General features: G+C 42.3%; 1 protein-coding gene, 1 long non-coding RNA gene and 6 pseudogenes across 3 annotated transcripts, besides 1 other annotated feature; 4 read left to right on the forward strand and 4 right to left on the reverse strand.

Moving 5' to 3' along the window:
- Nucleotides 6,800–7,366: an enhancer, noted in NCBI's record as "NANOG-H3K27ac hESC enhancer chr2:130719837-130720403 (GRCh37/hg19 assembly coordinates)". NCBI's record gives its function as "activates a minimal SCP1, AML or CMV promoter by ChIP-STARR-seq in naive H9 embryonic stem cells {active_cell/tissue: H9 hESC(naive)}" and the evidence as "EXISTENCE:reporter gene assay evidence [ECO:0000049][PMID:30033119]".
- RAB6C-AS1 (RAB6C antisense RNA 1) lies at nucleotides 11,128–25,008 on the reverse strand. The gene is made up of 6 exons (NR_036537.1): nucleotides 24,820–25,008; nucleotides 24,573–24,705; nucleotides 23,484–23,627; nucleotides 21,590–21,744; nucleotides 13,287–13,338; nucleotides 11,128–12,914 (listed from the first exon to the last, which is right to left on the reverse strand). It is a non-coding gene; the product is annotated as an RAB6C antisense RNA 1 (long non-coding RNA).
- RAB6C (RAB6C, member RAS oncogene family) lies at nucleotides 24,202–27,274 on the forward strand. Its single transcript, NM_032144.3, has one exon. It carries the CDS (start codon nucleotides 24,652–24,654, stop codon nucleotides 25,414–25,416), a length of 765 nt encoding a protein of 254 aa, NP_115520.2. The 5' UTR covers nucleotides 24,202–24,651; the 3' UTR covers nucleotides 25,417–27,274.
- Nucleotides 37,141–37,641, reverse strand: LOC100422513 (pleckstrin homology domain containing B2 pseudogene; annotated as a pseudogene).
- SSBP3P6 (SSBP3 pseudogene 6) lies at nucleotides 37,425–38,573 on the forward strand (annotated as a pseudogene).
- Nucleotides 50,736–53,825, forward strand: ARHGAP42P2 (ARHGAP42 pseudogene 2; annotated as a pseudogene).
- A 16,708-nt stretch (nucleotides 53,826–70,533) lies between these two features.
- Nucleotides 70,534–95,667, reverse strand: FAR2P1 (fatty acyl-CoA reductase 2 pseudogene 1; annotated as a pseudogene). The gene is made up of 12 exons (NR_026758.2): nucleotides 94,352–95,667; nucleotides 93,604–93,948; nucleotides 92,962–93,155; nucleotides 91,718–91,915; nucleotides 89,893–90,116; nucleotides 84,926–85,096; nucleotides 83,670–83,714; nucleotides 79,670–79,798; nucleotides 79,247–79,367; nucleotides 78,846–78,913; nucleotides 72,845–73,019; nucleotides 70,534–72,073 (listed from the first exon to the last, which is right to left on the reverse strand). The product of NR_026758.2 is annotated as a fatty acyl-CoA reductase 2 pseudogene 1 (transcript).
- On the forward strand, nucleotides 82,554–83,158 carry KLF2P1 (Kruppel like factor 2 pseudogene 1; annotated as a pseudogene).
- On the reverse strand, nucleotides 92,962–93,976 carry CYP4F27P (cytochrome P450 family 4 subfamily F member 27, pseudogene; annotated as a pseudogene).
- Nucleotides 95,668–109,735: the final 14,068 nt, after the last annotated feature.

The following is a 109,735-nucleotide window of genomic DNA, read 5'->3' on the forward strand; positions in this document are numbered from 1 at the left end:
AGCTTGCAGTGAGCCGAGATTGCGCCACTGCAGTCCAGCCTGGGCGACAGAGCGAGACTCCGTCTCAAAAAAAAAAACAAAAACAAAAACAAAAAAAACAGAACATCAAGCACTGGCCCGGAAGTGAGGACTCCAGGCAGATGTTTCCCAACTGTGCCACTTGTTCGTTCTGTGACTTTGGGTAAGTAGCTTGCCATTTCTGGGTGTTAGTTTTCGCCTTCTGTAAAATAAGGCTGCCGGTGAAGGGCTCAGAGCATTTGCAGCCCAAGCAGCGGAAAGCAGCCCCTTTCTGCTGCAGGCCGTGGGAAAGAGGCCTTGTTGGCAAGCCTGCCGTCTGCATTCCATGCTCAATTTCCTGCCTAGGAGGGAGATGGGTAGGAGGCAGGCACGTCACCTTGCACCCAGATCCCAGGCCAGCGGAAAGACATGCCCATCCCAGAACCCCGAGGCTACTGACAGAATTGGGTGGTGATTAGGACTTGCTGGGGGCCACAGCAATCTGATTTCCAATCTCTGTCTCTCTCTAGCTGTGAGCTCTCTGGTTAGTGCTGCCCCTGATCTGAGTATCCTCTGTACAATGGGGATAGTACCCACTCCCCTTGCAGTTACCGAAAAGATCAAATGAGACGTGTGTAAATGCTTAGAGCAGTGCTGGGTACATATTACATACTCAGTGCTATTTTTTATTATTGGCTTAATTATTGAAATCAAATATTAACCTCCTTACCTAATGTAGGAATTCTCTCTACAGCATATCAGACAACTGGCTATTCTCACTCTGCTTGGATGCTTCCAGTGACAGGGGACTCACTACTTCTCCCAGCAAATTGTTTCACTAGTAGATAGTGCTTCTGGAATTTTATGGAATTTTAAAGCTGAGAGGAACGTTATAAATCAAGTGTAACTGCCTCACGAGAAAACCCAAGTTCAAGAGGTGAAATGAGGCCGGGCACGGTGGCTCATGTCTGTAATCTCAGCACTTTGGGAGGCTGAAGCGGGTGTTCGAGACCAGCCTGGGCAACATGGTTAAACCCTGTCTCTACTAAAAATACAAAAGTTAACCAGGCATGGTGGTGCATGCCTGTAATCCCAGCCACTTGGAAGCTGAGGCATGAGAATCACTTGAACCCAGGAGGTGGAGGTTGCTGTGAGCCAAGATTGCATCACTGCACTCCAGCCTGGACAACAGATCGAGACTCCGTCTCAAAAAATAAATAAACAAACAAATAAATAAATAAATAATAAAATTCTACCTTCAAAATTACTGTCTCCTAATACTTTATAACTACTATGTAGTTTGAAGATGATCTGTTCTCTCTCTGGAAGCTTTTAGAGCTTTCTCTTTGTCATATTATTATTATTATTATCATTTTGAGAGAGGGTCTTACTCTATGGCCCAGGCTGGAGTGCAGTGGTGCATGATCACAGCTCACTGAAGCCTTGACCTCCTGGGCTAAAGTGATCCTCCTGCCTCAGCCTACCCAGTAGCTAGGACTACAGGCAAGTGCCACCATGACTAGCTATTTTTTTTTTTTTAATTTTTTCGTAGAGATAGATAGGGTCTCAAAATGTTGTTCAGGCTTGTCTCAAACTCCTGGCCTCAAGTGATCCTCCTGCTTTGGCCTCCCAAAGTGTAGGATTACAGGCATAAGCCACTTTGCCCAGTCTCCTCATTATTTTTATTTATTATTATTTTTTGCTTATTATTTTTAAATTTTATACTTGTACCTAGGAATTGATTTTTCCTTATCTCTTGTTAGCTCTTTATAAGTCCTTTCAAATAAGGTCATTTTTTTGGAAATGTATCTCCATTATTTCTTCAAGTATTTCCTCCACTCTATTTTTACTTCTTATGCCATCTGAATTTATTGCTCAGGTGTTCGCACTTTTATGTTTATCATCCACATTTCCAAGCTTTTCTTCTCTATTTCTTATGTTTTAGTCTTATTGTGAGACCACCACAATCATGTGTTCATATATTCTTTCTTCAACTATATCCATTCTATTTCATTTGTCAAATTTGATTAATTTCCATTTATCAAATTCTTTGTTTTAGCTATTTTATTTTTCCTACCTAATATTTTCACTTAGTTTGTTTTAATGATATCTTGTTCTTGCTGCATATTGCTAACATTTTCTCTTGTCTCCTATTTAAGGAGCATTATTAGATTTTGGGACCTTCTGCTTCAACATGTGTGATCAGATGATACGTGCTGCTTGTGTAGACTTTTCCTCCTCAACTGTCCAGTTATTTGGCTGTGGGCTCATTTTCCTTTGGGAAAATGTTTGGTCATACGTACTGGGAGGGGCCAAGGCCAGCCTCATCTATGTTGGTTCCGGCCATGTGAGGACTGAGAATCCAGGGATCACAGACCCCTTAGTGAATCCCTGTCTGAGGCCAATCCACTAATCACTCCTTTGGCTGGAGTTTTCACTTTTAAACCCTTAGGAGGAAATAAGATAATCTATAGTCCTAGCAATTTGGTTGGAAGCACGGTGAAGGAACTACCTGAGGGCTGTCTGTGACTATTTTTGTGAATTCTCTCCCATGCCCCCCGCAGAGTTTGTGTTGCTGATATCAGTGGACAATGCTCCGGGCACTGTTAACTGTCATGCTGAAGGAGTCAGGCTGATGACTATCTCTCTCAAGGCAACTTGAAGGAACAGAGCAGAATGTAAAGGCTGCCCAACCAGTTCTTCATGATGCCCAGGCTACACCCCCACACTAATTTCAGTAGTCTTCAGTCTCGGAGAGGGTAGTGAGAAATTCCCTAATTTCCCCACTTAGTGTTAGTGTATCTCTCTCCTGTCCTTCCACTATCTGTTTAGGGTTGATTTTGAAGATCTTTGCAGGGATTCTCTACCATGTAGTATCTTATTTATGTATTTATATAGAATGAATGAATGAGGTGGTGTGTTATTGTCTTTTTCTTTTCCTTTTTTTTGAGACAGGGTGTCCCTCTGTGGCCCATGCTGGAGAGCAGTGGCATAATCATGGCTCACTGCAGCCTGGACATCTCTGCGCTCAGGTGATCCTCCCACTTCAGCCTCCCCAGTAGCGGGGATCACAGGCATGTGCCACCACGCCTGGCTAATTTTTTGTAGAGACTGGGTCTGGCCATGTTGCCCCAGGCTGTTCTTGAACTTCTGGGCTCAAGCCATCCTCCTGCCTCAGCTTCCCGAAGTGCTGGGATTACAGGTGTGAGCCACTGTGCCCGGCCAGTGTCTTCATCTTTATAATATTTTATAGTATCTTCAACTATAAAATGGGGATAATGGTCACCTCAAAGAGCAGTTGTGGATTTTGGATATTTTATATCAGTTTCCAGAACAAAATAAATATTTGAAAAGTATTGAGTTTTTTTTACTTTCAAAAGACCTAATGCCTAATTTTTCTTCTCCGGGAGGGAGAAGTATGTGGATAGGTCAGTTGGCTGATTCCATCAGCATTTTCAGCCCTGGAGCAACGTTCTTTGCTGGATTGTGTTATGGCTCCAAATACTATTGACATTAACTACTAACCTCCCAGGAACAGTGCCTAGAAGTTTTTCTTATTGACGGTGTTGGTACATATAGAAACCAACGCTAAGCCTCAGAAATCAAGGCTGAACCATGTGATTTCTAGTTCTAAATTTTCTCTATTTTGCTACTCAAAGTGGTCTATCCATCCATGTGGTCAAGTTTGAGGAGCACAGGCTGCAATGTGGGCAATCACAAACCTTCCAGGAAAACTGTACTCGTGCTTTACGTGTTATAGTTTACAAAGTTTCTTTCTTTCTTTGCTTTATTTTCCCTCCCTCCCTTCCTTCCTTCTTTCCTTCTTCCTTCCTTTCCCTTTCTCTTTCTCTGTCTCTCTCTTTCTCTCTTTCTTTTTTTCTTTCTCCTTCTTTCCTTCCCTCCCTCCACCCTCCCGCCTTCCCTCCTCTCTTCTCTTCTCTTCTTTTTCTTTTCTTTCTCTCCCTCCACCTCCAGGGTTCAAGCGATTCTCCTGCCTCAGCCTCCCAAGGAACTGGGATTACAAGCAGGCACCATCATGCCTGGCTAATTTTTGTATTTTTAGTAGAGACAGGGTTTCACCATGTTGGCCAGGTTGGTCTCAAACTCCTGACCTCAAGTGATCCACCTGCTCCGGCCTCCCAAAGTGCCATACAAATTTTGGGATTTTTTTTTTATTTCTGAGAAAAAATATCGTTGGAATTATTATTATTATTATTATTATTATTATTATTATTATTATTATTTTGAGAGGGAGTTTTGCTCTTGTTGCCCAGGCTGGAGTGCAATGGCACCATCTCGGCTCACCACAACCTCTGCCTCCTGGGTTCAAGCGATTCTCCTGCCTCAGCCTCCTGAGTAGCTGGGATTACAAGCATGGGCCACCACGCTTGGCTAATTTTGTATGTTTAGTAGAGACGGGGTTTCTCCATGTCGGTCAGGCTGGTCCCGAAATCCCGACCTCAGGTGACCCACCTGCCTTGGCCTCCCAAAATGCTGGGATTACAGGCGTGAGCCACTGCGCCCTGCTCTATCATTGGAATTATGATGGGGATGGCATTGAATCTGTAGATTGCTTTGGGTAGTATGGATATTTAAACAATGTTAAATCTTTCAATACATGAACATGGCATGACTTTCCATTTATTTGCGTCTTCAGTTCCTTTCATCAGTGTTTTAGAGTTTTCAGTGTAGAGATCTTTCACTTCCTTGGTTAAATGTACTCCTAGGTATTTAACTTCTTTTTAACTACTGTAAATGGGATTGCTTGCTTGCTTGCTTTTTTTTTTTTTTTGATAGCTTGTTGTTAGTGTATGAAAATGCTACTGATTTTTGCATTTTGACTGCATCTTGCAACTTTACTGAATTTGTCTATTAGTTCTAACAGGTTTGGGGTGGTACTTCAATTCTTTCAATGATGAAACCAAGGTCCGGAAAGGTGCATGTGGCTAGAGCTAGGTTAAATCCCATCTTCAATCTCAACTAGTAGGGTAATACTTTCTGATTTTTAAGTGTGTCAAATGTATCAACAGTATGCATGGTGATTTTAGGTAATAATTATCCTTTCTTTCCATATATATTAGAAAAAATGTAATGAACAAACCAAGTCTGGAATTTCATAGTTATTCTTGTTTAGGAAATTTTTTTAAAAAGTGAATTTCTGGCCAGGTGCAGTGGCTCATGCCTGTAATCCCAGCACTTTGGGAGGCTGAGGCCGGCAGATCATTTGAGGTCAGGAGTTTGAGACCAGCCTGGCCAACATGGTGAAAACCCATCTCTACTAAAAATACAAAAATTAGCCAGGCATGGTGGTTGGCACCTGTAATCTCAGCTACTTGGGAGGCTGAAGCAGGAGAATCGCTTGAACCTGGGAGGTGGAGACTGCAGTGAGCCAAGATTGCACCACTGCACTCTAGCCTGGGAAATAGAGTGAGACTCAGTCTCAAAAAAAAAAAAAAAAAGAAAAAAGAAAAAAAAGTGAATTGCTTGAAATCATAAATAATAAATTCAGCTGTATTGTAGACATGATTAAAGTTGTGGAGGTGACCCCATGTGCTTGAGATTTAGGTAACTCTTCCCTACCTTACATTATAGATGCCATTCCTCTCATTTATAACAATGTTAAGATTTCTTCAATTTCATCCTGTGCAATGTATTAAAACAAGGAAAAAGTAAGCAAAAGTTCATTCATGAATATTTCCCTGAACAGCATTTTTATTGCTTCCTTACTTTTAAAAATTACTTTTCCATTTCCCACACAAATGTAACTGAACAGTATTCATTGTATACCAGGAGTATTTCCCTTAATCCAACATAATGACTTACTACAAATAGAAATGAGGCAATTGATGTACTTAATCCTTTATAAAAGCTTAGAAGCCATCTTAAAATACTTCGCAGAATTTGCAAATACAGTATTTTGAGTAGGATTTTCAAACGTTTACTGTGGAATCAGAGCACAAATCTCCTCTCCAAGAAGAGAAACGTGAATACTAAAGACTCCTATTGTGCAGTGTGGATGAAAATGGAAACATAATTCACAATTTGTTGTGGACAAGGAGCCTCACAGAGAGAATGTTTCCATGGTCTTCAAGTGTATTACTCAGCTACCCTACTAGCATTTTTTTCACTGTGCTGACAAGAAAGGGAAGAAAAAATATTCACAACCCAGGTTGCTAAACTAAGAGCTTTAATTAATGAGACTCCAGAAAGGGCCCTAGCAAGATAAAAATGTGATTGCACTGTGCTCTCTGACCTCAGTTGCAGGTTCTTTGACTTCTCTTTCATGTTCTCAGACCCTCAGTGTGAAGATATAAGGGCTGTCTGAGATTGCAAGTTGTTTTGCTAAAAAGCCTCTTTACACATCTGAAATATAACCTCTTAAACCTAACTCAGGCTTATGTTAACACCGTGGCTTTAAACCATGCTTAGACTGCATGGAATCATAAAGATGTTGAATATAGGAAACGCTGTTAGTTTATCAATTGGGCCTACTATTAAGTTCTTGAAGGGGTGGATTGCCCCTCCACACCTGTGGGTGTTTCTCGTAAGGTGTAACGAGAGACTTAGGAAAGAAAAAGACACAGAGACAAAGTATAGAGAAAGAAATAAGGGGACCCAGGGGACCAGCGTTCAGCATATGGAGGATCCTGCCAGCCTCTGAGTTCCCTTAGTATTTATTGATCATTCGTGGGTGTTTCTCGAAGAGGGGGATGTGTCAGGGTCACAAGACAATTGTGGGGAGAGGGTCAGCAGACAAACACGTGAACAAAGGTCTTTGCATCATAGACAAGGTAAAGGATTAAGTGCTGTGCTTTTAGATATGCATACACATAAACATCTCAATGCTTTACAAAGCAGTATTGCTGCCCGCATGTCCCACCTCCAGCCCTAAGGTGGTTTTTCCCTATCTCGGTAGATGGAACATACAATTGGGTTTTATACCGAGACATTCCATTGCCCAGGGATGGGCAGGAGACAGATGCCTTCCTCTTGTCTCAACTGCAAGAGTCATGCCTTCCTCTTATACTAATCCTCCTCAGCACAGACCCTTTATGGGTGTCAGGCTGGGGGACAGTCAGGTCTTTCCCTTCCCACGAGGCCATATTTCAGACTATCACATGGGGAGAAACCTTGGACAATACCTGGCTTTCCTAGGCAGAGGTTCCTGCGGCCTTCCGCAGTTTCTGTGTCCCTGGGTACTTGAGATTAGGGAGTGGTGATGACTCTTAAGGAGCGTGCTGCCTTCAAGCATCTGTTTAACAAAGCACATCTCGCACCGCCCTTAATCCATTTAACCCTGAGTTTGACACAGCACATGTTTCAGAGAGCACGGGGTTGGGGGTAAGGTCACAGAATCTCAAGGCAGAAGAATTTTTCTTAGTACATAACAAAATGGAGTCTCCCATGTCTACTTCTTTCTACACAGACACAGTAACAATCTGATCTCTCTTGCTTTTCCCCACATTTCCCCCTTTTCTTTTCGACAAAACCGCCATCGTCATCATGGCCCGTTCTCGATGGTCACTGTCTCTTCGGAGCTGTTGGGTACACCTGCAGACTAACAACAGACAAAACAGGCACACAAGGATTAATATGAGATTTATAATTGTAGTACTTCCGATGGTCTTAACCCAAGTGACAGGGTTAAGATTTGCGAGACCATCAGCAACTCCTGCAATTGCCTCAGTTCCTGGCACCAAATTTAAATGGGCTTTTGATGCTTCGAAAATTTGTTCTTTTAATTTGGAAATGTCTAAAGTGAGATTATCTTCTCTTCCCTGTAGATAGCGTCTAACCATGTCCCAGTGATGCTCAGACTCATTATAAATTTGGGGTGTAATACAAAAGTCTGACGTATTCCAGTCACACTGTAACTGGAAACGATGTTCTAAGCTCATGAGTCTGTCTCCCATCCAAATGACAGTTTGTCTAAGATCATTAATTTGATTTGCCAATTTTTGATCAATACTAGATTGTGAATTCCACAATCTTGTAGAATTTTTTTGCCAATCATTAACAAAGTTTACCGACTGAACAGAAGAGTGCAATGCAACTCCTGCTACAGCATCCGTAGCTGTGACTGCAGTTAATCCCATAATCACTGCAATTAAAGTAAAAGTGAATCTTTTGGATCTATTTAAAACGCCTTTTAATACTTCAGTCAAAATATGGACGGATGGCGAGGCCTCCCACGGTCGGTCCATGGACACAGGGATCCACACGCCCTCTCTTGCTCTCACCAGCAGAATACGGTGTTGCCAATTAAAAGTTGAATCAATGCAAGTAAATGATCTACAATTTGCACAGGTTATAGTCTGGGAGTCTGGTTTAATAACTATATTTCCTAAAACTAGCATATAAGGGGGCTTTACGCAACTTTGTAAAGGAACCGTTAGACTGGAATTTAGGTCGATAGTATAAAATGGCTTACGATATCTTGTTTCTAAAGTTTGACTTCCAGACCAAATTCTAATGTGGTGTGAGGCCACAGTAAGCCTCCATAATTCTGGATGTTCAGGACCAGAAACAGGACTTATTATTTTTGGTCTTGGGGTAGAGATTCCTTTTTCTCCCCATTCCCAATGGTAGAAAGACTGCAATTTTTTATGCTTACGTTTGTCTAGACTTTCTGTTAAGTCGCTATCAACAGCTGGACTCACTTGTGCACTTGGACATGACTGAGTTTGTCCTGAGCAATTGTGGTAGAATTGACCTCGAGGTGCCCAATCTGTAATAGTTCCGAATTCATTGTTTTGTAATATCACCGCACTATTGGCCACACATTCTTCCCAAACTAAAACGTCTGTATTTTTTGATTCTTTGGGAATTTCCTTGGGGCAAGGTTTCCCTTTAGGTCTGAATTTTAATGATCTTTGATAAGAAAAGTCTTGTAAATAATTTACCCGTGGCCTGAGTGACATCCCGCTTACCATGTGATAAGTGAATCTACTGATGGGACTGACAGTAGGTACTTCTACCAACCAGTTTTGGACTGCAGACATTAAACATCCTGGTGCTCTCCCTAGGCAAATAGGAGGATAACGATACCCAATGGAAATGTTTATCATCATCCCTTCTTCCTCAGGTTTGGCAGGGCAGCGATCATCTGTGGGGCCAGGTACCCATACACTATCATTAACATATACTTCTATAGGATTATCCATCCATGTGACTGGTGTTACCATCTCCGTGGAGGCGCTTTTCTTTGCATCTCCGATGGGTTCATTGTAGAACTTCAAATGTCTGGTGGGTATCCAAACAGGAAGCTGATTTTCTCCTGGTGAAACACAAGCAAAACCTCTCCCCCACGTTATCACCTTCCCTATTTCCCATGTCTTATTTTTATTATCTTTCCACCAAATTAGTTTTCCTTCATGTGGGCTGTTCTTTTTACCAGTAAGACGTTGTTCTGCAGAAGTAGTAGTCTGATTTCTATAAATGTTTAAAAAATTTAAACTATAGAGTGCTAGATTAAGTTGCATCTGAGGAGTGGTACACTCCTTACTGTCTCCCCCTTCTTTTTGTTTAACTAATTGAGTTTTGAGTGTTCTATTAGTTCTTTCAACTATGGCCTGTCCCTGGGGGGCACCAGATGTAGGGGTGGGTTGCCCCTCCAAGTTCTGAGGTCATTAGTTTGTTTTGTTTTGTCTTTGTTTTTTTTTTTTGTCGGTTTTTTGTCCTTTTTTATTTTTCCAAACTATATGTGCTTTGGAAATCTAAGGAGTGGGTATGAAAACAGTTTAGCCTGGTTTTTTTCCATGGTTGCTTCCACCAAGATGCCTCTGGCCTTTTCTCATCCAAAATCAACATAAAGCTGTTTCTCCCATATCACCACCATGACTACCACACAAAGCCAAGATGTCTCCATTTTTAAATTTGTTGCTTCACAGACTTACTACTAAACTCCTGGATGATGGGGGAGGTGGGCAACACGAGGCCCAGAATCATGCCTCTCTGTGTGATACTGGGCAAGTTACTTCACCTCACTGAGATGTTTATGGGTCTATGAAAGGAACGATCTGCACCATTTGCTCACTAGATCCCCCTTTGCATCTAAGCCATGATAATACCCCAAATAAGATGAAAGGATTTTATACAGGCGTGCCTGCATATTGACGTTTTGATCAATGACACACAGCACATATGACACTGGTTCCATAGGATTAGAACACCACATTTTTACTGTACCTTTTCTATGTTTGGCTATTTTTTTGTTTGTTTTGTTTTTTGAGATGGAGTCTCGCTCTGTTGCCCAGGCTGGAGTGAAGTGGCACAATCTCGGCTCACTGCAAGCTCCGCCTTCCGGGTTCAAGCCATTCTCCTGCCTCAGTCTCCTAAGTAGCTGGGATTACAGGTGCCCACCACCATGCCTGGCTGTTTTGTATTTTTAGTAGAGACAGGGCTTCACCATGTTGGCCAGGCTGGTCTTGAGCTCCTGACCTCAGGTGATCTGCCCACCTCAGCCTCCCAAAGGGCTGGGATTACAGGCGTGACCCACTGTGCCTGGCCTGTTTGTCTATTTTTTTTAAAATCCCATCCTAAAGAAAAGCTAGGTGCACAAATATTTACCATTGTGTTACAGTTACCTTCAGTATTCAGTACTACTCTATATGCTGTACAGGTTTGTAGCCTACGGGCAACAGACTGTACCATATAGCCTAGGTGCGTAGTCAGCTCCGCCATCTAGGTTTGTGAGTACACCCTGTGATATCTGCACAATGATGCACTCACCTAATAATGCATTTCTCAGAATGCATCCCCGTTGTTAAGTGATGCATCCTGGACTTCGTGCATTAAAAAAATGCCAGAACACTCCTTACTTAGTGCATAGACTTTATCAAATGTTGAATAAAAACAGAAACAAAAAGGAGACAATCCTACAATGAAAAGGAGACACTTATGTCTACCGTAGTGATTCACTGTACGTGGAGGAGGTAAGTGGGGCATGGACAGGTCTACAAATATAATACATATATACCCGACAACCACAGTGCTTTGCATTTCTTTATCAGTGAAAAACAAACTGGGATCTGAAGTGTATAAACAGTTCCCTAGTAAAGTCTATTTGAGATAAAGAATCAAATGTGCATCAATATATCAAAACTGACAAATACAAGAAAAGCATTCAGCTAGAGATAATTCACAGCATTTTATTCAAGTTAATCCATTTCATTCAATAATCTTCCATATTGTTCCCAGCACCACTATTACTATCATTATTTCTCTTCGGAGAAGACCAGGTATTAAGAAATCGGGTTTGAATTTCCATGATGCATAACTCTATGGTCAAAAATCCTTTTCCTTACCAAAAACCAACTTTTTAATCACCAGAGAAAAGAGAGAAAGACTGAGATATATTTGCAGAAATTTATATCCACTAGAGACAATTCATAGTTCATCATCTTTCAGGCTTGTGCTTTACTTGGTGGCTCTATTTTGGGGAGGGGGTTGTTTCTTATAAATATTTGTCTAATACAAATCACTTGCCCCACTGGACCACAGAAGGGAAATAAGGGCTAGTCCCCAGAAAGCAAGCAGGCAGTCCTCCTGGGAAGAAGCCCTAATGGCTCCTAGTGGTGACACAGTCATTCTGCCAGGGTGAGGGGACACAGTCATTCTGCCTCCCCAACCTCTGAGCAATAATAAAGTATAACCAAGTGAACAGGAGAGGTACTAACTAGCCGGATAATCCATGGGCTAGAATCTCTAAACAGGAATGTTTGTGTGTTTTGAATAAATCAGAGCTGGAAAGAGACACTTTTGGAGAAGTGATGGAGAATAGAAAAGTATGAAAAAGATAAAGGTTTCTCACCAAGGAACCCACAAAAAAGGTGGTACCAGTCAGAGGTAGTCTTGGGCTTTTCTTTTGAGATGAGTGTACCCCAAATGGGTTGTGCCATTTTCACATAAAAATTGGAATGATAATGAACAAGTGAAAGTGAAATCAGTTTCCCTCCTTTGTTCAATAAACACGGATAGAGTACCTGTGTGCAAGGTAGTGGGACAGGTGCTGAGGGGAAAGGTAAAGCTGTTTAAGCTGTGGCCCTGAGCTGAAAAAGAAATCTAGCAGTGCCATCAGACTGCACACTACAGAGTAGAGTGTCTCAGGGGCCAGGTGGAGGGAAGGATGACTTCCAGCTGCAGCATCAGGGAAGGCACTCTGCAGTCTCCCCTGTAGGTTCTCAGTGTGCCTCTGTGCCTGTGTGACCACTCAGCCTGCCCCATTCCAGGCACTTGCTCATCTTCCTTATCTTTCTCTCTAGTGTGAGAAGTGGAAGTTTAAGAGGATAAGATCCTGCTTCACAGGTACCTAATAAATGTGTGTGGAATTGACGTGTGGTGGAGGTGTCACTATCTTAGTGCAGCAAGGCGGAAAGAGTTTTGGGAAAGGAGAGCAAAGATGGTGGTGGTGAGGGTAAGGTGTTTTCATCAGAAGGCGAGAGCAAGGGTATACAAACCAAAAAGTCAATTTAGTATGTGGCTTAGCCCAGAGCACATGAGGGCACCAACACAGCCAAAGACCATAAGAAGGTAGCTGAAGTCCTCTGCCAAATAGGACTGAAAAGCTAAAATCTTTTCAGTTTCTTTCTTAAGCAACAACTGGTCTATTCAAGCTCAACCAGAGCATATAAGAGAAAAAATGACTAATGAGAGGCTCTTAAATAGTTTTGAAGGACAGACACTTTCTAGAAAGTAGAAAGATCACTGAGTAAACACTGCACCTCCCCTACCCCACAAACACACACAAAAAAGATGAGGATGAATGTAGAAGTGTAGAGCAAGCTTGTGGACATCCTCAAGTTTGGTTTTGGCGCTTCTGTTGGTAAGCAGTCAAGATGGTGAGAGACGCTATCCCAAAGGGGAAAGTCTGTAGGAACCAGAGTAGCTGAGCCTGACCACTTGTGTTGCCTTTATGCCTAAAAAAGAAAAAACAAAATTTAAACACCAGAATGTTAATCTTACAGTTTCATGGGAGTTATTGTCTTCTATATTGTTTTTTAAAATGTATACCTTCCATTACTTTCATTGGATTTATTTTGCTGCTTTTCTCTGGCTTCTTATCTTGGATGGTTTGTTTATTTTTCTTCTTTCTTGTTTTCTAATAAATGTATTTTGGATGGTACACTAGTCCCTGAGAACCAGTCTGGCTGGCTACTCTCTGGGGCACAGTATTATAAGACTGTTTCTCATGTGATTCGGATGGCTGCATGGAGTAAAACGCACTGGTATGGCTTCAGATCAAATGTTTTCAAGATAGACCAGATTTAAATCCTAGCGTGGCTACCTACCAGCTGTGACCTGGGCAAATCACTCAGTATCTCTCCAAATCAGTTTTCTCATCTGAAAAACAGGAATGGCAGTAGCTAGCTCACTGAGTGTTGAGATGATTTATGGGATAATACACACAAAGTGCTCAGGAAGGAGCCTGGCACACACTCATGATAAACACCTGCTTATATTGTCATTGAAATTCAATTGCTTAAAACGAAGTGCAAAAAAAAAAAATGACCCAATGGAAGTGAATGGCTTGCTACAGTCTCATCTGTATGGAAATAAGTCTCATTTGGATGACTTTTATTTATAATTTTAAAAACAATATATGTAAAAACAGTATAATTTTCTACAGTAACAGATAAAAGGAGAAAGATCATATGAATATCTTAATAAATGCAGAAGTGGCATTTGATAAATTCCACTATCCATTCTTTTTCCACCCCCTCAGGGATGGGGGTCTCACTCTGTCACCTACAGTGGAGTACACTGGTACAATTATAGCTCACTGCAGACTCAAACTCCTGGGCTAAAGTTATCCTCCCACCTCAGCCTCCCAAGTAGCTGGGATCATCACAGGCATGCACCACCACGCCTGGCTAGGTTTTTTGTTTTTTATTTATTTATTTTTTTTGTAGGGACAGTGTCTTACTTTGTTGCCCAGGCTGGTCTTGAACTCCTGGCTTCAACTGATTCTCCTGCCTCAGCCTCCCAAAGTGCCAGGATTACAGGTGTGAGCCACCTGCGTCCACACCTAACATCCATTTTTAATAAAAGTTCTCAGCAAATTTAGAAATACAATGGAACTTCCTAATTTTGACAGAGGAGATCTACAAAACTCTAGAATAAACACGATGCAAAATGTTGAAAGTTCTCCTTTGAGGTCAAGAACGGGGCGCACTTCTAGTCAGCACTGCTGGAAGTTCTAGGCAATAGAATAAGGGAAGAAACATAAATAAAAGGTATACACAATTGAAAGAAATAAAACTGTATTTCTGGACAGTTTTATACCTGAAAAACTGAAAATAATCTACAAACTATTAGAATTAATAAATTTATTTAGCAAGGTTGCTGGGTATAAGGTCAATATAAAAAATTGACTACATTCATAAAAACTACCATCAAACAATTAGAAAATGAAAAAAAGTGAGCTGAGATCATGCCACTGAACTCCAGCCAGGGCGACAGAGCTAGACTCCATCTCAAAAAAAAAAAAAAACAGTTGGTGCGGTGGCTCAGGCGTGTAATGCCAGCACTTTGGGAGACTAACACAGGCGAATCACTTGAGCCCAGGAGTTTGACACCAGCCTAGGCAACAATAGTGAGACCCCATCTTTTTAAAAAAGTCATTTATAATAGCATCTCAAAGTACAAGTAGCTGGAAATTAATCTAACAACGTGTAAAACCTCTTAAAAATTATAGATATATTAAAGGAGATCTAAATAAATGGAGACAGATAATTTCATCGTTTAGAAGACTCAGTAATAGAAATATGTGATGCTTTCCTGACCTTAAGGAAAAAAAAGAAAAAAAAAGTAATGGAAATATGTCAATGTTCTCCAGATTAGTTCACATGGTCAATCCAATAAAAATCTCAACAGCTTTATTTTTTGTTTTTGAACACAGGACAATGCATAGAATTTGCAAAGGTGTAGGAAAGGGCAATCCTATTGCACAAGATGAGAGGACATACTTTATCAGCTAACAATGATTATAAAGCTGCTGCTATTAAGACAGTGTTGTGTTAGCCCAAGGATAAACAGGCCAATGGAGCAGAATAGAGTGTTGAGAAACAGATCCATACATATAAGTAAAGACAGGGCACATCAATGAAGACTGAATGTCTCAATAAATAGCTCTGGGATAATTGGGCATCCAGATGGAAAAGGTAAAGTTGGAAACCTCTCTCTTACAAAAAAAAGCTCTAGGTAGAATGAAAACTTAAATGTCAAAAAAAAAATTCTAAAACTGTTAGAAGATACTGTAAAAGAATATAACTTTAGGCCGGGTGCGGTGGCTCACGCCTGTAATCCCAGCACTTTGGGAGGCCGAGGCGGGTGGATCACGAGGTCAGGAAATTGAGACCATTCTGGCTAGCATGGTGAAACCCCGTCTCTACTAAAAATACAAAAAATTAGCCGGGCGTCGTGGCGGGCGCCTGTAGTCCCAGCTACTCAGGAGGTTGAGGCAGGAGAATGGCGTGAACCTAGGAGGCGGAGTTTGCAGTGAGCCGAGATCGCGCCACTGCACTCCAGCCTGGGCGACAGAGCGAGACTCCGTCTCAAAAAAAAAAAAAAAAAAAAGAATATAACTTTAATACAAATAAATGAATAAAATTGACTAAATTCATAAACTTCTGTTTATCAAAAGGCCCAACAGAATAAAAAGACCGTGAGAAAGGATATTTGCAAAACATCTAAATGACAAGGTACTGAAGATCAGAAAAAACAAGGAGCGCCTATGAAAAGGTAAGCAAAGGACAGACAGCCCATTAGAACATTGGTGAGATTGTGGGGAAATGGGCACTATCATATACTTCGGTTAGAAGCATAAATTAGTCCCACAGTTTTGAAGGCAGTATGGAAGAAATACATATCATAATTAAAAGGTCATTCTTTTTTTTTTTTTTTTTTAGATGGAGTCTTGCTCTGTCGCCCAGGCTAAAGTGCAGTGGTGCGATCTCGGCTCACTGCAACCTCTGCCTCCCAGATTCAAGCGATTCTCTTGCCTCAGCCTCCTTAGTAGCTGGAATTACAGGTGCCTGCTACCATGCCCAGCTAATTTGTGTGTGTGTGTGTGTGTGTGTGTGTGTGTGTGTGTGTGTGTGTATTTTTAGTGGAGACAGGGTTTCACCATGTTGGCCAGGCTGGTCTCAAATTCCTGACCTCAGGTGAACCACTAGCCTCGGCCTCCCAAAGTGCTGGAATTACAGGCGTGAGCCACAATGCCCAGACAAAAGTATTCATTCTTTAATCTTCAAATTCCAGATCTTGGAATTTTTTGTAAGAGAACAAATACCAAAGTGGGACAAATACACGAAATTCATGTTCATTGCTGTATTGCTTGTAATAGTAAAAAAGTAGAGACTTAAAAGCCCATCAGAAGGAGGATTTCTTAAATACATTAAGGCACATCTATACAATAGAATTCTATGCACTAATATTAATGGATGAATAACTTTATACGTATAAACATAGACAGGCATATGTTAGTCCAGTGCAGTGGCACACCTATAGTCCCAGCTACTTGGGAGGCTGAGGCTGGAGGATCTCTTGAGCACGGGTGCTCAAGGCCAGCTTGGGCAACATAGTGAGACCCATCTCTTAAAAAATAAAATAAAATACAATTTAAAATAGGCATATATGACCATGGAAACCAATTATAGAAGAGATTATATCTATATGTATATATGTAATTGGATTACAGGCATGAGCCACCACTCCTAGCAACTTTCAATTTTATAAGCTGAGTTTTTAACAACATTATTAACTTAAAAACAAACACGTTTGTTTTGAAATGGGTGAAACAACAAAAATATTTTGTTTTGGAAAATAAATTTATATGATCCTGTAAATGTGTAAGATACTTAGGAAAGAAAAATAAAGATGAGTTGGCATCTTGGAAGAGCAGGCTCACTGAACAGCAGTGCTTGTTTCCTCCTCCTTCAGAGGGGTCACAGCTGGTGGCCAGGTAACTCGGAGAAGGGTTTTCCTGGGGTCATCATAACTTGTTCTCATTCACACACCTTTATCTGTATTCTTAGCTCATTTTGCCTATTTGAAAGACAAAAGCCTTTTAAGAAAGTTTTCTTAATTTAATTCACATTTCCCTTAATGATTCCACCAAGACCCAGGCAGATGTAAAAATCTCTTTGTGAGTATACTGTTTCCTGCCTTAGGAAAAAATGTTACTTCTGATACTTGAAAAATTTCACAATTTACCTGTTTTGTTCACTCGAGGCTGCCCTATCACAGAGTACTTCCACTTGTCAAGAACTTCTGTTCTGTTTCTACATGGTAATAAAATCTACTCTACATACAAATGTTTGCAAGAACTGAAAAACCTTTCTCAGGGCTGCAGAGCCAACTGGGGTAAACAAGCAGCAAGAATCTAATTTCTGAACTGAGACAATAAGCCATATATTCTGAATGGAAAATTCCAGATTGTAAAAAGGTAATAATGAACATGAATGTTGGCCTCAAAGAGATACTATGTTATTTACCCTAAGGAAAAACCGTTCTATTTTTCTTGTTAAAATATTATTATGTAACAAGAACTACAAGCACCTTCAAAGAAGAGTTGAACCTCACTTTGTAATCAAATAAATACAAGTTAAAATGGCTAGATAACCGTTTTTAATCTACCAAAATAGCAAAAGGTTTTTGCCCCCCATCATCAAAAATAGCACTTTTTTTTTTCTTTTTTTTTCTTGAGACAGAGTCTCACTTTGTCACCCAGGCTGGAATGCAGTGGTGCAATCTCGGCTCACTGCAATCTCTGCCTCCCAGTTTCAAGCAATTCTCCTGCCTCAGCCTCCCAGGTAGCTGGAATTACAGACGTGCACCACCACGCCCGGCTAGTTTTTGTATTTTTAGTACAGACGGGGTTTCATAATGTTGGCCAGGCTTGTCTCGAACTCCTGAACTCAGTTGATCTGCCCGCCTTGGCCTCCCAAAGTGCTGGGATTACAGGTGTGAGCCTGGCCAGAAATGGCAATTTCATAGAATGGTAGTGGAAACGTAAAATGCTAAAACCCGACTGAAAAGCAATTTTGCAGTAAGTACCAAGAGCTTTATAACGGTTCTTTCACTCAGTAATTCTATATCCACGGATTTAGCCTAAGGAAGAAAATAAGAAATACATAAAATGGTTAAAGAGTAAATGTGCATTGTTAGAAGGTTAAATAATTATGGGATATACAATTACAGGAGTCTTTTGCAAACTTTGAAATTATTTACCAAGAGATTTTAAAAACATGGGAAATTATTTCGTATTATGATTATGGCACTTATAAAGTCAACATGTAGTCCAATCGTATCTCTAGTGAAAAGGAATTCACCAAAAAATGATTTACTGTATTTTTTAAAACATGGGATTTAAGAGACTTCATATGAATATCTTGACTATGCATTGAAATTCTTATTTAGGGCCTAACACAGAGGAGGTGTTTGCTAAATGTTGATTTCTTGCTACCTGTTTTTTTCCTCCAAGATTGTTGCTGTATGTATCTAGGGTCCAGAGGAGTCCAGAATATTGTTTTGCGCATGTTGCTTATTGAATTAAAAAATTAACACATTCATGAAAAATAAAGAAATTCACCCAAATGTTACAAGTAGTTATTTGGCAGGCTGTAAATGTATACATGTCTTCATTCATCTAAATTTATTCATTCATCTCATAATTCCTTTTTTTTTTTTTTTTGAGACATCTTGCTCTGTTGCCCAGGCTGGAGTGCAGTACTGTGATTGTGGCTCACTGCAACCTCCACCTCCCGGGTTCAAGCAATTCTCCTGCCTCAGCCTCCCGAGTAGCTGGGATCACACGCATGCGCCACCACGCCCAGCTAATTTTTTGTTTTGTTTTGTTTTTTTGTATTTTTAGTAGAGATAGGGTTTCACCATGTTGGCCAGGCTGGTCTCGAACTCCTGACCTCAGGTGTTCAGCCTGCCTCAGCCTCCCAGAGTGCTGAGATTACAGGTGTGAGCCACCACGCCTAACCATCATCTCATAATTCAAAAGGAGTATTTATTCTGATTTATAGTGATCTCAATGATACATTCTAACATGTTAGACCATAAGGAAATGATTTCAAAGGCCAGGCACAGTGGCTCACACCTGTAATCCCAGTACTTTGGGAGGCTGAGGCGGGCACATCATGAGATCAGGAGATCGAGACCATCCTGGCTAACACAGTGAAACCCCGTCTCTACTAAAAATACAAAAAAATTAGCCGGGCGAGGGGTGGGCACCTGTAGTCCCAGTTACTCGGGAGGTTGAGGCAGGAGAATGGCATGAACACAGGAGGTGGAGCTTGCAGCAAGCCAAGATTGCACCCCTGCACTCCAGCCTGGGCAACAGAGCGAGACTCCGTCTCAAAAAAAAAAAAAAAAGAAATGATTTCAAGAACGTAATAATAGTGACCTAACCTCTATGCCTGTTCTCCCTCTGCCCTTCAAAAAAAATTGTATATTAAATTTGAGTATTTTGGTTTTCATCAGATACTCCAAATGCCAACAACAAAATAGGTGTCAGGCACTCCTACATTCCAAGTTGAGGGGCTGGGCCGGACACTTACAATCCGAGATTCCACTGGGATGCTGCAGAGGCCATTGGAAAGAGGTCCTAGTGAGCTGTGGCGTTTCCTACAAGTCAAGCCCAGACAATGGCTTCAACAGGACCATTTGTAGAGCTTGACATGAGTCCCCTGGAATTTGGGGAATGATTTAACATCTGATTCCAAAGAGTAAACACTGGTTTGGACTGCTTGCTGGGAGAGAAGGAAGCACCACCGCACTGTGAACTGCATGCACTTGCAGATTATCCCACTGGAGGGGTACTGAAGTTGTTTATACTGTGAGCCATACAGATCCTGGAGAAGGCACTGGACATGAGTAGGTTTAAAAGGGACCCTGTACCACAGGCCCACCTGAAGGATGGAAGTGATCTCAATAAAAGGGTAATTCTTCCCGGAACACAGACTCTGAGGGTGAAACTGCAAGTGGCACTCTGGAGGAGGTATCTGAACAACCATCAAGGAAACTGCAGAAGGGAGATCCCAGGTGATGAACAGTGTCTCAAAATCTACTACATTCCCTCTAAAGAGAAAGAGCCAATAGACTGGATACACAGTGTACACAGCACCCAGCTGCCTGATCACAAGGCAGCAACTGTTTATTGTTTTTTTAATTTTTTTTTTTTTGAGACGAGGTCTTGCTCTGTCACCCAGGCTGGAGTGCAGTTGGCTCACTGCAGCCTCTGCTTCCCGGGTTCAAGTGATTTTCACGCCTCAGCCTCCTAAGCAGCTGGGACTGCAGGCACGCACCACCATGCCTGGCTTTTTTTTAGTATTTTTTGTATTTTTAGTAGAGATGGGGTTTTGTCATGTTGGCCAGGATGGTCTCAAACTCCTGGCCTCAAATGATCTGCCCCCCTAGGCCTCCTAAAGTGCTGGGAATATAGGTGTGAGCCACTGTGCCCAGCCAGCAGCTGCTGTTTAAGGATGATCCTTGTTCTCCCTAACTATTCCCACCATCCCAAGGGACCACAAGCAGCGATTACTAGTGAATAGAGGAGAAGGTGAAGTCAACTGCATCCTTCTCCCCACTGCAGGCTCCTGAGCCTCTCCCAGCTGGAGGAGAACAGACATTCTGAATTAGAAGAAAGTTTATAGTTGTAACAAATAGAACGGGCTAGAATGGATAATATCAGATGGTGACTGGAAATCCTATGATCTGCTTGAAATTCCATCCAGAGATACGGTGGAAGGTGGGGAACAATCCACAAAGCAAATTTACTTGGAGAGGGGTGAGAAAGAAATAATAAAGTTACTTTCTGCTCCTCTTCATAGAAAGTCTAGCTTGTGGCCGGGCACAGTGGCTCATGCCTATAATCCCAGCACTTTGAGAGGCCGAGGCAGGCAGATCACCTGAGAGGTCAGAAGTTCGAGACTAGCATGGCCAACATGGTGAAACCTCGTCTCTACTAAAAATACAAAAATTAGCTGGGCGCAGTGGTAGGCTCCTGAAATCCCAGCTACTCGGGAGGCGGAGGAGGGAGAATTGCTTGAACCTGGGAGGCAGAGATTGCAGTGAGCCAAGATTGTGCCACTGCACTCCAGCCTGGGCGACAAAGCAAGATTCTGTCTCAAAAAAAAATAAACAAGAAAAGAGAGTAAGATAATTCTATTTAACATACTTAGCAGTCTCTGACATAGTGGTACACAATCAATATTGATTATTTTTATTATTGAAACATAGTAATAGAGTATCTTATTTTCCACTTTTAGAATAGAAAAATAATAGAGGTCATAGTATATCTTGACCAGAAATTAATTCAACTAATTAACTAATATCTTCATAAGAAATTAATTGGAAGGCAATTTGGCATTACTATAACCATGTTTTTCATTGTACCATACTTTCTGTATATGCTTATAGAAAATACAAACATAATTTTTTCTAGCGTTCTCACACAGTATTAACCTACACTAGCATCTGCTGAATGGGGTCTGATTTGGGGGCTTTTAACTGGCATTGCCTCCTAAAATTATCTGTGGAGCTTTTAAAAAGAACACATTCCCATCTCTGAGGCAAGACTTACCCAATCAGAATCTCTGGGTCTGGAAACCAGACATGTGTATTTTGAAAAAGCTCCTCAGGTGGTTCAACTGTAAAACGAGGATTGCGAGTCATCAGCCTAGGTCAGTCACTTAGCTCTTTTGAAAACTAGAAGCCAGGCTCCTAGTCTTTTGGTCTCTGAAAAAGAACCAGAGACACAGAATACCTATTAGGTCACTTAAAACCTGTTTTGTTGTTGTGGTGGTTGGTGGTAGTGGTGGTGGTTTTTTCGTTTGTTTGGGTTTGTTTTTTTTTTTTTTTGAGAAAGGCTGTGAAACAATACAAAAATAACTACAGACCAAAGAAACTCAGAACAGTCATTTGGGCCCCCATTCTTGACTTCTATTTTCTTTTTCCTTTTTTTTTTTTTTTTTTTCTTGAGACAGGGTCGCACTCCACTGCTGGGGCTGGAGTGCAGTGGTGTGATCATGACTCACTGCAGCCTCCACCATCTGGGCTCCATCCATCCTCCCACCTCAGCCTTCCAAGTAGTTGGGACCGCACGTGCATGCCACCATGCCCAGCCACTTTTTAAAATTGTATATAGCGATGGGGTCTCACTACGTTGCCCAGGATGGTCTCCAACTCCAGGGCTCAAGCAATTCTCCCACCTTAGCTTCCCAAAGTGCTGGGATTACAGCATGAGCCACTGCGCTGGGATGACTTCTATTTTCTAAAAGCAACTCTACTGGGAGATTTATGCTGAGGAAAGTATGTGGTTATCAGACTCAGTGCCCATGGTGGATGACTTCTTTTTTTTTTTTCTTTGTAGAGAAGGGATCTTGCTTTGTCACCCAGGCTCGAGTGCAGTGGCATGACCACGGCTCACTGTAGCCTCGACTTCCCGGGCTCAAGTGATCCCCCCAACTCAGCTCCCCCAAGTAGCTGAGAATACAGGCATGGGCTACCACAATTGTCTAATTTTTTTTTTTTTTTGAGACAGGGTTTTGCTCTGTCGCTCAGGCTGGAGTGCAGAGGCATGATCTTGGCTCACTGTAACTTCTGCCTCCCAGATTCAAGCATCTCTCGCCTCAGCCTTGGGAGTAGCTGGGGACTACAGGTGTGTGTGGGTGAGTCTGGGTGTGTGTGGGTGAGTGCAGGTGTATCTGGGTGTAGGTGGGTGAGTATGGGTGTGTGTCTGCGTGTAGGTGGGTGAGTATGGGTGTGCAGGTGCGTGTGAGTATGTGTTTACATTGTGGTATGTGTCTGTTGGGTGCCGCCATTAGGGATTTGGAAGAGTGAGGACCATAAACTTGTAAACATTTCTACATGCCTGGTCCATAAGAAGTGTACCAAGCATGATCAAAAGTAACTAAACCAAGTAAACAAATTAGACATTAATTAAACTTAATGCTGGGCAGGAAAGAAGTATTCAAGGCCAGGTAAAATGAAGAAATATAACCAAATAAATGAAATTTTAAAATTAGTAGAATGAGACAGAAATACTTTTTAAAGTTTTTAATTTCTGATGAATATCAGTATATAAAACTAACAATTATATGGCCGTTAATTGACTAAAAACAGTACTTTAGATTTCAGCTAGTGAAACAGCCATATATGATCTTCTAATTCCATTTTTATGTCTCAAGAATGACTTGTTTAAATAATTTTTTTTGAATTGTTACATTTTCATCTTGAAAGAGCTTCACAAAACTTACATGAGAATCTGGATTGTCATAAGAGGTCTGAGTTTTTAATGGTATGTTCGTATTTCTGTTATGTACATCGATGTCAAACATTCATTTCCTGAGCTGTTCTCCAGAACACAATTTGACTTGTAATGAACACTCAATAAATGGTTGCTTGGATAATCAAATCAACACCTTAGTTTCATCAATTTTCATTTCATATAAAAGTGACTGATCTTCCATACTCACCAATGAAACAGAGAGAGATGAGGGAGGGATAGCAGTGGAGACTAAGAGGATGACAAGCAGACCTCATTTTGCAGTGGATATCCTACACTCTCCACTTCTGAATGCTTGGAAACACTTGCCATACTCAAAAAACATTGCTATTTCCTAGGCAGAAAATGGGAGTTAAAGAAAATCCATATTTCTATATTACAATAACTTACACTATAATACATGGACGACATACATTTCTAAGCTCTTCAGTTCATAGAAAATGTAGATACATTTAGGTGAGCAAGATGCAGGAGAAGGGTTAATAATCAGGCTGAGTGTGATTGTGAGATTCAGTCTAATACAAGTCTTGGGTAATTGTATCAGTTGACATTTCTGTTCAAATGCAAGGTGGGAGAGTTTTGCAGGAGCTACTGAAACTTCCTGCCTGATGTTAGGAGAGATGTTGGTCCATGTGATTAGGCCAGATGTGTTTGCTTAATTGTGGCTTAGAAAAGTTAGGTTTCTGACCTCTCACAGAGACGGGGAGATAGGGACGTTAAATTTTATAACATTTCTATTTAATATATATTTAATAATACATAATAAAGTTTTTAAAATGTCAATTTTGTCCTTTTTCTAGTTTGCATTATTTTGTTTTCACCGCACCATTGTTTTTAGTACATATGTTTTGTGTATTTAAAAAACTGTGTTGAGGCGCCCTGGCTCGCCCTGCGCCAGAGGCTCGCGCACTCAGCAGGTTGGGCTGCGGCGGCGGCGGCTGGGGAAGCCGAAGCGCCGCGCGTGAGAGATCCCGGATACATCTGCGGTTTGGGCTCCGCCACCCTCCGTCTCTCTCCCGCAGGTCTCTGAGCCGGGTGCGGAAGGAGGGAACGGCCCTAGCCTTGGGAAGCCAAAGCACACCCCTGGCTCCTGCCGACACCGCCCTCCTTCCCTTCCCAGCCGCGGGCCTCGCTCCGTGCTCGGCTACTCTGCCGGGAGGCGGCGGCGGCTGCCAGTCTGTGGCGAGCCCTGCTGCCCTCCAGCCGGGCTCCTCCAGCCGGGCTCCTCCACCGGCCCTTGCAGGGGCGCAGAGAGCTCGGCGCCCGCCCTTCCGCTCGCCTTTTTCGTCAGCCGGCTGGAGGAGCATCGGTCCGGGAGGTCTCTGGGCTGAGGCGGCGACAGCTCCTCTAGTTCCACCATGTCCGCGGGCGGAGACTTCGGGAATCCGCTGAGGAAATTCAAGCTGGTGTTCCTGGGGGAGCAAAGCGTTGCAAAGACATCTTTGATCACCAGATTCAGGTATGACAGTTTTGACAACACCTATCAGGCAATAATTGGCATTGACTTTTTATCAAAAACTATGTACTTGGAGGATGGAACAATCGGGCTTCGGCTGTGGGATACGGCGGGTCAGGAACGTCTCCGTAGCCTCATTCCCAGGTACATCCGTGATTCTGCTGCAGCTGTAGTAGTTTACGATATCACAAATGTTAACTCATTCCAGCAAACTACAAAGTGGATTGATGATGTCAGAACAGAAAGAGGAAGTGATGTTATCATCACGCTAGTAGGAAATAGAACAGATCTTGCTGACAAGAGGCAAGTGTCAGTTGAGGAGGGAGAGAGGAAAGCCAAAGGGCTGAATGTTACGTTTATTGAAACTAGGGCAAAAGCTGGATACAATGTAAAGCAGCTCTTTCGACGTGTAGCAGCAGCTTTGCCGGGAATGGAAAGCACACAGGACGGAAGCAGAGAAGACATGAGTGACATAAAACTGGAAAAGCCTCAGGAGCAAACAGTCAGCGAAGGGGGTTGTTCCTGCTACTCTCCCATGTCATCTTCAACCCTTCCTCAGAAGCCCCCTTACTCTTTCATTGACTGCAGTGTGAATATTGGCTTGAACCTTTTCCCTTCATTAATAACGTTTTGCAATTCATCATTGCTGCCTGTCTCGTGGAGGTGATCTATTAGCTTCACAAGCACAAAAAAAGTCAGCGTCTTCATTATTTATATTTTACAAAAAGCCAAATTATTTCAGCATATTCCGGTGATAACTTTAAAAATTAGATACATTTTCTTAACATTTTTTTCTTTTTTAATGTTATGATAATGTACTTCAAAATGATGGAAATCTCAACAGTATGAGTATGGCTTGGTTAACGAGCAGTATGTTCACAGCCTGCTTTATCTCTCCTTGCTCTTCTCACCTCTCCCTTACCCCGTTCCCTATTTCCGTGTTCTTACCTAGCCTCCCCCCACTTCCTCAAAACAAACAAGAGATGGCAAAGCAGCAGTCCGACCAAGCCCACTGGAATTATCCTTTAATTTTACAGATACCACTTGCTGTAGGCTGTGGACCAAGATGTCCAGAATTATTCTTGAGCACTGATGTAAATTACTTAGATCTTCTTTGAGGTCAGAATTCAGCGATCACGGTAGGCAGTGCTTGAATGAGAAAAGCCTCCTGGTGCATCTTCAAAATGAGTCCTAAAGAACATACTGAGTACTTATAAGTAGCAGAACATAAAATGTATTTCTGACTAACACAAATGGTCCTTTCACATGTGCTTTATTAGACTCTGGGAGAGAAAAGTAACCAAGTGCTTCAGAACAGGTTTTTAGTATTTACTTCTTCATGGTAAGATAATGAAGTTCTAATGAACTATTTCTCCCAAGGTTTTAAAATTGTCAAGAGTTATTCTGTTTGTTTAAAAAGTAAGAAACCTCTGTAAGCAATAGATTTTGCTTGGGTTTTCTTTCTTAAAAAAATAATACTATGCAGGCAAGACACCATAAAAGTTTAATTCCTTACAGAAGAACCAGTGGAAGAATTTAAATTTGGCACTACGATCAAAACTACTGAATTAGCAGAAATAACGATATCTAAAGCTTACCAGCAAAAGAACCCTCAGCAGAATAGCAAAAACTTTGCTCAGGACATTTGAGGTCAAATTGAAGACGGAAGACGGAAGACGGAAACCGGAAACCGTTTTCTTGTAAGCCCCTAGAGGCAGATCAGGTAAAGCATACATAGTAGAGGGAAAGGAGAGAATGGAAATAAAACTGAATATTATGCAGATTTATGCCTTATTTTTTAGCATTTTTTAAGGTTGGGTCTTTCAGGCTGGTTTTGGTTTGTATTAGATCTGTATAGTTTAACTAGTGATTTAGTTTTATATTTAAGCTACGATTAATATTTTTTCTTTGGCGATATTTCTTTGCTTTTTTTTTTTTTAACAACTTTCCATTTTTAGATGTTTCGTTGAATCTATTTAGAGCTTCACCATGGCAATATGTATTTCCCTTAAAACACTGCAAACAAATATACTAGGAGTGTGCCCTTTTAATCTTTACTAGTTATTGTGAGATTGCTGTGTAAGCTAATAAACACATTTGTAAATACATTGTTTGCAGGAAGAAAACTTCGAGTTACAGGTCAGGAAAAGCCTGCTGAATTTATGTTGTAAACGTTACTTAACACAGTATAAAGATGAAAAGACAACAAAAGTATCTTCATACTTCCTCATCCCCTCATTGCAACAAAACCTTAAACTGGGAGAACCTTAGTCCCCTCTCTTTCCTCTTCCTCCTCCACTTCCCACTTATTGTCACTTTGTAATATTCAGAGAGCACTTGGATTATGGATCTGAATAGAGAAATGCTTACAGATAATCATTAGCCCACATACCAGTAACTTATACTTAAAGATGGGATGGAGTTATAAAGTGCTTTTATAATACAATATAATTGCTAAAGGCAAGGGTTGACTCTTTGTTTTATTTTGACATGGCATGTCCTGAAATAAATATTGATTCACTATGGCAGATGGGTCATATTCTTTATTTGGAAGAAGTCATGACTTCTGACATGGGGGTGATTTTCTCCCTACACTGTTGCATTTGATTCTTTTTATGTATTTTTAAGAAAGTAACCAGTTATACTGCTTTTAATATTGATTGGTCTTTTTATTTGGCTTGGAGTTCTTCAAAGCAGTGAAGTGTGTTCATAGTCCAGATTTTTTTTTAGTAAACACAATTTTGCTGCCAAAAATATATAAATAAAACACAAAAGGAAACAAAAATAAAAAGTTTTGAAAATGTTAGATCATCTCCCTTTTTACCGCCTTTCCCTTTTACCTTTTACTGCCATTTACATCCACACATCCACACACACAACGTGCACACACATACCGACTAAAATTAATTTAGATGCCAGTTCGAATTATATTTATTATCCTCCCACACACACACACACCTTTTTTTTTTATACGGAGCTTTGCTCTTGTTGCCCAGGCTGGAGTGCAGTGGCGCAATCTTGGCTCACCACAACCTCCGCCTCCCAGGTTCAAGCAAGTCTCCTGCCTCAGCCTCCCTAGTAGCTGGGATTACAGGCACCCACCACCAGGCTGGACTGATTTTTGTATTTTTAGTAGAGGCAGAGTTTAACCATATTGATCAGGCTGGTCTTGAACTCCTGACCTCAGGTGATCTGCCCACCTTGGCCTCGCAAAGTGCTGGGATTACAGTTGTGAGGCACCGCGTCTGGCCTTATAATCCTTTTAAGAAGAAAGAACATCCTTAATTTTTTGAAGAGACTATTCTGTGTCCGTTTTATAATTTTTTGGCCACCGAAAAAGATATGTCCAATCACAGACACAGTGAATATAACAGGTGGTAGTTTCAAGTGTTGACTTTTGGTCAGGTGTGGTGGCTCACACCTGTAATCCCAGCACTTTGGGAGGCTGAGGTGGGTGGATCACCTGAGGTAGGGAGTTCAAGACCAGCCTGGCCGACATGGTGAAACCTACAAAAATTAGCTGGGCGTGGTGGCGCGTTTCTGTATCCCAGCTACTCGGGAGGCTGAGGGAGAAGAATCGCTTGAACCCAGGAGGCCCAGGTTGCAGTGAGCCAAGATCACACCACTGCACTCCAGCCTGGGTGACAGAGTGAGACTCCCTCTCAAATAAATAAATAAATAAAATGTTGAATTTTTACAAGTCGTTGTTCCCATTCCAATTTTTGAATGCAACCGCAGCCTCTTACAAAACAGCCTTGTTAAACTAATTTGCTGATATTAAATTCTTAAGTAAAAGGGGAATTCCACAGGGATTTATATTGCTCTTTTATAAATCTCTTGAACCTAGGAGAAGGAGGTTGCAGTGAGCCAAGATCAGGCCATTGCACTCCAGCCTGGGTGACAGAGTGAGACTCTGTCTCAAACAAAAACAAAAATAAAAAAGAGGAAAAATCAGGCACAAGTATGCAGAGAAAGGTGAAGTGAGTAAAGGGTCTAACCCATAACTCTGAATTCCAAAGTTTGAGCTAATGCTCCAAAACACAGGAAATGGTATTTGCTTGTGAAATTGTGCATGTTTTTCATAAAAAGTAGAAAGTATTTGCACAGGTTTCTGCAGTCCTGAGGGGCAGAGATGAATCTGTCATTTGCAGATATGAAGACAGCTCAAGGTAGTGATCCTGGACATTCAGGAGGGGAATTAGACACGAGATCCGGGGCTGGATGCTCACTCAATTAGCCAGTCCCTGGGTCACTCAGGGGAAACCTATGCTGATTTCTGGAGCTCTTTCTTTGTATAGTTCGTTACTTTAAATTTGAGATGCTCACTTAGCCCTCCTAAAATAATATTTGTCTCTCTTCAATTCAGGGATTTCTCCAAGCTCTGTCTGGGTTCTGCTGCCAATGGTGTTGTCCAGTAAGTATCCCCAGGCAGAAATAAGGGGCTATTGTAGGGCTTACATTGCTTGTTTCTCTTCTCAACTGGAGAAAAACAGTCCTTAGTTGCTGATTGTCTAATGTTTGAAAATGATGGTTTTCTATAGTTTGTCTAGTTTTCTAGTTGTTTATAGTGGAATCAGTCATTAGCCCCTGATTAGAGACAGAATCTCTCATCTACTCAACTTTTTACTTTAATTTAAAACTTTTTAAAATGTTATATTTTAATTTTGTTACAGAATATAGTAATACATTATCCTAGTGTAAAATTTAAAAAGTAAGTAATATTTAGTAAAAAAAAATACTCCTCCCACTTTCACTCCCAGAAGTAACTGATGTTACAAAATCTTTCTGTCTTTTAGAGTTATTATATGTATCTACAAAATAAAACACAGGAAACTAGCCATAATAAAATAATGGGGTCTAAAGGAATTCAATCACATAAAATGTTAGGTCAAATTTATTGTGAGATTAATAAAAATTATACTTTTGTTAAACTATTACTCTCACAAAAAGCATAAAATGATTGTGAAACTTACAGCACACATTACTGACTAGTGAATTGAGTAACCGCCATTGATTGTGAGGCAGTGACTTCTATGTCCCCTTCCCCATCTCATTACTTACAAGTCATGTATAAGAGTTTCCTTTGTTCTGTAACTTCTCTGACAGTTGTGATTGAAATTTTAAATTTTTGTCAAGCTGGCTAATGTAAAACATCATCCTGTTCTATGTTTAATAGCATTTCCCTGATTACCAATATGAAGCATTATATATTGTCTGTTCATGTTTCATATTTTGTATAATGTCTATATCCTTTGTTCATTATTTGTTATTTGTATTATTCTTTATATATTATTCTTTAACACATTGCTGTTTATATGTTGGTTATATTTTACATTTTCTTCTAGTTTATGGGAAGTCTTTTTCTTTTCCTAAGACAATCTATTGATAAATATAAGCTGTGAATATTAAAGTTATAATTAAAGTTATCAAATGTTTGAGATAACTTTATTCATTAGCTCTTTATGAGTTTTTGGTTTTTTTTCAGTTAAATGAAATAACTTCTTTTTTTGTTTTTTGATGTGAAGAACTTGGTGGAGAAATTAAAATTTCAGATGCAGAAAAAGAAGCAAGAAAATTGCTGGAATGACAGGCATGGGTAGATAACAGGTGTGATGGTTAATACTGAGTGTCACCTTGATTGGATTGAAGGATGCAAAGTATTGTTCCTGGGTGTGTCTGTAAGGATGTCACCAAAGGAGATTAACAGTTGAGTCAGTGAACTGGGAGATGCAGACCCACCCTCAGTCTGGGTGGTCACCCTCTAATCAGCTGCCAGTGCATCTAGGATAAAAGCAGGCAGAGAAATATGGAAGGGCTCGACTGGCTCCACCTTTCTCCCGTGCTGGTTGCTTCCTGCCCTCAAACATCAAACTCCAGGTTCTTTCAGCTTTTGGACTCTTGGACCTACACCAGGGGTTTGCCAGGGGCTCTCAGGCCTTCAGCCACAGACTGAAGGCTGCACGGTTGGCTTCCCTACTTTTGGGATTTGGGGACTCAGACTGGCTTTCTTCCTCCTCAGCTTGCAGACAGCCTATCGTGCAACTTCACCTTGTGATTGTGCGAGTCAACACTCTTTAATAACCCATTTTATATATACATTTATCCTATTAGTCCTGTCCCTCTAGAGAATCCTAATACAACAAGACACAGCACCCAGTCACAGTAAGAGGGGTGGACATTATTTAGAAGCAAAGACAGTTCACCCATATGAAAAGGAGAGATAACAGAATGTAGGTATAGATATATGAAGATGAGCAGATGTAGAGACTGGAGATTTTGAAATTCTTGTCAAATGACCACTTTTTTTTACAAGTGAAATAGAAAATAAAGTCATCAGCAAAGAGCAAAGATGGGAAGGAGAGAAAATAAATATGAACTGTTACTCTGGGAAAGGATGAGAATGAATGGAGCAGGGAATATTTTTTTCTGGGAAGCATAAAGACATGAGCTTTGTGATCATGAATTTCAGTTGAAACAAATCAACCTGATTCCCTCTTACTCTATTTTAAATTTCAGTTTTATTTAAAAATCTGAACATAATATCCATAATTATAGTATTATACAGAAGAGTTTCACTGCCCTAAAATTCCTCTGTACTCCATCTGCTCATCCCTCTGTCCCCCATAACTCCTGGCAACCACTGATTTTTTTTAACTGTCTCCATAGTTTTGCCTTTCCCAGAATGTCATGTAGCTGGAGTCATACAGTATGTAGCATTTCCTGATTGGCTTCACTCAGAAACATGTATTTGAGATTCCTTTATGTCTTTTTATGGCTTGATAGGTCATTTCTTTTTAATGCTGAATAATATTTCATGTATACAATACATGTATTACAGTTTATCCATTTACCTAATGAAGGACATCTTGGTTGCTTCCAAGTTTGGCAATTATGAATTAAGCTGCTGTAAACATTATTGTGCAGGTTTTTGTGTGGACAAGTTTTCAGTTTCTTTAGGTAAATACTAAGGAGCATTAATGCTAGATTATATGATAAGAGTTTGCTTAGTTTTGTAAAAAGCTGACCAACTGTCTTCGTAAGTGGTGTAACATTTGCATTCCTACCAGCATCACCAGCATTTGATGCTGTCTGCCTTTCACATTCATCAGGCTTAACCTTCATAATTTTGCTGCACTTACTTTTAAAATGAAAGTCTTCAATTCATCCCGTGCTTTGTTTCTTAAACAATCTTGAATGAGTTCTTTAAAGTCTAAAAATCTCCAGAAAATAAAAGTGTTAACTATATATTGAGAGCTGAAGTTTGCAGAGCAAAGGAGTGACACTACATTGGTGATGATGTAAAACCTCAGCTGAAAATTCTAATAGCTACAGAAGAGGTATGATATTTTCATATATAGTTCCTTCTCATTTACATGTGTAAACTTAAGAGAGTCAGGAGTATTGTATTGTTAGGAAAATCAGAGCACTTCAAAAAATTGCTGTTTATAATGTTTAGAAATTTAGACCTAACACTTTCATGATATAGACTAGAGTAGACTTAGCTAAACAGAACCATTTATTAGTCTGTTGTACATATTGTTTTTGACATATTTATTATATTATAAACTACAAAAGGAGAATAAAATAGTGTAAAACTATTTTGAGAAGGGATCTAATAAAAATAACATAATTATGGGATTTCTATTATCCACACTCAATTAAGACTAATATTTTTAATTTAAAAAAAGTTTTTTAAAGAAGAATTCCTGAATGGTAATTGATAGTACATTAATTTGTTTTTTTGATAAAAATCCTCAAAGAATAAAAATAATTTCTTCCTACCTCTATATTACAATCAGCATAATTGAAATAATATGCTTCAATTGTTAGTAAAGTAACATTTATGTTTTGGAATCAATGAAGCTAAGCCAGCACTAAGAATTTTATTACTATTCCTCCACTACATTTCAGAGGGTTATTTCTTTATCCTTAAACATACCACAATAACGAGTCTGCTAGGTCCATTTAGATTATCAACCCAACCCTAAAAGAAAGAAGATTTCTATTGGTTACACATTTCAGAAGATTGTTGTATCTTTGGAACATCTGCAGTCTCATCTTAATAAATTTCAAACAAGAGCACTGAAACTCCAGCCAATAGAACTATCTAATTCAGTCTTATTAAGATCCCAAAGATCAATGGCAAAGCATTGGCTATTTTCTGCACTTTGCGCAAGAATTAAAATTTGGCCAGGATTGTTGTTCATAGCAGGAGTCAGGAATGGTTTTGTGGTGTTTTATGACATCTTAAGGGCTACATTGAACCTTGTCCTTATATCATGATCTGCTAAGCAATTCACCAACCATACTTCTCCACCTCAGTCCTGACTTTAGCCTCCTTAGGAGAATATTGGAGACATGATTGGTAGTAATGGCCCATTTCTTGACATTTTTGACCAGCTACAGATACACATTTTGACCATGCCAGATACACACATATATATGTGTGTGTGTGTGTATATGTAGTGTGTGTGTGTGTGTGTATTGTGTGTTGACTTGCTTAAAGACATTACAGGGAAGATTATATTTAAGACCAGTTAGAGGGAAATGTCTTTTTGAGTTTGTTCCCTAAACTCTAAGCCATTCAGCTGACCTTATTATGTCTGTTTACCTCATAGTGTAGAAGTCAAAATGTGTGTGTATAATGGGAAAGGAGAGAGGCAGGAGGAGAAGATGAAGGGATTAATATCCATGAACCTTGTAGTAAGGACCTGCCTTTTACTAGAGACTGAGCACTCCTCATACATTGTCTCATTAAACCACCTCTCCAAAATAGTATCCCTCTTGTTTTATGGAAGGGACAACTCAAAAATTTTGCATTGCCAGTAAGTGATGGAGCTGGAATTTATCTGCCCCAAAGCTTCACAGACTTGCTTTAAAGAAGATGGTATAATTCTATCTCACACCAGTTAGAATGGCGATCATTAAAAAGTTAGGAAACAACAGGTGCTGGAGAGGATGTGGAGAAATAGGAACGCTTTTACACTGTTGGTAGGAGTGTAAACTAGTTCAATCACTGTAGAAGACAGTGTGGCGATTCCTCAAGGAACTAGAACTAGAAATACCATTTGATCCAGCGATCCCATTAGTGGGTATATACCCAAAGGATTATAAATCGTGCTACTATAAAGACACATGCACACGTATGTTTATTGCGGCACTATTCACAATAGCAACGACCTGGAACCAACTCAAATCTCTATCGATGATAGACTGGATTAAGAAAATGTGGCACATATACACCATGGAGAACTATGCAGCCATAAAAAAGGATGAATTCATATCCTTTGTAGTGACATGGATGAAACTGGAAACCATCATTCTGAGCAAACTACCACAAGGACAGAAAACCAAATACCGCATGTTCTCACTTATAGGTGGGAATTGAACAATGAGAACACTTGGACACAAGGCGGGGAACATCACACACCAGGGCCTGTCATGGGGTGGGGGGATGGGGGAGGGATAGCATTACGAGAAATACCTAATGTAAATGACGAGTTAATGGGTGCAGCAAACCAACACAGCACATGTATACATATGTAACAAACCTGCGCGTTGTGCACATGTACCCTAGAACTTAAAGTATAATAAAAAAAAGAAGATAGTATAATTCAAAGTACTTTCAAAAGGACATAGCGCTATACTGAGGTTAGAAAAAACAGTGTTCCCAAGCTGAGATCCTTCTGTGCACTTTGTAACCCTTGTTTACCCTGGCAGTTGCAATACTACCAATTTACCATTAAGAACATTCGGTATGTTTAAACTACAGTGGGAAAGCCAAGATATGAAACCATCACCCATGGGAATTTTGAGGCTAGAGTAATTAGAAGCTAATTTAAGATCTCCATTCAACTCTAGGACAGTCAGGGTAACTGCCAGAGAAGCTGCATGCTGGGTAAATCCTGATCCCAAAGTGGAATTTTGCCCTAGTACAATGGGTTGATATATGATTGGCTGCACTTAGCTATACATCCTGAGGAGGAAGAAGAGGAGGAGAAGGGGAAGGGGAAGAGGAAGAAGAAGAGGAAGAAAGAAGAAGAAGGAAGAGAAGGAGGAGGAGGGGGAGAAATGACATCAGAAAGTAATTGGGCTAGAAGAACTTTAATTTGGAAGCAAAATACAGAATTCAGGTGAGTGGGCTTACTGGGAAAGGGTCGTGCCACGTCGCTCCCACAGTGGAGGGCCTTATGATGGCGATGGTTACATTTCTGCTCTCCTGCTGCACCACCATTTCTCCCAAGGCCTTGCGGTAGGTGCAAGAATTGGGCAGATCTCTGATCAGCTTGGGTGTGATCTCGTCAATAACAGCGTTATCTAACCACCTAAAAAGTAGTCAGAGTAAAAAGAATTCTAGCAGCATATGTTAGACAATAGACCAAAAGGAAAATGTGACACACAAATAGTCAAAACAAAACTTCCACCTTTTAGCCTTGGTTCTGGAATTCAGAAGAGTCACACGATACCAAGTTTGTGTGCGTACCTGTTCAAAGCATGCATGAGCTCTTTGCTCTCCACTGCTAAGCCCAATCTCATCAGCCAAATCCTACGCCCTCCCATCTAGAGAGATAGGTAGGTAGACAGACCAATAGAATCAATAGCAATACCACTTTATTGTTACTACTAGTATAGGGCTATTAGTACTACTTGATTAGTATGACTTTAGCACTACTATTACTTTATCAATTACTTTATCAATATTGTTACTTTATCTGTAGTAGTGCTAATTTGAGGTAATTACATACAACCTCTTTACTTCCTCTCCAAGAAGCTCATAAATAAATTCATTGCATGCATTTTTGAGTCCCAGTCATTCTCTCAGTAGTGTGCTAGATGCTATATGTTCAGGGAGTTTGAGGCTCTCATCCAAGGTGTTTCAGTGGCAGCCCTGTTCAGTGTTGTCCCATAGAAACCAGTGCAGTGATCCTGAAGAGTTTAGCTTTACATTTTAAAAATTTCATTCAATGCAAATCAAACCAAAGTGACTATGGCAGACTGACAATCTCTTTTAGCAAATCTATGTAATGCATTTTGAAGGTCTGTTTAGAGTCTGGGCTAATAACTTGCTAATTATTTCCAGAGATTTCCAATGAATTCTGAAGTCTGTGAAGTGGGGTGATTATAGTACTCTGAAATTGCTTCAAAATCATGAATATTGAATTCTCCTACTTATAATATGACATGTATCATGAATAACTGAGTTACCATAGCATTTGCCTAATCTTTCTAAAAATATGTCAGAACTGGCCTGGCGGAGTGGCTCACACCTGTAATCCCAGCACTTTGGGAGGCCGAGGCGGGTGGATCTTGAGGTCAGGAAATTGAGACCATCCTGGCCAACATGGTGAAACCCCGTCTCTACTAAAAGTATAAAAATTAGCTGGGCGTGGTGGCACATGCCTGTAATCCCAGCTACTTGAGAGGCTGAAGCAGGAGAATCGCTTGAACCCAGGAGTCAGAGGTTGTAATCAGCCAAGATCGCACCACTGCTCACCAGCCTGGTGACACAGAGAGACTCCATCTCAAAGAAAAAAAAAAGAACCATTTGATAAACCCAAAGTGTATCTACACGTCTCTAAGAGAGCAAAAAATTATTGTCAATTAAATATGTAACATTTATTCTAACTGACAGATCTATGTGGTTAAATTATTGATATAGCATTTTAAAAATTAAGCTGCCATTCTAGCTGCTGTGTGATGGTATCTCACTGTGGTTTTGATTTGCATTTCTCTGATGGCCAGTGATGGTGAGCATTTTTTCGTGTGTCTGTTGGCTGCATAAATGTCTTCTTTTGAGAAGTGTCTGTTCATATCCTTTGCCCACTTTTTGTTGGGGTTGTTTGTTTTTTTCTTGTAAATTTGTTTAAGTTATTTGTAGATTCTGGATATTAGCCTTTTGTCAGATGGGTAGATTGCAAAAATGTTCTCCCATTCTGTAGGTTGCCTGTTCACTCTGACGGTAGTTTCTTTTGCTGTGCAGAAGCTCTTTAGTTTAATTAGATCCCATTTGTCTATTTTGGCTTTTGTTGCCATTGCTTGACATAGGAACGCTTTTACACTGTTGGTGGGAGTGTAAACTAGTTCAACCATTGTGGAAGACAGTGTGGCGATTCCTCAAGGATCTAGAACTAGAAATACCATTTGACCCAGCGATTCCATTACTGGGTATATACCCAAAGGATTATAAATCATGCTACTATAAAGACACATGCACAGGTATGTTTATTGCGGCACTATTCACAATAGCAAAAAGTTGGAACCAACGCAAATATCCATCAGCCATAGACTGGATTAAGAAAATGTGACACATGAGGCCAGCGCCGGCGGCGGCGGCAGCGGTGCTGGGGGCGCAGAGGGCCGCGCAAGCGGAACCGGGCGAGCACGCGAGCTACCGGAGAGCGGGCGGCCTTGCGGGAGGCGGCGGCGGCACCCCAGGCCAAGCCGGCGCGGGAGGAGTTCCAGGGCGATGGGGCCGCGGCCGGGCCTGATGCTTTGACAGCTGGAAAGAGCGCGGAGCCAGCGCCTGCTCGGGAGGGAGGGGAGCGCTGCTAGGAGAGCGCCAGCCAGCGAGAGAGGGAGGGAGCGCCTGGGAGGGGGCCGGGGGCGAGGGGCAGCTCGGGAGAGCGGGAGCGGTGGCGGCTGTGGGGAGGCTGGGCGCCCTCTTCCCTGCAAACCATGTTTGCCAAAGGCAAAGGCTCCTTGGTGCCCTCGGACGGGCAGGCTGGGGAAAAGTTAGCTTTATACGTCTACGAATATTTACTGCAGGTAGGAGCACAGAAATCTGCACAGACCTTCTTATCGGAGATTCGCTGGGAAAAAAACATCGCGTTGGGAGAACCGCCTGGGTTTTTGCACTCGTGGTGGTGTGTATTTTGGGACCTTTACTGTGCAGCTACTAAAAGGAGAGACACTTGTGAACATTCAAGTGAAGCAAAAGCCTTTCCTGATTCTAGTGCAGCAGCTGCCCTGAGCCCCGTGCTTGGCAACATTCCCCCCAACAATAGGATGCGGGGAGGCCGAGTCCCGCCAGGGTCCTCCGGGGTCACAGCCCTCGCCGCACGCACAGCCTCCACCTCACAATCCTAGCAGCATGATGGGACCCCACAGTCAGCCTTTCATGTCACCGCGATACGCAGGCGGCCCCAGGCCCCCCGATCAGAATGGGAAACCAGCCTCCGGGAGGAGTTCCTGGGACACAGCCATTGCTGCCCAATTCCATGGATCCCGCACGACAACAAGGCCATCCCCACATGGGAGGATCAATGCAGAGAATGAACCCTCCCCGAGGCATGGGGCCCACGGGTCCCAGCCCACAGAATTACGGCAGCGGCATGAGACCACCACGCAATTCCCTCGGCCCCCCATGCCCGGGATTAACATGGGCCCGGGAGCCGGCAGACCCTGGCCCAATCCTAACAGTGCTAACTCAATTCCATACTCCTCCTCATCACCTGGTACCTATGTGGGACCCCCTGGTGGTGGCGGCCCTCCAGGAACACCCACTATGCCCAGTCCCTCAGATTCAACAAATTCCAGCGACATCTACACAATGATTAATCCGGTGCCGCCTGGAGGCAGCCGGTCCAACTTCCCGATGGGTCCCGGCTCGGACGGTCGGATGGGCAGCATGGGCGGCATGGAGCCACACCACATGAACGGATTGTTAGGGTCAGGCGACATAGATGGCTTCCAAAAAATTCTCCTAACAACGTAAATAGTATTAGCAATCCTCCAGGCACCCCTCGAGATGACGGAGAGTTAGGAGGGAACTTCCTCCACTCCTTTCAGAATGACAATTATTCTCCAAGCATGACGATGAGTGTGTGATCCCCCCTTCTCCAAGACGCTGAGAGAGCCTGCATTGCAGGCGGGAAGATGCCAGAAATTATGCAAGAAGTGAGGTGTCATTATCCAGGAGCTGGTAGGGAGGGCATCTCCTGCTCCCCTCAAACCCTCCCACCCCATTCACTCCCACCTTTCCCAATTTTAGTTTCATGCAATAAAAAGGCTGAACTTTTTATTCCATAAAATAAAACAAAAAGAAAGAAAGAAAGAAAATGTGGCACATATACACCATGGAATACTATGCAGCCATAAAAAAGGATGAGTTTGTGTCCTTTGCAGGGACATGGATGAAGCTGGAAACCATCATTCTGAGCAAACTATCATAAGGACAGAAAACCAAACACCACATGTTCTCACTCATAGGTGGGAATTGAACAATGAGAACACTTGGACACAGGGCGGGGAACATCACACACAGGGGCCTGTCCTAGCGTGGAGGCTAGGGGAGGGATAGCATTAGGAGAAATACCTAATGTAAATGACGAGTAAATGGGTGCAGCAAACCAACATGGCACATATATACCTACGTAACAAACCTGCACGTTGTGCACATGTGCCCTAGAACTTAAAGTATAATAATAAAAAAATTAAGCTGCCAGAATATGCTAGTGTGATTTTTCTGACCAATGTGGTACATTTATTTCTATTTTATACAACAGAACATAACAATACTATTTTGATTGTAGAAAATCTTCACTGTTACCACCTTGCTGACATGACACATTTTTGAACAACTAAGATGTGCATGAGGTTAAGACTTATTCAGAATCACAACTCTCAGTATTAATGCCTCATTTCATCCTGGGGTAGAACATGGGCATTGACTATAATGTTTCCGTTTTTCTTGCTTTGCTTCTGAGTGCTGAGTGTCTTCTGGATACTCAAATGTCTTTTCATTTAAGTTGAATAGAGAAAGATTGAGGGGTTCTAGAATTAAAAACTTAAACTACATAGAAATATCAAGGATACTTTAATTATATGGTCACCTGGAGGCTGGGAAAAAGTGTAGGATGATGCAGACACCTCTCCGTCTTAACAATAATCCTACCTCATTTCATTTGTGGGTCAACAGCGGATTGACTGACCTGAGATCATTTTCCCTCAACTGCAAAAATATACAGTTTATAAAAACCAGGTCTTCAGAAAATAGAGCTTAATATCAATAAGGCTGTAAAGAAAAAATTCCTAGAAAACATCAGAGCCCAACAATGTGCTGGGATTGTATGTCACAAGGCTAGTACCAGTTGCGGTCATTAATGTTGGGGTACCTGGAAAGGACAATACTTGGGGGGATGGGGGCCTTATAAAGCTTAGTAGGTTTGCTTGTCTTAGAAAATGTTGTTTTTGGTTGTTGTTGTTTTGGTTTGGTTTGGTTTATTTGGTTTTTTTTTTTTTTTTTTTTTTGAGAAGGAGTCTCGCTCTTTTCCCCCAGGCTGGAGTGCAATGGTGTGATCTCGGCTCACTGCAACCTCTGCCTCCCAGGTTCAAGCAATTCTCCTGCCTCAGCCTTCTGAGTAGCTGGGATTATAGGTGCCTGCCACCACGCCTGGCTAATCTTTGTACTTTTAGTAGACACGGGGTTTCACCATGTTGGCCAGGCTAGTCTCAAACTACTGACCACAGGTGATCCACCCGTCTCAGCCTCCCAAAGTGCTGGGATTTCAGGCATGAGAAAATGTTGGTAACATGCATGCAAGAAATTTTAATATTCTATAGATGGCTTGCCTCTGCTGTTCTTACTTACACCTGTGTTCCACTGTTTTATCTTCTCATTCCAATTTTACTTGTGAAAATAGCAATAATTATATTCATTCTAAATTCTCAGGCTATTATGAGGGTAAACAAAAATATTCACAACTGCATTTAAGATCTTTGATAAAACAAAATGAGCCAAAAACCTAAGGCATTCCTATTTTGAAACAAAACAACAAGGGAGCATCATACATCTGTGTAGGTAATAGTTGGTTTTAAAATGTCATTTCTGGCCAGGTGTGGTGGCTCAAACCTATAATCCCAGCACTTTGAGAGGCCAAGGAAGGAGGATCGCTTGAGTCCAGGAGTTTGAGACCAGCCTGGGCAACATAATAAGACCCTGTCTCTACAAAAAAAGTTTTTAAAACTTAGCTGGGCATGGTGGCATGCACCTGTAGTCCTACTCAGGAGGCTGAGGCAGGAGGATTGCTTGAGCCTTGGAGTTGAAGGCTGCAGTGAGCTGTGATTCTGCCACCCTACTCTAGCCTGGGTGAAAGAGCAAGACCCTGTCTCAAAATAAATGAATGAATGAATGAATGAATTAATTAATTAATAAAACAAATAAAAATAAATTATTATTTATAATACAGCCAAAGAGACCATCTGCTAGCTCATTCAGCCAGTTCCTAGGTTCAGACAGGAGATTATGTAAACACGCACATGCACCGATTGGGCAAAGCCTTTCTCAGGACTTTCACTCAATTCAGGGTTGCTGCTGTTGTTTGTTCTCAGTATGTTTTTAAACAGTAAATAAGTTACCATGGATAAAAAACACTATATAAACCAAAATACATGTCTGAAATTAATCCAAATGTTCTTCAGTATACTCAAGAAGATGTTTTGACCCATGGGTCTCAAATTCTAAACTCGAATTGCTTCAGAAGAAGCATAAAGTCATTGAAAATTTCAGAAAGCAATATGTATATGTCTATGTGTGTACATGCATAGACACATACACAATTTCTTCTAAAGATTACTATCAATTTTGGGGTTTCAAACTTATTGAATCAACATGATTATATCATTAATAGTTTCATTATTTATGTATTTATGGAATGAAATACTAAGAAGCATATGTATTTCCCCTCCCCTGACCCTCCAATTTTCTTATTCAACAAGTTGGCAAGCCTAGTGGTTTATGAGGAAATCTGTTAGAGAGTAAGTAGTGGACACACTGTCTTATGATAACATTTGTTATCTCTTTCTCTAGTCTAAATTATATAATTCACTTGATTGTTTTAGTTATCAAGTTGTATTTGTTCATCTATCTGTCTCCCCACTGGACAGTGAGTCCAGGAGAGCAGGGATTATGATTTTTATCTCTGTGTCCAATCACTTTTCTGCCCCGAGGAGCCAGCTGCCTTATTCAGTAAATGGATGCTCTTCCACATGGTAATCTTAATTGGTCAATTTCTGTTCTATATAAGGTTTTGGGAAACAAAGATGGACAAATAATGAGACAGAGTGGATGAAAGGAAGATGAGGTTATAGGGAGAATGTGAGAAAGGAAGGAAGGGGGTATCTTCACAGAGCAGGAAGCAAAATTGGAAGTCAAAGTGTGCAGTTGCAGTGGTGGAAAGTGTTGACCAACCTCGGTTTGGTGAAGGTGGCGTCAAATCAATTTAAACTTTTCACGGGGAAGCAGGGTATTTCTGAGCCTAATGGTTATGGAGAATTGGCCTCTGTATTTCCCTCCAGACTTTCACGGACTACTCAGCCTAGAGCAAACATGATCCAGATGCCGAATGGACTGCCAATGTGAAAATTATTTGATTTGATTAAGAAACAATTTAATCTTACTCTGGTTTGTATTTAAAGCCTGCTAATATCAAAGCACACAGAATTTTCATTTTTATATCAGCAACTTAGATGCCATTTAGAAGCTGTGCCATCCTGAAATTAAAAGCACAAGTTGTAGAGTCAGCTTTCCCCATTCCCTTAGAAGAGATCAGCTTTTTTGGTGTTAACAATGTGTTCTATAGCAGGAAGGCAAGACTACTGTCCAACGTCTGACCTCCTTTCATATCTCCTGGAGGACTGTGATGAGGGCCACTGCTGCTGGCTGTGGGGGTCTCCATTCCCCTGCCTGTCACCTCTGCACCCTCAGTGCACACACAACCTTTCCTTTTTTACATGGCAGACTAGCTGTGTCTTCTGGTGGCCACGTAGATTCAGAAGTGTGGGTTTTAGTAGGTACAGATCTACTAGGAACTTCCATTCAATTAAAGTTTCTAAGAACTGAAAGACAACAGGAGGTGAGGAAGGCAGGAGAAAGAGGAAGCATGGGGTATTAGAAGATAAGTGATCCTCATTTCAAATGAAGACTGCTTAATGAAAAATCTCTTTAAGGCACTATTTCCCAAACTTGCCTGTTCACCAATGTGAATTACACAAGGCCCCTGGGAAAAATCCAGACTCCTGGGTGCCATTTTAGAACCACTAAATACATCTGCAGAGGTAAGAGCCTGGATAATCTGTATTTTCAGTATGCCCTGGAAATTCCAGCAGTCAGGCAAATTAGGGAATCCCTAATTTAAAGAAGTCCACTCCATCAACTTAAGTCATTAAGATTTGAATAGATCAGGATTAGCTCTCAAAAACGCATTGCTTCTTGAGTAAACATTTCAACAGCATTGAATTTTAAAAGAATTAAATCCCCTGAGGGTGGAGCCAAGATGGCCGAATATGAAGAGCTCCGGTCTACAGCTCCCAGCGTGAGCGATGCAGAAGATGGGTGATTTCTGCATTTCCATCTGAGGTACCGGGTTCATCTCACTAGGGAGTGCCAGACAGTGGGTGCAGGACAGTGGGTGCAGCACACTGTGCATGACCCAAAGCAGGGCGAGGGATTGCCTCACTCAAGAAGCGCAAGGGGTCAGGGAGTTCCCTTTCCTAGTCAAAGAAAGGGGTGACAGACAGCACCTGGAAAATTGGGTCACTCCCACCCTAATACTGCGCTTTTCCAACAGGCTCAAAAATTGCACACCAGGAGATTATATCCCGCACATGGCTTGGAGGGTCCTACGCCCACAGAGTCTGGCTGATTGCTAGCACAGTAGTCTGAGATCAAACTGCAAGGCAGCAGCGAGGCTGGGGGAGAGGCGCCTGCCATTGCCCAGGCTTGATTAGGTAAACAAAGTGGCAGGGAAGCTCAAACGGGGTGGAGCCCACCACAGCTCAAGGAGGCCTGCCTGCCTCTGTAGGCTCCACCTCTGGGGGCGGGGTACAGACAAACAAAAAGACAGCAGTAACCTCTGAAGACTTAAATGTCCCTGTCTGACAGCTTTGAAGAGAGTAGTGGTTCTCCCAGCACACAGCTGGAGATCTGAGAACAGGCAGACTGCCTCCTCAAGTGGGTCCTTGACCCCCAAGCAGCCTAACTGGGAGGCACCCCCCAGTAGGGGCAGACTGACACCTCACACGGCCGGGTACTTCTCTGAGATAAGACTTCCAGAGGGACAATCAGGCAGCAGCATTTGCGGTTCACCAAGATCCGCTGTTCTACAGCCACTGCTCTTCTACAGCCACCACTGTTCTGCAGTCACTGCTGCTGATACCCAGGCAAACAGGGTCTGGAGTGGACTTCTAGCAAACTCCAACAGACCTGCAGCTGAGGGTCCTGTCTGTTAGAAGGAAAACTAACAAACAGAAAGGACATCCACACCAAAAACCCTTCTGTACATCACCATCATCAAGGACCAAAAGTAGATAAAACCACAAAGACAGGGAAAAAACAGCAGAAAAACTGGAAACTCTAAAAAGCAGAGCACCTCTCCTCCTCCAAAGGAATGCAGCTCCTCACCAGCAACGGAACAAAGCTGGATGGAGAATGACTTTGACAAGCTGAGAGAAGAAGGCTTCAGACAATCAAACTACTCCAAGCTACAGGAGGAAATTCAAACCAATGGCAAAGAAGTTAAAAACTGTGAAAAAAAATTAGACAAATCGATAACTAGAATAACCAATGCAGAGAAGTCCTTAAAGGAGCTGATGGAGCTGAAAGTCAAGGCTCGAGAACTACGTGAAGAATGCAGAAGCCTCAGGAGCCGATGCGATCAGCTGGAATAAAGGGTATCAGTGATGGAAGACAAAATGAATGAAATGAAGCGAGAAGGGAAGTTTAGAGAAAAAAGAATAAAAAAACAAACAAAACCTCTAAGAAATATTGGACTATGTGAAAAGACCAAATCTACATCTGATTGGTGTACCTGAAAGTGACGGGGAGAATGGAACCAAGTTGGAAAACACTCTGCAGGATATTATCCAGGAGAACTTCCCCAATCTAGCAAGGCAGGCCAACATTCAGATTCAGGAAATACAGAGAATGCCACAAAGATACTCCTCGAGCAGAGCAACTCCCAGACACATAATTGTCAGATTCACCAAAGTTGAAATGGAGGAAAAAATGTTAAGGGCACCCAGAGAGAAAGGTTGGGTTACCCACAAAGGGAAGCCCATCAGACTAACAGTGGGTCTCTCGGCAGAAACTCTACAAGCCAGAAGAGAGTGGAGGCCAATATTCAACATTCTTAAAGAAAAGAATTTTCGACCCAGAATTTCATATCCAGCCAAACTAAGCTTCATAAGTGAAGGAGAAATAAAATCCTTTAAAGACAAGCAAATGCTGAGAGATTTTGTCACTATCAGGCTTGCCCTAAAAGAGCTCCTGAAGGAAGCACTAAACATGGAAAGGAAGAACTGGTACCAGCCACTGCAAAAACATTCCAAAATGTAAAGACCATCAAGGCTGGGAAGAAACTGCATCAACTAACGAGCAAAATAACCAGCTAACATCATAATGACAGGACCAAATACACATATAACAATATTAACTTTAAATGTAAATGGGCTAAATGCTCCAATTAAAAGACACAGACTGGCAAATTGGATAAAGAGTCAAGACCCATCAGTGTGCTGTATTCAGGAAACCCATCTCACATGCAGAGACACACATAGGCTCAAAATAAAGGGATGGAGGAAGATCTACCAAGCAAATGGAAAACAAAAATGGGCAGGAGTTGCAATCCTAGTCTTTGATAAAACAGACTTTAAACCAACAAAGATCAAAAGAGACAAAGAAGGCCATTACATAATGGTAAAGGGATCAATTCAACAAGAAGAGCTAACTATCCTAAATATATCTGCACTCAATACAGGAGCACCCAGATTCATAAAGCAAGTCCTTAGTGATCTACAAAGAGATGTAGAATCCCACACAATAATAATGGGAGACTTTAACACCCCACTGTCAACATTAGACAGATCAATGAGACAGAAAGTTAAGAAGGATACCCAGGAATTGAACTCAGCTCTGCACCAAGCGGATCTAATAGACATCTACAGAACTCTATACCCCAAATCAACAGAATATACATTTTTTTCAGCACCACACCACACCTATTCCAAAATTGACCACATAGTTAGAAGTAAAGCACTCCTCAGCAAATGTAGAAGAACAGAAATTATAACAAACTGTCTCTCAGACCACAGTGCAATCAAACTAGAACTCAGCATTAAGAAACTCACTCAAAACCACTCAACTACATGGAAACTGAACAACCTGCTCCTGAATGACTACTGAGTACATAACGAAATGAAGGCAGAAATAAAGATGTTCTTGAAACCAAGGAGAACAAAGACACAACATACCAGAATCTCTGGGACACATTCAAAGCAGTGTGTAGAGGGAAATTTATAGCACTAAATGCCCACGAGAGAAAGCAGGAAAGATCCAGAATTGACACCCTAAAGTCACAATTAAAAGAACTAGATAAGCAAGAGCAAACACATTCAAAAGCTAGCAGAAGGCAAGAAATAACTAAAATCAGAGCAGAACTGAAGGAAATAGAGACACAAAAAACCCTTCAAAAAATTAATGAATCCAGGAGCTGGTTTTTCTAAAAGATCAACAAAATTGACAGACCGCTAGCAAGACTAATAAAGAAGAAAAGAGACAAGAATCAAATAGACACAATAGTCATTGATATTTTGATAAGGATTGCATTGAATCTGTAGATTGCTTTGGGTGGTAGTATCTACATTTTATCAATATTGATTCTTCCAATCCATGAACCTGAAATACTTTTCCAGTTTTTGGTGTCCTATTCAATTTCTTTCATCAGTGTATTATAGTTTTTATTATAGAAATCTTTCACTTCTTTGGTCAAGTTAATTCCTAGGTATTTAACTCTATGTGTGGCTATTTTAAAGGGTGTTACTTTAAAAAAAATTCTTTTTAATGTCCTTGATTCTTGTTCACTGAAAAGACTCAAATTTTGCTTATTGAATTAAAATTAATTCTTGTAAGAACAGTAACAGAACTATTACTACAATAGAATGGAAGCCTGATTCTTGAAGTTTGTATGACTGTGATGAGAGTTCGCAGGTAGCAACTGCTAAATGAGGACACAAAGCGTTCCCTAAATCCTCTGTATTAACTGCCAATGAGAGCTTCATTTCTCCCATCTTTATAGCAGACCCTCTATTTTTATAATAATGACAAGACTGAAGGGACAAGATGAAATGGTGCAAATGGATCCTGGATAAGCGCCAGTTCTTCTAAAAGGTTTTTTATTTTTGCTAATGTGAAAGATTAAATTTAGAAAAATATGAAGTCAAAATGAATAAATAAAAAACATAATTTCAAAAATTTCATTGAAAGCCCATCAATTAAGAACAATATAATTAGTTTAAAATCTAAGAGCTTATCTTGTTTCTTCCCATTGCATAAACTTATTTTCTCTACTTGACAGCATAAGACTGAGAAGGTAAAGAGTTGAATAACTGCTAACCATCATCAAAACTCAAGCAGAGGGATTGTTTTTTAACCATTTTAGGAAACCTTGTTCTTGACACATTTATGTGATCACTGAAAGATACAGCTGAAAGGTGATCTAAGCATTTCAAATTATAACAAAACTATACATTTCTCTTGGAAACTGACAGTGTTCCATTGATTTTCCATTACACAGGCAAGTATTCTGTGTCTTAATTTGTTTTTAAACATGAGATACTATTCAAATTATATGAACAGTTACTTGTAGCCCAGAGGCAAGAGAGAAACTGCAAACTCTAAGTAAGGAAATTCAGCAGATGAGAAAAACAGAAAGAGAAATTCTTTGGTTTAAATAAACTCCTTGCGGGCCAGGTGTGGTGGCTCACGCCTGTAATCCCAGCACTTTGAGAGGCTGAGGTGGGAGGATCACAAGGTCAGGAGTTTGAGACCAGCTTGGCCAACAAAGTGAAACCCAGTATCTACTAAAAATACAAAAATTAGCCAGGCATGGTGGCACATGCCTGTAATTCCAGCTACTTGGGAGGCTGAGGCAGGAGAATCGCTCAAACCCAGGAGGTGGAGGTTGCAGTGAGCCAAGATTATGCCACTGCACTCCAGCTTGGGCAACAGAGTGAGACTTCATCTCAAAAAAATTAAATAAATAAAATAAAAAATAAAAAAATGAACTCCTCATGTGTGACTTCTGTAGTCAGACACTAACACTGTATTTTTATTAGAAGCAGGAATTGGGGTGGGGGCATTAAATTTATATGATGTTTTTGAAACAATTCAGAGGCCTTTAATGTGGTCTCTTACAATCAACAAGTTAGCCACATGACCTCATTTTGGAAATATCCACAGGAGATTTGGCCTGTAATTCCTTGGGCTCACTGAAGGTAATCAAATCTTTTCCAGTCATAAGAATCTTTGATCTTTAATTATTTTACTAAGTCTTGCTCTTCAAAAATAACTGTATTATTTAGTCCCATTAACCCACCAAGACCTGCTTTACATATATATGTAAAAGAAATTATATATATATATATATATATATATATATATATATATATATATATATATATATGTATGTATATGTATATTTGTCAAAGAAAAGAGTAAGGTCCCTTAAACTAAGGGGCAGTCTCTGTGGAATATTTGGTGTCCCAAGGTGAAAGAGACACTGTAACGTTTTATAGAAAATTTGTAGAGTGCTGAGTAAAAGCAAATAAATGAATTCTACAAATTAGCTCTAAGTTGAGAACAATTAAACACAAATAAGTACATTCTAATTTAAGCAAAAACCATTATACCCAATGTACAGATTAACAAAAATTCACAAAATGTTAAAATTTTTGCTAGTTCACTAGTAACTCCCATAAGATGTAAAGATTAGTCTACATGTTTTTAATGTTTTAGCAAAGGATCATTTCTATAACTCCATAAGGCAGCATGGTATAGTAGTATGGCCGTCAAACTTCGGCATATAGCAGGGTTGCCTAGGAAGTTGCTCAAACAAACATATGTCCTGACCCTGGAGATTCTCATTCAGCAGTTATTGGTCAAAGCTTGGGCATTTAGCTTTACTTTGAACACACTCTCTGGTAATTCTGATACACTCTGTAGTTGAGAACCATCGGTGTATTGGAAAGAACTCAGGCCCTTTGGAGTCATGAAAGACTGGATTTGAATTCTGATTCTGCCATTTATTTGCTATGTGACTGGGGCAAGTTATTTACCTCTCTGCACCATCATGTCTAAAATGCCAATCATGTGACTAACTTATCACGTGATCGCAGAGAAGTAGGATTAAGCACATATTATGCTGTTCTTATAGACAATTTTGCATTTAACAAAATTTTACTTCACTTTGCGTAATAATCTATAATAAATGCTAAATGCAGCACAATGTTTGATTCACCATCTTGTTATGCTTTCTTCCCACACCAAAGGTCAATTTCACAGAGTTCTTTAATAATTCTTTCTTGCAGCTGGGCAGGAATGGAACCAGGGTGGCTAGGAAGTTGAACAACCTTAAGATTATTTCTGCTCTCCAACAGAATTGGTGGTGTCTCTACATTATTCATGCTAGATGATGGAAGAAGTGTTGATACTAAGAAGTGACAAGCAATAGTTTCCCCTTCTTCATGATATTGTCATGGAGGAAGAAATTTCCTAGGAGAGGCAATAAACTACAGTAGAGAAAGTATGGGCTTTAGAGATTAGAGACCGGCATTCCAATTTTGTATATAACTGGGCATAAATTACATAACCTTGGATAGAGGACAGCTTTCATGAACTAATATCTCATCTGTGATATAGGAATGGGCACACTACAGAGATTTCTGAGGATTAGAGTAATGAAGTCAGATGTTTGTCTTAGTGCCTACCACATTGTAGGTCCCTAATAACAGGAAAATCCCCTTTCTACTTTCACAGCAGTACTCCATTTCCAAAAGCTGCTGATCAGAAAGCTGTGTCGTGTGTGTGTGTGTGTGTGTGTGTGTGTGTGTGTGTGTATGTGTGTGTTGGGCCATGCCAAGTTTTCCAATTCTATCCTGTGATCCAGAGTGTATGCCAAAATCATGTTGAACCTCGTGGCTTTTGAATAAAATAACTATGGGAAATTTGAAGCTTTTAAGAAAAAGATGGTGTGATTGGAAGAGATTTTTAAGAAAAGGAAAGAAGCTGGACATGTAAAACCATGCTGGTGATTGAATTAATTAGTGAATGATAGTGTGAAAGAAGGTAAGAAAGAAATTGAGAAAATAAATTGCTTCTATTTCTGGAACTGTTAGTGTATCCCCAGGACTACATTTCTTTCTTTCCTCCTTCTTCCTTCCTTTCTCCTTCCTTCCTTCCTCCCTCCCCCCCTTCCTTCCTTCCCCTGTAACTGGCCCACAGGGGAGAGGTTGAACATGCTTCAGCTGATCTGACTTGAGTAACAGGAAAACTGAAAACTAGTTACACTAGAGGCCTCTTGCTTTTTGTGGGATAATTTCTCAGGAAAAATTAAAAAAAAAAGTAATGAACACAATTGGCTTTGGAAGTTTCAATGCAAATATTTATAATTTTGGAAGTTTCCAAATGCCTTTCCAAATGTTCCCAATTGCCTTTGCCTTATATAGAGATTTAACAGAATCATTAATGTCAATCAGAAACTCATTTTTGAAAGTTGAGAAAAAGCAGCTTTCACACAGGGAAGCCTGGGGCAAGCATAAACACATTACTTTTCTTTCCTACAAAAGAGTCTAAAAATTATCAAGGAACTCGTAAAATAAAATTAGCACTTCTATTGTGTGCTTCTTTAATAATCAACAATGTTGCTCGCAGTCCCAGCGCTCCGAACGACGGTGCCTCCGGTTGACAGCAACCTGAGCGGACCCGCGCCTAGGCCCTCCGCCAGGCCTGCGCTGCCTCGCCCCGGGAGAGGAAGACTGAGCCCGGCTCAGGCGGCTGGAGCGCGCGGGCCCGTTTCCTTTCAGCGATCAGTCCCCTGGCGTCCCAGCAGCGCCTTCCCCGCGATCGCGCGTCCCCAGCGCACGTCGCGGCTGCCAGCTGCTGCCCTGACCGCCGGCCCAGACGTGCCCGCGGACGCCGCTGACAGCGCCTGTGCCATGGGGCTGCCTACTCTGGAGTTCAGCGATTCCTACTTGGACAGCCCGGATTTCAGGGAGCGCTTGCAGTGTCAGGAGATTGAACTGGAGCGAACCAACAAGTTCATCAAGGAGCTCATTAAGGAGGGCTCTCCGCTCACTGGGGCGTTGAGGACAGGTAATGTTGATTGCCTACCCAGTTCCCTTACCCTTTCACCCTTTCCAAAGGAACACACCTCTACCCAGGTTGGGGATCTGTCTATGGCAGTGCAGAAATTTTCCCAGTCATTACAAGATTTCCAATTTGAATGTATTGATAATGCTCAAACAGATGATGAAATTAGTATTACTCAGTCACTAAAAGAATTTGCAAGGCTACTCATTGCAGTAGAAGAAGAAAGGCGAAGACTGATCCAAAACGCTAATGATGTATTAATTGCACCACTTGAGAAATTTCGAAAAGAACAGATTGGTGCAGCAAAAGGTGGAAAGAAGTTTGACAAAGAGTGAAAAATATTACTCTATCCTTGAAAAGCATTTAAATTTATCTGCAAAGAAAAAGGAGTCTCATTTGCAAGAGGCAGATACACAAATTGATCGAGCACATCAGAACTTCTATGAAGCATCATTAGAATGTCTTTAAATGGCTCACGCCTGTAATCCCAGCACTCTGGGAGGCCGAGGCGGGTGGATCACCTGAGGTCAGGAGTTCGAGACCAGCCTGACCAACATGGAGAAATCCCGTCTCTACTAAAAATACAAAATTAGCCAGGTGTGGTGGCACATGCCTGTAAAGCCAGCTACTCGGGAGGCTGAGGCAGGAGAATCGCTTGGACCCAGGAGGCAGAGGTTGCAGTGAGCCAAGGCTATGCCATTGCACTCCAGCCTGGGCAACAAGAGCAAAACTCCGTCTCAAAATAAATGAATAAACAAATAAATAAAAATAAATAAAAGAAAAAAGAATGTCTTTAAAATTCAAGCGGTTCAAGAAAAAAAGTTTGAATTTGTTGAACCGCTTTTGTCATTTCTTCAGGGTTTATTTACTTTTTTACCATGAGGGATATGAACTTGCCCAGGATTTGCACCGCATAAGCAACAGCTGCAGTTCGACTTGCAGAATACAAGGAATAATTTTGAAAGTACTCGACAAGACGTAGAGGGGTTGATGCAGAGGATGAAATCTGCCAACCAGGACTACAGACCACCCAGCCAGTGGACGATGGAAGGCTATCCGTATGTCCAGGAGAAACGACCGCTTGGTTTTATGTGGATTAAACAGCCTTGTTACTAGCTCACCGGAAATGTTCAAAATCTTGTATCCGACGAAAGACAGATTCAATTGACAACCACTTCTGCTTCGACATACAAGTAGTTGAAAGGCATGGGATCATCACATTACAGGCCTTCTCAGACGCTAATAGGAAACTCTGGCTTGAAGCCATGGATGGGAAGGAAACGATTTATACTCTGCCTGACATTATAAGCAAGAAAGAAGAAAGGTATTTGAATGAAGCAGGGTTCAATTTTGTGAGAAACTGCATTCAAGCTGTGGAAACAAGCAGTATCACCGTTTTAGGCCTCTACTGAATAGGAGGAGTGAACTCCAAAGTTCAAAAACTTGTGAATATCATATTTTCTCCTAAATCCCCTCCTGATATTGATATTGAACTGTGGGACAATAAGACAATGAGTGGGCTGAAAAACTACCTCAGGTGCTTTGCAGCACCACTGATGACTTACAAGTTACACAAAGATTTGTATCATTGCTGTTAAATCTGATGACCAAAACTACAGGGTGGAGGCTGTACATGCATTGGTGTGCAAATTGCCAGAGAAAAACAGAGAGATGCTGGACATCTTAATAAAACATCTGGTCAAAGTATCACTGCACAGCCAACAAAATCTCATGACTGTCTCAAATCTTGGTGTCATATTTGGCCCAACTCTAATGAGAGCACAAGAATAAACTGTAGCTGCTATGGTGAATATTAAATTTCAGAATATTGTGTTAGAAATTCTTACAGAGCACGATGAAACGATTTTTCATACTGCTCCAGACCCAAGCACTCCTCTTCCTCAGCCTCAGTCTCGATCTGGATCCCAAAAGACACAAGCAATCTGCCTCTCTACAGGCTCTAGGAAGTCCAGAGGGACGGGTACTCCATGCCTGGCTGAACCTGATAGTGACTCCTACAGCAGCAGCCCAGACAGCACCCCCATGGGGAGCAACAAGTCACTCTCTTCTCTTTCCTCAGAACAAAATAGCACTACAAAGTCAGCTTCCTGCCAGCCCAGGGAGAAATCTGGAGGGATTCCTTGGATTGCAACCCCGTCATCTTCCCATGGACAGAAAAGCCTTGGTCTCTGGACAACCAGTCCTGAATCAATTTCTAGAGAAGATGCAACAAAGACAGATGCAGAATCAGATTGCCAGAGTGTTGTTTCGGTCACTAGCCCAGGGGATGTTTCCCCACCCATAGACCTAGTCAAGAAAGGGCCTTATGGACTTTCAGGACTGAAAAGAGCTTCTGCTTCTTCTCTCAGATCCATCTCTGCAGCTGAAGGAAACACCAGCTACAGTGGATATATTCAAAGCTTAGCTTCTGTAGGTTCCAAGGAGACACCCAAAGCTTCAAACCCAGACCTGCCTCCAAAAATGTGCAGGAGGTTAAGACTAGACACCGCCTCAAGCAATGGCTATCAGCGTCCTGGCTCAGTAGTGGCAGCAAAAGCTCAACTGTTTGAAAATGTTGGTTCACCTAAGCCAGTTTCTTCTGGGCACCAAGCCAAAGCCATGTACTCCTGTAAAGCAGAGCACAGCATGAGTTTTCCTTCCCACAAGGAGTGATATTTTCCAGCGTGGCCCATCAGTGGAACCAGGATGGTTAAAGGCAACTTATGAAGGCAAAACGGGACTAGTTCCAGAAAATTATGTTGTCTTCCTCTACTACTATTTAGTGGATGGCAGTATCTTCATGGTATCCATGGTAACAAATAATAAGTGCTATGATTTTATCTGACACAGATACAAGGGGATCAGCCCACTAACTGAAAACAGTCAATTTCTATCAAGTTCTTCACCAGCAGACTATGTAGCTCCTTATTAATGGAAAAAAAAGGTTTAAAAGGTTGGCCATTCTTTTTTGGTTGGTTTATTTTAAAATTTCTTGTTTCTGAAAAATTTATTTTTGGATAATACGTAACTCTCCAGAATGTCTCTTCCATAGCAATTGTAGAGTTTCAAATACCGTATTAAGTACTATCTCCCAGAAATTTGGAAACCAGAAATCTGCTGTATGGATTTTGAGATGCGTCCTTTACTGCCTGGCATTCTCTGAGGATCTGTGAAACTGTTACTTAAAAATGTTACTGAAAAGCTAGTTACCTGCCCTTTGAGTGCCACAGTCCTGACCTGCTTGTTCTTGACACCTTACATATTACTTCAGAGTTCCCCACTGTGCAGACTCTCAGGTATTAACTGTATAAAACTCTTTACATGCTATTATAATCTGTAATCTCGATCTCTTCTACTATTTCTCTTCTACTATCTTTTCTACTGTTTCTAGAATAGGTTAAATACACATATACACCACAACTATGCCTCAGAAAAGTTATGCTTTTACAAATAAAAAGAATAGATTAGAATTAACAAGTAGGGTGAATAACAGTAGGCAGAGTCAGAATCAGAAATAAATATCAGGGGATCAAAATAAGAGAATGAAAAATATTCTGTAATAAAAATTAGCAATGTAATGTAAAAGTCTGATAAAAGATTATCTTTTTCTTTTACCTCTTTCTGTTGACCTCTGTACACTGTAATAAGGTGTTGCTGGATGGAACTTCTTGGTCTAGGTCCTTGGAGATCTTAGTAGTAATAACAGCATTCCTGACACTCTAATTACCCTCGGCTGAAACAGAAGGTAGTCTTTCAATGTACCAATCCCTTAGTCTATACTTGGTTTAAACACACTTGCCATCATCTGGTATCCTGCTAGATTAGAACCTCTTAAAAGCAAATTGGTTTTCTTTCAAAGACCAACTTGACTCCAAAGAGAGATACAGAATCCTACTTCTGCTGCTGCATAAAGAAATCTCAACCTTCATTTTACTTGAACACAGACCAAAGTGTTCCTGCTTCTGAGTTGTCTGTGAGCTAGTTCTATGGATGTTCCATTCAGATTTAAAGCTTTTTTATTGCACAGGACGTGGATATGAAGCCTAACTCTTGTATCTGATGGCAAGGCATATGTTGTAGCCACAGTGCTGGCGATGGTCCCTTTGCTGAAAGAAGCTACAGAAGCACTGATTCAAGCTGTGTTTGTGCTAGGAGTTTTAATCTTGTAGATTTGTGAGGATGGCTCTTTTTCCTTCATAATAGATTACATGTATAAGCAAGTCAGGGCCATGTACTGGAGACAGGCTAAAGCTGCTTTTCCCTTAAAGAAAGTTTCCTACAGACAAGGTATTTATGAGCATTGAGAAAGTCGGGACACGTACTCTAAATCACACAGAATGTTAATTCCACAGGAAGGCAATGCCAGACATTGGAAGAGGATCACATTCGACTTCTAATAGTAGTTCAATAACAAAACCTTAGCTTTTCAGAAACAATGTTGATACATTAGAATTGCCACATCCATACCTTCAAAACATGCAATGTGTGCACCCCAATCACTGCTTACAGTATAATCAGTATGACGATGAGATTGAGGGGGTCTAAATTTATCATCTCCTGTGTTATGTGAAAATATCCCTCAGTACAAAACATTTGTGTATTTCACAGATGACTCTTGTTTTGCCATAACGCTACAAAGTTTATGGAAACTAGTCAACTGAAGGATTTTTCTGTTGTGTGATATGTAAAGGTCTGAATAGTACAATCATCTTTGTATTCCTGCAGTGTTAAAAAGTAATAATCAACATGTCAGATTGTTGGGCTTTTCTTAGCAGATGTTTTCTAATTCAAAGTTTTTGGTTGTGTTTTTGTTTTTTAGTTCAAAGTTAATTTGTTGGCCTCTTGAAGATTAATTTGTCTAAGCTTTCTAGGAACTTCCAAACAGTGATATTCTCAAAAGGATTCAATAAACTAGTTCAAAAAATGTTCCTATCTTCTATTGCCTTAAATCTAATCATGTTCTGTGAACTGCAGTCCTAGTGTGTAACACGGCGTGATTTATCACCCAGAGTTCTCCACTGTATTTCAAAGTTGATTTACCTCAGGAAAACTGAGGGTTTATTGAGTAACTCAAATTTTTCCAGAGAAACTGGTTTGAAGTATCCAGTGCAACCTGCCAAGCTCTGTCTTTGTTTATAAACCCACTTACTGGTGACATCATTCAGGGAGTCCCTCTCTAAAAATCTTGAATTTTGTCTGGTCTTCTCGGATGAGGAATTCTGAACCTGGTACAATCTCATTCTAACTCTTCTCTTATGTACTAAGTACTTATATTATATACCTTTCTATAACTTAAGAGGAAAAGGCTGACATTTTTGGTATTCTTTCAGTGACATATTTTTCAGTGTCTAAGCTCACAATCATTCTTAATTAACTACATGATTTTTAATATAATTCCTACTACTTTGGGTTTTATTTCCCAGGTATGGACATTGTCCTTTTAATGTTTTCTTAAGGAACTATTCAGAGTACATTATTAACAACTTAAGGTCCTAAACAGATATACATGGGACATGGTTGTTGTAAAAAGAAACAAATCTGTAAGACACTAGGAAATTCAAAATGCTTTCAAGCTTTCTTTGAACTTTACTACTGAATGATTTATTTGCAACTTGTTATCTGGTATAGTGGGGAAGAGCCACTTATGTCTCTTTAAGCCAAGATATATTTAAGATAACAATAAAGATAAAATATCAGTTTCACTATCTAGATTTGATTTTGACACAATGAAAAGCTGATTGGTTCATAATCAAATGAACAAATTTTCCACAAGTAAGAGATGAAACCCCTGGCTTGGAAATCCTGGGGATTGACAGGTTGAACGTCCTTGGTCTGTGGTGAGCATGTTCACGTTTCAACACATGAGATCTGGTGTGCTTTCCGTAGCAGCTCCTCAGATTTTGAGAAAAACTAGAAGATAATTTTTTAAAAAGCAATGTTGAATACTTAGAATCGTATTTCTAATAAAAATAAGTCAAACTATTTAATTTTGATAAAGTTTCAAAACTAAACATGAACTGAACTTATACTTGATGACATAATTTTATAAATTCATGATGAATTTCTTATTCTGATTTATTTACTATTTTAAAAGATAGGTGTTTCTTTTCTTCCACTGTAAAAGTGTAATGTGTTCATTGTATTTGGAAAACGTGGAAAGTAGAAGATGACTGTTCTTATTTATTCACTTTTACAGAGGGTAATTTTTTCCACACCATAGAAGTAGAATAATCATACTTCTAATTTGAAAATTTGAAAATGTAAAAAAAAAAATTAATCCAAGATCATATCAACATTTAGGGCTAAGAGTTGAGATTATACTGAATATGGTTTTGCATTGAATATATTACAAGCCTTTTTGTGTCATTTACTATTTGATAAAACATGATTTTTAATGCCTGAATACTTTTCTAACACTTGTATGTATTGTTGTTTATTTAATCACTCCTCTATTGTGGAACATTCAAATTGGATCCAAGTTTACCATAAGTAATACTACAATAAAAATATCTATACATTATTTGTGATGTCTCTGGTTGTTTTCTTAGAGTGCCACCTTAATTATCTTTGTGAGAAAGTCCTCAAGAATCCTGCCATTAATTCAGATACTTTCCCCGCTATTGATATGTCTCTTTAAGAGTTCTGAAAATACTTAAGAAACTTAGTAAGAAGAAAGAAAATTAATCCTCTCTTCTGATTCTTCAGTTCCAATTCTCTGTGGCCACTGTATTTTTAAAAATCCTGTTGTCCAAAGCATCTCCCATTTAATTGTTTCTCTCTGACAGCAGGGAAACTGGAAGTTAGAGGTGATACCATAAAAGGAAATGAATGAAGCAGATGTATGAATTTTGATACATATAACAGATGTCTTTTGATCACACTTCCTGGGCAATATAGTAGTAATCAAAGGAAAACTGGTAACATTTTTCATTACTATGCTTTAAAGAAAAATTTCTAAGCCTCACAGAGCTGACATGGTTTATTACCTTCAGAAACACGGTAGTACTTAGCGTAAGTTAGAATCCATTCATTATTATGTGTGACTGGAGAGGTATATTGCTTAAAAACTATACCAGGCCCTACTTAGGAACAAGTTCCAACTGCATTTAAATCACTCTGTTTATGTCAAAATACTTAAAGTTAAATAGCAGAATCTAGAGGGGTCCTTGATTAACATGAGACAATAAATATTTGCAGAATCTGATGCCTACCAGAGGAAACACTAACCCAGACAGGAAAGTTCTTCAGAGTAAAAATCAAGAAGGGTGAGATTATCTATGCAATAGAAGTAAGTCTTGGCCTGGACCCAGACAAGATCATTGCACAAGAGATTGGTTTTGGAAGTAGATTTGGCTGAGATTAAAGTCTCGAGTGACATGAAGACAATGTTAAAGATAAATCCAAACTCTTCTTTATTGCTTGACACTTCTCCAATCAGCATCAACTTCATTCCTGGTAAGTTGGTGTAGTATGGTGAGTTCTGCCTTATTTCATACTTTATTTGGTTAGAATCTGGGGGAGGGGGTAAAGGTGTAGGTTGGTTATTTCAAATGTGCAGACGACCTCCACCAATTTTGCAGTATAGTGCTATTACTTAAGGGAATACACCCATAAAACTTTGATTTCCTAGTAATTCTGCTTTTGTGCATTCTTAATTTGAGACTCAGTGAGGGTGCAAGAGCTGTAGATTTGGCAAACACTGCACTATTTTCTCACATTTTTTCGATTTGCTAAAACCAGTAACAAATGTATTACCCCTTTTTTTCCTTTAATTTTTAAATCCACGGCCTTTTCACTGCCTTTACTTTCCATGTGTTGCCACTGTATCCTCCACTGAATCCCCCACATTGGGCCCAGCACTTGACACTTAGTAGGCACTCAACCAATACTTGTTGAATGAATGAGTTTAATGCACTGCAGTTTTTTTAGTTTTTAGATGATGTTGTACCTAATGCACATGCCTTCCTTCTTTCACTCCTTCATTAATCCTTTTGTTCATGTCTTTTACTTATGCCAAGCTGTCACACTGTGTTCATGAACTGACAGATTTATTTTTTCTTCCACAGCCCCAGAGCCAGCAAATGACTGACCTTAAACCTAAAACTGTAGGAGTTTGGTCAGTGTGGTGGGAAAAGTTGTAAGAAAAGGTTATAGGGAAAGACACAAACCTTCTTGGAAGAACGGGAGGTTTTGCAAAAGCTTCAAAAGAGAATTTAGCTGAAGGCAGTTAAATTCTCTTAAGAGCAAGGGTTAGATAACAAGGGAATGTAAAGAAACTTATCTAGATAAATTGTTCTACTCATATCTCTGGAAACCAACCTTTGATCATTCATGTGCAGGACTGCTCTCTACTTGGGGGGTTGACAATGTTAATTACCCACAAATTGTGTTTGCTCCAAGCCCTTGTCATTAAATCTGTACTAAATAAATGCAAGTGGGGCCAGCTTAGGGAAGCTGCACTCCTTTCGGCTGCTGCACTCTCTCATCGGCAGCACTGAGTGGTGCAGTCCCCTAGCCACACTGTCAGGAAAAATACCTGTGTCAGCGAACTCCTTTCATTCATCACTTGGCCAGTCTGCGGGACAGATCGGCATAAAACACCCATTGGTTTTCGCCTTTACTCTTGCAGAATGAGTTATAAAGCCAAAGACCTCAAGAAAAGCACACTCCTTAACAGCCAGTTCAGGGGTGACAGCCAGGGAATAAGAAAAAAGAACCTTCCAGAGGATGGAGCCACCACCAAAAATGATGGAAAAGAGGGTTCCTCCCAGAGAGCAGATTCAGAGGCTATTTAAGGAATTTCCCCATGCCCTGTGTAGGGAGCTTCTCACTACTTGCTACTCATGATTTCCTTATGGTTATACTCTAGGGACTGCTGCTTGCCTGTCTTCTCTTTCTTGCATAGCAGGTTTGTTTAATTTTATTTTTTTCTTCAATTATGGTGGTGTTTTCACTGTTCTACCATGACAAGAGGTAGAACAGAGATATTTTTTACCTCTACATGGGAGGCAGAAAATTGGCCTTTTTATTCAAGAATGCCAAACCAGAAGCTGACATATCAGAATCTGATACAGAGTACAGTCTATTCCCCTTTGGACTTTGGACCTTGGAATTTGAACTGGATGCAATAATGGTATGAGACCCTTGGGTAGGAATGAGTGTCTTGTATGTGTGGGAAAGACAGGAAGGCAGGTATTTGGTGACCTAAAAAGAAGGCCATGGCAGAACCTCATTAGTTGTTCAATAATCCTATTTTCCTTTCCTCCTGGGCACACAGCTATGTATTTTCCAGCCATCCTCATATATAGATGTAGCCCAGTAACACTTCTGAGGATGGAATATGGACAGATGTGATGGGCACTGCTGGACCTGGACCATAAAATCCTTCCACATGATGTCAGTGCCCCTTTTACCCCATTGGCAGCTGGATATTGTCATCCAGAGAGATGGATGACTTAGAAGCCACGTGCAGAAGATGGCAACCTTCCATCAGCATGGATCCTTGAGTGACTGTGGAGTGCAACGCCTTCTACCAGTTAGAACTACTGTGATTGACAATCACATTTCATTTGTATTAAGCTACTGATTTGGGGGGTTTATCTCCTTCAGCTCCCACATTAGTACAACTCATGCAGAATGGAGAGTGACTGTGAACACATGTGGCACAGGCTGCTGAAACCTAGGACTTTATAGATGAATTCCTGATTATACTCTCCTTTCTTGCAAAAAGCTTTTTTCAAATTAAATGTTATAATACAAATGTGAGTACTTAAATGTCTTTCTAATGAAATGATGACTAACTGTAGGAAAGAAAATGTAGGAATGTATACATCCTTGATAAGAGTGTGAAACTGATACAGGCAATGTAGAGAGTCTTGCTTAGGGATAATGAACAAAAGAACATACCTGGGTAAAAGAAATGAGAGGTTACTGATAACAAAACTAATATTTATATTGCACAATATAAAACATTATTTTATACTTAGGATTACATTTGATTTTTGCAAATCCCTGTGAAATAGCTATTATTATCAGATCCACTTTATGCATAATAAAAACAAGACTCATATGGGTTAGCTAACTAGGCTATGGTCTCTCCACCAAGCTCTACTTCTCTGATTGAGGAGATAGTAGTATCTAGAGCTTCAGTGTTCTTTCTACTGCCCTATGCTACCGCCCAGTGCAGATGTAAGAACAAAACCTACTAGTAAACTGCTATTGACTGTTTAGACCTTTAGCAACTTTAATTATCCAAAACATAGCTGTGAGACCAAAAAGAGGAAAACAGTTTGCAAAAGCCCACATTTATTACACCATGAAAGAGCCAGGTCTGTGAAATGTTGCCTAGAATTTGTGTACTAAACTCAGCAAAATGAATTAACAAACTCAGTGACCTCATTTTCTCCTAAATTACAGTAAATGGAAGATTTAAAAGATGAGAAAAATAAACACAGAAAACTTCAGTTAACAGGGTAGAGGATGACGCATTGAAAGATTGGGTGTCCATGTGTGGTATGTAAAGGCAGGTCCTATGAGTCTTAGGCAGGCCTAGGCACGTGTTCTCTCTTTTTGTTGTTTGATTCTCAATTTACGACAAATGAAGAACGAGGCCTTTACCTGGTCTGGATCGACTTGTTATGGAGCCCATGTGAAATGAAAATGATTCATAAACAAAACTGATTCCATCCCCAGCAACAGCAGAGATGACCATGAACAATTAGCCACCTGAGAATCCTCAACAATTCTTGGGGAATTCATTAATTACATTTTATTAAAGGGCAGGGATATCCAAGGTGACATATGGGTTACAAAGGCAAAGTATAATTTCTTTATGGGTTTTGTTAATGTGAAATATAAATTAATAAGCTTTTTGATTTTACTAATACAAACATACCCATCAATTGGTCTTCTTCAATTCAGAAATAACTAGAGTTTGAGGGTATCTTAAATCCAAAAAATAAAAACAAAAACCTAACCAGCAGCCATTTGCTGAATTCCTGAGTGCTTGGGACTCTCCATTTCTAGTCTAGCAAACATCTTCCAGTTGCAATTTTAAACCTTTTTTCCCAGATCTTTCAAGAAACCTCTAATAGTATCAAGTTCAGCACACAAAGCTAGCTTTCTGTAAGCAATCAGTCTCATCTACCCACCTTTACTTTAGACAGGCTCCTAAAGTCAACCTGAGAATAAAAAGGACTTTTCTTTTGTTATTAAAATCTGTTCTCTAGCCAGGTGTGGTGGCTCATACCTGTAATCCCAGCACTTTGTGAGGCTGAGACCAGAAAATTGCTTAAAACCAGGAGTTCGAGACTAACCAATTGCTTAAAACCAGGAGTTCGAGACTAGCCTCTACAATGTAGTGAGACCACCATGTCTACAAAAAAAAAAAAAAAAAAAAAAAAAATTAGCCAGGCATGGTGTCACACACCTGTGGTCCCAGCTACTTGGGAGGCTGAGGTGGGAGGATCACATGAGCCCAGGAGGTTGAGGCTGCAGTGAACCATGGTCATGCACTGCCCTCCAGCTATGGTGATAAGAGCAAGACAGATGTTTCAATAATTTAAAAAAAAGTCTGTCCTCTGCCTCAAATGGACTTTGCTGTCATATTAAAACTATTGAAATATGTATAAACCAGGTGTGGTGGCTCACACTTGTAATCCTAGCACTTTTAAGAGGCTGAGGCAGGAGGATTGCTTGAGACCACAAGTTCGAGACCAGCATAAGCAAGATAGTGATACCCCATCTCTACAAAAAATATGAAAACTAGCCAGCTGTGGCTGTGTGTGCCTATATTCCCAGCAACTCAGGAGGCTGAGACAAGAGAATCCCTTGAACCCAAGAATTTGAGGTTACAGTGAGCTGATTGCAAACTGTACTCCAATCTGGGAACCAGAGTGAGAACCTGTCTCAAAAAAAAAAAAAAAAAAAAAAAGGAAACAAAAGAAGAAGAAAATATGTATAAATGAATGTTTTAAATTGGAACAATTACTATAGCATGAAAATGCCCATTTGATGAGACGTGAAAATTTCTTCTAAAGTATTTATCCATTTCTGGTTTTGTAGCAAAGGCATTATTATACTTCTATAACTTGTCTTACAGAGTCAGATAGAATCAAGCAAAGTTGGCAGAGCCTAGGCATCTACCTAAAAGAAATGCTCTCTCCCATTTCCATGAATACTTTAACTCCTGAGTTCCAGTGGCACTATTTCTGGAGTCCTTTCCAAGGCACATAATCCTAAAGCAGGTGTCACTTGTTACTCTCTTTCAAAGCGTCTTGCTCTTTTTCTTCACAGTACTTTTCAAAATATTTAATATACATTTATTTCCTGTAAAAGTTGCCTACCTCACTGGACTTTAAGATCTATGAGGTTAATCCCATGTCTGTTTTATTTTCTACCTTATTGCCCCTGCTCCCCAGGCACAGAGCAATATGTACCTGATGTGTATTTGGCTCTCAATACACATTTGTCATATTTGTGTGTGTGCTTGTTCAACTTCTCTCGCTCTGTGTGCAGGTGTGTACTTTCTTGTCATTTCAGGACACTTAGGAATTTCCTTATTTTGCCACAAGTTCAGCTGCGCATTAAAACTGTTTCATAAAAACATTTTTTTTTTTCCAGAAAGAGTTTCACTCTGTTGCCCAATCTGGAGTGCAGTGGTGTGATCTCGGCTCACTGCAGCCTCTGCCTCCTGGATTCAAACCATTCTCCTGCCTCAGCCTCCCAAGTAGCTGGGATTACAGGCAACTGCCACCATGCTCAGCTAATTTTTGTATTTTTAGTATAGACAGGGTTTCACCATGTTGTCCAGACTGATATGGAACTACTTGGGAGGCTGAGGTGGGAGGATTCAGCTACCTTGGCCTCCCAAAGTGCTGGGATTACAGGGGTGAGCCACTGCACCAGGCTTAACATGTTTAGGTGTTTTGTATCAGAAGACATTTTTCTGGTCCTCTATTTCAGGAGTTGGCAAACTTCTGTAAAGGGCCAGATAATATTCTCAGCTTTGCGGGCCATGTGATTTATGTCCCAACTACTCAAATAATTCACATTTCCTATCCTCATCAGCATCACTTGAGTTCTAATTTTTTATTATTATTTAAGTAGTAGGAAATCTTCCAGCTGTCAAGATACAAAAGACCTTCAATGGGAGTGTCAGACTCTAAAAGATAAAGTTCAAACTGCCTCCCATATTTGAGTATGAATTTAAAGCTAATATTTGCTGAGCGCTTACTGTGGTTCAGGCACTATTCTAAGTGCCTTTCCTGTGTTAACCCCTTTACATCTCACAACGGTATGAAAGACAATGACCATTATAATCTCCACTTGGAAACTGAGGCTCAGTTACATAAAGTTACACCACCCACTGGTGGATAAAGGACACCAACTCAGGTCTCTCTGACTCCAGAAACCATGCTCCACTCAGAATGCTAACCCCCTAACACCCAGTCTTCTATCTCTTGATGAGTTCTGAATTATCACGCAGGTATTCGCCCTTCTCCAGTAGCCACCTTGCCTCAGAAACACATAATCTCACCCCAGCTTCAGAGAAAAGCTGATTGATCTCCATGCGCTCTTACACTCTAGACAGTGATTGGCTTACATCTGAGGTTTCTCAACAAACTAGTACATGGCATAATCTCAGGCCACAGGGGCTGGCCAGAAATGGACAGGTAACCTTAACTAGGCTGATGCGATGGGAGGGAAATTTGCTGAGGGTTTTTAGAAAACAAGTTTCATCAATCTTGGGAGAAAATCTTGGAGAGGGCCAGCCTCTCTTCATCCAGTCATTGCCATGTATGTGTGTAAAGCTTGAAGCTACAGCAAACATCTTATTCATCATGAAGATAAAACCAGAACAAAGTGGCAGAGTTGAGACTCACAAAGACCAAGGCAGCCAGAGCTCTAGTTGAATCACAGCTGCTCACCACTCTAGTGCTGGATTTTTTCCATTGTACATCAATACACCACATTTGTGTTTTAAACCAGTTTCAACTGGGTTTTCATTCAATGGAGTGTAACCTGACTGCAGTTATTTGAAATCTTTCAAGATCTGGCCTCAGCATACGTTTCTAGTCCTTGTTTTTACTTGTCTAGGGCCAAATAAATTACCCAGAGTTTCCCAAACACACCACACCGTTCATGGATTTGCAAGCGTGATTCTTTCTGCCTTCATTGTCCTTTGCTCTCCTCTCCCTGGAGAATTCATGTTGGGTTGCAATTATGTTTTAAATGTCTGTCTCCACCACTTGATTTGGCTACATCATTTTTGTCTTTACACTCTTTGCACTTCTCATGCACTTAAGACATAATAAGCGCTCCAATAAGTGTCTATAAGATTAATAAAAAAGATGGGCAACATGGAAATCTGAATCATAATATAAACTTTCTCTACAAGATACTTGCCCTGGCGCACTGGCTCATGCCTGTAATCCCAGCACTTTGGGAGGCCAAGGCTGTTGGATCATGAGGTCAGGAGTTCAAGACCAGCCTGGCCAAGATGGTGAAACCCTGTCTCTACCAAAAATAAAAAAATTAGCGAGATGTGGTGGTGGGCACCTATAATCCCAGCTACTTGGAAGGCTGAGGCAGAAAATTGCTTGAACCTTGGAGACAGAGGTTGCAATGAGCTGAGACTGCACCACTGCACTCCAGTTAAAAAAAAAAAAAACCATTTAGATCAATGCTGTCTGGTTAAATATTCTGTGATAATGGAAATATTCTATACCTGCCCTGTCCAATAAAGTAGCCACTAGGCAAGTGTGTCTATTGAGCATTTGAAATGTAGCTAGTATGATGCAAGAAATGAATTTTAAATTTCGTTTAATTATAACTGATTAAAAGTTAAGTAGCTAGCAGCTACTATACTGAATACCACAGATGTAGACAACAAATTTTAATAATTTTCCACACATGGGAATGAGTCACCTAAAATGATTTTAGATACCAAGCTAAATAAAAACATCTGGAGATGGTACTATTTTGACTCTAATAATTTTTTTGTTGAAAACAGTATCTACATATTATATATACACACATACATATACACACATATACATATAAATATATACACATACATATACATATAATCTAGAAATTTCTTTCCTTTCAAAGATACTTCATACCTATAACTTAAAAAATATAATTTTATCTTTGTCTTTATTTTGAATTTTCAGTCATTTCAAAGTTAATATGAGCAATAATATCATTAAAAAGTGGGCAAAGGATATGAACAGACACTTCCCAGAAGAAGTTGGCCAACAAACATATGAAAGAAAGCTCAACATTACTTATCATCAGATAAATGCAAATCAAAACCACAATGAGAGACCATCTCATGCCAGTCAGAATGGTGATTATTTAAAAGAGTCAGGATACAATACATGCTGGCGAGGCTGTGGAGAAATAGGAATGCTTTTACACTGTTGGTGAGGATATACATTAGTTTAATCATTGTGGAAGACAGCATGGTGATTCCCCAAGTATCTAAAACCAGAAATACCATTTGACCCTGCAATCCCATTACTCGGTATATACCCAAAGGAATATAAATCATTCTACTTATTGCAGCAAAATTTACAATAGCAAAGACTGGAACCAACCCAAGTGCCCATCAATGATAGACTGGATAAAGAAAATGTATTACATATACAGCATGGAATGCTATGCAGCCATGAAAAATGAATGACAGCATGTCCTTTGCAGGGACATGGATGAAACTGGAAGCCATCATCCTCAGCAAACTAACACAAGAACAGAAAACCAGACACTGCATGTTCTCATTCAGGGGGGGTTGAACATTGAGAACACATGGACACAGAGAGGGGAACAACATAAACCATGGTCTGTTGGGGGATGGGGTGAGGGGAGGGAACTTAGAGGACGGGTCAATAGGTGCAGCAAACCACCATGGCACACGTATACCTATACAACAAACCTGCACATTCTGTACATGTATCCTCTTTTTAGAAGCAGCAATAAAGAAAAATAAATGACCGCTTCGTTTCAGGAGGTAGAGTTTTCCTCTTAAAGTTTTTCAGATTTTTATCTCAAGGCTTTGGCTTTTTATGCATCTCACTACGTGTAATTTGCAGTTAATACTTCAATGCCTTATGCTCTTCTTCTCTCCTTAAAACAGTACATCTTTTTGCTTAACTAAAGTGGTGACTCTCTTTTTTTTTTTTTTTTTTTTGGTCAGTTCCTATTGCATTTTTCCGCATTTCGCACTCAGGTATTATAACCTGACACTGAGAATGTTAGTCTCAAAAAAAACCGGAAAAACGTTTTTCCAGTATAGATTAATTCTGTACTCTTGGCTTTTTCTGATGTATCCAAATTGTTCTATGTAACCAGGAAACTTCACATGCTCTTACTTTTTCTAAAAGCCATCCATTCCCCCTGGTGGAGGTACTACTTGTGTGTGTGTGTGTGTGTGTGTGTGTGTGTGTATTATTATTCTATAATATGGTTTACTTATAACCTTAGACACACACTCTTCCGGCATCTAATTGAATTAAAGTAGTTTTTCATGGGGTTTAATTTCCAGCTTACTCAAAAGGGCATATACCAAGAGAAATGGTCATACTACAAAAGGTTTTTTCTCTCTCTCTCTAAGTATTCTACCTAACAAGCAGATATTTTATGTTTTAAGATAGCTTCTTGTGGTTTGGGCTGTCTTCATTCGGGTTTTGAGCAGCTGAAAAAACTAAGTCATCTCTAATACAGGTCTAAGTATTTTTTTTTGTCTTGACTATGTAACTTTTGAATTTGTTTTTGAAGTCTTTCCATTATTACTCTGGTTAAATAAGTGACCATTATCTCTCAAGAATATGTAATTCCACTTTAATTAAATATTTTTAGGCTTTTTGCATCCAAACAAATGACAAACTTCCCCAGAATCAAATTCAAGTTTAAGTCTTTTTCACCTAAAATTGACTAAGGGATTTTCTAGTTGGGCTCCTGGGAAGTCTCAAAAGATTTGTCTCCCATTAGGCTTGTTTGACCAGCTCCCAAAATCTTCTCTAGTGTCCGTGAGCTTTCTTTCAAAACAATATGTAGCATTTCCCTTGCTAGTAAACCCCCAATCTTCTCTTTGTCCTTCACACATATAGAAGACCACCATGGTTTTCAGTTTTGTTCAGAACTACAATTCTGTGATTCCCAAATAAATTGTATACTTTAGAGATCCATCTTTATTTTGACTTCAATAGTGGTGATAAATTCATACAATATTCAAGAATATGTTTTATAACAATACTGTCAATTTAGAAATGCATTTTACTGTGATATAAAATCCTTAACTATTCTACTCCACTGACATTTTGTATGATTTTCTTACTAATTTACAAGCACTTAAAAATTCTTTATTTACATAAGGTTTATATTAGATATAATTTTGTGAGGAAAATAAAAGGTCGGTTTTCTATTTGCATTGTGCTAATTCAGACTGCACTTGGTTTTTCATGCACACCGGTATAAGCTAAAGTTTAGACAAATTATTGTAAAAACTGATACACATATAGACCATTATAGTGTTATTTTTAAAAGTACAAGAAACTACTTTAAAAGATCACAAGGAGATTACAGCAAATGAATCTTTATATTCATTACCTCAATGAAATATAATTTAACACTAGTTTCAATGTCTTTTTTTCCAAAAGACTAATTTTCAAGTGAAAGCTTTAGATCTTTGAAATAAAATTAAAGATAGAAAAGATACATAATTCATTTCAGCAGTTTTCTGAGAAATACCACATCTTCCAAAATATATGTGTTCTTATAAGAAATGGACTCTCTTTAGGCAATTAGAATATCAGTCTTCTACAACAGGCCAATTTTCAAAGCACTAGGCCTAAGTTCACTCAACCAGTCTCATGAAGCAAAAACTGAATTAAGATATTCCATTTATTTTAGTGCACATATTTATCAAGCAAAGAAACTATGGAACAAAGACTCTTTCTTGCTGAAGTTGTTGGGATTTCCATGGTGCTTAATGCGTGTTTTTTTAAATTGTGAGATCAAAGTTTGAACACAAATCTTGAGCCATTGTATATGTTACCTGGGTAAAAACATTAAACTTGATCTTTTCAAATATCTAATGGAATCCCAGGCACAGTGATTAAAATATGAAGTTAAATATTTAAGAGAAAATTAATCACTAATAATGAAATGAGTTGATTTTCTAAGAAAAGCAAGTATGTAATTAAGCAGACACTCTCAAAACCATTACAACATTCAAAAGCAATCAACATTACAAGTCTTAGGTTGTGTTTTAAATTCCTCATAACCTAAACATATACATTCATTAATTATTCACTTGCCATGATCAACAATGAAAGATGAGTTAGAAAAACCAGAGGCTTTAATTCAAAAATTACAGTCTTTGGTATTGCAGCAAGGAAATAACTTGCTGGTGAAATTAATGACTCCACCTGGCTTTATCTTGGCAATGTTCTGAAATACATGCAATGAACAACTTGACATTGTTTGATGTTCTTAATTCTTTACAGCCATCTCTATGGGTGGTCATAATAGATAAGATCAATCAGAAATGATCATATTATGAAACATAAATCACTTCACATGACTTATCTGGAAAATGTGCTGGTACTTACTTGCACCATCATCTCAAGTTCCAAGAGCCAAAAACATATACATGCTCAAGGAGGAGAATTTCCTTTCTGATTTTAGAACAGTCTGAAAGGGGGTGAAAAAATGAAAAAGGGGGAGCTTACAAATAACAAAAATGTATATCCCAAGTGAAAATTAGAATGTCTATGGAACTAGTAGCAGTAACAACAGTAGACGAAAGATAGGCTGTAGATGTGAAGAAGATGTCTACAAGGGAAGCACAAGACTCCAAATGCTCTTGCTACTAAAACGCAGATTCAAGCTTTACCATCTGTAATACTCTGCTGCCAAGTACATCTATGGCCACTGGTACTGTCTAAAATGAGGATGTATATTATTAAATCATCAAAAAGGACTGCATAGCAGAAACTTTTCTGATATCAAGGGATCGACTTAACTACAATTATATACAGGTGCCAATTTCCTCTGGAGTAAACTACCACACGGGGCCTCATGTACCAGTTAGATAATCCAAGTCAGCCTTTATTGCATAACCTATCTAAAAGATTGGACTCTACATTCTGGCTCTGCAGAACTGAGAGAAGAAATGTATAAAAAGGATAGTGATATTGCCTTTGTCTATGGGAATTCTTGAGTCTAATAAAAAAATCTGGGAAAAACCTAACTTCATGATTACACTTGGGCACATAGGTGATTAATATGAATGAAGTAACAACCATAAATACAATCGTAACCACAAGAACAACAGTAATTCAATTTTTCTCACTTCATAGGTGTTCTTATGGTATCTTGTAGGTGCTCTCCGCAAGCCTCAGGTGTTCTTCCATAATCTCAGTTGATGCAAAGGCAAACACCACACTCTCCTCTGTTCAATGTCTGCCATCACTGTCTTTTTGGCCTCTGACTCTTCCCTATACTACTTTCTATGCACTTGAGATCTTCACTGACATAGCTGGGCTCTGTATTTATTGATAAGAGTATCTCTTTTCTCTTAGACTAGGCATGACCAAAAGGTTAATCTGGCTTCAAAGATTAATGACAATGACCACTCAGTTTTTATTCAAGATCAATTTTATTTGTTGTAAAAACAAACAAGCGTTATGTTCCAGACAGATATAAGTGAGTAGACTTATGCCCTGGTGCCTCCTTGGCTCTTCACAGGATGCAAAAACAAATCTTGCCAGCAGGAGGTGGCAGGCTGCAGAGGTGGCTGGTTGCTCTTTGAGCCATCTTGGCCTTGCCTGGCATGCACAGGTCCCAGCACAGCAAAACATTCAGGGAGTTAGAGTGTTGCACAAAGGATTTTACCAACCTCTCACATTAAGCAGCATTCAAGGATTTGCTGACCACCACTTATGCAAATTTTGTGTTATGCTATAGCAATGAACTTACTTGTTCTATTTCTAAACAAAATATTGGGTTCACACACAGGCCTGGACAAAGCTTCCCACTTCTGAACTATTTACTGATCTTCTTATTCTCAAAGAATGCAAGATGAATGATGTGCAATACCATGGCTATGGCATGTGACTTTTCTAGACCTGGATGGTTAGTGTCCCAATATTTAACTGATTTTTGGGGGGGTGAAAATATGCCATAAGTTCTTCCTTCTATCATCCCCATCACTACCATACATGTAATGGCATAATCATGTCACAGTGTGTCCTCAGAATCACTATTCCTAGCTGAGTATACTAAGGCTTTCTATCTAGGTCAGTTCATTGTGTCTGTGTCTCCTCTAAACCCTCCTTCATCATGCCTACCTCGAAGAATTCAGCAAGTGATCATTCACGCAAGCTAAAGGATTTTAGCTTTCTCTGCCATAAAGATTATTGCTAAAATACATACCATACAACAAACCAACCCACTTCCAACAAATCTTACTGACTTCTCACAGAATACATAATGACTTTTATTGTGTCTCTTCCTTCTGTGTTTCTCTTTCCTAACTGAACTTTGTTCTTTATCCATGCCTTCTTCCAATCCTGACATATTTTAAAACCTTTAGCATTTCTGCCTATAATATTTGGGTTTTCTTCTTTTCCTATCTTTATTTGATAAGTCCCGTCAAATATTTTCCCCATAATCACAATGTTTTCTTTTCACTTTGCTCAAGAACTGAGTTATGAGCTCCAAATTTGGACAAACTCTACATTGGCTAAGTTTTAGTCATTTGCACTGCTAAGAAAGATGACAATTCAGCATGCTGAAGATGATATCCTCCCTTATAAAGGGGCTAACACAGAGGGCAATACTGTTCGTGCTTCTGAGTCTTGATCACAAGAATTGCTTTAGGCAATTACAATCATGTCTCCTCTGACATATCATATTAGTCAAGTGAGACAGAGAAAGAATATGTCCTATGTCACACAGCTGGGTGGTGACAGCTGCTTTAGCATCAGCACACTGCGTTCCCTCTGATTTCTTCATTCATCTCTAAGTAGCAGTAAAGCCGGTCCTGAATACTGACTTTGACACTCAGCTTTCTCCACATCCTTCCTGTCACTGCCTTTGAGACTACTTCAGATTCTTCCCTTAACTTCTATTTCTCCATTTGTAAAATTGGGTTGATGAGGGTATCTTCCTTCGGTAGCTGTGACAATAAAAATGGGATCATCATGCATCCTCCTTAGCCCCACGAGTAAGCTCCCAGTAAGTGAGGCTGTCATCATTACTGGATATTTAAGATTCTTTACCTATTTGAAAAACCCTAGTGACAGAGTCTCAGTTGCTTTTCTTTTTGCGTGAATGATCACTTGCTGAATTCACCAAGCAGGCGCTTTAACATTTACCTTCCTTTATTATGCTGGAGCATTTTTAATGTAGGAGGCTTCTGTGGCTTCTCACTATGACTGCTTTGTTTGTTCAAAACTTATACAGGTTGAGTATCCTTTATCTGAAATGCTTGGGTCAGAAGTGTGTTGGGTTTCAACTGTTTTCAGATTTTGGAATATTTGCTTCAATGCAATGAGGTATCTTGGGAATGGGAGCCATGTCTAAACACAAAATTCACTTATGCTTCATACACACTTAGCCACATACACATAACCTGAAGGTAATCTTATACAATATTTTAAATAATTTTATGCATGAAACAAAGTTTTGAATGTGTTTTGACTGTGACCCATCACATGAGGTAAGATGTGCGGAATTTTCCACTTGTGGCATCATGTCAGCACTCAAAACTTTTGGATTTTGGAGAATTTCAGATTTTGGATTTTCAGAGTAGGTGTGTTCAATCTGTATATATGGGTCAGATTCAGTTGTCTCCTTTAATCTTTGGCTGAAGGAAGCCCTAAAGACTTTGGGGCCTCAATCTCCCATATGCAGTGACATTCTCAAAGCCATTGACTCAGCTTCTCACCTGGGTTTCCTTCCAGTGAGCCACAGATAGAAGTCATAGATGATGGCAGGGGCCTGCTGGCTGATGGCATTCCAGTACTGGGTTCTGAAGTTGCTGGTGGTGAAATCAGCATATGGCCTCGTCAAAGCTCTCTCAAATGGAATTGGAATTTCAAAGGTTGCCAAGACCTGGAAACCTGGGGGAAAAAAGAGAGTAAGTGCTAGAGGAGAATAGGAGAATATAAGCCCATCATAGTGGAAGGTATTTATAATGGGTCACAGCAATAAAGACGAAGGATTTGCTGTGTAGAGTCAAGAATCAATTTCTGAGAACAACGTAAAGATTTTTATGCTAGGCAAGTGGTTATCTGCAAAATGAGACAATGTGAATGGGTTAAGAATTGGACCCTTTATTTGAAACATCTACTCTAAAACAAATTCTTGGGGAAACATGTAGTCAATAAAAGGGGGTACTGTTCAGAAAAACATAAATCCACATTTAATTCTAAGGTTATCTAGTCTATTCTGAAAGCCCCAAGAAAGAGGCTAGAAACTTTATTTCCCTGGCTGGACCATTACTGTCAGAACCATTTAGAAAGTTTCTTAATATTTTATTTGAATCTTTATTAAAAGTTTAACTTAAAAATTCTAAAGGCAAGATTTTCTTGTGTTAGCTTACTTTAAATATTTCTCTGGGAATATGTAAGACTCAACTGTCCACTCTGGTATCCAGGGTTTTATCCATAGTAGTGTTTTTATATTAATACTTAGATTAAGCTGAACTAAGAACTGTTTACATACATTTGTGAATTCAGCAGTTCTTTTGAAAAGATACTCATTTGAATTCAATTTTATTTAAGGTATGTAGGTTTTTGCAAAGCATATGCCTAAGCTCATTATTCAATTATGATGTCAGTTATTATAGTAATACGATTATTGCCCTACTTAAAAAAATTGGCATTTTTTTAAAATCTAAAAATCTATCTGAAAAATATAACTCCTCTTCAGAGAAGATTCTCAAGAATCATCTGGTCCATAGGGATTTATACTTTAAAAAGATGGTGGTAAATAAGAAAGTTATGTACAGGTTGATAGCATAAGAGATTCTGATCTCAACACTGATGTTCTGATCTATATATCCATATACTTATTCAACATTTCCACCTGGAGGTGTAAGAGACATTCACATTTAACAGCTCTAAAATGGGCCTCCTGATACACCCACTGCTAACCACCCCCCTCCCAATACATACACAAACTTGCTATTTCACCAGTCTTCTACCTCTAACCAAATGCTAATTCAATTTGTTTAGTAGTTCAGCCAAAAACTTTGGGGTTATCCTTGATTCTTCTCTTTCTTTAACAACCCACACACAATTGAACAAAATCTATCAGCTCTGTTTGAAAAATACCCAGAATCATAATTACCACCTGCTATCTCTCTGATCCAAACCACTACTGTAGCCTGGAATGTTGCAATACTGTCCTAAGTGGTCTCTGCCACTACCCCTGTAACCCTAGTCGGACCTCCATGTAGCAGCCAGAGGGATTCTTGTAAAATGTAACTCAGAGTGTATTACAGGAACGTCCCCATTCAGAGCCCTTCAGCGGAATCTCTTCTCATTTAGAGGCAAAGCCATGGTCTGCAAGGGTTTGCACTCTCTGCATCCTCACTCTCTCTGCCCACCACTCTGACTTCACCTCTTACCGCTCTCCCTCTCGGTGCTTCTGCTGCAGCCACACTGGCCTCCTTGCTGTCCTTGAATATGATTAAAGAACTTCAGCACTTGCTATTTCTTCAACTTGGAATATTTCATCCACGTGTCCCTCTGATTTGCCCTCTCACTTCTTTCAGGTCTCTACTAAGATGACACCTTATCAGAGAGACTTTCTTTGGCCATCACATATTAAATAGCAGCCTTCCCACAATACTGTTTACTTCTTTAATCTGTTTTATTTTTCTGCAATCACTCAACCATATCTGATGTATATTTCTCCTTTCTAAGATTTAAGTATCATAACAAAATTTTGTCTGTTTTGTTTGAACCTATACAGTACCTTGAAAAGTGGCTGAAGGTAATCAGTGCCTAATAAACATTTTTTGACTAAACGAATCAATAGATATCTCAGCAACATACACTTACTTTCCTTTTCCTAAATCTGTATCAATCCTTCCTTTAGTCATTTCAAATATATTTATTTAGCATTTAACACTTGCCAGGCACTGTGGTAGATGCTGAGGTAAAAAAAAATTACATATGATATATTCTTTGTCTTTAAAGAACTGGCAGTCTGGTGGGAGATGTGGACAATTCATGATTACAATATTTTGCCTGAGTATTCTGCTAGAGGCCAGTACAATATGCTCTGGAGGAATACAAAAGAAGCATCTAGCTCTGTCTGGGTGCCAGGAAGGGGAGGGGTGGGGCTAGGTTTGGAAAGGCTTTCTAAGAAAGCTGTCCATATGGTAATAGCAAGCATTTACTAAAATGTTCACTGTTCTAACCACTGTACTAAGCACTTTGTCTCACTACGTTCTCCCAAGAGCTCCCTAGAATAGAATAATTATTATTCTCACTGACAGATAAAAAAATTCATCTACAGGGAGAAACTGAGAGACTTTTTCCAACTGATACAATAAGAGTGGAGTCTACTAAATGGTGGGACGCATATCAGCATATAACATCTATGTGAGCATGGATTTCTGTTTAGTGATATATCCTCAGCACCAAGAATAATGTCTATTTAATAAATACAGGAGTGAGTGAATGAGCTATGATTTGAATCCAAGTCTATTAGATCTCAAAGCCCAAGACTTTTAACCATTAAGCTAATGTCTGTCTGATGTGAGGGACAAGGAGAAACTCATGCACATGTAGAAAATGTAATTTGGCAATTGGAAACTGCACTCTACATCCTCATAGGTCAAAGAAGAAATTCAAATGAAAAATGTTGAAGGATTAGAGAGTAATGATAACATAAACATTATACAACAAAATGTGTGGGATACAGCCAAAGTGGCACTTGAGGGAAATATGAAGCCATAAATGATGTATTAGACAAGCCAAATATTCATGGGCTATATTTCTAAGTTAAAGAGAAGAAAAACATAATCAAAGAAAGCAGGAGGAAGGGGAAAAAAGAGATAAGGCAATACATCTATGCAATAGAAAAGAAAGCAGCATAATAAAGAGTCAATAGGCTGGGCGCGGTGGCTCATGCCTATAATCCCAGCACTTTTGGAGGCCAAGGTGGGTGGATCACCTGAGGTCGGGAGTTCAAGACCAGCCTGACCAACGTGGAGAAACCCCATCTCTACTAAAAATACAAAATTAGCCAGGTGTGGTGGCGCATGTCTGTAATCCCAGCTACTCTACTCAGGAGGCTGAGGCAGGAGAACTGCTTCAACCCAGGAGGCCGAGGTCGTGGTGAGCCAAGAAAATGCCATTGTACTCCAGCCTGGGCAACAAGAGCGAGACTCCATCTCAAAAAAAAAAAAAAAAAGAAAGAAAGAACAAAGAAAAAAGTCAATAAAGCCTGAAGAAGTTGGTTCTTTCAAAAAAAGAAATAAAATAAACCCTTTGGAGACTAGCTGAGAAGAAAAGAGAAGACACACAAATATTATGAATTAAAAAAGAAGCATAATTACAGATACAGTTTAGGACAAAAATATTAATATAAAAAAGAATGTAAATACATTTTAGAACAAACAAAATCTTAGAAAAAGAGACAAATATAATTTACTAAAACTGATTCCAACAGAAAATGAAGCCTGCAAAATTCTTTAACTATTAAAGACACTGAAGCAATAAAAAATCTTCTCACAAAAAATTATAAATCAAGATAATTTAAAGGTGCTTTTCCCAAGTTTTCGAGGAATACATTACTCCACTATTACAAAAGCACTTTCAGATAATAGAAAAACAAGGGAACTATATGATTAGCAAACTGAATTAAACAAAATATAAAAAAAGATAACATGGTATGACCAAGTTGGGTTTATCCTAAAAATGGCAGGTGAGTTTAATATTTGAAGTCTTCCGCTTAAAATGAGCAGCAAGACAATAATACCTACTATTGCCATTTTTATTCACCATTATAGTAGAAGTTCAACAAGAAGGCTGGGTGCAGTGGCTCACTCCTGTAATCCCAGCACTTTGAGAGGCGAAGGCAAGCGGATCATGAGATCAGGAGATCGAGACCATCCTGGCTAACACGGTGAAACCCTGTCTCTACTAAAAATACAAAATTTAGCCAGGCGTGGTGGTGGGTGCCTGTAGTCCCAGCTACTCGGGAGGCTGAGGCAGGAGAATGGCGTGAACCCAGGAGACAGAGCTTGCAGTGAGCTGAGATGGTGCTATCAACAAGAAAAATAAAGACCTAAAGCTTGAAAAAATGGGGATAATACTGCTATTTTTGCAGATTATGATTATGTTAGGAAATTATGAGGAAATTTTATACAATTGCTAGCAATAATAAGTTTAGCAAGATAGCTGAATATAAGGTCAATATACAAAAATCAATTGCATTTGACATCATCCACAAACAATTAGAAAATGTATTTTTACAAAAGACATTTAAATTAGTTAAAAAAAAAAAGCATCAATTACCTAGGCCCTAGGTATAAATCTGATAAAAGATGCTTAAGATCTATATGCAGGAGATTAAAAACTCTTCTTAAGGGACACTAAAGGAGACAATTCAATGGAGAGATAGCCCATGTTCACCCACCCAGCTGTCTATCACTCCTTGTAATATCACCTGAGACTATATATGCTCAACCTCCTGTTAACATGGCTACTGCTCCTAGTAGGAAGCATTTTTATCCCTCTGAAGAGTCCCCAATAGGAAACACAAATGAGTTTAATTTGAATGCAACATCAAATTAATAGTAATAGCTTCCAGAAATGCTGTGTTAGAAGGGAATCTAGAACAGAGCCTTGGCACAGGGATAACCAATGTCGTATCAGCCCGCAGTGTTTGCTATAGGTGTGAGAGAGGTAGAGGAAACATGCAGGCCAGGTATTTTTCATTGTGGAAAAGCATTTTTCAATTCAAACCCACAATATATAAATGAGCCACAGTGTCCAGCTGCCCTGCAATAGAACTTTCAGTGTGGTACCATGGCTTACCATTGGAATATGAAGAGCTAGTGGTACCTATGTAACAGGGATAGAAGGGGTGCGTTAGTTAGTAGGTACTAAGAAATTCTACAGAATAGCAAAACTCCCTACTTTTATCTTCTACCATCATTAGATGTTTAAGTTGTACTCAAATTGATTTCCATGGTTTTTGTACATTGATCAGATTAAATCCCTTACATTCAGACAAATTAATCATTTGTATAGTACAGGGTTTCTCAAAGACCATTTCCACAAGCATCAAGAAACATCTAGATGCTTATTAAAAATATAGTTTTCTCAGCATCACCCAAGACCTTGGTCACAGGGTCCAAGGAATCTGGCTGTTGTTTTTATTCTCCCATAGTGATTCCTATTCACTTTTACAAATCACTAGTAGAGTAGTTAATGCACACCCAAGAGAAACAAGTTGCATAAATTAGTGATCACTATTACACACTCAATAAGGAAGGAATAATATCACCCGACTTTTCTAAATCTCATTGGTCATTGATCACGTCGCATTCTCAGTGACATATCAACAAGGGAAGGGGTGTGTATAGGACCCACTGCCCCAGCAGGGAGGAGTATTTCAGTATTTTATCACTGAGATTCTTTATAACTGCCAACTTTTGCTTTATTTCATCATTGTTTTTTAAAATCTCTATAGCCAATGGACCCCCTACTGCTTACAATCATGTATGTGTTCCCAATGACTCCTTTCCTTGGTAACCACAGTACATTCTAGTTAACTACCACACATTTACAATTTCTCATTATTTTGTCTCTTTGCTTACTTTTTGTCCTCCTCCCCATGTAGGCTCTAATCTCCATGACACACTGTCTATTTCTTCTCTGTGTCAGACACTAGTAATTATGCAGTTACATGGCTAAAGTACTTACCCATTTTGCCCCGGTTGCAGGGATTGAGGTTACCAGATGTACAGTGGTAGACTAACACTGACTTAGGTCTGGAAAATGAAATAAAAATTAAATAAATACAACTGAATGAAAAACTAATGAAAGAAAAATAAGGGAAAATAATATTTAGACAGAGTGGCTTCAATAATTCATCTGATTAAAGCAACCTATGCAAGAAGGCTTCTGTATTTTTTTCTTTCTTTGGGTTAATAAGCAAAATGGAAGAAGACTAGCAAAAGGGTGTGTGCGGAGGTGGGGGGATGTGTGTGTGTGAAAGAGATGTTAAATAGGAGTGACATATTATGAAGCACATATGTACGAGTTCACATAAAAAAATTTAATTCTGTTTACCACATACTAACACAGCCAAATGTATGAACAACCTGTTTTTTTTTCCTTTGTACCAGGAAACTTCCCCACACATAGTGATTGAACACTTTTGGCATTAACCAGAGTTCAATTAAAGAAAATTCTCTCATTTCATCCACTTCTATCTCCTTTGCCCTAAAAAAGAAAGCTGAATGTTAAACTACTGAGTAGAAAGAAAAGCCTTTTGGTTATCAAGAATTGTATGGTTAAGTGATTTAAATGTTTTATTACTTTGTGAGTAGCCAAGTACTAAACTGTATTTTGAAAACAACTGAATGTATATATGATGGCATATTAGGAACTCTATAAAATACTGAAACAAACACCCTCTCACATTTGGGGTCTTGTACAATGAAATGCCTATATTTGGAAAATGTGCCTAATACAATAACCCTCCCTCTCATGACATCTTTGAAAGCCCACTTGAGCATCCACACCTGTGAACTGCAGCACACACACCATCCTACAGCTAGTGGGAGATTGACGGCTGTATCACCTGGAATTGGAATTAAGTCTCCCACAGCCATTGGAGTAGCTTTTATGGACAGAAGAAACCCTTTCCCAGCCTGCACAGGAAAAAGAACATAAAATGTGAAACCAGGTCTTAAGTAACAGCTGGGGCTAAAGTATGTATCATCAAACTGATTATACTAGTGCAATAAGTGAAAACAGCTAACATCGATCCACTGCTTAACAGGTTCCCACACTAAGTCTGACTTCGTCAGCCTATCCTAGCTTCCCAGCCAAGCGCATCTTCAGCATTTTCTTGAACTACTCGTGTTCCTCACGTTCCTTTAGGGAATAAAATTCCTCATATTTTTGAGATATTAATAAACTTAGTTAATTACCAAACACCAAGAATAAACCTTCACATTTAAAAAATTAACTCATAAGACACGTTAAGAATTAAGGTTACACAAATTCCCCATTAATGTTTGTTTTCCATTTCCTTAATGATTTTGTTTTCTGCTAGGGTTTACTAACCTACAAGCAATAGTAAGCACTAAAAGTTTAAGAAAGTTTTATTTGAACAAAAATTAATTTGTGAAATTCCACAATTAATGACAAAAACTTTTTTGGCTTAGAAAAATGGCCTTATTATTTACTTTTTCTTCAGAATCTCATTTCACCTCACAGATCACTGATGTTATATAGATACAAGAGTTTGGACTTATTTATGTTAATAATTTGTTGAGTTTATGAAATTCATTCTTTCTGCTTTGCATGTTTCCCACTTTAATTTGAAATGATTAGCACTTTCTTATGTTACTCAATTCTCTTTTCTTATAACTAGCTCCCCTTCTTTTGGACATAAGAAACCAATTTAGAACATTTTTTAAAATGTAAATAAATATACAGCTTTGCATATAATGAAAACCGCTTTGGGATCACGTTAAAATAATGATGTTCTAAGTCACCAAACTTCACCCCAACTGAACTTTTTTAGGAGAAAGAGTTGAAGGCAGGTGGGAAGCAGAAAGAAAGGGGCTGCTAGAAAAATCCGGAATTCGAAGGAAGGTCTTTGTCACTACCATAATTCATTGTCTCATATTTCTATTTGAATTCATGTTGAACCCAGCTCTGGTAGGAATAGAGACAGAGTCTGAAGAGCAGTCTGAATCCCTAATAAGATTTAAACTCATTTAGATCACTGATTTCCCATTCATTGTACAAAAGAGTAAAGTGGGGTTTAGGCCCTGAATGCCTCAGTGTGAGCTGTGAACCCCACAGCTCTGCCGGATCAATGTGGACTTCAGGGAGATGGGCACTGAGGGCTGCTCACCTAGAGGAGCCACGTTTCTCCTTGTAAGACATTATTGAAAAGGCGTTGCCGGCACATGTCTACCTATGTAACAAACCTGCACGTTGTGCACATGTACCCTAGAACTTAAAATAGAATAATAAAAAAGAAAAGGCCTTGCCTATATTCACTGATGTTTGTATTTGAAAAATTTGCCCCAATATTGGTAGTTCTTTCTTGTATTCATTAAGAATTATTGATGTATACCTGCTTTCCATATACACACATAAACTCTTCTATGTGTTTTATAATAACGAATTTAATAATCTTTGAAGATATTTTTACTGCATCCTCAATTCACTGCACTAATTCATGCAATTATAAACTGAAGAAAGGAGGAAATACCCCATCTTGCGATAAATAAAGCAAAATCCTTGGCAGAACCATGCCCGCCTGTCCGCGCCCCGACCAGCCCTCCCGGGCAGCCACTCACCGGTGTCCGTCTTCCCAGCTTCGCGCCATGTGGCCAAGTGAATCCATCCTGCCGTCCATCTCCACTTTCACCAGCCCGTACCGCAAGCGCCGCCTGCAGGTGCGCTGACCCCGCGCCCAGCCCGAGGCCAGGGGAACCCACAACTACCTCAACAGCGTGCGGGACTCCATTCGGTCCACAGGGCTGGATGGCCTGGGGCCGAGGCCACCCCGAAGCCCCCGGCGACCCCGCCGTCTGCGTCCTATTACCCGAACACTGCACACCGCTGCCCTACGGCGCCCTGGAGCTGGACCCACTGCCACATGGCCCGCGCTGCTCAGCTGGTTTTTGTTGTTGTTGTTCTTTTGAGATGGAGTCTCCTTGGGTTGCCCAGGCTAGAGTGCGGTGGCGCGATCTCGGCTCACTGCAAGCTCCATCTCCTGGGTTCACGCCATTCTCCTGCCTCAGCCTCCGGAGTAGCTGGGACTACAGGCGCCCGCCACCGCACCCGGCTAATTGGTTTTTGTACTTTTAGTAGAGATGGGGTTTCACCTGTTAGCCAGGATGTTCTCCATCTCCTGACCTCGTGATCCGCCCGCCTCAGCCTTCCAAAGTGCTGGGACTACAGGCGTCCACCACCACGCCCGGCTACTTTTTTTTTTTTTGTATGTTTAGTAGAGACGCGGTTTCACCCTGTTAGCCAGGATGGTCTCCATCTCCTGACCCCGTGATCGGCCCGCCTTGGTCTCCCAAAGTGCTGGGATTACAGGCGTGAGCCACTGCGCCCTGCCTGCTCAACCGCTTTCAACTGGCGCTGCCCAGCCACCTGGTCAAAGCCCAGCACCCTGAAGCAGATGGCGGCAGCTGCGGCTGCGCACCCAGGTTCAGGTATGCATCGCGCGTCCTCTCAAACACTAGGGCGCCCCGGGCCTGCAGCTTCATGCATGCGAGGTCCCGGGTCCCTCCCATTCCGCCCCCAACACCTGCCCCTCAGCCCCTACGACCCGCACGCCTCCTTCCCGCTGCCCTTCCGTGGCCCTGGTTTGGGACACCCAGCCCGGCCTTCATGAGGCGCCCCCCGCCCAGCTCCGCCCCTCCACGCCCCTGTCTTTAGTCTCTTAGGCGGTGGCCGCCGCCGCCACAGCCCTGGGCCTGGCACCCCCAGTCGCCCGCGGCCTCCTTGTGGTGGCACCGGCGTCCCCGCTGGAGCTGCTGGAGGCCACGCCCAAGCGTGGCAGCTGCTCCTGGCCTGGGAACTGCAACACCAGGCATACCTATGTGGCTACGGCCAGACCTACAGCAAGAATTCTCCCCTGCAGGCACATCTGCGCAGCACACAAGTGACAAGCCCGACCACTGCCACTGGGATGGAAGCAGCTGGAAGTGTGCTCACTCAGACAAGCTAACGCTCCACCACCACAAGCACAGGGGCCACCGGCCATTTCAGGGCCATTGGTGCCACCACGCCTTCTTGCGCTCTGCCCACCTTGCCCTGCACAGGAAGCGGCACATGCAGCCCAGAGGCCTCCCCACCTGCACGCGGCCCCCTCCCAAACTGTGACTGGTATTTATTGCACCCAGAGAACTCGGCAGGGCGGTGTGGCTCCATAGGGTCTACCTCGACGACGAAGACGGCGCCACCGCCCCAGCCCCCATCTGTGACTGAAGACCAGGTGGGAAAAGACCACTATCCGCCTTGACGAGTTCTGTTTTTCAAAATGGTGCAATAATTAAGTGGCATCTTCCCTCCCACGGGGCATAAGACTTGATGTCCTTTGAGAAATAAGGGCCTTAATTTGTACTGTCTGCGACATTTTTTATAATATTGTACATAATAACTGGGACAGATATTGTTATTACTGTACATAGAGTGGCAGGGCTACTTGCCTCATTTTCCTAAGACTTTTGCTTCTTTTATTTTTAATTTTTAAAAAAGTTTTTTTTAAAAAGAAAAGAAAAATCCTTAATTCTCACTTTTCAAAATAGAACTCTTAAATAGTAATTGATAGCACTTTACCTCTGTTTTCCTGATAAAAAAAATTCTAAAAGAATAAAAACAATTTCATCCTGCCCCCATATTATAACCAGAATAATTGAAATAATATGCTTCAATTGATAGTAAAGTAGCATTTATGTTTTTGGATCAATGAAGCTAAGCCAGCACTAAGAATTTTCTTACTATTCCTCCACTACATTACAGTTACTTCCTCATCCCTATACATACCGCAATAATGAGTCAGCTACATCCATTTAGATTATCAACCCAACCCTAAAAGAAAGAAAATTTCCATTGGTTACACATTTCAGAAAATTGTTGTATCTTTGGAACATCTGCCGTCTAATCTTAATAAATTTCAAACAAGGGCACTGAGACTCCAGCCGATAGAACTATCTAATTCAGTATTATTAAGATCCCAAAGATCAATGGCAAAGCGTTGGCTATTTTCTGCAGTTTGTGCAAGAATTAAAATTTGGCCAGGATTGTTGTTTGTAGCAGGAGTCATGAATGGTTTTGTGGTGTTTTATGACAACTTAAGGGCTACAATGGACCTTGTCCTTATATCATGATCTGCTAAGCAATTCACCAACCATACTTCACCTCATTCCTGATTTTAGCCTCCTTAGGAGAACATTGAAAACATGATTGGTAATAATGTGTGTTGACTTGCTTAAAGATGTTACAGGAAAGATTATGCTTAAGAGTAGTTAGAGGGAAATGTCTTTTTGAGTTTGTTTCCTAAGCCCTAAGCCGTCTCTTTACCTTACAGTATAAAAGTCGAAATGCATATAATGGGAGACCAGATATACGGGAGGAGAAGATGAAGGGACTAATATTCGTTGAGCCTTTTAGTAGGGATCTACCTTTTACTAGAGACTGAGCACTCCTCATACATTGTCTCATTAAACCAACTCTCCAAAGTAGTATCTGTCCTGTTCTACCGAAAGAACAACTCAAAAATGTTGCATTGCCAGTAAGTGGTGGAGCTGGAATGTATCTGCCCCCAAAGCTTCACGGACTTGCTTTGAAGAAGATGGTATAATTCAAAGTACTTTCAAAAGGACATAGCAGTATACTGAGGTTAAAAAAAATTAGTATTCCCAAACTGAGATCCTTCTGTGAGCTTTGTAACCCTGGCAGTTAGTTGCAATACTACCAATTTGGCCATCAAGAACATTCTGATATGTTTAAGCTACAGTGGGAAAGCCAAGATATGAAAACATCACCCATGGGAATTTTGAGACTAGAGTAGTTAGAAGCTAATTTAAGATCTCCATCCAACTCTAAGATAGGGTAACTGCCAGAAGAGCCACATGATCCCAAAGTGGAATTTTGCCCTAGTATAATGGGTTAATATTTGATTGGCTGCACTTAGCTATAAATCCTGAGGAGAAGAAGAAGAAGAAAGACATCAGAAAATAATTGGGCTAGAAGAACCTTAGTTTGAAGGCAAAACACAGAATCCAGGTAAGTGGGCTTACCAGGAAAAGCTGGTGCGACGTTGCTCCGCACAATGGAGGGCCTTAGGATGGCAATGGTTAGGTTCCTGCTCTCCTGCTGCACCACCATTTCTCCCAAGGCCTTGCTATAGGTCTAAGTATTGGGACAATCTCCAATCCGCTTGGGAGTGATCTCGTCAATAATGGCGTTGTCTATACATAAAAGGTAGTCAGAATAAAAAGAATTCTAGCAACATGTGTTAGACAATAGACCAAAAGGAAAATGTGAGACACAGTCAAACAAAACTTCCACCTTTTAGCCTTGGTTCTGGAATTCAGAACAGTCACATGATACCAAGTTTGAGTGCATACCTGTCCAAAGCATGCATGAGCTCTTTTGTTTTCACTGCTAAGCCCAATCTTACAGTCAAATCCTATGCCCTCCTATCCAGACAGGTAGGTAGGTAGACGGATAGAATCAATAGCGATGCCACTTTATTACTACTACTAGTGTAGGGCTATTAATACTACTTTAGCGCTACTATTACTTTGTCAGTGCTAATTACTACTTTATCTGTAGCAGTATTAATTTGAGGTAATTACATACAACCTCTTTACTTCCTTTCCAACAAGGTCGTAAGTACATTCATTGCACATATTTTTGAGTCCCAATCATTCTCCCAGTAGTGTGCTGGAAGCTGTGTTCAGGGAGTTTGAGGCTCTCATCCAAGGTGTTTCAGTGGCAGCCCTGTTCAGTGTTGTCCTATAGAAACCCAGTGCAGTGATCCTGAAGAGTTTAGCTTTACATTTTAAAATTTTCATTCAATGCAAATCAAACCAGAGTGATTACTTTTGGCAGACTGACAATCTGTTTTACCAAATCTATGTAATGCATTTTGAAGGTCTGTTTAGAGTCTATGATAACAAATTGCTAATTATTTCCAGAGATTTTCAATGAATTCTGAAGTCTGTCAAGTGTGGTGATTATAGTACTCTGAAATTGCTTCAAAACCATGAATATTGAATACTCCTACTTACAAGATGACATGTATCATCAATAACTGAGTTACCATAGCATCAGCCTAAACTTTCTTAAAAATATGTCAGAACCAGCCGGGCACAGTGGCTCATGCCTGTAATCCCAGCATTTTGTGAGGCCATGGCAGGCAGATCACGAGGTCAGGAGATTGAGACCATCCTGGCCAACATGGTGAAACCCCGTCTCTACTAAAAATACAAAAATTAGCTGGGCATGGTGGCGTGCGCCTGTGATCCCAGCTATTCAGGAGGCTGAGGCAGGAGAATCACTTAAACCAGGGAGCAAAGGTTGCAGTAAGCTGAGATCTTGCCACTGCACTCCAGCCTGGTGACAGAGCAAAACTCCATCTCAAAAAAAAAAAAAAAAAAAGTCAGAACCATTTGATAACCCCAAAATCTATCTACAACTCTCTGAGAGAGCAAAAAAAATTATTGTCAATTAAATATGCAACATGTATTCTAGCTGACAGATCTATGTGGTTAAATTGTTAATATAACATAGCTTTTTAAAAATTAAGCTGTCGGAATATGCTAGGGTGATTTTTCTGATCAATGTGGTCCATTTATTTCTATTTTATACAACAGAACATAACTATACTATTTTGATTGTAGAAAATCTTCACTGTTACCACCTTGCTGACATGACACATTTTTGAACAACTAAGATGTGCATGAGGTTAAGACTCATTCAGAATCACAACTCTCAATATTAATGCCTCATTTGATCCTGGGGTAGAACATGGGCATTGACCATTATGTTTCCATTTTTCTTCCTTTGCTTCTGAGTGCTGAGTGTCTTCTGGATACTAAATGTCTTTTCATTTAAGTTGAATAGAGAAAGATTGAGGGGTTCTAGAATTAAAAACTTAAACTACATAGAAATATCAAGGATATTTTAATTATATGGTCACCTGGGGGCTGGGAAAGAGCATAGGATGATTCATACATCTCTCAATCTTAACAATAATCCTACCGTTACCTCATTTCATTTCTGTGTCAACAGTGGATTGACTGACCTAAGACCATTTCCCCTCAACTGCAAAACTATACAGTTTATGAAAACCAGGTCTTCAGGGAATAGAGCTTAATTTCAATAAGTCTGTAAAGAAAAAATTCCTAGAAAACATCAGAGCCCAAAAATGTACTGGGATTGTATGTCAGATGGCTAGTACCAGTTGCTGTCATTAATGTTGGGGCAGCCGGAAAGGATAATACTTGGAGGGATGGGGGCCTTATAAAGCTTAGTGAGTTTCCTTGTATTAGAAAATGTTGGGTTTTGTTGTTGTTGTTCTTGTTGTTTGTTGTTGTTGTTGTTGCTGTTTTGAAATGAAGTCTTACTCTTGTCGCCCAGGCTGGAGTGCAGTGGCACAATCTTGGCTCACTGTAATCTCCACTCCCCGGGTTCAAGCAATTCTCCTGCCTCAGCCTCCTGAGTAGCTGGGATTTCAGGTGCCCACCACACCTGGCTAATTTTTGTACTTTTAGTAGAGACGGGGTTTCACCATGTTGGCCAGGCTAGTCTCGAACCCCTCACCTCAGGTAATCTGCCCGCCTTGGCCTCCCAAAGTGCTGGGATTCCAGGCATGAAAAAATTTTGGTTTTATAGATTTCTAACAACACACATGGAAGAAATTTTAATATTCTATAGATGGCTTACCTCTGCTACTCTTAGCTGCACCTGTATTCCACTGTTTTATATTCTCGTTCCAATTTTACTTGTGAAAATGGCAATAATTATATTCATTCTAAATTCTCAGGTTATGAGGGTAAACAAAAATATTCACAACTGCATTTAAGCTGTTTGATAAAACAAAATGAGCCAATAAACCTAAGGCACTCCTATTTTTAGATAAAACAATCGGAGAGCATCATATATCTGTGTACGTAATAGTTGGTTTTAAAATGTCATTTCTGGCCATATGTGGTAGCTCAAGCCTGTAATCCCAGCACTTTGAGAGGCCAAGGAAGGAGGATCGCTTGAGTCCATGAGTTTGAGACCACCCTGGGCAACATAATAAGACCCAGTCTCTACAAAAAAAGGTTTAAAAATTAGCTGGGCATGGTGGTGTGCACCTGTAGTCCCAGCTATTCAGGAGGCTGAGGCAGGAGGATTGCTTGAGCCTGAGAGTTGAAGGCTGCAGTGAGCCATAATTGTGTCACCATACTCTAGCCTGGATGACAGAGTGAGACCCTGTCTCAAAATGAATGAATGAGTAAAACAAATAAAAATAAATTATCATTTATAATGCAGCCAGACAGGCCATCTGCTAGCTCATTCAGCCAGTTCCTAGGTTCAGACAGGAGATTAGTGTAAACATGCACATGCACTGATTGGGCAAAGCCCTTCTCAGGACTTTCACTCAATTCAGGGTTGCTGCTGCTGTTTGTTCTCAATATGTTTTTAAACAGTAAATAAGTTACCATGGATAAAAAACACTATATAAACCAAAATACGTGTCTGAAATTAATCCAAATGTTCTTCAGTATACTCAAGAAGATGTTTTGACCCAGGGGTCTCAAATTCTAAACTCGAATTGCTTCAGAAGAAGCATAAAGTCATTGAAAATTTCAGAAAGCAATATGTATGTCTATGTATGTACATACATAGACACATATACAATTTCTTCCAAAGATTACTATCAATTTTGCTTTCAAACTTATTGAATCAACATGATGATATCATTAATGGTTTCATTATTTATGTATTTATGGAATGAAATACTAAGAAGCATATGCATTTCCCATCCCCTGACCCTCCAATTTTATCTCATTCAACAAGTTGGCAAGCCTAGTGGTTTATGAGTAAATCTGTTAGAGAGTAAGTAGTGGACACACTGTCTTATGATAACGTTTGCTCTCTTTCTCCAGTCTAAATTATATAATTCACTTGATTGTTGTAGTTATCAAGTTGTATTTGTTCATCTGTCTGTCTGCCCACTAGACAGTGAGTCCAGGAGAGCAGGGATTATGATTTTTATCTCTGTGTCTAATCACTTTTCTGCCCCCAGGAGCCAGCTACCTTATTCAGTAAATGGATGCTCTTCCACATGGTAATCTTGATTGGCCAATTTCTGTACTATATAAGGTTTTGGGAAGCAGAGATGGACAATGATGAGACAGAGTGGATGTACTCAAAAAAAGACAAGGTTGTAGGGAGAATGCAGGAAAGGAAAGAAGGGGGTATCTTTGTACAGCAGGTAGCAAAATTGGAAGTCAAAGTGTCCAGTGGCAGTGGTGAAAAGTGTTGACCAACCTCGGTTTGATGAAGGTGGCGTGAAAGTCAACTTAAACTTTTCACTGGGAAGCAGGATATTTCTGAGCCTAATGCTTATGGAGAATTGCCCTCTGTATTTCCCTCCAGACTTTCATGAGGCACCCAGCTTGGCCCAAACATGAGCCAGATGCTGAATAGCCTACCAATGGCCTGCCAATGTGAAAATTATTCAGTTTGGCTAAGAAACAATTTACTCATATTCTGGTTTGTATTTGAAGCCTGCTAATATCAAAGTACACAGAATTTTCATTTTTATGTCAGCTACTTAGATGTCATTTTGAAGCTGTGCCATGATGAAATTAAAAACACAGGCCTGGCACAATGGCTTATGCCTGTAATCCCAACACTTTGGCCAAGGTCAGGAGGTGGAGAACAGCCTGGCCAAGATGGCGAAATCCCATCTCTACTAAAAACATAAAAATTAGCCAGGCACACTTGCGGGCACCTGGAATCCCAGCTACTCGGGAGGCTGAGGCAGGACAATAGCTGGAACCCAGGAGGCAGAGCCTGCAGTGAGCTGAGATCACGCATTGCACTGCAGCCTGGGAAACAAGAGCAAGACTCAAATCTCAAACAAACAAACAAAAAGCACAAGTGCTAGAGTCAGCTTTCACCATTCCCCTAGAACAGATCATCTTTTTCAGTGTTAACAATGTGTTCTATAGCAGGAAGTCAAGACTACTGTCCAAGGTCTGACCTCCTTTGATATCTCCTGGAGGGCTGTGATGAGGGCCACTGATGCTGGCTGTTGGGGTCTCCATTTCCCTGCCTCTCACCCCTGCGCCTTCAGGGCACACGCCACCTTTCCTTTTTTACATGGCAGACTAGCTGTGTCTTCTGGTGGCCACGTAGCTTCAGAAGTGTGGTTTTTAGTAGGTACAGATCTACTAGGAACTTTCATTCAATTAAAGCTTCTAGGAACTGAAAAACAACAGGAGACAAAGAGAGCAGGAGAAAGAGGAAGCATGGGGTATTAGAAGATAAATGATCCTCTTTTCAAATGAAGACTGCTTAATGAAAAATCTCCTTAAGGCACAATTTCCCAAACTTGCCTGGTCATCAGTGTGAATTACACAAGGCCCCTGGGAAAAATCCAGACTCCTGGGTGCCATTTTAGAACCACTAAATACATCTGCAGAAGTAAGAGTCTGGATAATCTGTATTTTCAACATGGCCTGGAAATTCCAACTGTCAGGTAAATTAGGGAATCACTAATTTAAAAGAAGTCCACTCCATCAACTTAAGTCGTTAAGATTTGAATATATCAGGATTAGCTCTCAAAAACACATTGCTTCTTGGAGTAAACATTTCAACAGAATTGAATTTTAAAATTATTAAATCCCCTAATGCTATCCCTCCCCCACTCCTCTAGCCCCCCACCCACTGACAGGTTCCGGTATGTGATGTTCCCCTCCCTGTGTCCATTTGTTCTCATTGTTCAGCTCCCACTTATGAGTGAACATGCGGTGTTTGGTTTTCTGTTTCTGTGTTCGTTAACTGAGAATGATGGCTTCCAGCTTCATCTATGTTCCTGCAAAGGACAGGAACTCATCCTTTTTTATGGCTGCAGAGTATTCCATGGTATATATGTGCCACATTTTCTTTATCCAGTCTATCACTGATGGGGATTTGGGTTGGTTTCAAGTCTTTGCTATTGGGAACAGTGCCGCAATAAACACATGTGTGCACGTGTCTTTATAGTAGAATGATTTATAATCCTTTGGGTATATACTCAGTAATGGGATTGCTGGGTCAAATGTATTTCTGGTTCTGGATCCTTGAGGAATCACTACACTGTCTTCCACAATGGTTGAACTAATTTACACTCCCACCAGCAATGTAAAAGCGTTCCTATTTCTCCATATCATAATGTAGCACCAAATGTAGATAAGCGCCTAATGTAGATGAGAGGTTGATGGGTGCAGCAAACTACCATGTCATGTGTATACCTATGTAACAAACCTGCATGTTCTCCACATGTATCCCAGAACTTAAAATATAATAAAAAAAGATTGAAAATTTTAAATTTTAATACAAAATTAGGACTTAGTTATTTGCAAAATACACTGTATTTTCAATGTGAAAAACAAAGGGTTATCGTATGTATTATCAATAAAGTTATATAGTTTTCCATAAAAATAACATTAATAATGGAAAATTCTAAAAGAAAAATAATTAAATTTCTTTTAGGACAATTTAAAAATGTATCTGTCAATTTTAACATGAAAATTCTCTTACATTTATACATCCCACATTCTAATAAGGACTAATTTTTATGAGCAGTAAAGAAATGTGTGTATGCGTGTCTGTATACTTATAGGTATATATCTGTTTCTGTGAAAATCTCTCTTTTAGAGTCAGAAAATCTGTTTGGTCCCAGTTCTTACTAATAATATATGATCTCACTAAAGATACTTAAATTCAATAAACTCAATAAACTTTACTCTCAATGAGGTAAGAATGAGAACACAGGTGCCAGCCATGAGCTGCGGTTCCACTGGCACAGGCTTCAGAGATCCTACCTTTAACATCCTCCTTTCATTCATTTGAGCCTGATAAGAAAGGAGTCTCTTGGGAGAGAAGCAAGCATACACCTTGGGGCCAGACAGCCCATGGTCAAAGTTGAACTCCACCACTGTTCAGCTGTGTGACTTTGGGCAAGTGACTTTTCCTCTCTGATCCTCATGATCCTTTTTGGTAAAAACAGCAGAATGACAGGTCTATGAAGATTGGAGGAAAGAAAAATGTGTGTCTTAGTTTAAGTTTCCTGGAAGTAGATCCTGAGGCAAAGATTCAAGTATAAAAATTTTATCTGGAGATGACTCCAGGACAGTAATTCTACTGTCAGTTCTTCCTTAGAGTACTAATTGCAGGCAACACCAGTAGAGGAGTGGGGAACTGAGACAGGAATGGAATGTAGCAGTTAAAGGGACCTTCATCAAGAAAGTTTCCACTGTGGGCAGCCAGGACTCAGCCCTGCCGGGTACCTCTGAGAGACAGCATAGAACATGTGCCTCAGAGTCATCCCACCCAGAGCAAGGGAGTTGGATTATTTATCCACCAATACACACCAGTCACTCCTCAGGGCTTCGTCCAAGGACATGATTCCTCCAGAATGCCCTGCCTGCACTGCAAGAATGAGACCTGGAGGGTCAATGGCAAGAGCCCTGACAGCGCCTCCAGCAGTGAGCAGGACCACAGCCTGGTGTGGAGAGTTTCAGTCCCTCAGTGACCCCAACACACACACACACACACACACATTCTCACACACACACACACACACACACACACCATACTCCAACACCAACAGAGAACATACACACATACACATACATGCATAGATGACTGTTACCCACTTACATCCTGGTGAATCCATGGGATAGAAGATAAGGTGGGAATCAGAGGGAAAAGCAAAATTAAGGGGAGTGAGGGTCTTGGGAACAAAATGAAAATATAGGCAGAAAATCAAGGGGGAAGAGTGCTCTGGACACCAAACGCCTGCTGGCTGGCACCTGCTCTACATACACTGTCAGTCATTCTCCAAGCAATCTCGTGGAGTCGAAGGAATTCCCCTCAATTACAGATGGTAGAAATGTAGTTCAGAAAAGAAAACTGATTTTACTAACTGATTTTACTGCTTCTGGGTTCTGCTCCTTTTCTTGCTAGGCAATCATGACAGAATTGACAAAAACATTTTCCCCCTTCACCACCTGGAGCAGAGCCAATGAGAGGGGCTGGGGAACAGGCCATGAGGCCCTGCACCCACCATTCAATGTCTTCAGGATTAGGACTCTTGCATCACAGGCTGGCAGCACTCCCGATGTCTGGGTGTTTTGTGAGGTTGTACAGGATCTAGTAGAGGCCACTGGCTCTGCTGTCATATCCTAAGAGGCAGCCAGGCAGACTTGGGTCTCTTGGCTGCTTCAGCACCAGAGGATGAACAGCGCCCATACACTGAGGCTTTGGGGAGAATGGGAGGAGGGAAAGGAAGGGCAGAATGGAGTGATGTAGGGTCCATCCATCATATCCCTGGATGGAGAGACCCCTGTTCCCACAGTAGTCCCACACCGGGACCACCACCAGCACTCATGAATATGCCAGCCTCCATTTATATGTCCTCGTCTGACAACTCCTTCCCATTTTCATCCTGGAGGCAAGACTCTGAACACACTAGCTCTGAGGACACCTGTGTGTAACCTGAGACAGTCCCTGAAGACCTTTCATCCAAGCAGGATCCCTCCTTTGCCATCTCCAGACCTGCCCCACAAGCTCCCTCCCTGGTCTCCTGGCTCTTGTTCACTCCTTCCAGGCAGCCTTCTATAGTCATCTCGAAAACATAGCTGACTGTCACTCCTTTATCCAGCACCTTCCATGGCTCCCCAGAGCCCTCCAGATCAAGTTCAAGTACCTTGATCAGACACTTGATCTCAAGCTCCATTCTACCTCCTGAATTAAGATCCTGGAGAAGCCACCTTGCTCAGCACAAGCGCATCAATAAAGTCCGAAGCCTTGAATGTGGCCTTGGCCTTGAGGAAGTCATCAACACCCTGGCTAGTGAGGGTGCGGTGCTGCTGCAAGATGATGGTGTCTGAAGTTGTGCACCAAGTCACAGGCCCTGCAGAAGCATCGCCCCTCAGGAATGGGTAGTACAGGAAGTCCAAGCACAGGCAGATCTACTGACGCCGTTACACTATGAGGGTACTGAGCTCCAAGATGTCAGCAGTATGTTCACTGGCATTCCTGCAGGGTGAGGCTAGGGAGAGGAAGCAGCTCCGTAACAGATATGAAACTCTGGAAGCCCTTCCCAGCCAAAATCTCTGGACCACATTACACCCAGAAATGGGTGCCCTCTCAGCACACTTCTCTCTGCCTCCCTCTCTGAGCTGCCTCCTGGCCCCACATGCCCCAGCCTGGACCAGGGCTTGGAGCCCAGCAGGTGTTCAGTTCATGGTGTTGACTGCTTCCTGGCACAGGAGAGCCCTTGGTAGCTCTGTGACTCCTCCTGTGGAACCCCTGCCTCTGCCTCAGGACCTCCCTATTCCCATGGGAAGACCCCAAGGATTGCCCCACCTGCCCAGGGATCCTCCAACCCCATAGGCCTTACTTGATGCCTTATCCCTCCCAGAACATGACATGTTTCTCACAAGGTGACTTACTTCCAAGGCCATCTGTGGATGTTTGCTGGGGACCTCTTGCTGTTCTCCTTTATGATCTGTAGGGCAGGACCAAGAGGAGAAACCAGCCCAACCTCAGAACAAACAAAGGCTCACTGCCACAAATGGCAACCACCAAACAGTCAGCAGTGCTTCTGGGAGGAAAGGAGGTTTCATTCCGCACAAAGCTCCTTGTTTGGTTTCTTTCTGAATCCGGGGAGGGGTAGGTACCAAGCCCAGCTTACCTGTGGTGTCTACATTACCATCTGTGCCTAGGATGTGCAAAGGGCCCCTACTCCCACCGCAGGGTTGACGTTCCCTCCAGCTGGAGACCTGGGCTCCTGACACCGCCTGGCCTGTTTGTCCTGCTCTGGATGAGCGGGGAAAGGCTGTAGCTGGTATTTCCCTAGGTCCTTGGTTTCTACCACCTAGACATCCAGCAGGAGTGACCATGTCTAGCACCACACCTGAAAGGGGACTCCCTTGTACAGCAGCCCAGACATCTACAGATGGAAGAGTGCTCAGTGAGACAGGCCACAGGGGTCCCCAGGGAGGATCAGGGGGTGGAGGATTCTGGAGGTTTCCAGCCTTGGGCTCTGTGGTTCCTCAAAGAGGTTAGGTCTACCTAGTACCAGGCCTCCCCTCCCACGATTCAAAGACTGAATGAGTGTCCAGCATCAGGAACTCTGTTCTGGACCTGTTTTTTCATTTAGGTCACCAAGGGACAACCCCTAACCCGAGCTAGGGATGGTCCAAGCTCTGGCATGAGATTTTCCTCCAGCAATGTGATGCTTACAGGGACAGGTAGAAAAGCTGGTGACCAGGCCTGCTGTCCTCTGGTTAAGGAGTGTGCCACCCACCCTCTGAGAGGCAGGTGGTGCCAGGCCACAGCACTGGGTGCCTGTACCCCTGGCTCTGCAGACACCGGTCATGGAGGTCCCTCCCTCCACATTACCTTCTTGCTGCTCCTAGATTTCTTCTAGTCATTAAGCACTTTGAGTCACTTTTCTGTGCATCCAATTTTACATTTTTGCTCTCAGATGAAACAGGATAAAGTATGCTGAGCTGCCAGGATTCCTGGAGGGGACCTTGGATGCTGAGTCTTGGGATCCAGGGCCCTGATGGGACTGAATCAGAAGGAGCCAGGGAAAGACAAAGATTGGGGCTGAGCCCCTATGACCCAATGGCCATTGGTGGCCTGGCCTTATGGTCCCAAGACACCTTGTTCTCAGGCCAGAAACACCATGGGCTTTGGTCGGGTCCCAGCCTCCCAGTAGTGTCCTGGCACTAGCAGGAGCTGACCCCTGAGCCACAACCGCAGTTCTGGGTTTGGGATTTGGTAAAACCACCTCAAGGACAGAGTCTTGGGATCGGGTTTGCCAGGAACCATGGTGCCTCCCAGAGATGGTGTGTCATTCCCACTCGCCACGAAATGTGCACACAGGCTGTCCCCATGTCCATCCCATCCCGCTGGACAGGATGGAGGAAGTCAGGGAACAGGCATGGTGGACAGCTGGGGTGCAGGGAGAGGCAGGTGCATGCTGGGAGGTCAGACCCTGCGAGGGCTGTGGAGGCATCAGGTGGAGTGGGCTCCAGGTGCACCTTCAGTGTACTGGGCACGTCTGAGGCCAGGCTCACTGGACCCTGGACGTGTGATGTGGTCAATCACTGGGGGAATGTTGTCAGGTCCCAGCCACCCGCCCTGGGCAGCACTGTCTCATCTCAGGACTGGACTTTCTGAGTCCTAAGACAAGACAGTGCTGCCAGGCCTCACAGCCTGGGAGGACCTGTTAAGTCCTCCATCCCTAGACTAGCCTCCCAACAGCAGGGACAGTCTCTTATCTTCACCTTCAGGGAACTGACTGATCCATCTCACTCTAAGCCAGTCGAGGCAGAGCTGAGGACCTGCACCAGTCTGGGAGCCAGTCCCCTCCCCAAATGGGCCTGAGGGAAGCACCATCCCTGTCCCAATCTGCCACAAGTTTCAGCCTAGGAGACACATGGGGAAGGGAGGATGGGGCATCCCTGCTGGCTGACACTGGAAAAGTGGGACCTGGGAGAATGGGGAGCACAAGGCTGGCAGGGGATGCTCCAGGCCCATGGAGAGCTCAGGCTGCACCATGCGGTTGCCCCTCCTGGGTGGAGTCTGTGCCCTCTACAGGATCTGAGAAAGTCCAGTCCTGAGATGGGACAGCGCTGCCCAGGGTAGGTAGCCGGGACCTGAGAGCAGTCCCCCAGGGAGTGACCACATCACCTGGCTGGGGTCCAGGGAGCTTGGGGTGATACCCACCCAGTGCACTGAGGGTGCACCTGGAGCCCAACCCACCTGACACCCTCACAGCCTTCACAGGGTCTGACGTCCCACCATGCACCTGCCTCTCCCTGCACCGCACTGCCCACCCTCCCTGTTCCCTGGCTTTCTCCATCCTGTGCAGCCCATAGACTGTGACCATCTCTCCAGCCACTCTGACCCTTTCTTCACCTTTGTCCTGTCAGAATCTCTGAGCAACATCTCCCAGGTCCATCCAAACAACTGCTTTGTCTACTTTTGACCGGGCCATTGGGCATCACTGGGCCATCCCAGCTGTCCAGAGGGCCCTCGATAACGTGCAATGCACCTGGCTTCTCCAAGCAGCGCTCAGCAGTCCCCACTGACCAGGTTCCTGCTGACCAGACCCCACACATCAGGTCTTCCCTGACCACACCCTCACTGATTAGACCCCCATCACCAGGACCCACTAACAAGACCCCCGCTGCCAGGCCAACAATGACCATGACTCCACTGACCAGGACCTTACTGACAAAGCCTCACGGACAAGGCCTCACTGAACAGGACCTTACTGACCAGGCCTCCCTGACAAGGCCTCACTGACCAGGTCCTTACTGACCAGGCCTCACTGACAAAGTCCTTACTAACAAGGCCTCACTGACCAGGACCTTATTGACAAGGCCTCACTGACAAGGCCTCATGGATGAGCTCCTTACTGACAATTCCTCACTGACCAGGTCCTTACTGACAAGGCCTCACGGACCAGGTCCTTACTGACAAGGCCTCACGGACCAGGTCCTTACTGACAAGGCCTCACAGACCAGGACCTTATTGACAAGGCCTCACGGACCAGGACCTTATTGACAAGGCCTCACGGACCAGGTCCTTACTGACAAGGCCCCACTGACAAGGCCTCATGGACCAGGTCCTAACTGAGAAGACCTCACTGACCAGGACCTTATTGACAAGGCCTCACTGACCAGGTCCTTACTGACAAGGCCCCACTGACAAGGCCTCACTGACAAGGTCCTTATTGACAAGGCCTCAGTGACCAGGACCTTACTGACAAGGCCTCACTGGCAAGGCCTCAAGGACCAGGTCCTTACTGACAAGGCCTCACTGACTAGGTCATTACTGACAAGGCCTCACTGATCAGATTCCACTGATCATGACCCCACTACCTGGACCCACAGATGAGGCCCCACTGACCAGGCCTCCAGGGAACAGGCTGCCACTGATCAGGCCCCTACTAACCAGGCCTGAGGTGACCAGATGCCCCTGACTGGGACCCTAGTGAGTAGGCCCCACTGAACAGGCACCGACTACTCAGGTCCCCGCTGACCGGGTCACCCCGTAGACCAGTGGTACAAAAGCCACCACTGACCAAGTCATCACTGACCAGGCCCCCACTGATGAGGTTCCACTGACCAGGCTGCCCTGATCAGGGCCCCACTGACAAGGGACTCACTGATGAGGACACGCCCACCAGGCCCTGCTGACTAGGTCCCATGTGACCAGTCCTCCACTGAATAGCACCCCTTGACCTGGTCACCAGTGACCCAGCCCATGCTGACCAGGCCACCACTAAGCCCAGCTGACCAGGTCGCCACCGGTCAAGCCCCACAGCCTAGGTCTGCACTGACCAGACACCAAGCAACTGGCTGCCAGTAGGTCCCCACTTGCCAAAACCCCCACTACTGGATCCCCCTAATGAGACCCTCCCTAAGCAGACCCCTGCTGGCCAGGTTCCCACTAAACAGGCCTCACTGACCAAGTCCCAACTGACTAGGTCCACTGAGCAGGCCCACACTGATCAGGCAGGCCCCTCCTAACCACATCAGAAGGCCAAGTGGCAATGAGATGTTTCATATGGCAGAAATAGAAGCAAGACACAGAGAGAAAAGAGGTGCCACAGCCCATTATACAACCAGATCACATGAGAACTCACTATCAGATCAGCATCAAGAAGATTAACCACTGGTGAAGGATCCACCACACACACCACCGCCTACTGTTTCCAGGCAGAAGCCTCCTGCAGAGGCAGAGCCTCTTGGGAAACTTCTACTATGGCAGTGCAGAAGGGAAATATGGGCTTGGAGCCCCCACACAGGAGGCCACCATCCTCCAGACCCCAGATTCATAAGCCCACCAACAGCCCGCACCCTCAGTATGCAAAAGCACTCAACACCAGCCCAGCCCATGAGAGCAGCCATGGGGGCTAAAGCCTGCAAAGCCACAGGAGCACTGCCCTAGCAGAGGTTTTCCATGAGGATGTGACTCTGCAGCAGGCTACTCCCCCTTCCTAATACCCACCATCCTCTCACCACCCTACTGACAACCCACTCCTCCCAACACTATCCACTTTATTTCCTTCCAACTCCAACCCCCTCCCATCCATGGTTAAATCACCTTCCACCAGGCCCCATCTCCAACATTCAAGATTACAATTCACATGAGTTTCTGTAGGGAAACACAGCCAAACCATGTTATTCTTACCCTGACCCTTCCGAATCTCATGTCCTTCTCACAGAGCAAAATACAATCACACCTTTTCAAAAGTTGCCAAAAGTCTTAACTCATTCCAGCATTAACTCAAATGTAAAAGGTTCAACGTCTCATCTGAGACAAGCCTACAGTCCCTTTTGCCTATAAGTCCCTGAATTTAAAAGGGTGTTCTTTTAAGACACAATGATGGTACACCCATTGGGTAAGCTTTCTCAGTCCAACAGGAAGAAATTTCCGAGCAAAATAACACAGATGGGACCACAGGACCAATGCAAGTCCAAAACCCAGGAGACCAGTATCCATTCAATCTCACTGCTCCAAAATCATGAAGAGAACTCACCATCACAAGGACAGAAATAAAGAGATTGTGTCTAATCATTTGTGAAGGAGCCACCATCACTTTTCACCCCTCACCCCCAACATAATCTCCCAATTCTCCCTATCCCCCACCTCCCAACCCCCACACTCCACCATGATTAAATCACTTTCCACCAGGCCCCACCTTTAACATTCCCCATTACAATTCCACACGAATTTTGGTAGGGACACAGAGCTAAATTTTATTATTCTGTCCCTGGCTCCCCAAATCTCATGTCCTTCTCACATTGCAAACTACAATGATAGCTTCCCTACAGTCCCCCAAAGTCTTATATCATTTCATCATTTATACAAATGTTCAAAGCTTAAAGTCTCATCTAACACAAGGCTGCAGACCCTTAGGCTCATGAGCCTCTGAAATATAAAGAAAGTTAACTACTTCCAAGGTACAATGCTTATACAGGCAATGGGTAAGCATTCCCAGCCAAAAGGAATAATTTTGCCAGAAAGAACAAAAGACAGAAAGGACTTACAGACCCCATGAAACTCCAAACCCAGAAGGCCATTCAATCCTACAGCTCCAAAATTACCCTTTTTGAAACCTTGTCCCACATCCAGGGCACAGGGATGTAAGGGCTGGGCTCCCAAGGCCTTGGGCAGCTCTGCACCTGTGGCTTTGCAGGGTTTATGCCCCACGGCTGTCTTCATGGGCTGGGCTGGTGTTGAGCACCTGTAGCTTTTACCCACTGACGGTACAAGCTGTTGCGGGGTCTATTAATCTGCAGTCTTCATGATGGTGGCCTCCAGTGTGGGGGCTCCAACCCCATATTTTCCTTCTGTACTGCCCTAGTAGAGGTTTCTTATGAGGTTCTGCCTTTTAGGAAGGCTTTCGCCTGGACACCCAGACATTTCCATACATCCTCCAAAATCTATAAAGAGCCTCCCAAGCCCCTAGGCTCATGCTCCATACAACCAGTGGCTTAACACTATGAGGAAGTTCATGAGAACTCACTATCACGAGGTCAGCATCAAGAAGATGGTGCTTAATCATTAGTGAAGGATCCGTCCCCAACCCACCTCCACCCCCTCCTGTTTCCGGACAGAAGCCTGAGGCAGAGCCTGAGCCTCTTGGAAAACCTGTACTATGGCAGTGCAGAAAAAAATATGGGCTTGGAGCCCCTATGCAGGAGGCCACCATCCTCCAGAGCCCAGATTCATAGACCCATCAACAGCTCGCACCTTCAGTATGGAAAAGCTACCGGCACTCAACACCAGCCCAGCCCATGAGAGCAGCCACGGGGGCTACACCCTGCAAAGCCACAGGTGCACAGTCCTAGCAGAGGTTTTCCACGAGCCTCTGCCTCTGCAGCAGGCTACTCCTCCTTCCTACTACCCCCACCCTCCCACCACCCTACAGCGAGCTTACTCCTCACCACGCTACCCACCTCTTTTTCCCTCCAACCCCACCCACCTCCCATCCATGATTAAATCACCTCCCACCAGGCTCCACCTCCAACATTCGGGACTGCAATTCCACATGAGTTTTTCTAGGGAAACACAGCCAAACCATATTATTCTGACCTTGACCCCCTCCGCCGAATCTCATGTCATTCTCGCAGAGTAAAATACAGTCATGCCTTTTCAAATGTTTACAAAAGCCTTAACTCATTCCAGCATTAACTCAAATGTAAGAAGTTCAAAGTCTTATCTGATACAAGGCTACGGTCTCTTCTGCCAATGAGTCCCTGAACTTAAAATGGAGTTCTTTTAAGGTACGATGATGGTACAGGCATTGGGTAAGCTTTCTCACTCCAAAGGGAAGAAATTTCCCAGAAAAATAACACAAATGGGACCACAGGCCCAATGCACATCCAAAACCCAGCAGGCCAGTATTCAAATCTCAAAGCTCCTAAACCATGAAGCAAACTCACTGTCAGAAGGACAGCATTACAAAGATGGTGTTTAACCATTTGTGAAGAATCTGCCCCCCATCTCTGCCTTTCCCCACAACCCCAACACAATCCCCCACAATGCTCCCAACCACCCCCACCTTCCAAACTCCACTCTCCACCATGATTAAATCACCTTCCACCAGTCCCCACCTTTAACTTTGCCCATTACAATTCCACGAGCTTTGGTAGGGACACAGAGCCAAATCATATTATTCTGTCCCTGGTCCCCGAAATCTCCTGCTTCTTACATTGCAGAATACAATGATACCTGCCCTACAGGCCCCCAAATCTTAAATAATTCCAGCATTTACTCAAATGTCCAAAGCCCAAAGTCTCGTCTGAGACAAGGCTACAGTCCGATCTGCCCCTGGGTTTCTGAATTATAAAGCAAGTTATCTAATTCCAAGGCACAATGATTGTACAGGCAATGAGTAAGCATTCCCAGCCAGTAGAAAAAAAAAATGCCAGAAAGAAAAACAAAACACAGATGGGACTCACAGGATACATGAACATCCAAAACCCAGCAGGCCAGTCATTCAATCCGACAGCTCCAAAATCATCCTTTTTGAATCCTTGTCCCACATCCATGGCACAGGGCTGTGAGGGCTGGGCTCCCAAGGCCTTGGGCAGATCTGCACCTGTGGCTTTGCAGCGTTCAGCACCCACAGCTGCCTCTCATGGACAGGGCTGTTTTGAATGCCTGTAGCTTTTCCACACTGAGGGTGCAAGATGTTGGTGGGTCTATGAATCTGGGGTTTGGAGAATGGAGCCTCCCTGTGAGGGGGCTTCAACCCTACATGGCCCTTCTTTGCTGCCCTAGCAGAGGTTTTCCATGAGCCTCTTGGAAAGGCTACTGCCTGGACACCCAGGCTTTTCTCTACATCCTCTGGAGTCCAGACAAGAGGCTCCAAAGCCTCTAGTCTCTTGCTCTCTTCACCTGCTGCCTTAACACTATGTGGAAGCCATCAAGGCTTGGAGCCACATGTGAAGTAGTGACCCAAGCTGTACCTGTGCATCATTCAGCCATGGCTGGAGCTGGGGCTGCAGGGATGCAGGCAGCAGTGTCCTGAGGATGCACACAGCAGCAGGGCCATGGAGCTGGCCCAGTAAACCATTCTTCTCTGCTAGGCCCCAGGGCCTGTGAGAGCAAAGGCTACTGCAAAGGTCTCTGAAATGCCTTCAAGGCCTTTTACCCTTTGTCTTGGACACTTGCACTAACCTCCTTTTTATGCAAATACTCTAAGCCTTATTGAATTTTCCCCCTGAAAATCAGCTTTTCTTTTTAACCACTTGACTAGGCTGCAAATTTTCCAAACTTCTGAGCTCCGCTTCTCATTTAAGTAGAAGATCCAACTTGAGGTCATTTCTTAGCTCATACATAACAACACAGGCTGTTCGACGCAGACAGGACACCTCTTGAGCTATGCTGCTTAGATGTTCATTCCACAAGATACATCCTAAATCATCACCCCCAAGTTCATAGATTCACAGATCTCCAGGGCAAGGTCACTGTGCAGCCTCTGTTGGGCAAATCAAATGTAGCTTTGGCTCCTATTCACAGGAAATTCCTGATTTTTATCCGAGAACTTTTAAGTCTGGCCTTCACTGTCCATCCTTCTGTCAGCCTTCTGATCACAAGTATTTAACAATTCTCTACAGGGGTCCAAGCTTTTCCTCATCTTGCTGTCTTTTAAGCTTTCCCAACTCTCCCGACCTCTGTCTTTTACCCACTACTGAACCTGCTTCTACATTATCAGCTCTCTGTGTCACAGCCTGGCAATGTGGTAAAAGAAGAAAAGTCCATTTTCAGGGAAAAAATTCACACAGGCTTCAGATATTTGCATGAAAAGAAGCTGAGTGCTGCTTGCCAAGACAATGGGGAAAAGGCCTTGAAGGCATTTCATAGGGAAAAGGCCCTGAAGGAATTTCATAGCTTCACTTCACAGTACTAACCTTCTGTATGATCAAAAAGAAAAGAGGTTTCATTGGCTCACGGTTCTGCAGGCTGCAAAGGAAGCACAGTGGCTTCTGCTTCTGGGAGGACTCAGGTGCCTCCCAATCATACTAGAAGACCAAGGGGCAAGGAGATGTTTCATACAGCAGGAGAAGGAGCAAGACAGAGAGAGGAAAGAGGTGCCACATCATGTTATACAAGCAGATCTCATGAGAACTCACTATCACGAGGTCAGCATCATGAAGATGGTGCTTAACCACTGGTGAAGGCTTCCACCCTGCAAAACTACCTCCCACTGTTTCCAGGCAGAAGCATGCTGCAGAGGCAGAGCCTCTTCAGAAACCTCTGCGAGGGCACTGCAGAAGGAAAATATGGGCTTGGAGGACTAACACAGGGAGCCACCAACCTCCAGACCACAGGTGCACCCTTGCAGAGGTGACTGGTTGCTCTTTGAGCCAGCTTGGCCTTGCCTGGCATACATAGGCCCCAGCTACTGACACGCTGCTCCGAGTGAGCTTGTCCTGCCTTGGCACAAATTCTGAGTCTGGCCAGGGCCACAGAAGGCCGAGTCCCTTGGATGGTAATCCTGGCTGCTTTCTGCACTTGAACATGAAGTCCTCCTCAAGAGGGCCTGTGGTCTGCCTCTTGGCAACCAAGAAGCCTGCAGTGCCATTCGACCCGAGGCATGGACTGGAGCCCCAAAGGCAGCGCACATCCTGCTCCTAACTCTGCCGCTCATTTCCTCTCTGTGGCTCCATTTGTAGCACAGTTGTTGCACTGAGACTTGTGCATGCCAGGCAAGGCCAAGCTGGCTCAAACAGCAACCAGCCACCTCTGCGAGTGTGTGCCAGGAGCAGCCAGACCAGCCACCAACCTCACTCGCTGCGGGACATGGTACATTGGTTCTTCTACCCTAAAGGTAGGGCCAAGAGGCAGACCACAGGCCGCCTTGAGGAGCACTTTATGTTCAAGTCCAGAAAGCAGCCAGGATTCCCACCAAGGGGACTCAGCCTTCTGTGGTCTGCACTGCCATACAAGCTCTGAGACATGGACTAGTGACATCTGCTTTATAGAAAAATTAACCTAAGATCTATTAAAGAGTTAAACATGCCATCTGATTTTACTCAGGCCTCTGCTCCATCAGCCCTCAGGTGGCAGCCACTCAGGCTGTGGGAACCTGGCCATCCCTGCTTCCTTCAGTGGGTGAGGTTGGTGGCTGGTCCAACTGGTCCAGGCGCACCCTTGTAGAGGTGGCTGGTTGCTCTTTGAGCCAGCTTGGCCTTCCCGGACATGCACAGGCCCCAGATACTAACACGCTGCTCTGAGTGAGCTTCTTCTGCCTTGACACAAATTCTAAGTCTCGCCAGGGCCACAAAAGGCCGAGTCCCCTGCGTGGCAATCATGGCTGCTTTCTGCACTTGAACATAAAGTCTTCCTCAAGACAGCCTGTGGTCTGCCTCTTGGCAACCAAGAAGCCCACAGTGCCATACGACCCGAGGCATGGACTGGAGCCCCAAAGGCAGCACACACCCGGCTCCTGAGCCTACTGCTCGTTTCCTCTCTGTGGCTCCATTTGTAGCACAGTTGTTGCACTGAGGCTTGTGCATGCCGGGGAAGGCCAAGCTGGCTCAAAGAGCAACCAGCCACCTCTGCAAGGGTGTGCCAGGAGCAGTTGTACCACTCACCCACTAGCGGCCGGACAAGGTACATCAGTTCTTCTACCCTAAAGGTGGGCCGCAGTGCCATCTGCTTTTCCTAATGCCTCTGCTCCATCAGCAATTAGGTGGCAGCCAAGGCAGGACAAGCTCACTCAGAACAGCGTGTTAGTACCTGGGGCCTGTGCATGCCAGGGAGGCCAAGCTGGCTCAAAGAGCAACCAGCCACCTCTGCAAGGTCTGGCCAGGGCTACAGAAGGCCGAGTCCCCTGGATGGTAATCCTGGCTGCTTTCTGCACTTGAACATAAAGTCCTCCTCCAGACGGCCTGTGGTCCACCTCTAGGCAACCAAGAAGCCCGCAGTGCTATATGACCCAAGGCATGGACTGGAGCCCCAAAGGCAGCGCACACCCTGCTCCTGAGCCTGCTGCTCCTTTCTTCTCTGTGGCTCCATTTGTAGCACAGTTGTTGCACTGAGGCTTGTGCATGCCGGGCAAGGCCAAGCTGGCTCAAAGAGCAACCAGCCACCTCTGCAAGGGTGTGCCAGGAGCAGGTGCACCAGTCACCAACTAGTGGCCGGACATGGTACATCAGTTCTTCTACCCTGAAGGTGGGCCACAGGGCCATCTGCTTTTCCTAAGGCCTCTGCTCCATCAGCAATTAGGTGGCAGCCAAGGCAGGACAGGCTCACTCAGAGCAGCGTGTTAGTACCTGGGGCCTGTGCATGCAAGGGAGGTGAAGCTGGCTCAAAGAGCAACCAGCCACCTCTGCAAGGTCTGGCCGGGGCGACAGAAGGCCGAGTCCCCTGGATGGTAATCCTGGCTGCTTTCTGCACTTGAACATAAAGTCCTCCGCAAGACGGCCTGTTTTCTGCCTCTAGGCAACCAAGAAGCCCGCAGTGCTATACCACTCGAGGCTTGGACTGGAGCCCCAAAGGCAGCGCACAGCCTGCTCCTGAGCCTGCTGCTCGTTTCCTCTCTGTGGCTCCATATGTAGCAGAGAGGTTGCACTGAGGCTTGTTCATGCCGGGCAAGGCCAAGCTGTCTCAAAGAGCAACCAGTCACCTCTGCGAGGGTGTGCCAGGAGCCGCTGCACCAGCCACCAACCTCACTTGCTGCTGCACATGGCACATCAGTACTTCTACCCTAAAGGTAGGGCCACAGGGCCATCTGCTTTTCCTAAGGCCTCTGCTCCATCAGCCATCAGGAAGCACCAATCAGGCTGTTGGAACCTGGCCATCCGTGCTTCCTTCAGTGGCTGAAGTTGGTGGCTGGTCCACCTGCTCCTGGCACACCTTTGCAGAGGTGGCTGGTTGCTCTTTGAGCCAGCTTGGCCCTGCCTGGCATGCATAGGCCTCAGCTACTGACACACTGCTCCAAGTGAGCTTGTCCTGCATTGGCACAAATTCTGAGTCTGGCCAGGGTCACAGAAGGCCAAGTCCCCTGGATGGTTATCCGGGCTGCTTTCTGCACTTGAACATAAAGTCTTCCTCAAGACAGCCTGTGGTCTGCCTCTTGGCAACCAAGAAGCCCACAGTGCCATACGACCCGAGGCATGGACTGGAGCCCCAAAGGCAGCACACACCCGGCTCCTGAGCCTACTGCTCGTTTCCTCTCTGTGGCTCCATTTGTAGCACAGTTGTTGCACTGAGGCTTGTGCATGCCAGGGAAGGCCAAGCTGGCTCAAAGAGCAACCAGCCACCTCTGCAAGGGTGTGCCAGGAGCAGGTGCACCAGTCACCAACTAGTGGCCGGACATGGTACATCAGTTCTTCTACCCTGAAGGTGGGCCACAGGGCCATCTGCTTTTCCTAAGGCCTCTGCTCCATGAGCCATCAGGAAGCACCAATCAGGCTGTTGGAACCTGGCCATCCGTGCTTCCTTCAGTGGCTGAAGTTGGTGGCTGGTCCACCTGCTCCTGGCACACCTTTGCAGAGGTGGCTGGTTGCTCTTTGAGCCAGCTTGGCCCTGCCTGGCATGCATAGGCCTCAGCTACTGACACACTGCTCCAAGTGAGCTTGTCCTGCATTGGCACAAATTCTGAGTCTGGCCAGGGTCACAGAAGGCCAAGTCCCCTGGATGGTTATCCGGGCTGCTTTCTGCACTTGAACATAAAGTCCTCCTCAAGATGGCCTGTTGTCTGCCTCTTGGCAACCAAGAAGCCTGCAGTGCCATACGAGTTCTGAGGCATGGACTAGAGGCCCAAAGGCAGAGCACACCCTGCTCCTGACCCTGCGGCTCGTTTCCTCTCTGTGGCTCCATTTGTAGCACAGTTGTTGCACTGAGGCTTGTGCATGCCAGGGAAGGGCCAAGCTGGCTCAAAGAGCAACCAGCCACCTCTGCAAGGGTGTGCCAGGAGCAGGTGCACCACTCACCCACCAGCGGCCGGACATGGTACATCAGTTCTTCTACCCTAAAGGTGGACCACAGTGCCATCTGCTTTTCCTAAGGCCTCTGCTCCATCAGCAATTAGGTGGCAGCCAAGGCAGGACAAGCTCACTCAGAGCAGCGTGTTAGTATCTGGGGCCTGTGCATGCCAGGAAGGCCAAGCTGGCTCAAAGAGCAACCAGCCACCTCTGCAAGGTCTGGCCAGGGCTACAGAAGGCCCCCCTGGATGGTAATCCTGGCTGCTTTCTGTACTTGAACATAAAGTCTTCCTCAAGACGGCCTGTGGTCTGCCTCCAGGCAAGTAAGAAGCCCGCGGTGCTATACAACTCGAGGCATGGACTGGAGCCCCAAAGGCAGCGCACACACTGCTCCTGAGCCTGCTGCTCGTTTCCTCTCTATGGCTCCATTTGTAGCACTGTTCTTGCACTGAGGCTTGTGCATGCCGGGCAAGGCCAAGCTGACTCAAAGAGCAACCAGTCACTTCTGCAAGGGTGCGCCAGGAGCCGGTGCACCAGCCACCAACCTCACTTGCTACCGGACATGGCACATCAGTACTTCTACCCCAAAGGTAGGGCCACAGGGCCATCTGCTTTTCCTAAGGCCTCTGCTCCATCAGCCATCAGGAGGCAGCCACTCAGGCTGTTGGAACCTGGCCATCCCAGCTTCCTTGAGTAGCTGAGGTTGCTGGATGGTCCACCTGCTCCTGGCACACCCTTGCAGAGTTGGCTGGTTGCTCTTTGAGCCAGCTTGGCCTTGCCTGGCATGCATAGGCCCCAGCTACTGACACGCTGCTCCGAGTGAGCTTGTCCTGCCTTGGCACAAATTCTGAGTCTGGCCAGGGCCACAGAAGGCCGAGTCCCTTGGATGGTAATCCTGGCTGCTTTCTGCACTTGAACATGAAGTCCTCCTCAAGAGGGCCTGAGGTCTGCCTCTTGGAAACCAAGAAGCCTGCAGTGCCATACGAGTTCTGAGGCATGGACTGGAGGCCCAAAGGCAGAGCACACCCTGCTCCTGACCCTGCGGCTCGTTTCCTCTCTGTGGCTCCGTTTGTAGCACAGTTGTTGCACTGAGGCTTGTGCATGCCAGGCAAGGCCAAGCTGGCTCAAACAGCAACCAGCCACCTCTGCGAGTGTGTGCCAGGAGCAGCCAGACCAGCCACCAACCTCACTCGCTGCGGGACATGGTACATTGGTTCTTCTACCCTAAAGGCAGGGCCAAGAGGCAGACCACAGGCCGTCTTGAGGAGGACTTTATGTTCAAGTGCAGAAAGCAGCCAGGATTGCCACCAAGGGGACTCAGCCTTCTGTGGTCTGCACTGCCATACAAGCTCTGAGACGTGGACTAGTGACATCTGCTTTATAGAAAAATTAACCTAAGATCTATTAAAGAGTTAAACATGCCATCTGATTTTACTCAGGCCTCTGCTCCATCAGCCCTCAGGTGGCAGCCACTCAGGCTGTGGGAACCTGGCCATCCCTGCTTCCTTCAGTGGGTGAGGTTGGTGGCTGGTCCAACTGGTCCAGGCGCACCCTTGTAGAGGTGGCTGGTTGCTCTTTGAGCCAGCTTGGCCTTCCCGGACATGCACAGGCCCCAGGTACTAACACGCTGCTCTGAGTGAGCTTCTCCTGCCTTGACACAAATTCTAAGTCTCGCCACGGCCACAAAAGGCCGAGTCCCCTGCGTGGCAATCATGGCTGCTTTCTGCACTTGAACATAAAGTCTTCCTCAAGACAGCCTGTGGTCTGCCTCTTGGCAACCAAGAAGCCCACAGTGCCATACGACCCGAGGCATGGACTGGAGCCCCAAAGGCAGCACACACCCGGCTCCTGAGCCTACTGCTCGTTTCCTCTCTGTGGCTCCATTTGTAGCACAGTTGTTGCACTGAGGCTTGTGCATGCCGGGGAAGGCCAAGCTGGCTCAAAGAGCAACCAGCCACCTCTGCAAGGGTGTGCCAGGAGCAGTTGTACCACTCACCCACTAGCGGCCGGACATGGTACATCAGTTCTTCTACCCTAAAGGTGGGCCGCAGTGCCATCTGCTTTTCCTAATGCCTCTGCTCCATCAGCAATTAGGTGGCAGCCAAGGCAGGACAAGCTCACTCAGAGCAGCGTGTTAGTACCTGGGGCCTGTGCATGCCAGGGAGGCCAAGCTGGCTCAAAGAGCAACCAGCCACCTCTGCAAGGTCTGGCCAGGGCTACAGAAGGCCGAGTCCCCTGGATGGTAATCCTGGCTGCTTTCTGCACTTGAACATAAAGTCCTCCGCAAGACGGCCTGTGGTCCACCTCTAGGCAACCAAGAAGCCCGCAGTGCTATACCACTCGAGGCTTGGACTGGAGCCCCAAAGGCAG

This window comes from Homo sapiens, chromosome 2, assembly GCF_000001405.40.
Source record: "Homo sapiens chromosome 2, GRCh38.p14 Primary Assembly".
Taxonomy (NCBI): Eukaryota; Metazoa; Chordata; class Mammalia; order Primates; family Hominidae; genus Homo; species Homo sapiens.

Excerpts from the sequence above, each read along its gene's own strand:
- RAB6C (NM_032144.3), top strand. The coding sequence starts at position 24,652 with ATGTCCGCGGGCGGAGACTTCGGGAATCCGCTGAGGAAATTCAAGCTG.